Consider the following 142,502-nt stretch of genomic DNA (forward strand, 5'->3'; position numbering starts at 1 on the left):
CAACTCAGAGCTGATTACAAAGTGGGTATGACTGGGGCAACAGTCAGGCGACTCTGGGACAGGAAGCAGGGTGGAATCTTCAATATGCTAGGTGTCTTTCGGTGAGTCACTCAAGCTCTCTGGCCCTCGCTGGGAAAATGGATAGAACGTTCCTGTACAAGGAAATGTCCTTGTACAGCCAGGACTTTTACCATATCCAGGTCTTACACATTTGACACTTGAGCCAGAGAAGCAATGGCTTCTTTTTTTTTGGCTGCGTTGGGTCTTCGTTGCTGCACGCGGGCTTTCTCTAGCTGCAGCGAGCTGGGGCTACTCTTCATTGCGATGAGCCGGCTTCTCATTGCGGTGGCTTCTCTTGTTGCAGAGCATGGGCTCTAGGCACGCGGGCTTCAGTAACTGTGGCACGTGGGCTTAGTTGCTCCACGGCATGTGGGATCTTCCCGGACCAGGGCTCGAACCCGTGTCCCCTGCATTGGCAGGCGTATTCTTAACCACTGCGCCACCAGGGAAGCCCCCAGAAGCAATAGCTTCTTCACTGGCCTTATGTACCCACTCCCCATCATCAACTTCTTCTCCCCTGATTTAATGTCCTGTGCTCAACACCAGACAGACTACATTGAGACTCCTTGAAGAGCTGGAGAGACACAGTGTGTGAGAAATAGGTTCCTATTGCTGCGAGGAAGTTTTCAGGAAGGACCATTGGACTGTGGGTACCCAAATTAGTCTCTGGTTTCAGAGAAGAGGCTCATCTCTCTACACTCAGATAAGGATGGCACCGCTCGAAGGATTCCCCAAAACCCCAGACCACCCCACTGGTAAGAAGGGATTGTGGCTTCTGCTGCATCTTTCCATCCACAGAATTCCTGAATGTACTTAGAAATATCAGAGTAGATACTTCAATTAATTTTGGAACTAGACTCTCCCCCATCAAAGACCCTTACTCTCACCCACCTCCCCATCCCAGATCTTGATTCTTTTGAGGAGATGAAAAGGTAGCAGTTCTCCCTTACAGCATCTCCTGACCTGATGCAGGAATCAGAATAGAAATGAATATTTAGGCCATCACCATGGAAACCGGCAGTCTCCACGGTTCCCCCTCTCACACATTCCCCCATCAACTCTTCCCCTTCCGCCTCTAAGTCATATCAGCTCACAGGATTTCTCTTTGTGGGCAATACACTAATTCATCTGGAAAAAAGAACAGAAAAATAGCTCGTTTGGGGTGGTGAGGGGAAGACTGACCCTTGGCTTTCTAACCATTCACTTCAGCTGAGATGCCCTCCCAAACCATCATACCTCTTCTCTCACACAGATGTTTCTCCTAACCCCCACTATCCGATCTCACCAACACTCTGAGCCCCCCATTCTCACACAGTTGCCCCATCCAGAACCCCAAATACAGAACCTGTAGCTTTATAAGCCCCAGTTCACACCTGCTCACCCTCAGACTGCCGTCTTCTTAACCCAGGCACCTTCACCCCCATTCTTCGTGCCACCCCATGCACACCAACTATTTTCACAGTCCCAGAGCCTCTCATCCCCACCCAGTTACCCTCCATTCTTAATGTTCTCCAATTCAGGGTCCTCATCACTTATCCTACCCCCAGAATCTCAAGCACTCCTCAATAAAAATGGGCCTTACAAAATATCGGTATTTCCCATGATCCATTTCCCTTTCCCTGCTCAGTCTTAATTCATCCAAATTGGATCTCTGAACCCCTGGGTCCCTTGAGAAAAGAGGAGAGAAGGGAAATCTCTCTCGATGCTCCTTTCTCCTAACTTGGTCCTGCCCTGGTCCAGTCACGTCCCCACTGGGGGCTGTGAGACTTAATTAGCCTTTTCCAGATTACTCTGAGATTCTTGAGACAGGCTCCAAAGACTATTCTGAGCTGGGAGGAATTTTATCGGCGTCTTTTATGGCTTTGTTTGTTCTTCAGTTTCTCCAGCTCGGACTCTTTAGCTGAGTCTCTTCAGTCATAAAACAGCCTCAAAAGGACGAGCTGAAACCGAACTACGTAGAGCCATCTTGACACCTGCCCCTCGCCCCACCCCATGATGGGGAAGGGGTGCCTGGATCCCTACAGCTGCCACTACCTCCCCACCTACCCCAAGCACCCATCTCCAAACATGGTATCCCATTGCCCACCCCTCATCTGGGAAAATGGAAGCAGAAGATGACTCAGGGGGTCAGGGAGGATCAAGGCTTGTTTAGAGCTTTGAGATCCCTAGATGAAAAGTAAGAAGGCGGGAGCGGGCGGGAGTCATGAAAAATCAGCGTCTGGGGCTCAAGAGCAAATCACTGTCCGCCCTACCCACCCACTTCCCAGACTGAGGCTCTTAGTCTTTCATAAATAGGTGCAAAACAGGTTTGCATCAAAGCATGAGCACTTAAAGCTAGCCTGAACGGAGCTGCCCGAGTATACTTCTTCCCTAAGGAGCTGAAAACTGAGAAGACAGACATACCTATGTAGGATAGGCTCCATCTGTTTCAGCCAGATGAGCTAAAAAATTTCCGTGAAAGCCCAGCCTATTACTGTACTGGTCAAGATTCAGACTTCAATGGAGAAGAGACTTACAGAGGGCTGAGCATAGGGTCTCTTATGTTTCCAGAGTTATTTAACCTCAGCTCTCAAGAACAAGACAAGTAAAAAGCTGGTAACAGCGCCAGAAGACATTAAAGGTGGCCCTATAATGTACTCTCTCCTTCCCAAAGAAACCTCCAACTTTCTAGTTTTCCCTCTAGGTACTTCCTCTCTCAATTATCTCATCCATTTTCACAGCTTCAATTATTATGTCTATGTAGGTGAGTTCTCAATCTATCCTTCCTTACCTGACCACATTCTCTCCAGTCTTCTACTTCCAATGTATGATGAATTTACTTAGCGGGGGTTCTACTAGCAACTTAATCTAAAATGTAATTCATATTCTCTCCAAAACCAGTCTCTTCTAACTTGCTCTTTTTATTTAGACAGGTACCACTATTCTATCAATCACCAAAGCTGAGAACCTCCAGCTTCATCTTTGAGTCCCTTTTTTTCTTTTTCCCTCTTCTCCCATCTTACCTACAATCCCCACCATCAAAGTCCATCAGTGACCAGGTTCTGTTTATCATGCTTTCGCAATGTTGGTATCTCCATCCTTTCGTGTCTATTCCCATTCCTTTGTCCTAGCTTAGTCTTTTAGCCTCTCTCGTCTAAACTTCTACACCAGCATCTTAACTAGCATCTCTGCCTCTGTCTTTTTTCCAAGTTATCTTCCCACTGCCTCAAGCACAATCTCATTTAAACAGTTTTTGCATGTCATTTCATCCCCTCCATTAGAGCGTACAGTTCTATTCATATCTCTTTCAAGGTTCTCATATGAACTCTCAGTGCTGGATAAATGGGTCATTCATTCATTTATTCAACAAATATGCATTTAACATTTACCTTCTACATCTTTGGCATGTTGAGAAAGCAAATGTGAATATATATCATCCTTGACCTTAAGATGTTCAGAGAAAGCTCTGTTGGGTATCCCTAAAATATATCTTTTGATTCTTGCTTCCATGACTTTGTGCATTCCAACCATGTAGAACGTTCTCCTGTCTAATCTTAAATTTTTCCTTAAAATCCTACCACTTCCATGAAGCTTTCCCTATCACAATTATCCCTTCTTTCTCAGAATTCCAATAGCACTTAATTGTCTGTATCACTTGCTGGGCATGTCTTACTGCCTTCACTTACAGTTTCCCATTGCTACACTTAATTATACTAATATTTCCCCAAATGACTTCAAGCATCTGGAGGGTGGGGACTCTGACTTTCTTTTTATCACCCCAAAAACATTTAGCACTGTTCCTTACACACACAATTGTGCCAGTAATATGATTGGAGACACCATACCGGCCAACGGAAGAAGTGAACTTCCAGGATGGAAATACAGTGTAGTGTCATTGAAAAAAGCAATGGTTCTGAAGTCGCAAGAAGTGAGTTTGCCTCCCGGATCTACCAGTTATTAGCTGAGACCTTAAATTCTGAGCACAGTGTGCAGGGTTTTATGAGGATTTGGCTTCATGAGAAAACATACGGAAAGAGTACACCAGTGCCTAGCACCTAATAAATGCTCAATAAATATTCATTTCCTTCATCTCAGTTTGGTTCTGGTAAGAAGGTAGGTTGGATAGAAGAACCTCCTTTGGGGGCCTTCCAGCTTCAGCTTGTACAGGTCACGGGAACACAACCAAGAGGGAAACACGAACCTACTCAATCACTGCTAGCTTTCTAGCCATCTTTATTCTTGAAATCCTCAGCACTTAGTCTACTTTTCGTTATCACATTTGTCATACCCAACCTCCCTTCTCTAGGGAGCTTCCCACTCAACTTTCACCCAGGATTCCCCAATCTAGGAAATTAGTCCCCAAACTCCAAGCCTGGAGAATTTATTTTCTCCATCCCCCCATTTCCTAGACCCAACATCATCTTATAACCCTTTCTGAAGATGCTCAAGCCTTCGAGGGTATTATGTCTCAGGGCCTCAACACCCCTTCAAGGAGCCCATTCTCATCAACCTCAACTACCACCTTTCCCAGCATCTCCCAGATATTGTGAAAAAGCTTGGGACAGTGGCCTGAGCAATGAAGTGACCAACAAGGCTCAGGAAAGTCTAGCACCTCCCTGTTCAACTGAAATAAGTCAAGGGTCATCCATCCTGGAAGGAGGGAAAGTGATTAAAATGTTCTTTCAAGTTTTCTTTAGATTCAGGTGAGGGTCTAAAAATAGACAAATAAAGAAACACAAAAGTCCTGGCCCAGTGGAGTCATCCTCTCCTGTCACTGTCAACACTAGTAGCAGCAGCAGGTCTCCACCAGGGCTGTGAGAGCTCCTTTAACGGGGAGATGGGGGAAAGGGAGGGGTGAGTCAGCGGGAGCTGGAAACAGAGGGTTTTGTTCAAGGGAAGAAGTCTGTGATGCAAGCTCTAGGGAAACAATGTGCTCCCTGTATCTTCACCCCCTCCCCTCCACCTCCCTCTTCTCCCCACACCCCAGCCAGATCACTGACCAGGTCTCCGGTCAGAACAGAAGCTTCCTAAGCCTCTGGTTTCCATCTAGCCCTTCCCAACTCAACAACCTTTACCTTCACCATCACCCTGACTGCTCCCCTTCTCAGAGACCAGTGGTGGCTCACAATATTCCCAAATTTCACATGATTATTCCTCAGCTTAAGCTTAGAGCTTAAGCTTCATGCTGCAGTTCCACAGTGCTCACTCACTGCTTTAAGCAAAGAAAACCTCTTTCTAGTCTCTCTGCCTCCAAACCCTTACACTGATCTCTGTCTGGCATGTCCTTTTCTCTTTCTTACCTAGGTCTATCCCTTCCTTTCTTCCAAGCCTTGCTCAGTATTCTCCTCCTCCAGGAAGCCTTCCCTAGGTAAGCCAGATTTCCAAGTCCAAGCCCCCTTTTATACTATGTACTCTTAGTATCTGGTACCCAGTTTACCATTTCTTGTGTATGTGTCTGTCAGAGTCTAACTTGTGTAGGTGATGCTTCTCCTCCCCCTCAATAATTTTTTTGAGAGTTTTATGTTCAGAACAAAGCATAAAAAGAGTTCAAGTTACAGGGGTATAAAAAATGGAATGGGCAACCTGGGGAGGAAGGACATAGGCAGTGATGGTGAGATGTAGAATTGATGTAAGAGGCAGCAATTCATAAGAGTACGATCATTAAGCTTTTCCTCACCACCTATCTGCACAGACTTCTGGGCAGGGTTACAAAGAAAGAAATTACACAGATGGGCTTCCTACACATTAAGGTCTCAAAAAATAGTCATAATTGTATAATAAATAGAGGACAAATGAACCCAAAACTCAAAAAGAAAAATCAGAAGACTAGAGGCTGAAATATTGAATAAGAATATCCCATAGAAGTCAGAAATAAAGTCTAACTGAGATGAGAGAACAAGATGTGTTTGAAATAAGAGGGGAGGACAGGGTTTGAAAAATGGAGTGGGGGAGGGATATAGGATGAGGCTGAGGTGGGGTGGGTCCAAGTTCAGTCAAAGTGAGACCAAAGTCACCAGGTGTCCTCTAATCCAGGAAGGCATCCTTGAAATGAAGGAGCTTTTGGAATGCTTTGAAAGGTAGGAAAGAGATGGCTTGCTAAAGAGCATATCCCCTGTTTGAGAGAAAGTAGAAGGCAAACAAGTAGAAGGGGATCATAGCAGATAAGCCCGAGCCAGGTGGGAGAAGTGTTCTCTCCAATCTCAGTCCCCCACCAGTTAGCCCTGCAATCCCAGGCCAGCATAGCTCCTTGGAGCAGAGAACTGTTCCCAACAGGACTGGCCGCTTTGAATGAGTTCCACCTCAGCCCCCCACCCCCACCCAGGACCCCTTCCACTCCCTACTGGAGTGGAGAACTTCATATCCTGAAATAAATCTCCTCAACAATAGCCCTTACAACTGTGGCTTATTTTACAACTTTCAAAGCACTCTCATATATTGGTTCTCATCTGAGACCCCCACTTCCTGCTGAATTTCTATTCCACTCTGTGCATAACTTAAACCCTGTGTCACAGTTAGACATAACGCTCCTGGTATCTATTTCACAGTGCCTGGAACATAGCTGGGGCTCAGTAAACACCAAGAAATAAAGGGTTGATTAACTGATCAAATGTTTTAGTTTCAACAGAATGGGATGACATTTGATATCAGAGAGGACTTCCTGACCACAGTGTGGATGGAAAGATAAGAGAAAAAACCATTAATAGTCACAGAATTGTTCCACAAATTCTCTGACCAACATGGACCTCTAAAATGTCTTTCCCTCCAACCCTAGCTTCTAAGAAAGAAATGAAAGTGGTACTTGTTATATCCCTACTATGTGTCAGTAGTAGGTACTTATACATATATTATCTAATTTATCAAGCCATATTCCAAACCAGCCCTTCCAGAAAGATTGCTTATTCATTTTTCTTTAATAGACTGCAGAGAGGTTAACTTCACACATTTCACATGGGGCCTTCCTACTTCCACTTTTAAGGTTTTCATTTTGACTAAGGGCATTACTTTATGGTGCAATTTAAACTCATTTCCATTCAAAGCGTCTCTCTTATAATCCCTACCTTATCCCTCTCTCTCCCTTACTCAGCACCCCTACATACACCCCACACATATTCTGATTTCTTCTCCTCTGGGTTCCTTGCTCCCTTTTTCCACCCCAAAGGCAAACAACCTTCCCTAAACCCGTAAAAGGTAGATGGAAAGAAGGAAGCAGAGGACACTGGGCTAAGATGGAAGCTTTGAGCCCAGAGAGACTAACAAGGAGAGAGCCACCCGCCCTCCGCCAAGGTGGCTTTGCCTGCAGTTTTTATTATGCATCGATTTTCTTATCCATCTTCTTTAGAGCCTCTTAGATCTTCAGGCTGTGGCTGTTTCTCCAAATTGTCATTCACTCCAAGCTCTCTAGCTCCTTGCAGCAGCTAAGAGAGGGTGGTGGGAACTGAGGTGGTGGGGTGGGGGGTGTGGAGGAGGGAGAAGGCAGCCAAGAGACGTGAATGAGGGTTGCTAAGTAACCGTTGCCAAGGAGCCAGTACCAAGGAGCATCCCAAGCTGCCTGCTTATTCCAACCTACCCTCCTTCCACATCTTCCCCTCCCTTAAGTTCACTCAGGTCTATAAAGCAGCTTGATTCTGTCACCTTCAGCAGCTGCAGAGCTATTTTCTTAGCTCTTCAGGTGAAGGGGTGCAGATTCCACTGACTGAAAATCTCACATTCTTAGACCTGGGCTGGTCATCATGGGCACCCGTCTCTCCTTCAGATGGCACAGTTTAAAACAAATTACTAATGTGTTTTCATTTAATTAACAAAAGGAAAGATCCTGTCTGCATAGGCAGGTTATTTGTAGTTGTCTGAATTCAGAGGGTGGACATGCAGGCCAGACGGAGAGCCAGACTGTGTCCATCACCCTAAGAGGATTTAGACCCCCTCGGGGAAGCTCCATCATTTGATCTAAAATTTTGTGAATCCCAAGAACAGAAGATATATCCTGTTCTTACATCAGGATCAATTCCAGACTAAAATGACATTTTGATTGTCTATAAAGTTTGGATTATCCACTAATTAGGATCATCCGTGTCTGCCCCCTCATTAATGCAGAGATTCCAGAAATCACTGCATAATATTTTATAGCAAATTTACCATACCAATTCCATTTGACTCAAATAAATATGAGAAGTTCACATCCCTCCAGGGGTAGTAGGGGGAGTATATAGCAGGAAAAAAAAAAAAACTGAAGGGGGTGGGGCAGGGAGAGTGTCACTGAGGAAAGCCAGTCGAGAATTCAAACTCTGCCAATAAGTAACCCAGAAAGCAGATAAACATTCTTCTGCCAATAACCCCAGATAACGCCAGAGCCACTATCTCTCCAAGGTTAGTTTATAGGAGGTGAGGTATTACCCTGAGCTCTCCCAGCATCCGCATTCCTAAACTGAGTAAGTGCATTCTCCTCACTAGACCCATAGTTCCTATTACATGCCAGATATTGTTCTCAGTACAGCCAAAAGGGACCCCATCTTTGGTCCTAAGTGTCTCTCAGCCATCCTCCTGTCACTAAGAAAAAAATATTCCACAGTCTCCTTCAGAATCTACCAGAGTTTTCCACTCTTGAGAGTCAATACATCTTAGATTTTCCTGATGTTACTTCAGACCAAACAGCAGCACCTTTTTATCTAAAGGTCTCCAAAAAGTAGTCATGCAATATAGCACAGCGGTAGGTAAAAGCAAGGCTTTAGAGTCAGACAGACATAACTCTTTGAGCAAGGAACACCATCTCTCTAAGCTTGAGTTTCTCATCTGTAAAATGAGAATAATATCACCTATTCCACAGAATCCTTGTAGAACTGAAGTAGGTACCATGTTATCATGGTGCTCAATAAACAGTTGCTGCTGTTATCATCATTATTATCCCTGGTCTACTCAGGATTGGGTGAATGGATAAACCAAAACAAGGAAACGCTCATCCAAAAACGCCATGTTTTGGGACTTCCCTGTGGCTCAGTGGTTAAGAATCTGCCTGCCAATGCAGGGGACACAGGTTCAAGCCCTGGTCCGGGAAGATCCCACATGCCACAGAGCAACGAAGCCCATGTGCCACAACTACTGAGCCTGGGCTCTAGAACCCATGAGCCACAACTACTGAGCCCATGCGCCGCATATATACTGAAGCCCGTGCCCCTAGAGCCCATGCTCCACAGCAAGAGAAACCACCGCAATGAGAAGCCCACGCACCGCAATGAAGAGTAGCCCCCGCTCACCACAACTAGAGAAAGCCCACACGAAGCAACGAAGACCCGATGCAGGCAAAAAAAAAACCAAAACAAAACATGTTTTTATGGCCACCCAACTTCCAAACGTGAGCTAATTATCAATGAAGTGAAGCCAGAAAGCTGAGGCTATCGTTCTAATGAACAACATGGACTAAAGAAGGAAACCTTCACTGAAGCTGGGTTAGAGCTGGGGTCCAGACCATAACCATGGTCCATGCTGACTTCTTATAAGCCCACAAAACATTATGAGCCCACAAACCAAAGTCTGAATTAAGAAATGGAGAGGGGCTTCCCTGGTGGCGCAGTGGTTGAGAGTCCGCCTGCCGATGCAGGGGACACGGGTTCATGCCCCGGTCCGGGAAGACCCCACATGCCGCGTAGCGGCTGGGCCCGTGAGCCGTGGCCGCTGAGCCTGCGCGTCCGGAGCCTGTGCTCCACAACAAAAAAAAAAGAAAAGAAAAGAAATGGAGAGGGAAGAATGGGTAAAGGAATATTGTTTTATAGGACCAAGGAGTTCCCTTTGCCCTGACCCCTTAATCTAACCACATTTTATTTAAATCTCTGTCACCTGCACCTCAGCCCCATCCGTTAGGGAGGATGGGTCAAGAGACAACTGCCACCCATGTCGGTGCCTATCAGGTTCTTCCTGATGTCTGACTACCATGCCTCTTGCTGTGCCCAAAGCCCTCTCCCTCACAGATGCTGTCTCTAAAACTTATCTTCCCATCTCCTCAAAGTTGGAGTCATAGGTGAAGAAGGCAAGAAGAACCGACCAGGCGGTGGGTGAAGAGGAGTTAAGAGGATGGGGTAGAGAGGGGAGACGTCGCGGGGAAGAAGCAAAAGATGGACGATCCATGAGTAGAGCAAACAGCATGTGCAGAACATTCTCCCCAACTCCACTAAGTGGTTATGGAAAGAAACAGACCTGGTGAAGAGGGAAAAAGAGGAAGAGAGGAATAGGGAGACAGGCAGACAGCCTTTCTGTCAGAAAAGGAAATGAGGTCTAGTCTAACGTAGGAATTCCCAATACACGTGCTGCTTTGGTGTTGCAGAGCCTTTTCTGAAAGGGACTTGGGACTTCAAGATATTCCCCTGAACTAAAAGGGTCATAGGAGATTGGACTGTAGATCAGGAGATAGGACTGCCGTTGAAAAAGTATAACATATGAAAGTAAAGCAGTTAATGGAGGCCATGACCTTGACTAAAGTTCCCCCTTTTCTCTCATCCCCTAATCCAATGAACCCGGAGAGGATCAGTGGACCCTCTCTCTTCCTCTATCTCCCATCCTCTGCTCCTCCCCCTGCCATCTCTCGAACAAAGCTCCTTGGGAAAATCTGCCCATATTCACTTGCATTAATGTCAGCCCTGGCACCAGAATCGGCCCTGGCTTGCCCTAAGCTACATGCCCTATCCTGTCTGCCTAAGAAAGGAACCAATAATGCTGCTGCCCACTGAAGGACAGACTCCAGAAAGAACCTCAAGCTAAGAACTAGAATATTGGTACATCTCAGAAATTATTAACTGTGTCCCCAGTGTAAATCTGGGCTCCCTGCGTGCAGAAGTCGGCTTAACCATTTCCCCTGCCCCCACACTATGCTCTTGCCTCACTCTTCCTTTTCCTCTTCCAAGCAGTGTTATTTCTGTTCCACCTCATTTACTCTGCACCCATAGCATGAAGTCCCTTATCAGATGTAAAACCAACCTCAGCTCATCTCAGGTTCCAGCCCCAGTGCAGATGGAAGAAGATATACGACTATCCTACATGCGTCCTGCTCCAGACATAGCAAGTGGCCCAGCTTGGACAAGAACTTAGCCGTTTGACTTCAAGGGCTATGTAGGTACCACTACTCTACTGTCTATCTCTGATGGTCAGAAGTCTGTCTTAGGCACACCCTGAGCAGCTAAAGGGAAATGTGGTTCTTCCTCCTCCAATAAGTATCTCTTCAAAACAAAGCAATCTGAGTCCTCTAGGTACATTTCTGGATTATGGAGCAGAGGGGTAGTGTTCATCTTGAACTATGCAGGAATACAGGATCCATCCTTGTGCAGGATGCCATTTGCAGTTAAGCTAGTCCCCATGGGGTGGGAGAAGGCTGCAGAGAGGCAAGGGCTACAACTTCAATTAGAGAAACTTACGTTAATCTAGATAAGACCCTCTCAATGGTCTGAGGTGTCCTTCAACATGAGCAGGGAAGTCATGCCCTTTGTGAGAAGGGGAACCATTAGTCTTGAGCGAGCAACTGAAATGTGTCATCCCAAAAGGAAGCAGGGGTCAGGAAAGGATTAGTGGATATAAAATCTCTGGGTAGGGGCTTCCCTGGTGGCGCAGTGGTTGAGAGTCCGCCTGCCAATGCAGGGGACACGGGTTCGTGCCCCGGTCCGGGAAGATCCCACATGCCGCGGAGCGGCTGGGCCATGGCCGCTGAGCCTGCGTGTCCGGAGCCTGTGCTCCACAACGGGAGGGGCCACAGCAGTGAGAGGCCCACGTAATGCAAAAAAAAAAAAAAAAAAAAAAAAAATCTCTGGGTACCGGTATCAGATTCTTATCCTCTCCCGAGCCTTTCTTAATGTGGCCAATCCTCTATGAGAATCAGAAACTAACGCTACCAACTTGTGCCAGGAGGAGGGAGGAAAGAAAGTGGTCAGAGGAGGACCCTGGTAATGCAAGAACTACCGGAAGCTGCTGGGAGATTGGCAGACTGCATACTCCTCACAGCCTTTGATTGTCTTCAGCCTTGGAGCTGGGATCCAGGAATGACCAAGAGGGGATCTAAAGTCACTCGGGGGACATCTTTCCTCTCCCCAAAAGCCCAAAGGTCTTGACCAACTCCCCCTGAAGTATAGACCCCAGAACCCACTGAGACCGAGGTGGGAGGTAAAAGAGAGTCTCTGTGACAGCAGTTTGCCTCTCTCTTCTCTTTGTCTACCTTTGTCTCCATCTCTTCCCCAGCTTCTCACATCCTGGGGCATTACTTCAGAGGCCTCTACCTTGATCTGTCTCCAAGTCTCTAGCAAGATCAAAGCTCTTAACACCTAGTTTGCTTGTCAACTCTTAGGCTAGAAAGAGGGGGTGGGGTCCGTCCTGAGGCAAGGGGAGGGCCCTGACTTCCCCTCTTCCCAAGGCAGAGGGGAGGTTGGGAGGTTAAGAGTTTGGACCAAGGAAGGAACCAAACTTGAGGTTGGGCTAACAAAAACGCCCCCTGGTAGGAAGGCTGTTATTCTCATTCTGTTATTGATTTTTATTATTATTGTTATTCAGGTTGTAAACTGAATTAACTCATCATCGTAGTAGGGTAAATATATGACAGTGACCAGAAATGTCTTTCCTAACTTCCCTATCTAAAGAAGACTCCCTGCTATTCTTTATCACAAGACCCTGTTATTTCCTTCAGGTATTTACCACAATCTATAATTGTTAGAAGATTTGTTTTCTTGCTTATTGTCTATTTTCCACTAGGAAAAGTTCTATATTCGAATGAGAGAAAGAGAATGATGAATAAGTAAATTAGATGGGAATAAGTCTACCATATGATAAAAATTCCTTAATAATATGATCTATACCTGAAAGTATCGTAGCCAGACTTTTATCAACAATAATATCCTTAATCAATACCCATAATACCCCTACTTCTACATCTCTACTGATGACCTCTTTTCCTGCAACTCTATGCCACTCATTAATGTTATTTAACAATTCTAAAGCACTATGGAGAGAATATAAAAATATACAGGGCACAGTCTGTCCACTCCAGAAGCTTACAGTTGAGGAAAGGAAGATACACAATAAACACAGCTGAAGACAGTGTACCGTAAGACAGTGTATGATAAGGCTGATACTCAAAGGAGTGTAGGAATTCAAAGGAAATAAATTGCTTCTGGCTGAGGTTATCCAGGAAGGCTCAGGCAGGAGGTAATATGTGAGCTCTCCCATGATGATTGTGTAGGAGTCTAGTAGTCAGAGATGGGAGGAGGGAATTCCAAGCTAAAGACATTGTTACTAGGAAGGATTTCTTGACTTTGGGCATCATCTGACATTGAACTTCCATTCATCATTAGAGAGTGAAATGCAAGGACCAGTGAAATTCAAGATAAAACTGCAGAAGCTTGAGGCTTTAAATAGGTAAGACAGGAACCAGGACCCAGGTCCCAGCTCAAGTTCCATTTATCCCCAAATCTCTTGTATCTGGTCTTATTCGGGGGATACAAGGTTCAAATAGGACAGGGTACCAGTTATGTTTCCATCTAAATGTCTCTCATCTCCCCTCTCCCCACACCGAGTTCTTTATTAACAATGAAATGATTTCTTAATCTCATCACCAAGAAGAGCACAAAGCACAGAAAAACATAGGCTACACAAATTAAGTTAGATAATTTGCATACCTGGGGAAGGAGAGAAACCCCTCCTCCTTCCACCTCCAGAGTCAATTTTCCTCGATCTTCTGACACTGTATGTCAATAAATATCTGTATTTCTTCCTTCCCTGGACAAGAGATGCTGTTAAATGTCAAAGTGAAGTTTGTCATAAAAATCCCTCTTAAAAAAATCTCCCAAGTACAGCATTGGAAGATGGAGGAGAGGAGTTCCTATCTTTAGGAACATAGGAGTAGCTATGTCTTTACCTTGGAATTTCCTCCTCCCAATCTCTGACTACTAAGCTCCTACACAATCATCATGGTTGAGCTGTGTTTTCCTCCTAATAATGTTCAGGTCGTCCTGCCTCCTGCTTCCAGGAGCATCTCAGACAACCTCTTCTTAAAGTTTTCTATAAACAGAGACACGCAAACAGAGACACCACCCCTGCTTCTGTGAAAGTTCATTCTGGTTTTTTTTATGAAATCAGTTTCACAAGTGACCAGTTTCTCACAATCTCAACTCTAGATTTCCTAATTAGTATAATTTTTAATCCTTCTTTCTGGAATGGCTAGAGTCCCAGTTGGAAGCAAAGAAGTAAATAAAATGGCTTCTCTTAGCACCTTCCATCAAGGGGGTTCTAGGAGAGTGGAGGTGATTATGTGGGTGGTGTGCATACAAGGGTGACTGTGTATTAGGCTAGAAAGTAAAAGACAGGAGGGTATTGCCTTGCAGCTGCTGTTTCTCTTTCTCTGCAAACCTCCTCTGATTATAGCAGATTTATAGGGGCCCCAGAGCAGCCCAGCATCTCAGCCATAAACTTCCCAGAAAGAAAACTCATTGAGGTTCCCTTGAGAGGTGATGAAAAATAAATATCAGGGTTTGGTACAAACACATCAACCAGGGCCAGGGGTGGAAGGCAGCCAGTTCCCTATAGCTGTTTTAACTCCTTCAGGATTTATGTACACACACACACAAACACACACACACCCCCCACACCCATACTCTGTAAGTCTAACAAAGATACTCATGTTTATAGACCTACCGAGATAAGCGTACCCCACTCCTTGGTGCCTATTTCCAGTCAAGTGCAAACACGTATGTCCATGTGGTATACATACACACATGACTTTCAATGAGTTGCTTTATGAATATAATACACCCAGCCTCTCCCCCTTCCCAAGGTCCTGACTACGGGGTGGAGCACAGTGAAGATGAATGAGGGAATGTCTGAGTATAAATGTGCCTGTGTCACTAAGTGTCTCTGATGACATTCCAAAAAACAAATAGAAATTGTTTTTACACTGTTCACTATTTGGGATTATTCACTGTCTTTGAACTACCACTCAATGTGCCATTAGGTTTCAGTGATCACCCCTCCCTCACTGAGCCGCTGCTCTGTGCAGAGTACAGCCCAGGGGTTAGCAGCACGAGCTTTGCACAAACTTGATACAAATCCTAGCTTCACGACTTGTATTGTGCAAACCACTTAACCTCTCTGAGCCTTAGTTTCAACTTCCGTAAAATGAGAATAACAGTACTCACCTCATAACTGTTATATTAAATTTGATGATTGTGTGAAGTGTTTAGAACGAATTATAGGGCACAGTACTCCACAAATGGTAGCTATTATTATCATTGTCATGTTTTAGGCATTGGCGCTACAAAGAAGTAATAAACAAAAGAGATGTTCTTTTCCCTTAGGAATTTTAAAAATCTTGTTGACGAGACAAGATAAATACATGGAGAGTGAAAGGACACTAGGTTTCCATAACCTAAAACTCTTATTTGAGCGCAAAAATGCAACTTATTCTCCTTAATCCGAGCCCCGTTTTGAAATTTTCAGCAATGATTTCAACGTTCTAATGACATTGGTTTTTTCTTCAGTTGTTCATCGTCCCCATGCCTCATCACCTTACATACACCACACACCCACCCCAGTTTTTCATTTAAGGAGTTGGGATAGAAATGAGTATGAGACGGAATTCCCTGGCAGTCCAGTGGTTAGGACTCCATGCTTTCACTGCCGGGGCCTGGGTTCAGTCCCTGGTCAGGGAACTAAGATCCCGCAAGCCGCACAGTGCAGGCAAAAAGAAAAGAAAACGAGTATGAGAGATCATTTTGTGCATTTCCTTCTTTCCAAGCAGAATTCTTCTCAGGCATCCCAAACCAAACTGATACAGCCACGTGCATGGCCAAAGAGCCCCTTCCTCCGGTCTCCCTCAATCACCCTTCTAACATCAGAAGATACTTCCTTATTTTCCATCTCAATCTGTTTTCCTTCAACATTGACCTCTCCTTGTCACTCATTCTTATTGGGGATGAACTACACAACTCTTCCAAAGCTTAAGTTGTCAAATGCCTACTTGGTAACTTTTTTCCATTGCCTATCATCCCAGGTCTCTTGAATTACATGCCTCGAATATTTTGTCATTGACCCATCAAAAATCACGAAAAGAGCCTTTAAAAAGCATTGATTTGGCCCTTGCCAGGGTGTAGCCCCTTAACCAGTCATCTAGTCTCTCCTTAAAGCCTTCGAAAGATGAAAATATTTTCATTTCCATGACAGACAGTTAAGAACTTCTATTTCAATCCCTCCAACCCGCCTAGCCTCCTTGGTTAGTATAATCAGATTGTCACTCATTTGATTAAGGAACAGCACAGCCCTGAGGCAGGGGCATGACTAATATGACCTCCCCAGTCTCTTTCAGTCCATCCATATGAAATAGGGGAAACAAAATTGGCGGCAGTCCCAGCCCACGCAATGCTCGCCTCAGGGGAGCCCCTGAGGACCAGGTAGACTCCAGCGTGGGCACGGCAGACATTTTCCCAGAGTAGGTAAAGTGCCAAACCCTGGCATAGTGACTGGTGTGGGAAGCCTGGAGACAAGGAGGTGAGCCAGGGCCCACACTCCCCCCTCTTCCCCAAATTCATTTTCCCCAGCCCAGGCCACTCATCTTGAGCCCCCAATTCCAAAGTTCTCAGACCCTTCTATAGTGTTCACCTAAGGCCAGACACCTATCATTGATCATCTAAGGCCTGTGCTTCTCAAACTTGAAAGAGCATACAAATCACTTGGGAGCTGGTTAAAATGCAGTAGATCTGGGTTGGGGCCTAAGGTTCTACATTTCTAACAAGCTCCCAGCTGACACCCACGCTGCTGGTCCACAGACCATACTTTGAAGAGCAAGGATCCAGATGACTGTAGCAGTTTCTACAAGAGTTTCCCAGGAAGAGTCCATCCATCCATCTCCATCTGTCTATCTATCCTCCAGACGGCAATGAGAATCATATCTCATACATTTCTGATTCAGGAATCTCCCTCCATGGCACAATACACAACACAAGCCTGGCTCATAAATTCCACTTCGAAGGCGACAAAACATCCCTCACCAGAGTCCCATGCTTTCGTCACTCTTAAGGTCCATGTAGCCTAGAATTGCTGTCTCGTTTCTTTTCCAACTCACCTATCCGTCTTTTATTTCCCACATTGCTCTACAGGCACCCTCCTCCAGGAAGCATCTCTTGACCAACATCTCTTTCTCAGTTTCTACTCATACCTTCCACTTCCACCGTAATGATGTCTCAATCCCCATCTAGTTATTAATTCCTCCTAGTTTAGTCCCAGTCTTTCTCCCCAGAGAATCTTAGGTGCTCTCACAACGTTTTTACACCTGTCTCTCAAAAAAGCATCTAAAGGAGTTGGCAAGTATTTGGGTAACCCTGCCTTGAGCAAGTTTCCCTGGTGTCACCTACTCCTTGTTGGGAGTATCAGAAATCCCACAAGTAAGAGAGTCACTTCCCATATCTCCCTCCGGGGGCAGGCCCCGTACATACGTATAATACAATAGGAAAACACTGGCCCTTCTGTGCCAGAGCATAAAACTCTGACTGCTTCAGGAAAGATGCCTATTGTGCCCACACTGGAGCCAGTCTAGTCTTCAGGGATTCTCTGAAGTCAAGTAGAGTGGGTTAGGCCTTCTAGCAATTTTGCTACTTCCTGCTCCTCCCCAAATTCCATGGAATTAGGTGCAGGGGAACCAAGGGAGGTCTTTCAGGCATTCTCCTGCCCCAGGGTTGGATTATACCTTGTCACTCTTCGAATGAACACTATTCTCACTGTTGGGTCTAAAGGAAGGAGAGAACCTAGTCCCTGCCCTGAACAAAATTCCACTATGATGGAGTAGACAGGAGAGTCACCAGGACTCAGGCATAGCCGAACAAAGGCAAAATTAGAAACAGCTGAGTACAGTTCTAGACGGAGGAAGGGATGGGGAGAAATACTGTTTGTTAAAGAAGTCTCCTAGAAGATCTTTGTAAAGGAGTTTTAAAGGCTAGGGTAGCCTGAAAGGAAAGAAAATCTTTTATACCAAAGAAATGTATAAGATTCAGTTCAATTAAATAGGTATTTATTAGGGTCTTCCCTGGTGGCGCAGTGGTTGAGGGTCCGCCTGCCGATGCAAGGGACACGGGTTCGTGCCCCGGTCCGGGAAGATCCCACATGCCGCGGAGCGGCTGGGCCCGTGAGCCATGGCCGCTGGGCCCGTGCGTCCAGAGCCTGTGCTCCACGACGGGGGAGGCCGCAACAGTGAGAGGCTCGCATACCACACACACAAAAAAAGGTATTTATTAAATGTTCATTATGCGCTGGGCACCTAGCTGGATGCTATGGGAGAATGAACAAGATACACTCCTTACCTGTGATCTACAATCTAGGGACAAAATTAAGAAAATAAAGACACACAGATGACTACTGTATTTTCATTGAGGTGCTTTATTAAGTGAAGCTAAGTGTTTGAAGGGAGGCTTTGTTTCTCTCACTTCATCTTTACATGTGGAGGGGCTTCAGCAGGAGCTTTGGTTTTCAAAGTGTGACCCCTGGACCAGCAGCATCAGCATACCTGGGAAATTGCTAGGACTTCAAATTCTGGGCCCCATCCAGACCCTCTTAAATTTGAAACCCTGGGGGTGGGACCTAGCCGTCTGTGTTTTAACAAGCCCTTCAGGTGATGCTGATAACACTCTAAGCTTGAGAACCACGGAGCAGAGTAATACTCCTAGCCTCTCTCCCCACTACCCCCCAGGGACCTCTTTGATTTGAAGAGACAGCACTGAGCACGCCCAGCTCAGCCTCTTCTAGGCTTCTTGTTGGTTTCTTTTTTTTTTTTTCCAGAGCCAGTCTGCCCACAGAACACATGCACTCCAACCTGTTCATACACGAGAAAATCTAATAAAAGGAGGCTCTATCCTGGGGTAGAGGCGGGTGTTTGTTCAGCACTACCTGTGATGAAGTCTAAGTCTGCCTAAGTTAGTGATGCGTTATTAGCAAGTGGATTCGGCAGATCTTAATAACTAGATGCAGATCTAAAGCTTACTGTTTAATCACCTGTCTGTCTCTACCTCTTGATTATCAATTAGTTCCAAATACGGGAGGGGGGAAATGGGTGTTATTTATTGTACCCCTCAAACTCTGACAATGGGTTATAGTGAAAAGTGGGCAGGATGCAGGTTCAGATTGCTTGTAGTAGAGAGACCTAGTTAAGAGAGTAAGGGCAGAAGAACCAGAGGAGATCCACCACCCATCTCTCACATTAGAGATAAAGTAACAAGGCACTGAAGGAATTGAGTGGCTTGTTCAAGGTCATATTGCTAGTTAGCAGAAACAAGACTAGAACCCAGCACACTTGGCTCTCAGCTGTGCACTTTCTGAGCAGGTGGACCAAAGCAGAATATGAGAGAGAAACAAGAAAGTGTTTTAATGTCCAAGAATACAGATATCGCCAAGCAAAAGAACCAACCTCAGAATTTTCAGCATGAGTAGTGGGTTCAAAGTCAAAATGCTTTGTGCTCGTAGGAAAACTCTGGCTCCAATGCGTCTGTGCACGTTGGTCCTTCCCTCGGCCAAGGCTGAAGCTGCACAGCCTGCTCAGTGTGTTCTGAACACTGCTTTGCTCTCCTGTGCTTTTCCTCATGTTATTCTCTCTGCCTAGAATTGTCCCCCTGCCCCCGTGTGTGGCAAAATCTTATCCATCCTTTAAGAGAGCCAACTCAAGAGCCATTCCTCTACAGAGTCTTCTCTGATCACACCAATCAGCCCTCTCCACTGTGCCAGCCAAAACTTATCATTCTCCACTCTGAATTCCCAAGATGCTTTATTTTTATATAACTTATGACACTTATCACTTTCTACTTTGTGTTGCAACTATGCTTCAGCTCTTGCATCAGAATATAAGCTCCTTAAGGGCAGGGGCCATATTTCGTCTTATATGTGCTATCCTTCCGTAATGCCTAAGAGGTGGTGCACAATAAATATTTACTGAACCTATTATTCAATCAACCAACCAAAATTCAGAAGTCACATGTCACCTGTTGCAGCCCAAATATCACAGAAACTGACACCAAAGGACGCCACAGAAAAATCAACACAGCTCTCCCCCCAGAAAAAGTGCCAAATACCTCCCAACATTCTGCTTTTTTACGCACCACATGACATAATCCCATTTGGGTTCGTCTAACTCATGTAGCTTCATGTACTAATTAAGCTGTAAGACACAACAGGGCATGAATTTATTGTGCAATAATTCACATGCGGGATGTTTGCGCAGTGCTTGGGCGTGAGTTATGACACATTAATTCACGGCCTAGAGGGCCTCATTGCAATTACAGAACCATTTTTTAAATATCATCTGGATTTAAAGTATAAATATTGGTCCCCTCAGTCTTAAAACCCTTAGCCCCAAAAATGCAGCTAGCCGAGGTCAGATGTCACATTGGCCCCCTTTCCCCTCATTCTGCATTACACATGTAGCTGTACCGATGGCAAAGAATGCACAGTCCAACCCTGCACCTCACTCACCTAGGACCACAGGGGCACTGGGAACAGAGAGGAAGAGGGAGAAAGGGGCAGGGACTTCATAACTACCTGCAGGAACAAGAGGAACTGGCTGTTGGGTAAGAAAACACGGAAGAAATGGATGCAGCAGCCAACTAGGGGTCCATTACTGAGAAAGGAGAAGAGCCAGAAAGGACATTTTATAAATTCTGACATTCAATAAACCTCACCCAAAGCAACTAAGCAAAATTCACTACCGTTTTTTATGTCCACAGTTAGGAGAGTGTGATGGGTAGGTAGAGAAGAAATAAGTCACCTGGCTCAGTAACTCACAGCCAAAAACAATTCCTTCTGTCTGCTCTCTCCCCAGGGTTCTGGGAGAGAAGGTGAGCTCACTTCTGCAGATGACTCCCCTCGCTGGCCACACTGTGTTCCGTAAACACCCTGTGCCATCTGTAATGTCAGCTGCCAGCCACCTGGAGAATCTGCCCTGCTCTGTGAGCTTGTATTAAAACACTCACTTATAACTCCCTATTAATTTTTCACGAGGAGTTATTTTTAACTCGCTCAGACCATTGTCTGAATATGCCAAATAGATTTTCTTAATGAAAGGAGCCCGGCGGTGTGGTTCCTCTTTCCTTCTACTCCCCTACTGCTATTCAAATGGTCCCCTCCTCACAGGGAGCAGGGCTTCAGATGAACAATTCACAGCAATGCCCCGGAAATTAGGAGCAGAAACACCCAGCTGGGCAGCCCACACTCTCCTCCCTACTCCGGGTTTGGTTTTGAGAGAATTTCAGGAAATGTTGTCAGAGGTTTTTAAAGACAGAAAGATCAAGTCAACATTGAAAAGTCTCGTCTATAGATCATCAAAAGGGACCGTCAGATTATTGGGTCAGGCATTCCTTCTAGAAATCCAGCTAGACTCCTTTGTTTGCCACTCACCAGTCCCAATATTTATGATTAACTCGCAAACAAGAGAGGTAGATAAAGAGAGTCGATTCTTAACTCAGGGAACCTTTCTAAACTATAAATTCGATTGAGTTGCCCCACCATCACCAGTACCAACAACAACAATAACACCAGCTTAAAACCCTTCAGTGGTTCCCCACTGCCCTCAGGATAAAACCCAAACTTCTTAGCACAGTGCTTCCTTTCTTCTCAGTCTGACCCACGCTTATTCCTCTAGCCTCAGTCCCTTCCAGTGGCCGCTCCGGCAGCCCACTTCTAGGCTCACCCTGTTTCCTTGCCTCTAAAGCTTCCTTGGCCCCCTCTGTTTAGCTAACTCCTACTTATCTGTCAATTCCCAGCTCAGAAACTGCTTCCCCAGGAAGCCTCCCCTGACTCTTGGGCTGGAATAAGTTGCCCTTCCTTCGTACTCTCACAGCACCATTTGCCATTTATCATAAGGTATCAAAATTCCAGTTTAGCGATCTGTGTCCTCCACTAGACTGTGAGTTAAGCACTCAATAAATATTTGTTGAGCAAATACACAAACGGAGAAGAGAAACCCTGAAAAAACGCGTAACCCAGAATTCCTATTTACTCAACTTTGAGATACATACTTTGTAGCCAAGCAACCTTTGTAAATCTGACGCAAGTAAATTATAAATGGTATTACTTTCCTGGTAGAAGGCAATCAAAATGAAAAGTGTGAAGCGAAAACCAACTGTGACAAAACCTTGACTGCGGATAATTCATGGCATGTATAAGCCACACATAGGTGATAAAGAATTGTTTGCCTTTGGGGATACTCATTTTAGAAATATCAGGCTGCTCTGGGTGACAGGGAACTAACGACCCAGGCCCGATTAGAGAATCTCCACTTTTCTGAAGATACCATGCTCAACCCCTAGAGTCTAGGTAGGACACCCCCTAAGGCAGAAGTTCTCACTTTGGGATACAGAAGGAAGCATAATGGAGACACCTGGGGACCAGTTTCAAACTTTATATCCTCACCCTCTGGACATTCTTTTCAAACTAGCCCCTTACTTCCCATGACTACTCTAAACCATCCCAACTGACAAGGAACTGTCCTAAATTTAAATAGGAAGAGATTCTAAAATCATCCTTCACAGGAAGGCAACACAGTTAAGAGTAAACGCTCTGCAGGTAGACCACTTAAGTTCAAATCTCAGCTCAGCCTCATAGCTGGGTGACTCTGGATAAATTATTTAAATGTCTCTGTGCTTTAGTTTCCACAACTGTCAAATGGGAGTAAAAGTAAATACCTCCTAGGGTTATTGTGAGGATTAAGTGAACTAATGCTTGCAAAGTACTTAGCTCAGTGCCTAGCAAACAATATGTACTTAATATAATCTACCTAATATTTAATATTAAAATCCGATCCAAGGTCTCCAAACTTTGAAAATCAGTTAGTCTTTATAAATGTCTAGCCTCAGAATCATCTTCTAAAACTTGAGCTTCTTAGCTAGCCCTCATGAGAAAATGAAAGCAGGCTTATTCCATATAGTTTGTCTTGAAGCTCTAAGGACTAGCATTAGACACGCTCACACATATTGGTGCTAAACACCTCAGGGGTTCCTAGGCTTACCGAGTTAGACCACATTGAAAAATGCAAGGCTCAAATGTAATAATAAAAGCAACAACAATAATAATAATGGCTGACATTTATGAACATTTACTATGTGCACTGTATTAAGTATTTTACCTCTACGTCCTCACAACAGTCCTAAGATACAAGTCTTGTTATTGCCTCCATTTCACATGTTAGGAAACTGAGGCTTAGACGAGTTAAAAAAAAAACTGTGCAAATCACAGAGACGGCAAATGATGGAGCCAGGATTTGAACAAAAATGATCTGCTACCAAAACTCAAGGTGAACAACTCTGCCATCCTGCCCTCCTTCCCTATGGCTACTGTGCACAGCTTGCATTCAACATCCCAGTTTCTAAAATGGGCAGAGATTGAGAGAAAGGCCACAGTTCCCTTCTTGTGGCTCCTTGAACCCCAAGAATTTTGTCTTCTGTCCAACTAGCCCAGAAGAGGAAGATAGCATGAATAGTGATAATAATAATAATGATAATCAGAATAGTAGTATCTTTGCCTGTGGATGCCTCACCTTATTTCTAGGCGAGTCAATACTGGGTACTATAGTAGTAAGAGCAAAGAACATTATGTCAAAAATTCTGGATGTGGGCCCTGGCTCTTCTATTTGAATATAAACTTGGATAACTTGCTTAATCTCTCTAAGCCTCAGATTCCTTATCCATAAAATGGGAATAATAATAATCCTTACTGGATCCACATGAGAATTAAATAAGATACAAACTGTCACACCCTGTTTGTGGGAGTGTAACTGGGACCGCCATCCTGAAGCACTATCTTAGTGGAATTAAGTAAGCACACACCCTGGGACCCAACGATCCCGCTCTGAGGTATACACCCAAGGAAACTCTCTCCTGGGTCCATAAGAGGCCCACATGTGGACGTTCATCACAGCACTGCTTGCGGTAGGAAGAAGTTGGAGGCAACCCAAGCATCTATTACTAGAGGAACATATAAGTAAAATGTGCTGTATGGACACGATGGAATATTACACAGCAAACAGAGATAATGAAGCAGATTTACATATAGCGGCATGGGGAGATTTTAGAAACAATGTTAAAGGGGAAAAGTAAAAAGCAGGATGAGGTATATAGCACAATGCCATTTATGTAAATTTTAAAAAGCCAAAACGGAACTTCCCTGGTGGCGCAGTGGTTAAGAATTCTTCTGCCAATGCAGGGGACAAGGGTTCGAGCCCTGCTCCGGGAAGATCCCACATGCCCGTGCACCACAACTACTGAGCCTGCACTCTAGAGCCCACGAGCCACAACCACTGAAGCCCGTGCGCCTAGAGCCCATGCCCTGCAACAAGAGAAACCACAGCAATGAGAAGCCCACGCACCGCAACAAAGAGTAGCCCCCGCTCCCTGCAACTAGAGGCCACAACTAGAGAAAGCCCGCACACAGCAACGAAGACCCAACGCAGCCAAAAATAAATAAGTAAATAAAATTTAAAAATAAATAAATTTAAGAATAAAAAGGCCAAAATAACACTGTATATTTTTAAGAATACACATATTTCTGCTAAAAAATGTACAGAACATGTCATTCCTCTGCTCAAAACCTTCCACTGGTTTCTCTTTATATTCAGAGTATAAGCTAAAGTCTGTGTTTCCAATGGCCTAAAAAGTCCTACCTGACTTGCCACTGACGCAGCTACCTCTCAGCCTTGTTTCTCTCTCTTCTCACTCATTTTGCTCTAGCCCCTAGCCTCCTAACATTCTGGCCCCCTAACATACCAAGCAAGACTCTACCTCAGGGCCTTTGCACTTGCTGTCTCCTGTACCTGGACCACTCCTACCCAGGTATCCAAACGGTTGGTACCTTACCTGCATTTGGTGAAATAGCACCTTTTTAGTAAATCCTTTCTATTTTTTTTTTTTTTTTTTTTTTTTTTTTTTTGCGATACGCGGGCCTCTCACTGCTGTGGCCTCTCCCGTTGCGGAGCAGAGGCTCCGGATGCACAGGCTCAGCGGCCATGGCTCACGGGCCCAGCCGCTCCGCGGCATGTGGGATCTTCCCGGAGCGGGGCACGAACCCATGTCCCCTGGATCAGCAGGCAGACTCTCAACCACTGCGCCACCAGGCAAGCCCAGTAAGTCCTTTCTTAATCACCCCACAAAAAACTTCAATCCACTCCCAACCACCCACAACCCACTTTATCCCCCTGTCCTTTTTTTCCATAGCACTTATCACTATTTAAGTTACTATATGTTTGTTCATGATTTGTCTCACTCCACTAGAATATGTAAGCTCCATGAAGGCAGGAATTTTGCATGGTTTTGTTCACGGCTGTATTCCCAGCACCTACAACTGCCTGACACATAGTCGACACTGTACGTTTGTAGAATGGATGAATATATCTAAATAAACATATAGAGCATGGATTGGAAGAGCATTTGTTAAATACACTAAAGCAGGTGCCTCCAGCAAGGAGGGAAAATGAGAATAGAGATGAGAGAGGAAAAGGAAAAACAGAATGAATTGGAAAGGGGCCTGACACAAACAATGATGCTAATGTGCCATGAACTGGGGAGGTGACTGACTCAATTCTGTGCCCTTGAGGGTCAATAAAGGAATTGTATGAGATGATGTAGTGAGAGCACCTGGTGCAGAGCCTGATGAATGGCAGACACTCAATTGATTTAAACTGAAGAGGACTCAGAATCCTGTAGTTGTCAGGATGTGGAGTATACAAAGAAGGGATACCAGCTAGAAAGAAAGTGAAGAACAAGGGAAGATGGGGCACCCCTCCTACTAGCTCCCTGGGCACCCCTTTCCCTTCTCCCAGTTCCTCTTCCTCCTTCCATCTCCTTCAACTGTCTTTGGAGGCTCCCATAACTGGCACTAAGGATGCTTATACCCCATTTCTGTCTGGGAAACTGTGCTCGGGCACCTACCTCTCAACAAAGAATAGAACAGTGGTTCTTAACAATTTCTGAGTCACAGGCCCCTTTGAGGCCACTCAACTCAGAGAGACGTCACACACTCCTCTGAAGTCCATCCGTGGATGCTGAGCAACAATTCCAGATGAGGAACCTCTGAATGGCAGGGTCAGAGACGGGCAAGATTGTGATAATTTCTGTTTCCCTCAACTTTGTTACACAGGAACATCCTTGGGCCCCTCCCTCTTTTACTGAAGATGAGTGAAAGTGGACCTAAAGACGAAGTATGAAGATAACAGGAAAGGGACTTCCCTGGTGGTCCAGTGGTTAAGACTCCATGCTCCCAATGCAGGAGGCCCGGGTTCAATCCCTGGCTGGGGAACTAATATCCCACATACCACAACTAAGCCCACGCGCCGCAACTGCTGAGCCCGCGCACCCTAGAGCCCACGCACCAAAACTAGAGAAGCCCACTGATGCAACTAGAGAAGGCTGCATGCTGCAATGAAGACCCAGCGCAGCCTTAATTAATTTATTTATTAATTAACAAATAGGGTGATGTAAAAAAAAAAAGAAAAGAAGATACCGGGAAAACAAACTGAAGAACAAAACAAATGGGAATTACAAAATATTATGTATAAAATAAGCTATAAGGATATATTGTACAACACAGGGAATATAGCCAATATTTTAGAATAACTATAAATGGAGTATAAAATTGTGAATCACTATATTGTACACCTGTAACTTACATAATATAATACAGCAACTATACTTCAGTAAAAAAATGGGAATTAAACAATCGTATTTTATCACTCAAACAGAAGCAGGCAGAACAGACGAATAAACAACATACCTTACAGAAGAAATAGCAAACACCTGATGGGGAATCCTGAGAACGTCTACCTTCAACCCAGCCTATAACAATAAACAGAAACATCTTCCTCAAATGCAATGTTCAGAAATGCCCTTTCCCTGTGCAATAATCTGTGAATAGTCCAATTATTCCAAGTATTCCAATAATCTGGAATTCAGTCCAGACTCTTCAACCCAGCTGTCAGAGTCCTTCCCTAATTCTACCTCCTCCCCAGCCTCAGGCCCATCACCTCATTCCTAACTCAGCTCCTTACATCTTGACTTACCCTCCATGCAATGAGCCTTTGTTCTGTGTGAGTTACTTGCCCTGCCAGCGATGCCCTCCTCACTCGTCTCTGTCAGTCTTGACCCTATAGCTCTGCTTAATCCTATTCTACTACCCTCCCCACCACTCCTAGAAAGCCTTTCTTAAACCATCTCCCAATCTCCAACATTCTTCCCCATCCCACCAGCACTTATAGCTAGCCCTGATTCTCAGCTGAAATAAATATTCCCTTTCCGTCTGGTGGTTCCCTTGGTGTGTCCCTTAAACTCCTTTATAGTCTAAAAGCTCCCAGAGGGCAGGGTCAGAATCCATGTACCTCCTCTTTCTGAATTCCACACTCCCACCCCTCAATCCTCTCTACCCAGGGCATGGATCTGCTCATAATTGTACCAGGCAACCAAAAGAGGCATTTAGGACAGAGAACATATAGATGTATTGAACATATAGATGTATTGATTGACTACTAAACCTTGAGATTCCTAGAAGTAGGAAAAAAAAATATTTTAAGAGAGAAAGGGCCAGAGAGAGGTGGAAACAGGAGTCGAAAACATGCACAATCATCTATTTCAAGAGCATTTCCTAAGGACATTTCCTAATGAGGGCCCTGGGCCTGTGAATCTCAGTTTAATTAGGAAACAGTCTCTCCCAGAGGAGATGCTTCACGCAAGGGAGGTGCTTAAAGAAATGATGAGAGAGCCCAGGGAACAGGAAGCCAGCTTGTGTGAATTCCAGAATGCCCTCTGCTTCCTCCTTCCCTCCCTCCTCCTCCCTGTGTTTCAGCTCTGAGCTCATTCCAAACTCCAAAACAAAAGTTCCATCCCGAGTAGCCAAGAAAACCCATGTCAAATCCAACAATCCACACACGAAATTCCAGGCTGTCCTGCTTTCCCAGACAACCCCACCCACCTTCCTTCACCCTGGAGGTCATTGTGTTCACTCCTCTGTCTCTAAGAAGGGCACTGCCCTCCCTCTGGGCCTTTCCTTTTCAAAACATTTGTCCAAGGCAGTAAGTTCCACTGGTTCCCTTGGATGGGTGTTAAGAAACCTGCCAATCAAGAAGTTTGGCCTCATGGCTCCTGCTGAATAGCTTCAAATATAGTTTGGATCCAAGTTGCTTTGCTAGAAGTTTGATCAAGACTTGAGAGAGGAAGGCTAACGAGGCTATTAATTATTTTTAGGTCTCAGCGTTTCAGAGAAGTGGACTTTAAATGTCACATTTCCAGAGATTATATCAATCCTCTGAATGCAAGTACAGCTCCTTTTCTGACCCCAAACTCTATGAGTTTTCTCATCCTCCTTAAAATTTCCAGAGAATGAAAGCTCCCAGAACCAATCAAACCAGTGTCTCCCAAACAAACAAGTACAAACTTTCTGGGTATCTGAGTTTCCCCAGAGTTTCCAAAGTCCTAACTCAAGCACCCTTGCAACTCTGGTAGGGGCAGTCAGGAATCCAAGAGCACAGGCTTCGAGTTCAAGGTGAAAGGTTTAAATAATCATTAGTGTGGTGTATGTAGTGGACCAACACTTCCAGTTGGGAACAGTTGACAATACACATGAGAAGGTAAATAGAGCAAAAGCCACCACGAAAACTGATCCAAATCTCATATCCAAGGTTAGAAGAAATTAGTTAATCAAGGCAAATGAAAAACGGAATCTTCCCATTTCTTTTCTGTTTGTGCCTGCTCTGTCTCTAGTCGTGGTCATTCATTCATTCAACAAATATGTACTGGCCCCCAACTATTTAGCACTGAGGATACAGCAAAGAAAAAAACACAAAATCCCTCCAATCAAGTTGTTTACATTCCTGCAGGAGGAAGCAGACAGTAAACAAATAAGTAAAAAGAATACATATTGTGTTGGATTGCAATCAGTGCTGCAGAGAAAAGTAAAGCAAGAAAAGGTTAGAGTGGGAGTTGCAATGTTAAAATGGGTGGTCCAAGAAGGCCTCACTGAGAAGATGACATTTCACCAAAGATCAGAAGCAGGTGAGAGAACAAGCCACGATGCAGATCTCAGAGAAGAGCAAGTACAAAGACCTTGGCCATTTTTTAAATGAATTTTTTTATTATGGTAAAATATACATAAGATAAAATTTATCGTTTGAGCCTCTTTTAAGTGCACAGTTCTGTGGCATTAAGTCCATTCACACTGTTGTGCACCTACTACCACCATCCATCTCCAGACCTTTTTCATCTTCCTCAACTGAAATTCTGTCCATTAAACAGTAATTCCCCAACCCTTCCTCCCCACCAGCCCCTGGCAACCGTCATTCTATTTTCTGTCTCTATGAATTTGGTCCCTCTAGGGACCTCATACAAGAGGAATCATCCAATATTGTCCTTTTGTGATCAGCTTATTTCACTTAGCAAAACATCTTCAGGGTTCATCCATGTTGTAGCATGTACCAGAATATCCTTCCTTTTTAAGGCCGAATAATATTCCACTGTGTGTATATACCACATTTTTTTGTTTATCCGTTGAAGGGCATTTGGGTTGTTTCACCTTTTGACTGTCGTGAATAGTGCTGCTGTGAACATGGGTGTACAAATAGCTTCTTGAGTCCCTGCTTTCAGTTCTTTTGAATACATACCCAGAAGTGGGAATGCTGGATCATATGGTAATTGTATGTTTAATTTTTTGAGAAATCATCACACCATTTTTCCACGGTGGCTGTCCCATCTCACATTTTCATCAGCAGAGCAGCACAAGGGCTCCAACTTCTCCACAACCTCACCAACACTTGTTATTTTCTCTTTTTTTTAATAACAGCCATCCATCCCAATGGGTGTGAGGCAGTACTGCCCACTTTTGAGGAGTAACAAGGAGGCCCGTGGGGCTGGTGCAGAGTGGGTGAGGGGGAAGCAGCAGGGGATGAGGTCAGAGAGAAAGCAGCAGGCCAGAGCCTTCTCAGGCTCAGTAGGGCCTGAGAGTCACTGTGAAGATTGTAGCTTTTACTCTGGGTGTGATGGGAACCCTAGATAAAGTGATAGTTTTGTATGTTGGCTTTGAACTAAGTATTTGGTTCTCAGACTAAAGAATAGTCCTCCAGAGTTTGAAAACGAGGCACGGAGAGAAGTTAGATGTCCGGTGCTTCTGACAACACAATGAGGGCTGCACAAGCTGAGATTCTCCCATCTGCCTCTCTCTCTAGGTACAAAAGAAGAGATGCCACACATCCTTCATGGGAGATTAACGTGATGGATCGCTCTCATCAAAGTTGTTCCCTTTATGGATTATCTTTAGCCAGGATTCCATCTCTTAAAAATCAAACAGAAGTCATCTTGGTGTCATTCACTCCTTTAGATTAACCCCTCCATGATTGTGGATAATCAGGCGCTGACATGGAGAGAAAGGGTGCTTTTTCTGGAAACTGGGAAAATTGAGGGCTGCAAAGACAGGGGTAGGTGGGTTCTCAGAAAAGGGGCAGGAACAATGTGAATCAGGCACTCACAAGCCTTTCAGAATTAAATGGATGAATTCAGTCCCAAGCCCCAGATGCCTCAGGAAGGATTGTCAGAAATGTCTGAGATGATAAGAGCTAGGGAGAGAAAGGGCCCCAAAGGGAAGGCTGAAAACACATTTTCGAGAGGCAAAGAGTACCTCTCATAACCTCGCTTCCCCCGGGCGACAGGGATGAAAGCTTCTACATCAAAATGAGAAGTCCAAGGAGTTATAGATTTTCTCAACAATAAATAACTTGGAGAGAATGGCCGCCCAACCACCGTTTATAAATGTTAGAAAATACACACTTGTGCTGGGCGGGGGGCTGGTGGAAGGTAGAGAAGGAGAGAATTATGGGGTTGTCCCCTCTGGGAAAGGAGGAGGGACAGAAATCAATTTTCACTATGGCATTCTTAGGATTCAAATGGGGAGGGAAGTTTGGTAAAATCTGGAAACCTAAATAACTAATTTCTCTCCACAAGAAAGCAGGCCATGGACTCCTAGATTTTGTGTGTTTTTCTTTCCATCGGAAACCAACTTATTCATCCTCTTCTCTGAACACAGTGTGATCGCCAACCCCCAACCCGGGGTAGAGAAGCCGCAGCTCGCCTCACGTCACAGTACCTAGTTCACTTCCCTTCTCTGTGGTCTCATCACAGAGGTCTTGGGTTACCTTTTTTAAGCCCCCAAACATTTATAATAAAAGTGGGACTAGGATAGAGGAGAAGGCTGTTCTTCCCGCTCTCCTCAGGTAGAAAAATAATGGACCTAAAGGGCAGTGAAAGTTTTAGGTCACTTATTCATTCATTCAGTAACTATTAAGACCTTCTAATCGCCAGTCATTGTGCTTGGTATGATGGACACAGTAGGGAGGAAAAAGATGTTCCTTGCCTACATGGTACTCACTGTCTTTAAGAATGTTTCTATAACAGACTTGTGGTGGCCAAGGCGGAGGGGGGGCTGGGGGAGGGATGGAGTGGGAGTTTGGGATTAGCAGATGCAACTATTATATACAGGATGGATAAACAACAAGGTCCTACTGTATAGCACAGGGAACTATATTCAATATCCTGTGATAAACCATAATGGAAAAGAATATGAAAAAGAATGTATATGTATGTATAACTGAATCACTGTGCTGTACGGCAGAAACTAACACAACATTGTAAATCAACTACACTTCAATAAAATTTTTAAAAGAATGTTCTTGTATAATATCCTGCCCAAAATGCGTAACCTGAATCAAACAATCAGTCTACAAAACAACTTTCTACAGAAAGCTGACTTTCTACAGAACAACTGACCTATAATCTTCAAAACTGTCAATGTCAGAAATGACGGGCTGAAGAACTATTCCAGATTAAAGGAGAATAAAGAGACATGACAATGAAAAGCAATGCATAACCCTGGATTGGACCTGGATTGGGGAAAAACATTTTACAAGAAAAAACATTATTGGACAATTAGCGAAATTTGCACATAGAGTGTATTTCATATATGTGTATGTATATATGAGCGAGAGCATGCAAGTGTGGCAAAATATGAACAATTGGTCAATCGTGGTTAAAGCTAAGTGGGTGTTAATTATACTATTCTTGAAACTTTTCTGTACATTTGATATTTTTCAAACTAAAGAGTTGGGAGGAAATCAAGAATGTCCCAGTAGTAAAGGTTATGAAGTCTCCTTCCTTGAATGACCTTTATAAACAAGCTGGCCATCACTTTCGTTTGAAGGAAAATCTCACCCAGAACAATCTAGCCCCAAATCAGGAACTTTAGATCAGAGGGGTGGGTAGGAAGATAGAACTCCTTTGCCTTTGATTTACAACCAAAATTGTCAGCAAGTAAAAATGCCTGGAAAGAAACCACAACCTTGGCTCATGTTGGTATGGTTATAAAAACTACATACTGTTATTGTCATTTTGTGGGACTAACACAAATTAATAAATCAGGGCCCTAGACTTGAACTCTGTGAGGCATTGGGGAAGATTTGCAGAGGCTGGAGGCAGAGAAAAATGGTATCTGGAAAAGAGGGATAGCAGGTATATGTGTAAGAATTACAGAAACCTGGAGAGGGAGGTGAAAGAGAACCAGAATTTTGTTGAGCTGCAGGTAATGCACATATGTTAATTCATTTAACTCCGTAACAACCCAATGAAATAAGTATGATTATTCCACTTTACAGACCGAGAGATTAAATAACTTTCCCAAGATCATATAGCCAATAAAAAGAAGAGTTGGAATTTGAACTTGGTTCTTTGTGACTTCAAAGCCCATGTTCTTTCTACTGCAACACTCTGCCTCCACAAACATTAAAATTAATGGCTATTAATGGAGAATCTGAGCCAATTCTTATCGTAGTGTCCAAGTCAGCCCCTGTCAATGACTTCCCTTTCTCCCCTAACAGATGCTGATGGACCTGGGCTAGAAGTAGTTGGATCATTAAATCTGAAGGCTCCATCTAAACCATGTTCTGCTAAAATCCTAATCCAATTTAGGGCCAAAATGTCTCCAGATTTTCCTTTTAGATGCTAAGAAAGGAGATTCCAAAGCATCCCTGTGGCCATTCCAGTAGTTCCCAGATATAATTTTACATCTAATTACAACTCTTACCCACAACTTTAACCCATCTCCTTTTGCTTGGCTTTTAATGGAAATATAGGCTAATATATCTAGATGTCTATATGTCACCCTTCTGAGACTCTTTTCCTCATGCTATTCCAAATCTTTTCTATTCACTACACCATTCTTGAGAAGAATCAAACCATATTAGAAAGTGCTAGAGAAGGAAATGAAATCTTGATTCTCCTTGGCTAAAGGAAGATGGGGGTGGGGGAGCAAACAATTTTTTAAATGGGAGCCCAGTGGCAGGAAGACGGTTGAAATTTCCCTGACAATCTAAATACCTCCAGATTTGGCCTTCCCAAACCTCAGCAGTCACCCAAGGCTTCCAGATGTTGCCGGCACACACTGTTAGGAAACATCTGTCACAAAGGACAGCCCCAACTGGGACAAAGGAGAGTGGGAAGGCAGACGGTGCCAGTTTAATGAGGATAGTTTAACAAAGCATCTTTTAAGCTTCCTAATTCACTTGGCCATTTGCTCCCCAGACTTGGCTGCCGATCAGGAGCCGACAGGGAATGTTTGCCAGAGAACAGCAATCTCCTCCAGAAGAACCCAGTACCAGAGAAATGTCAGTATGTCAGTCACTCTAAAACATGGTAAACCCCATTCCAGAGCTAAAAATTCATGATGATGCCGGGAGAAAGGAATTCAGCTACATCAGGTCGATCAGTGTGGTGAGACTGCTGTTGACAACCAGAGACTGGACTTAGTAGAATATAAAAAATGGGCATTAGGACTTCCGGGCTGGCGCAGTGGTTAAGAATCCGCCTGCCAATGCAGGGGACACAGGTTCGAGCCCTGGTCCGGGAAGATCCCACACGCCTTGGAGCAACTAAGCCCATGCGCCACAACTACTGAGCCTGCGTGCCACAACTACTGAAGCCTGCGCGCCTAGAGCCCGTGCTCCACAAGAGAAGCCACCGCAATGAGAAGCCCGCGCACCACAACGAAGAGTAGCCCCCACTCGCCACAACTAGAGAAAGCCCGCGCACAGCAACGAAGACCCAATGCAGCCAAAAATTAATTAATTAATTAAAATAATTTTTTTAATGGGCATTAGTGTTCCCATTGTAACCCGTCTGTGACCAGCTCTGAGCTCATAACGCCTAGAACATTCTTAATATTTATTAATCATCCATGGAAATAAGCACAAAGACCAATGGACATCAGGCATCAACACAGACCTCTTAGTCTTTATTTGGGATCTCCTCGTTATTTTGTAAAGGTTATTGTGGAATACGGACTCCAGATAAGAAATAATGGATATTCTGGAAACGCTGTGAGTATAGGAAGATCAACAGAAAAGATAAAGGATTGCCTTTCCATGTTCGTTTCAAAAGGAAGAGAGCTCCAGATGTGTCCAAAGCAGCTTCTAAGGATCCTGACTTTATTCAGGGAAATTGCATTAAAATTTAGATTAAACCTAAGGAATTTCAACTGAAATCATTGGTTTCAGATATTTGGGAATCACTCTCCTAGCCCTCAATTCAATTCAGCTGACATGAAGTCACTTAAACACTCAGCACCTTGTCCCCACTAGACTTCTATCTAGTAGGTTCCTACAGCTTGCAAATACTGTATATCCAGGGCCAGCCTGCAGCCATACTCTCTGGTCCACCCTCCTGGTCCATAAAATTGGTAACTCTAGACAATGAGATGCTCTCAGATCCCACTCCGATTCACTCAGCAGCCATCAGAGAGTGCTGTCCTTCCCTGAACCAGGCTACAGCCCTAAATCACATTCACCCTGACTGCTGCATTGCAGTAGATAACTGAAGTGTGAGTGCCCTCTACCCTCCTTCTAGAAAATGACACGTTCCTCAAGTCTTAAAAAGACACACACACACACACACACACACACACACACACACACACACACACACACACACACACACACACACACACACACACACACACACCCTTTCTCCCAACCAGACCTGCAGTTTCCAGCTCTCTGTTAAATCCGAACTTCTAAAACTGTATTTCCAGGACTTTCTTTTCACTGTTCTTCTACCTCATACCCCACCTTTTCTGTGGCTCTCTGCTTGAACAGGACACATCTTCCCCCACACGTGAACATCTTGCTGTCATGCACCTCAGCCCTCACACAGACTGTCCCTGTCTGCCTAGAACACCCTATTTCCAAATCTTTTTCAGCATGACCCTCCTTCGGGAAGCTTCTCCAGCCACACCTACAGATATCTGATCTCTCCAGTATGCTCTCCTTGCCCCCTGCTCCCCCCTCCTCAGTGTCCAGTGGTAAACTCACTGGCCTAGAACTTGGCACTGAGAGAATGCCCAGTCGGGGAAAAGAGTGGGAGTAGTGGATGGTGACACGGAGCGGAGGAGTGCAGTTTCAACCTGCGGAAGCTTTCAGCTCACCACTCCTTCTCACTGAAGCCTGAGGTACAAAGAGTCAACTGGCCACAGCCAGGGAAATATAAGTTCCCATAACAAAGTGAAAGTACAAAGGGAATAACCCATATTGTCTGAGACAAAGCACATTATCTGTGACATTTATCATTTGTCCCAGTGTCATCCCCTTGATGTCCAATGACTGAACAGACAGACAACGGAATTTTATTACTTTCATTGCTTTACTTAATTTGGAAAATAAGTCATCTAATGCTTTGCCATTAGGCAACATGATATGATACTCAAACTGCAATAACTAAGCTTAAGATTACACTACAGAAGGGAGAAGTGGTCCAGTAGTCAAATGGTTGGATATTGTTTAGAATAGGATTTTACTTGTTTCGGGAAGATAGGGAGATATGCACGAAATGTCCTTATGTTGTAAGCTCCCAGAGAAGAGAATTTTCTGAATGTGCTATCATTTATCCCATGCTGTCTGTAAATTAGTACACAGATAGATTCTGTTTCGTTTGGGTTGGGTCTAACGTGAGAAACTGGATAATCCCTATGTGGGTTTGGGTTTCTCGTGGAAACCACAAAAAGTTTCCATGTGAGAAAGACTGTATTCAAACTATTAAAAATCAGATGTCAACTAAATGTAAATGCATACAAAGACAAATTCCAAATTAGAAAATTCAGACACCAAAATGATTCTTTGTGCAAAAAGAATTCAAGCAAAACCAATGTCTTTTTCCCCGTAAATCATTAACATCACCACCATCACCTCCAAATCACCACACACTTGTTTATATGCAGTGCAAGATAATGGTGACAAACAGAGAATTCCCCTCTCTGGGAACTTACAATTAGGGGCATTTCGTGAATTCTTCCCCACCTCCCCAAAAAAGTAAAAGATACATAAACCAGGAACCGGAAAGGGTATCCCTAAATCAGAAATGAACAGTATGATATTTACATCAGAGGCAAGGGCATGTCAAGATCCCAGATGACTTCACAGTTGATAGAAGAAAAGAGTAGTGGGCTTCATTTTCCAGTGCTGGCAAGATTAGAGCACATCTTCTGTGCACCATGGGAAGTCTGAGAAGGCTGCATGGAAGAGGGGGGAATTGCTCCATCTTGGCATTTTGTCTAAGTGTTTCCCAGGGAAATATCAGTTCAAGTTATGTCTTCATGACAGTGTGATGCTTGGGCTATGATTCAATAAATCCAGCCTTACTGAGGGCTTCCTCCCAGCCCCCCACCAAAAACACAAAACAAAACAAGCCTTACCACACTTTGAACCAGTAAATCCAGTTTGCCCAACTATACAGATCCAGCTAAATATTTGCTACAGATACAAATACAGATCTCGATACTAAAATACAATAATAATAAAAATCCTCTGTCCTGGTCTGTGCAGAAAAGTAAGAGTCTGTCAGAAATAAACCATTTTAGTGCAATAAGTCTTTTACTTCTCCCCTGGAGAGAGAAAAGAAAAGCTCAGAAAGTTTCCCTGAAAGGTCGGAAAGAAAGCTGAAGGAACCAAATTCAGCCCATACCAAAGAAAATAAATATGCAAGCTTATAACCCAGGAGTCTTCCCAAAAAACGACCTCACCAAACGGATCGCTTACAAGGCATCTTCCCTCCACCTATGATTTTACTTTGTACTGCATTCTGTTTGAATGTTACTTGGGAGAATACTTTGTCTCCCTTTCTAAAATAAAAACTCCTTAGGGTAGAAGCTGCTTCATGTTCTCTCACTGAGGCTAGAAACCATAATTCTGCAAGTAAATATTGTCAACTGCAACCAAGACTTGAACTTGAAAGCTGTGGCAGTCCCCAAATGGCTACCTCATCCAACTAAACTACCTACCCTACAACCGCCAGCACTACACCTCTCACATCCCTTCCCAGTCTGACAGAGGCTGAATTCCAAGTGAGTGAAAACCCATCCTGATAGAGACCAAAACACTCCAGACCAAATTTACACCAATATGGTGTTGACAAAATCCACCCACCCAAATGTAGACCAAAATGCATGTAGATGTAGAAACATTTTTGCTTCTTTCCCTCAATATTCATGGAGTCTGTACTATAGGCAGACACTACATAGTATCATTACACCATTATTTGGGTAAACAATCAGAGAGCCAGAGCCTCTGATGTTAAATCCAACATTCCTCATTCCTGATCTGACACATTCGCAGGTTTAATTTCAGTCAGAACCCAGTTTTGGAAATTCTTAACCTTTCTATCACACCAAACAAGATGACCAACAAATCCAAAAGCAGAAGCAGAAGCCTCTGCTTATAGAGCCCTTCAGTAACTAGATGGGCTACTAGAAAGGATCAGAATTAGATTTTCCAAACAGGATTCAGAAAGAGAGCTGCAAAAAGCCAAGAAGGGTGTGAAATGAAAGGATTAGAAAATGACGTGGTATGTTGACGTCAAAAGTGAAAGTCAGTTCCTTCTCTCCTTCCCCCTGTGATTCTCTACTCCCCTTTTCTCAACCCTGCATCCTATCAACCCAGAATTTCTAAATAAAGACCTCAGGAGAAAACAGTAAAAGGAAATCCATCTGCCTATCCACCTTGTTTTCCAATCTACAACTGTAGTACAGGATGGGCTTTGTCTCAGTGAGCACTAATCCACACTCATTTTTTTCCAAGAAGCCTTGCTAAATAGCTTTAGTTCTGTTTCCCCCTTCCCAAACCTTCCTTTCCTTGTAAAAATAGAATCTAGAAATCCATCCAGTGGTCCCTCGTATCACTATATCCTGTCTCTACCTTTAGACTAGCAGTTGTGAGCAGCCAGAGTCCACGGGCCCCTTCTTCCGTGGACTTCCTCCCAACACCCACAATAACGCATTGCACACAAGGTGGCTTAGGACACACCAACTATCTCTCTGGCTATCTTCCTTCATATCTTTAAAGGTATCCTTCTGTCCCCCCATATGAGTAGATGACCATCTCTCTTTCTGTCCTCTCTCACCAGAGTTCACTTGGTTCCTCTTACAGCCCTAGGTTGCTGCTCCACACCTCCACCATGTCCTTTAGAAAGTTAAATTGTTTTGTTTTGTTTTGTTTTAGGAAAGACACCAGATCATCTGTCATATGAAAGTTGTATCATGCCTCAGAGTCCTGAGGTCTTATCCAAATATAGATCAATATGACTTCTCCAACAAGACCCACCCAGCTCATGCACCATGATCTACAGCAAAGAAACTTCACCACCATGCTTTTTAGGAGACACTCTCTAACCTTTTTCCCTGGTTCTTTCTTTCTTCCTTCCTTTCTTCCTTCCTCCCTCCCTTCTTTCCTCCCTCCCTCCTCCCTCCCTCCCTCTCTCCCTCTCTCCCTCTCTCCCTCCCTCTCTCTCTCTCTCTCTCTCTCTCTCCCCCTCTCTCTCTCTCTTTCTCTCTTTCTCTCTTTCTCTCTTTCTTTCTTTGCTTAGACAAGCCCCCTGCAGTGGAAGCACGGACTCCTAACCTCTGGACTTCCAGGGGTTCTTTCTGTTCTCCAGTCTGCCTTGTGATTTCTGTGATAATAAGAGGGGGGGGAAAAGGACAAATAGAATAGAATAGAATCCAAAAATAATTTTTATTAATTTGGAATATACTTTTTAAAGGAAATTAACCTTTCCACATGATTTTGCTTAAACTAAAGTTAAAATGAGTCTGCCTTCTGGAAGCATACATCACATGTCAATTGGTAACAGAGGGAAGCTGCCCAAGAGCTGCTGGAGGGCAAGAGAAGACAACTTAGAAATAAACACTTGCCACATACAATCAATAAAAAGGTGTCATGCATGGATAAGTGTTGTCTGGGCTCCTGGTGTTGGGGTATTAACCAAAGTGTGTGGAGGGGTACGGGCTAAGGAGAACAGTTTAAGACTCCAAGTGCCTTAGAAATCAGAGTTGCAAACATGTTTTGTGATAGCAGCAAACTGCCTCTTGGAGACCCAAGCAGTCAGTCCTATTTCAGGATTCTCCTCCAATGCTTTATCAATCAATAAATATGCCCATCATGTACATAAAATTGACAGATTCCAAGAGAGAGAACAGAGCCATCAAGTTTCAATGTTTCTTTAGCACTGGATCATTTATAATATACTTGGGACCTCAGACAAGCCTTCATACAATGTTTTAAAGACCAGTAGGCGGGGCTTCCCTGGTGGCGCAGTGGTTAAGAATCCTCCTGCCAATGCAGGGGACACGGGTTTGATCCCTGGCCCGGGAAGATCCCACATGCCACGGAGCAACTAAGCCCGTGCGCCACAACTACTGAAGCCCACACGCCAAGAGCCCGTGCTCCACAACAAGAGAAGCCCACGCACCTCAACGAAGAGTAGCCCCCGCTCGCCACAGCCAGGGAAAAGCCAGTGCGTAGCAACAGAGACCCAATGCAGCCATAAATAAAATAATTTTTTTAATAAATAAATAAAGACCACTAGGCAGCCAAACCCCCGGTGGAATTTGGTAATTTTTTCTCCCACAATCCAACCTAGCCTAGAGTCCCCACCTCGGTTTTTTAAAACTAGATGAGAAAGGCAAGGAGACTACCTTCAGCATATGTAAAAATACATATCTAGCTCCTTGAGCATCCAGCACGAAGCCCCTCCAAACCTCTCTCCTTAGTGTGGACGGCCTTATCAAGCTGGACTAACTTCTGCAGGGTCCACATCAATGTCCTCCCTAAGAAGATGAGATACAGATACTTTCAGAACCTCAAGTGAGAAAAGGTGGCAAAACATGAAGGAGACAGCAGACACAGCAGGAAGAATCTTCATTCATTCAAAGGTCATGTCTAAGCACACTATGTGCTAGGCCGTGTGGGAAAGAAAGATGAATAAAGCAAGCCCCACACCAGTCCAGAAAGGAAAGGCCAGGACGGAGGGCAGGGCAGAAGAGGGAAGGACTCTGCAGAAGAAGGGCCAGGGAATAATCTCCCCTAACTCCTATTTTTCTAGGACCCGCTCTGCTGAGGACTTTTCTGGTTTGGAGGAGAATGTACTCCAAATCACTCTAGCTCCAGCAAACCTACCCGCCCCGGCCCACCCACCAAGCTCTCGAGGCCTCTCGTCTGCACTCTCCAACCCAAAGTCCTGCCCTGGCACCGTGGAGTACCCTCTGCTCAAACCCCACAGGACGTCTACAGGCAGCAGCCCTCCGGGTCCAGCCTTCTTCCTCTCTGGCCCTGCCTATTTTCTTACCAAGTCTATAACCACAAGAAACCACTTACTGATGGTCTTTTTCTACCTCAGAGGAGAAAGACCTGAGGAGAAAAAAACAAGCCAAATCTAGGGAGATGTAAGGAAGGGCCTTGGCCAAGCAGCTCGGGGAAGAAGGTCAGGGCACCCGGGGAGGGGGGCTTTGGGAAGCTGGGCGGGGCTTTGGGAAGGGGTGGGAAAGTGTGAAAGACGCGGTTTAGCCTGGAATGCCGCAGGAGCTGGAGGTGGGCAATGGAAGCCAAGCGGGGCCCTGTATGGGTGAGGGGGTGGAATGAGGGTTTAAATGGAGCTTTTGGTTGGAGACTGAACAGAAGGCTATGAATTGAGAAGTAAACACGCTTTCCAGGGTCCTGGGTATGAGGGAGGGTTCGAGGAGAGTCTGGGGAGGTGGTGGAGCCCTACACGTGGAGATTTGGGGGCCAGTCCCAGATTCAGTTAAAGGACCTCCACTCAAGAGTCCTTTAAACAAGGATAGAAGCAAAAACCCCCACCAGCCTCTTCCAGAATCCTCCTACCAGGTCGCTCTACCCTCACCACCCAGCTGAGCCGCCCTCACCCACATTTCCCATCACTCCAGAGATAAAATAATTAATAAAAGAGAACTGGTTTAAGCTTCACCACAAGGTGAAGACTGAGACAGTCGTTCAGCTTCACAGCATCTTCTAAGTGAATATGCACTGAGTATTGTGCTAGAGGAAATAAAGATGAAGGCTACAGTCCCTGCCTAGAGAGCTTCCTGCTCGAGACCTTCAAAAAGTAGGGCTTCCGGGCTTCCCTGGTGGCGCAGTGGTTGAGAGTCCGCATGCCGATGCAGGGGACGCGGGTTCGTGCCCCGGTCCGGGAGGATCCCACGTGCCGCGCAGTGGCTGGGCCCGTGAGCCATGGCCGCTGAGCCTGCGCGTCCGGAGCCTGTGCTCCGCAACGGGAGAGGCCACAACAATGAGAGGCCCGCGTACCGCAAAAAAAAAAGTAGGGCTTCCAAGACTCTGAAATAGTGACCAAAGGAAGGTGCCTGCTCCTTCCCGAAATGTTAATCTTCAAACTGAGGCAAGTCTGTAAACTGGCAGAGGTGGAGAAGGTAAGGCCACTTAGGAACTGAGGGCTGGATGGACAAGTGATCAGCCCAAGAAGCCGTCGGTCTCGAGAAAAAGGGGTGCCCCTGCCTTTACTTGACAGTACTGCTATTCCTCTAAACCCTAAGTTAGGTGCAGTAAAGACTGGGGTGGAGATGGGAGGAAGGGGAGGAGAGGGTCAAGACAGGACCCTGAAGAGTTGGAGTCTATACTAACTGTATTAAAACAGATACTGACATTGGAGTAGAAAGAATTGCTCCAGATCTGAGAAAGAACCTCCAACTGAGGAAAAGCGAAAAGTCATTGACCCTGCCCTAACGCGTCTCCTGCCGGGCATAGAGCATTAACTGAGCGCCTCCTTTGTTTCAGGCACTATGCTGGATACTGGATGAGTGGCCCCAGCCAAGGGTACAGAACCAAAATTCCTAGAGGCAAAGGAGACAGGCAGGAATTGGAAGGATGTCTGTAATGACAGAACAGTAGGGGAGGGGCATTTGCGTGTTTGATTTATGTCTGTTCCAACAGTCCTAGGCTGTCTTCCCCTGCCTCAAGCTGGGATTTTCCCAGATGTGCATCTGCTGGAGGGAAAGAAGGGCGGGTGCAGGGGGAGGGTCTCCACGTCCTTGCATCTGGTCCCAAGAGTAATCCCTTCCCCTTTCTCCCCGTGCTATCCACTGCCTGCTGGGTAGAGGGTGGAGGCTGGGGGAAATGCCAGGGCCCCCAGATAATCACCAGGTAATGAAAAGAACCGGCCCAGGGCTGGGGGGAATGCAGAGGATGCAGAGTTGGGGCCATAAATCTCCCTTGGAGGAGGGGGTACAGAATGGGGGGACCTGACAGTTGGAGCCCATCCAGGTGATTTCACGTGAGGTAGCTGAACCTTGAGGGGTGGGAGGAGGGAAGATGAGAGGCGGGCAGGGGTAGGAGCCAGAGACAGGGGAAGAGGCCGAAAGACACACAGATAAGAGAAGCAAAAAAGAGAGGTGGAAGGGCAGGCAAGAGATGGGAACAGTGATGGGGGAGGCAGCAAAAGGAGACAGATGGGAGGAGGTGGGGATGGAGAGACTAAAAGGCACACACGGTGAAACTCATAAAGATGTGATGGTCTGAGAGACCCTCAGAGAGAGGGAGGGAAGGGAGAAGGGAGAGAGAGAAAGAGAGGAGCTGATGGCAGACAGAGTCCTAGAAAGACTCGGACCAAAAAATATCTGGAGTCAGAGAGACAGACAGATAGACCCGGACAGACAGATCTGCCTGACAGAGATGAAGGTGAAGGAGGCAAAGAAGAAACAAAGAAAACAGGGATGCGGTGAGGAGAGGGGAGGGAGCGAGACAAAGAGAGAGCAGGAGGCAAGTGCAGAGAAGGAGGAGGGAGCGAGGCCGGGGAGGAGGATATATATTTTCTTTATGATCCTCTTCAATCTCACTCGGCTCACTGCTGAGCGGTTCCCCTCTCAGGTGCTGCTCGGTGGTGGATGTGCCCAGAAAGCTGATAGGCTGAAGCTGCTGCCACAGCTGCCCCCAGGCTCTCTCCCAGTGCCCGCTGGGGGGATCCCAGAGACCCCTGCGTGAAGACGAAAACCCAGCCCGCCTTCCTTACTTCCTCCCCCAAAATGCTGCAACCAAAAGAGGCTGAAGCTTGGCCCGAAATTTTGCAGAGTTAATGGAGCCTGATACAAACAGTGCGAGGTGGAGCCGGACAGAGGAGAGAGAAATAGAGGCAGGCCGGCAAGCAAGGCGGGCAAGTCCTCGAGGAAGTGCTGGGGACACACTTTGCGTAGGGATCACTCGGAGAAGAGCGAGGAGAGGGAAGGACCGGGAAGATGTCTGCCTTTGAGAGCTAAATAAGCAGCATGCAAAGGATAAGTGAAATAAGGTACCCGTGACTGTCCATTAATTGGGGGTCAACAATGTAGACACATTCTGAGCAATCGTGATCAATGCCTTCAAGCAACTCTCCACTATAAAAGGCCCCCACGAATATACACATGAAATATGAAACCCACAAAAAGGAGAAACTGAGGCACAGAATAGCGATCCTGAGGCCAGTGTACTTGCGTGAATCTAGGTTTTAAGGGACCAGTGATGGAGCAACCAGCCAAGTTTCCGAAGACCTAAGACTTAGCATGGCAAGCTGGACCCCGCCTTGTTTCCCCAGGCTTTCTTGAGCTGAGCTCTGCAAAGACTAGCTCCCCAGCTCCTCTCAGGGCAACAACTCACGCAGTCTGAAGGGGACTTGTTCTCCCCACCTCTTTCTCCATCAGCTGCATTTGAAGGTCGCAGAGGCCTGATGTCTGATTATAGCTAGAGCCCAAAGAGTCTCTTTAGCAGCAGGAAGAATCTTAACGCAGTGGGTTTGGGCCTCCCAGAGGTAAATTCGGAGGCTGCAGGACAATAACTGAGGTCACCTACCTCTTCCTACAGCCATCTCAAAGGGGTATGGGTGGATGGCCACCAGAGGACGGGAAAGGAGGTACATCACGAAGCAGGGAAAAGGAAGACCCAATACCCAGGGTCCCTGTCAACAGCTAGGTAGGTCAGTACTTCTGATATAGGGACTAAGGTTGGGCAGCCCAGGTTCCAGGCCAGCTGATGGACGCTGCGAGGCAGCTCTAGATCTGTTTCTTGGCTGGATCAAGCAAAGCTGCGACTGGGGAGCTCTGTAATACTAGAGGGGATCGCTAGGGAGTGCTCACCAACAGCCAGGCTCCGGAGAGGCAGGAGCAGGCGGACTTGCAGGAGACCGGAAGGCAATCGATCAGAGTCGCCCTGGCAACCAGGCTGAGCCTGAGACAGACAGCACATCGATAATGAAATCATCGTTAAATGACTTCAAGCCCTAATTAATAATCCGGGCCAACCGAGGCCATGCCTGACTGGGGTCGGAAGGAGGGGATGTCATTGTTGGGGGATCACTGGAAGCTTCTGGACAATTAATCAATTAATCCACTCACTCAATAATTGGCTCCTTTGTCCTGTGCCGTGCCCCCCTCCCCCACCCCATCCACCTCTGACTGCGGAGAGGGTAAGAAGAGCTGTGGGGCTAATCATTTCCAAGGGTCACGTGCCTCCTTCTCTCCTTTTTATTCACAAGTCTGTTTCCTGGACCAACTCCCAGAAACCTTCCCCAAGGTTGGACTTTCCTATGCTCTTCTGCAAGACCTATCAAAGGGTGAATATTTCAGGACCTGGATCCCTAGCTATCCAGACACCTCCCTGTAACCCCCTACTCCTTATCCCATCGCATCCCCCAAGCGCACGCACACACAGGCACGCACACAGACTAGTCACGACCCATAGCCCACGCTGACTGAGGAAAGAGCACTGAACTCCAAGCCCAGAGGGTCAGGTAAATCCCAGCCACACCAGCCCACCACTAAATATGTGACCTTGGGCAGATAACATCTCCTCTCCAAAGACTTCATTTTCCCCATCTGTTACCTGAGGGGATCCAACTGATTTGTAAGATTTTCTAAGATTCCTTCCTGTCCTATATATAGTATCCTATTATGCTAATAATTGCAGCACCTGGATCATCTCCCACTCCTCTCTACTCAGTTTCTTTACCTTAGGGAGGTAAGAGGGGGATTGGAAGGAGTACCAGGCACTGATTTATCAAGTTCCCCATCCCCAAAGAATTCACCTTGAGACCTGGAAAAGGGGAGATGGCAGAAGAGTGCACGGAAGGACGCTTCCCCCAGCCCATCCCCCACCTGCAGAATCCGTCTGGTCCTTGCCACCCACCTTGCTTACTGCTCTCCACAACCCCCAACAGGAAATGAAAAAGGTACAGGAAATTGCACTTTAAATCCCCCAGCTCCTGGCTCCCTCCACCAAGCCAGGGAGCTGGGGACAGACTAACCTCACAAACCAGGCTTTCTCTGTTTGTAATTAGTAAGCCACTTAGGAAGGGAGGGGGCTCCCTGCAGAAAGAGCCCCTCCCTCCAAAACAGACAGACGGGCTATCCAAAAAAGGAGTGTTGGGGAGAGCGTGTGGGTTTGGAGAGAAGGAACCAGAAGATCTTGGAAAGATAAAGAGAGTCAGTGAGACACCTGGACTGGACAGGTGATAGCCTCATTTCTGGGAGAGCTGATTTATAGTGCCACCTGTAGCTGGGTGAAACGGGGTGTAGCCAAAGGCTGGGATGGGGAGGGAGGGTGGAGAGGAAACCCTCCAGAGAAACCCTGCAGAGAAGACAAGGGAACAGAACCCACCAGGTCCATCCCACTCCCATGGACACTTAGTAGTTTAATAAAGTTCAGAATGTCCAGGGCTTATGTGTAATTAAAGCCAGGAGCTGGGTAATTACATTTCTTCTCCAAGTTCTACCCTTTACCCTCTTCCTCCCCCACATACACACATGTTTTACGAAAGACACTGAACTTTAGAAAATACCTCCACTAAAGAGATGGGCTTCATTTCAGCAAAAGAAATTTAAAGTACACTTTGAAAAGTATTTTAGAGTTAGGGTTGGTAAATGCTAGAATAAGAAGAGAAGCACATGCACACACAGAGGAACACACACACACACACACACACACACACACAAGTACATACCCCAAAGAGGAAAAGGAAAACACACTCTTGACTGCCATTTCTTTTCATGTGGGATTGACCTCCAGATGATGTGTCCCACATCATGGGGCAAAATACAGTCTCTCTAAACATGAGGAAAGTAATTTCCCCCTAACCCCAAGCTCCAGGAGGGAGATGACTGTTTCCCTCCAGGGTCATGGCAAACATGCTGCCGAAGGACTACACAGCCCATAGGTAAGAGCCCCAAGTGCAGGTGCCTAGCCTGCTGTCCTGTCCCCCAAGCCCTCCCTCTTCCGTTTTATCTCAACCTCTCTGTACCTCTCAGTGTCCTTCCTTTGAACTCACCCTGTGAACCCAGTCCTGGGGAAGGGAAAGGGTCCAAAGAGAGGAGAAGACAGGGCCCTGATCTCTGGAATGTGAGAAGAGAGACACACAAGACAGGAGATCCAGGCAGAAAAAAAAAAATGCATGTAAGTTAATAGAGTGTAGCCAGATCCTTCAAGTACTGAGAGGCCTATGGAAAGGAGAGTAGAAATAAAGATTGAGAGTATAAAGCAATATCAGAGGAGTAAATGCCAGGATTAGAGGCTAGAAGGTACAAAGGACTTGGGAGGCAAGAGGCTGAACTGTCCAGCAGGTATGGAGAGAATAAGCTGGGAAGATAGCAAAAGTGAGGATGAGGATGATTTAAAATGCCTAATACCTTTAGGGCTTCCCTGGTGGCGCAGTGGTTGAGAGTCCGCCTGCCGACGCAGGGGACACGGGTTTGTGCCCCGGTCCAGGAATAGATGCCGCGGAGCGGCTGGGCCCATGAGCCATGGCCGCTGAGCCTGCGCCTCCGGAGCCTGTGCTCTGCAACGAGAGAAGCCACAACAGTGAGAGGCCCGCGTACCGCAAAAAAAAAGCCTAATACCTTTAGATTTATAAAACTTCACAACAGTACACAGTTCTTTTGCATAAATCTCATTTTATCCTCAATCAAAAGCCACAGAAGCAGGTACTGGTATCGCTATTTTATAGATAATGAAATTAAGGCACAGAGAAGTTGAGTAACTTGCTTTGGTTCACAGAGCTGGTAAGTGGCAGAGCAAGGAATCAAGTTGTGTGTCTGGTGCCAACTCCTGCAGGTTCTGTTTCTTGGGAAGCAGCCAGGCTTGGGGTCTAGTTCTGTAAAGAAGAGACTAATCCCCAGAGGGCAAAAGACCTGCCTCCTTGTGCCTTTTTCAGCATCTTCTGCTCAGGAGACCCCTGTTAGTTAGTCAACTTGTCTAGGCCTCATCTGCGAAATGGGGAAGTAATATCTTAACCTCTGAAGATGGAAGGCTAAACCAGGTAATTGATTGAAGATTTTTAGCTTTAATATGCATAACTCAATCCATGAAAGGGGTGAGTAGCCAGGATAAAGGTCTCAAAGCCTTCGGTCTTCCCATTACCCCTCCCCATTCCCATCTCCCTCTCCCTCTTTCTGTCTACTGACCCCAGGAGACCTCTTCCCCACATTTCACAGTCTGAGCAGCTGTCTCCACCCAGCCGCGTCTCACTAGCCCATGAAATCCAGCCTCATTTATCCTCACGCTGTAAGAGGCCACAGCAAGGCCAGGGAAGTCAGCCTGGCTTCCCGGGATCTCATCCACCCAGCCCAGGGTCACTGTGGAGCTACAATGTGGGACACTCATTGCTGCTCCACAACACCACCACCACGGCCACCCCACCACATCCCATCCCTGGAGGGATGGTCCTCTGGGACATCTCAGCTCGAAGCCCAAGCCCCTCCCTCCAGCAATGCTGCCCTCCCAAACCCTGCCTCCTCCAACCCCCTGCCTCCCCAGCACACATTCCCCAAAGAGAACACAGGCATGGCGCCTACATTCGAATCTACCTGTTTGTTCCTCATCTGCCTCCAGGGTTCACATTCCCTACCGCAAGATAATGCACTCACTGAGAGCTCAAACTCTGTCCCTCTCCTCTCAATTTTCCTGCTCCCAGCTAACTTAATGAGTGCCATTTTCCTTGTCTTCTAGGAAGTCTTCTAAACCTCCTCGTCTTCCTCCACCTTCCCTCCTTCAGTCATTCCCAGTCTCCTGTCATCAGAGTCACGTTGGCATGACTGTTGACAGTCATGTTGTTGGCCCAGTTGCTTTTGACCAACTCAACTCACAAGCATTTGATGGGGGAGTGCCCAGAGTGCCTCTAGGTCTTGGCTATTAGCCTCATCTTACCCTCAGCCTAGGAGCTCTCCCAAGGCAGGGCCCACGCTCCTCCCTCTGGATCTCCCCTCACTCTACTTGGGAAGAGTGTGTGACTCACTGATTCTGCTCCCTAGGAGAGAGGAGGGAAGTGAGAAAGAAACCCAAGCAGGGATAGAGTTCTGAGCCCACACTTTGCCCTGTAAGGTTTAGTGTCCAGGCAGCTGGAGGGAATTGCTGTCCAGCGCGGTACTGCTTTCCTTTAGAATTCCAGGGTACCTTTGGATGTGTGTGTGTGTGTGTGCTTGTGTGACCCGCATGGAGGGGAGAGGAAGATGTGGATCCGAGGCTCTAGGAGTCTAGTTCCTGTCTGTGGTTGGAGTACTGGGGAAACTGGAGTCCTAGACACACTGCAGCCTCCCAGCAGATCCAGTCCCATGCCTGCATCTACAGAGAGCAGCCGCTGCAGGACTGACACAGCTTGGACTCTGGGCATGCCCCATACTCCCTGGACTTGAATCTGCTCAGTCCAGTGCACCAATCCACGTGGTTTCCTATGTTCTGCCGTTCAATGCAATCCCCATCCTCCCTTCTTGTCCACACTCAGGGTTCAGAGCTTAGAGCATTTGTTAAAATTCCTGATATTCAATTGGTTTGGGGCCTATAAAGTCTATTACTTTGGTTCTTCTCTCCTCGAAACATTTTTTAACTCCACGCTAAGGAGACGGGGGGGGGGGGCAAATTGAGGAAGGGTGAGGAATAATAATGGTCTAATATTTACTGATTACATTCTGTGTGCCAAGTGTGTTACATCTATAATCACAGTGCTAATCGCACCTAAGATTATTTCCCACATTTTACAGGTGAGTAAGCCCAGGTTAAGAGGCTACACGGTGAGGAACTAGGGCTGAGATTCAAACTTAGCCCAAGACCCACTGCTTAACAACTGCCACCCACAACCAGGGACGTCCTGGCAGAGACTGGGAGCCAGCAATCCATGCCTGCAGCTCCACAAAAGGAAAGCAGAGGAAAAAAAACAGACCAAACTCAAACTCTGGCTCAGACCAGAAGAGCCCGAATCAGGATGGGGTGGGAGCAAAGCCCAGGGACCACACCTGAAACCTAGGGGTAGACAGGTCAGAGAAAAGAGCCCCGGGCAGAAACAGAGGGCCCGCTCGGGAGCTGGGAGGCCGCGGCCGCCGCGGGCGGAGCGCGCGAGAGAGGAAGGTGAACGCGGAGGAGGAGGCCAAGGCGCGTGTAGACAGAGCTGAAGGACAACGGCGCGGAGGCAGCGGGCTACGTCGTCTACGAGGCGAAGAAGAGATCGATGGCGGCGGCAGGGGGAGGAAAGATAAAGTTCAAGGGAAAGTGTGAATCGGGGGAGGGAGGGAGAGACCCTGTGGAGGAAACACGGAGACTGGAACAAAAAGAGGACCCGAGGGTTAGAGGCAGAGCGCGGAGAGGGGGAGCTGAAGTCAGCCGCAGTGAGGGAAAGTGGGAGGGAAGGACGGAGAGAGAAGCGAGGAAGAGTAGACGCGAAAAAAAAAGCCAGAAGCGCACTCTGGCCGTCTGGTGGGGGAAGAAACCTTCATCTCAAGGACACTGAGAAAGGCAGATAAATGGTGGAGAAATGGGGGAGCCGCGACCCCGGCGGGGCGGGCATCGGCCCAGCCGGCCGCCCCCGCTCCGCGTCCACGCGCCCGCACTCCCTGCCCACCCCTGCCTGGCCCAGCCCGTGCTCGGCGCTGGCATGAAATTGGCTGCAGCTGTAATGAGTCCGCGCCGCGCGGAGGAGGCTGAGGGCCCGCCAGGGAGCCCTGCGCGCCTCGTTTAGCTTGTTTATTGTTCAGGCCTAATTAAAACGTTCCACCGCGCTGCGTTTACATCCGCCCCCCGCTAATGAATTCTCAGCCGCCGTGAGATTTCGGAAACTGCGGCGGGCCGGAAGGGGGGTAGGAGGTGGCGGGACTGGCGAAGGAGTGAAGGAGGGGGTGCGCACAAACACACACCCTTACACAGCCAAAGGAGCAATTAAACATCCGGTGATTGGCTCCGAGGTCCGAGCGAGCGTCCCCAGCCCCGTGGCCCCAAACCCCGGCAGGCAGGCAGGCGTTTGGAGGGGATGGAAGGCAGGGCTCGGAGAAGGGGTGGGGAGAGGGAGGTCACGAGCGAGTGTGTATGTCCTGTGCGTGGCAGGCCTGCGTGTGACTGAGTACGTGTGCATGTGAGTGCACCTGCTACCGGGAGCGCGACCGCGGAGCGGCCTGTGCGCGGGGACTGTGTGTCTGTCGGTCTGTCCTGGCTGTTCAAGCCGGTTTCTCCTCCGCAGGGGGAGTCTCGCTTGGCTTACAATGTTTCTGGTCGCTCTGGGCGTAGCATTTTGCTGTTTTGCTGTTTGCCTCCTTGTCACGACCTCAGCGAGGGCAGATGGAGCCAGTGGAGGGAGAGAGACAGACGGTAATGCTTGGGCAGCCAGTGCTCCCTGCCGGCCCCATATCTCCCATAGACACGCGCGCGCGCGCGCACACACACACACACGCACACGATCCCGCGCACATCCACTGCATGTAGCCAAATAAAACACACAAAAACCGAGATGCCATTCACACGTAGACTACATGGAAACACACAAATGAGCAAACGCTCTCAGACACAGCAACTTGCCAGTCACACATGCAGATGGAAAGACGAGAGCCTGGGGCACAAAGCCAACTGGATCACGCCCCCCCCCAACACACAGAAGACATGCAAACTTGGGTACACACTTCTCCAGACAGTTGTGCGTGAATGTGTCACTGCCTGACACGTCAGTGTACCATCCATTGGGCCCCAATGCCTCTCACAGCAAATTCAGATCACCCAGCCCCACCTTCAGAATGTGCCCCTCTCGATTCCCCTTCATGCTGGTTCCCCACCCCAACTTTTTATTTCAGGCCAGCAAAGCTATCCCCTGCCTGGGTGATGGTTTGCTCCTGCTCCAGAGCCATCAGAGAGGTGTTCTTCCTCTTTTCCTACTCCATTCCATGCCTCGTTGGGTTTCTCCCTGCACAGCCTACATATAATTCTCCTCCTCCAGGCAGCCTTCCCTGATGAACTAATTGACTCTGAACCTGCCCTGGTCGTTTACACTTGTTGATCTGTGCAGTGGTGTGTGTCACCACGTTGACTATTACGTTGGCAGGGAGAGAGACTGTAAGCTCCCCAAGGGCAGGACCACTTGACCAAATATTTCAGGCCAATGTCAGGCTTCAGTGCCAGGCTGGAATGTTCCTGGGAGTACTATTACCTGGTTTTAACAGACAGAAAAATGAAACTGGTCCTCAAGAAGCCATCAGGAAAGTCTCCTTCTGTCACATCCTGCAAGTATCTCCTTCAGAATGACCTTTCAGAGCCACTTTGGAGGACATACCCTCCACTGGGTCTTCCCACATTCACCTTGTTCTTAACTGGAAATACTGCTTCCCAGTATGGCTTCCCAACTGGGTGCTACCTCATTCTGCACCCTTGGAGAAAATTTGGCTCTTTTCAAAAATTAGATTCACCCTAAAGAATAAAAATTTGCCTCTGGTGAGGATGCTCAGAGCTGTACAGCAGGCTCTAAAGGTGATCCCCAAAGAGGAATGCCAGGAATGACCAGGCAACTGCAGTAGCAGCAGCCCAAAGTGCTACTTTGAAGAAGATGGCATGCATTGGAATAGGTTCTTTGTATTAAAAAAAAAAAACACACAAGGTCACCCCAAAAATCCACAAGTTGACTGCCTCCCCAACTTACCCGAAGAGTTGTTTCATCCCAACCCAACCTCTTTGGAGAGACAGGTGCCCTGCCTGCTACACCCCACCTCCTTAGTCTCTCTCCTCTCTTCTCAACAGCCAATCTCTCTCCATTCCCCTCTCCCTCCTGCAGTTAGAGGCTCCCTCCCCCTCCGTGTCTTTCATCTACACAGCCTCCATCATATTTCTTTCTCCACCTCTGTCTGTCCCTGTCTTCTGTCAATTTCTCTACTCCCTTTTTCAATATCAGTTTCTCTCCCCTGATCTCTACTGAGGCTCTGCCATTCCTTTTTCAATCTCAGTCTTTCTCTAACTTCCATCTTTTTCCTGTTCTCTCCTCCATGCTGCACCTCAATTGCTCAGAGCAGTCACTGCAGAGGGAGGGTGTGTGGAAGTCTAGTTCAGCACCAGATGATTCTGGCGTTTTGACTAGAGCTCTTAATGGCTGTGTTCCTGCGCACACACACACACACACACACACACACACACACACACACACACACAGCCTCTCCTCCCAACAGAGTCCCAGGTTCTGAGAAGCCAGCAGAGCCCCAGACTCAGGGTCTCCATCCCATCCTCTGCAACCTCGACCTGCCCCTTCTCACTGCCTCCCCACCCCCTCCTCTGTCTCCCATCTCTTCTCTTCCCTTCTCCCTCTCTCTTCACCCTGGCCCCAGGTGGATCTGCCTTTGGCTCTGGGTCCATGACTTTCGGTTTCCCCGTGGCTTAGGTCCAATTCCTGTCTCTGAGTCCCTGTCTGTCTCTGAGTCCCTGTCTGTCTCTGCTGTCTCTGGCCTCTGGGTGTCTCTGTTTTTGTGTCTGTCTTCCATTTTTCTCTCTGCTCTCCGGATGCTCCTCTCTCTTTGCTCTCTCCTGTCTCTGGGTCTCTCTCCTGTCTCTTCGTTTCCACTCTGCCAGTGTCTGTCTCCGTTCCCTCTGTGTCTCGATCTCTTTTAATCTGCAGGGTGCTGTGACCGACTCTGCCATGTTGGTCCCACAGTGTCGATCTTGGCTTGAATTTAGTGGGCCTTTCTGTCCCTGTCTATGTGTCTGTCTCCCTCTTCTTTGCCTCTTCGCCCTGCCCCGCAGTCATGGGTGGGCTGCCGCGGAGGGCTTCGAGGGGACGGGGGCAGGCGGCCCTTTGTGTGGAAGATTGACGGCCGCGCGGCGCAGCCTCCGCAGCGCTGATTAGGATGCAGCGCTGGCTCCGACTGCAGCCTTCTCCTCCTCGCCCAACATTCTCCACGACTCCAAACGCCTGCCCCTCCCTGCCTGCTACCCTGCCGCTCAGGGTTGTGTGGCTCACCCCTCCCCTGCCCCAGTTCGTCTACTGGGAGCCACTGGAAATCCTGGGAGGGGACCCGAGGGCCCCTTCTCTCACTCAGGTATCCACACGTCTTGCGCATTTTAAGAGAAAAGGAATGAAGAGAGGTGTGAGGTCGCCTGGAGGTACTTTGTCTAAGGTGGGCAGGTGTCGGGGGTGAGAAGAACAGAAACGCGCCCTGGAGCTTTGTGTCAGCATCATCCCGGGTCGAGAATAGCCTAGCAGCTCCTTGCACCCCTCAGATAGGCACACGTGAAGCAACAAGTCCAGGGAGAAGAGAGAGATGACTGCCCCTCTTTCATCGCCCCACATAGCACCTATAACCCTTCCCTGTGCATAGGAAGCTCCCGATAAAATTATTGACACGTATTTCACCAGTTCTCTCAAAATTAGCACCTAAATCTGTGGAGCTCAATTCCCTTAAATATGCCTCCCCATTCCCTCTCCTCACTCACCCCCAGCAACTGCCCCCTTGACAATTTCCCCTGCGAAGCCTTCCAAGCACCCCAGTGATCATCGGACCCCAGTTCCAAATCCCAGTCATTCCAGCCACTCCATCCCATCATCTACCTGGTGTTCCTCCCGCCTCCTCTCCCTCCCCAGTGCAGCCTGGCCCACGAGGTTTCTCCCCAAAGATAGTCAGTCACTAAGGAGCGCTGAGTACTAGAAGGGGAGGGCCAAGGGCAGCCTCGTGGGTGGGAGGGGATTCCAGAGCTAGCAAATAACGAGCCCTGTCAGCATCTGTCAAATATGCCATCTCCCTCCATCATCCCTGTCTCCTGCCTCCTGGTTCCTGCCAATCCATCTGCCTGCTGACGACTGAGCTCAGGTGCAAATTCGAGGAAGCCCAGACGCATAATGCCTGGTCCGCTCCAGACCCAGTTCCTCCAGGAATGTCACTAGACCCTGATATCTTTGAGAACTACCGACGATCCTAGGAAACTGGGGTTGTAGATGGAACCCAAGAAGGAAGAGAAATTGCCCTCTCTGGTCAATATCTTGGTCTCAGCCCCTTGTCTCCACCGCACATCCCCAAAAGAAAAACTTAACATGTCAGGAAGACCTTCCCAGCTTTAAGGAAGTCATGAAAGCCTCCAGAAACTAGGAAGGTCTCCAGAAACTAGGAAGCTGGTTGTGGGGGGAAATGCTGTTGAACAACCGAAGATCGCTTCTTGTAATATACTCAATTTCCACCAGGGGGCGAGGGACGTAGCTCTGCGGACTTAGGCGGAACCTTCTCAGCGGCGACCTGCAAAGGGCTCGGCGGCCACAGGAGGGCGGCAGAGAATGGCGCTCCCTGCAGAGCCAGACCTTGGCCCTGTGTGCTGAGATGGGGCTGGACTGCCCAGGCTGGGGGAGTCTTGCTCCACCAAGAACCCATGAATTTCCGAATTCAGGAAATCCCTCTTGCATCCCTCTCCACCAGCATCTCTGCTCTGGGTCTCAGGCCCCTGAAAGGCCATCACCTACCAACCACCCCAGCCCCCTTCCATTTTCTGGCCCCCCAGCACTGGGTCTGCTGGCACAGAAGGGCCCTGTGGCTTTTCCATCACAGTTGTACAGCAAATGACACCGAAGCTCAAAGAAGGGACGTTTCATAGGGTCCCAGCTGATAACTGAAGCCAGACCTAGAACCCAAGTTTTCTTGATTCTCAATACAGGGGTCTTCCCGTTATGCTGGTTGCCTTTCCTGAAAGAAAAGCATACTTTACAGGCCCCAATGGAAAACCAGCTTACAACCTTTGGTTTAAAAAAAAATCAATGTCAGAAATTCCCTGGTGATCCAGTGGTTGGGACTCAACACTTACATTGCCATGGGCCTGGGTTCAATCCCTGGCTGGGGAACTAAGATCCCGCAAGCCACACAGACGCAGGCAAAAAAAAAAAAAAAATGTCAAAGCTACACTCTTCCCCATGTTTACATATGTAACTGGTGCACATGGGACTGTTAACCACAGAGCACAGAGTTGCACCCCCTCATCCTTAGGCGCACACACCCCTCCGCCCCTCTCTTCCTACTTCCTGAACTGCAAGAGGAATTTCTCTTCATTTATAATTTGCGATTTTCACCGTATTTGCAGAGACTCCTCAAAGCTGAGACAGAGATGCACTTTCCCGGTTGTAACCTTGGTCCCTCCTACCAGTGCCCTGTTCAGATGGAGGAGAGAGGCCACTCTCTCTTCCCAGAAATCCTCTCTCCCAGGCCCTTCACTGCTCCTTGCCTCTCCCATCCTCTGCTGACCGGCCTCCTCCTCCAGACCCTTCTTGCCACTAGCCCTCCTTTAACCTCGAAAGCTGAGTCTCCTGGAGAGGTGAGCACAGAAAAGAGAGAGAAGGAAAGGTGGGAGGGACAAGGAAGAAAACCTAGTTGCGAGCCAGGTGAGGGCTCTGTTCTATTCCCTTTACACTCAGTGGGGAAGTTCTACTTAGAGTATGACCCCAGTCTTCTGGCCGGTCCTCACTCCTTCTACTCTCCTTGGGGCTAAAGAGCTGACAAAGGTGAGAGTGAGTGAGGAGGGGTGGAGCCTGGGGCAGAGGGGGACGCATGCAAACTCCAAACTCATGTGTGAGTACCTGCATACAGGGGTGCCACACCCCACGCCTTCCACATAGCCCCCCACATGTGTACTCCACGCCATTGGACCTCAGGATTCACAGGTGCTGGGGGAAGGCGAACCCCTGAGTTCCAATCATGGCCCTTGTTATTCTCTTCTGTAGAGCAGGTATTGTGGGGAGGGAAGATGGGGGCAGGGTTTTGTCTTCATCAGCCTGAGTCTTTCTGGTTCCACCTAGGGTCCCTGTGAAGCCTTCTTCTTTCCCTGCCCCATCCAGGACTCCTTCCCTATAAAACAGGAGGAGAAAAATATCCCAGCCTCTCAAACACCTTATTCCAACTTTCATCCTCCAGGGGAGATCTGAAAAGACAAAACCCTCCCCCTGTCTTTCCCCCTCCCCATGTGCCCCTTTGTCACTCTGGCTTTTGAGATGTCCCCCTCGGGTGCAGCACCCACACCCTCCCCAGTACTGAGGAGGCACCAGCCAGAGCCTCCTCCCTGCAAAGTACTGAGACAAATGCCAATCACGTTGGGGCCTCTCACGGTGCCCATTCTGCTATGAATTCCCAAGGTCAAAACCATTCTGGTGTTATTAAAAACATAAATGTTGCATACCAGGCAGCGGGGGGAAAAATTATAAGGCAGCCAGACGAGAGGGAGATGGAAGGGCCGGTAATTGTGTTCGTCTTCCCTGAGTCAAGCTCCACGGGGCTGGAGCCGCACACAGAACATTGCTTTTTAATTTAACTCAGTAAGGTCAGTGGCAGCAAATGAGGCAGGGGAGGAATGGCACCTCAGAGGGAGGGTGCCAGGGCGTGGCCCCGACCCGGAACCTGCAGAGCCAGAGCTCCTGGCCAAGATCTCCAAGCAGTGCCACCGGGAGCACAGGGAAGATGGTGGCGAGGACTCATTGACTCTCAGCCTGCCAAGGAAGGGGGCTGGACTGGGGCAGTGGAGGAGGAGGGATCATTGTGAGGGCTTCTGAGGAACCGGGATGTGGGTGCAGGGAAAGAAGAAGGCTTCACAGGGACCCTAGGTGGAACCAGAAAGACTCAGGCTGATGAAGACAAAACCCTGCCCCCATCTTCCCTCCCCACAATACCTGCTCTACAGAAGAGAATAACAAGGGCCATGATTGGAACTCAGGGGTTCGCCTTCCCCCAGCACCTGTGAATCCTGAGGTCCAAACAGAGAGAGTTCTCCCATGAAGTGGACCACTCTGTCCCATCCCCTTTCACTTCCAAGGATCCAGTAAGGCAGGGGAGCAGAGAATGAAGGAGAAACTGAGGCAGCACTGCCCTCCCTCAGAACCTTCCTCACAGGTTCCTTTCTCTGGCCACCTTCCCCTCTGCAGATCTGCTAGCTGTATGGTGGTTCCCTCCATTTCCAGTGCTACAGGAAGGACTGGAGTCAGACCACAGAAGGGACTTCCCAGGTTAGCATCTTGGTAATAGCCACAGCACAGGCTGGGGTAGGGGAGGCTAAGGAACTTGGGCTTTTCAGAATAGGCCCAATGAGCTGAGCATGATGAGATCAGGGAAGCTGGAGAAGGTGGGCAGTTTACTGGGTATGGGGGTAGGGGGTGGCTTTGAAAAAGCTGTGCAACTATCAGAAGCAGTGACATCCAAATACACTTTGGGATTTATTAGGAAGTTCTTCTGCAGGTCAAACCTCAACTCCTCCTGCTTTCGTTTCAGGCTGTTTCCCTTTTAGGACTCTTTTGGAGAGGGAGAATTTGAATAGTAGGTTTGAAACTTGAGGACAGAGTTTCAATTATCTCTCTCCATGTAGAAGTGTCCTTGCCACTTGGCTTTCCTCCCAGGTTTCTACTCCCCTGTCAACTAAGAATTCAAAAGCTCCCTGAAGAAACCATCAATGTCAATTAGGAATTCTGAGGCCTGCTACCCTCACAGTGCACACCCCTACCGGCCTTCCCAGTTCTCTTGCCTGGAGGTCCCACTCTTAGCACTAGGCCCCCATCCCTGCAGTTCTCAGTGCCTGCCACAAGGTGGCGGCCAACACACCGATTGGTCCAGAGCTAGAGCTGATGCCTCACCAGCGCCAGGACCCTCTCCTCCACCCAGACCTCCACGCATCCCACCCCCTCCTGCCCAGGCAGGATGCCAACCCTGTGGCATCATAGTGGAGCTGCCCGTCACTCCCCACACCAGGCCCAGAATCCCAGGGTTACTAGGGCAGTAGTCTAGAGGGGCCTGTTAACTGGGCCAGAGGCAACCAAGAACAGGAAGAGGAACGGGAGCTGGGGGTGAGGTCTAACCCAGAATAAACACCAGGAAGGTGTTTATTCTGCACTGCCACCTCCCTCCTCGGGAAGAGACCCAGTTGGATGCCATTATCTCTGACATTCTCAGAACACAGAAAACAGGGCAGGGTTCAGTCAATTCACCACAGCAGTCCTGACCTTCCTGGTGTGTGGAGAGGAGTCCTGGGAGGGAGGAGAAAACAGCCCTGCCCGCAGAAGCACCTTCCATTCAGAGGTGGGAGTGGGAAACAGGGACAAGGTACACAGCTGGAAAGAGGAGACAAAAGAATGAGGAGAGACTTGCAGCTCCCCTGGCAGTGGTTTAGAAAGAGAACGTTTGGGATCCAGAAACAGGAGGATTAATCAAGGAAGATTTCCCAGAGAAGGAGAGTATGGGGTGATATTGCAAAGGGTCAAGAGGCTAGTCTGCAGAAAGAGGAGGAGAGGAAATGGTTCAGACTGGGGATAGACCATGAGGCTAGGAGAGGGCAGGGGAGGACCAAATGCTGGGACGGCTGCCCAGGTGCATCTAAGACAGCAGATGGCGGGCTCCTGCGAGGGGGATGGGAAATTGAAGGAACAGGTGTTGGTGGGTAAGAGGCCTCAAAGGCCAGCTGGGAAGGCTGGGAAGGAGTCGCTGGAGGCTTCAGCGAGAAGAAGGGAGACAGCCCCCCAATTAGCTGAAGTGTTCCTCCCTCTCTCCCCACCACCTTAAAACCAAGAGAATAGAAGCAGAGTCTAGGGTTCTCCAAATGGGACACAAGAAGGATTCCATGACCAGGAGTCAGGGGCCTGGGTTTTCCAGAGGCGGCCACCATGGAGCAGGGGACACTGAGTGAGTATTCCCACCTTTGAGGCTCTGTATGTACAGTAAGAGAGCTGGAACCCACAGTCTCTGAACTCCTGTCTCTGAAATTGTCCTGTTGATCATTGCCCTTCTCCCCAAGAATGGTCCGACCCATCTGTGATCCACCAGGCTTTAGCCCCCCGTTCTCTCAGTGTCCCTAAACTCCAGACCCACTCCCCTATCCAGAGGAAACCGTTTCCATGCCAAAGGGCAGGAGGTGCTAGGTTCCAAGTTCACAAACTCGGCCTGGGCTTACTGGGCACAGGGTGCAGCAAGAGGATTTGAGGTTAGACTCAGAAAGAACTTCCCAGCACAAGGGGTCTGAAAGCCTCAGCTTGTACATCTCCAAGAGACAAGGACATTTATTTTGGACCTGTCTGGGTAGTGCTGACTAGAGAGAGGAGTTTTCACCGTGGTTATGGTCCCCCCAGAGTCAGAAGGCTTCACACAAAGACTTTCAGGGACTCTACCACCCTAAGGCGGAATGGGTGGAGCCTAGAGCTAGGAATTGCAGCCTGCTTAGAAGACATTCCTAAAACCTGGTGGGGGAAGAGGTGAAGAGTAGGCCTCACTCCTCCACTCTCTGGGCTCCACTGGTCAGAGCAGGGCCTCTGAGCACATCCAATACAAGCCCTGAGTGAAGACCTCAGGGCCCAGTCTTCACCCAGCCTCAGAACCAGCACCCTGACGCATGCCTGGCGGGGCAGAGGCACCCAATGATCAGGCTACCCAATCCCCCACGCCCCAAGCAGAAACAGCCTTCCTCTCCTGGCCTCTCACCTCAGCCCCACCACACACCACATCCTGGAACATGCTAGAGATCTGGGCAAATGAAAGACATCTTCAGCTGTGAGGCTCCCCCCGGGGCACCACACACATCATACACACACTCACCTGCACACACGCAGATACACACACACCGAGGCACACACTCATACATACCCATAGACACATACCTTCAAAATATACACATATCCACAACCAAACATCACAAACATTCTCACACGTATGCAACACAAAGACACATGCTCATAAACTCATACATTTACAGACAAGCATATACACACAAACTTACACACACCCCTACATTCATCAAACACACATGTATACATACATACATGTGTCTCTACTCCTTTCTTCTGACTAAGGATGAAGAGCCCAGCCCTCTAGATTCTAGAGGTCTAGAATGCCCGGGGGGGGGGGGGGGGGAGGAAGCATGGAAATCCACAGGAAACCTATTTCCAGTTTCCTGACCCAAACTGAAACTCCTTTGCTGTGTTCCCTTTCCTGCCTCCAGAGTCTCTGGGACTCTCGCCCACACCAGGGAAGTGGAATCTGCAAAGCTCATTCATTCATTGATACAACAAACATTTTGGAGCACCTATCTGTCACACACACACACACACACACACACACACACACACACACACACACACACACACACACACACACACCCCTACGTGCCTGAAGCTGAGGCGGACACGTAAAACAGTGAGAACTTCTGCCCAATGGTGTGGTGGAAAGAGCAAGAGCCCAGGAATCAAGGACCCGAGTTCAAATCCTGCTTTTGCCTCTTAATAAACTGTGTTACTTAGGACACCTTACATAACCTCTCTGAGCCTCAGTTTCATCACCTGTAAGATGGGGTTAAATAAAATTTACCCAATAATTCTGTGGGGATTAAAAGACAGGGAAAGCCTCCATCAGCAACGTGTCCACCGTGGAAAGCACCTCCTCCCCTTCCCCAGTCCCCCGTGGTGAGCGTCTCCCCAACACCCTCCCAGTCCTGCAGTCCTTGAAACAGAAACCCAGTCTCCCTCAGCCTCAGACCCCCAGGTGCGCGCACCTCGGAAAACCTGATCTCGGACTTGGCCGGCTCCATCCGACTCCCCCGCCCCCGCCCCTCCTGGTCCATCATGCCTCTCGCCCGTTTGCAGGTCGCGTTTTCCGTAATAACCTTTAATGCGGCTGGCCACGGCCCAAATGTTCGCAATGGAGCGATGGGCCCCGCGCATCAGATGGACGATGAAGTGTTAATCATCCCCCAGGGAGCAGTCCCGCGGAAAGTCGTCATTAATTTCTCTGAATTACACCAATTCCGAGACATTCTTTATGGACAGACAGTGCGGGAGACAGTTATATGACAGGACTTGCTGTGCTAAGCAGATGTGGGAGAGATTGCGTCGCCCCATGAATACTAAACAATCGCTCGGAAGAAACCCCACTAGCTTCTGCTCTCGGGGCTGGGAAGCCGCCCAACACACCCCCACCCCCATGGGCACACCCACCCCAGCTTCTTAAGTGGCCTCCTCAACTCCCCTCCAGAGTCGCGCCTCTGCCTCAGAGTGGGAAGTGGCTCTGGGGGTCTTACCCTCACCTTCCTGGGACCCTCCAAGGACCCACAAACGCCCTTGCTTTCTCTGCCACAGCCTTTGCTCCCTACATTCCTTCCAGAGCCTGACCTGCTTCCTGAACTCCTGTCATCCCCACCCTGATCCTCCTCCGGCTCTCCTTCTAGAAGACTCACCACCCTGACCATCTCTGAGTTTCCATCTGGCATCGCCCCATCCTCGTTCTTCCACCTCCCCACCCCACCCCATCTCTCTACCACTCCATCCTCCTCCACCTGCTCCATCTCTCCACCTCCCCACCCCGTCCCACCCCCATCTCTCTGACCCCCTCATTCTGCCCACCTCCCACTCTGCTCCCTTCCCCTCCTGGCTCACCTCCCCAGCCTGACCACCTGCTTCTCTTACCCACCTCCCAGCGGGCTCTGCTTTCCCATTACCTCCATCTCTCCAACCTGCTGCATTCTACCATTTTGCCCCATTTCAAATCATTGCCCCTACATCTGCTTTCACATCTCTGCCACTCTTCAGACTCTAGAGGGGAAGGGCGAGGTTCAGAGCAGAATGAAAGGAAGGTTTGCCCCCCCTTCCTCTCTCCTCAAGCCCTCTGCCTGCCCTCCTCCCTCTCTTCCTTCTGGCAGACAGGACAAGCGTAAACGAGAGCTGAAGAGACTTCTCCCCACAAGCAAAGCGGTGGGTGGGAGGTGGGGGAGGTAGAGGGTGACCAGGGAAAAACCTGCCGAGGCAACTCGGTCACATCACACCTGAGAGAAGCCCCGCCCACTAAGGCGCGCCCCGCCCCCTCCTAAGTGACCTCGCGAGGCCCGGCCAGGCCAGCCCACAGCTCGCCCCGCCCCAAGTCCGACAGGACTCTTGGCAGCGCTGGGACCTCGGTCACCCCAAAGGCACTCCCTCTCGGGAGAGGGCAGAGGCAAAGGGTGACTGTTCCCCCATCAGGTGGTCTCACCACCTCGCCTCCACTCGGGCTGGAGGGAAGGGCACCCCCTCTGCTCCTCGCTGGGTTTGGGGGAGAGAAAGGAAAGTGCGCAGCCTCTGCGTCTTTTCCCCTCGCAGATAATTTATGTCTGAGAGCCGAGCAGATGGCGGGTAATTTAGCAATTACCGTGTGCAGGAATGGGACTCGCGCCTCCACACGGAAGCCAAAGATTCCCTGCCGCAGTCTCGTCTTCTTTTCTGCCCGTTTTCTCTATTCTGTCTCCCCTTCCCCACTCCCGCCCCGCCTTGCTGAATCCCACCGCTCAAGGGGAGAGGATCTCCTTCTATGGGTCCCTTTCCCTTCTGATCCCTTCCTGTATCGGCGGAGGATTTCTGCCTCAGGAAACGAGTAGAGCTGCCTGCTCACTGGAAGATCTTCCTCTCCTCTCACCTTAATCCTTCTTGCTGCTGTAAGTGACCACAGTGTTCTGCGAAATTGTGAGGCTCTCTCCCAACCTTCTCCCCTCCCCGTTTCTTCAGGTTTTCCATGATATTTCTCCCAGATATCTAGGTTCCACATCCCAGGCTTCAGAAGAGGCTTCTGGGCTCTTAAGATAGACCCAGGAGCTGAGGAGTTCGGGTCTCTATCTGCAAGGGCGGCAAAGGGGAAGGCAGTGGTTATAACAGTGAGAACGGTGAGAGAGGCTTTTGGAGCTCTGCACACAGTGAGTGTGTAATAAGTGTGAAATGGCTGATTGAGAAGCTGGGCTTAGTGAGGTGAGGGAGGGTAGAGGGGACAGGAATGAGGCTGGAAGGGTCTGGAATGCCTCCTCCCTGTTCCACTCCCTCTCTGGGCCACCTGGAGAAAGGATGCTCTAAGACAGGCCCTGAGCCTGGAGAGCTCCCTAAGCTGAGGGGGCTGTCCTCCCCTCCATCCACCTCCACCAGCCCAGCCCAGGACACCCACCACCAAGAGCCCAGTACCCCACACTCCCTCTCTTCAGCTAGGGCACCCAAGTCTCTGACCCCTAACTCTGCACAACAGCCTGATGCCCCCATTCCGGCAGAACCTTAGGTGACCTCTGGGCTCTGAAGAGCTGGGCTCTTGGGCTTTGAGACACCCCCACCATCACCTCCCCCAGATCCTCCTCATTCCTCAACACCAGAGGAGCACTAATTAATTAGTGTGTGCAACCAGCCATGGGCATGATCTCGTTACTTACCACAGGGACCCGCTGTTAACACACCAGACCCCTGGGACGCGGGCACACACTAATTACACAGCCAGCAGCTCAGCTAATCATAGCTCCTGGTGACACTGTGGCTCACAGAGGAATCCCCAGCTTCCCTCTCCTCTCCCCAACACCCACCCCTCCACACTCCTGCCTCCTAGAACAGAAGGCTGGAAAGGAGGGGGTAAAGACTGGTTAGGAAAAATTGAAACTTGCTGGGAAACAGGAGGCCAGTCATGGAGTAGCTGAGGGGAGAGTGGGGATGAAAAGTTAGAAAGAAAAGAGAACTTTCCTACTAATCACTTTGGGCTACAAACAGTCACTCCGAAATTAGTAACTGCAGCAAGAGGGAGTGCTGGTTAGACTACAGGAAGGACTTCCTGGGGAAGTGCTAGGATCGGATTGGGCCTGGGAAAGAGCAGCTTTTCTCCCTATAAGCAGGAAACAAGAGACGATGGCCACTGATTTGGAGGAGGAAGGGAGAGAGGGGCAGTTTCAGGAACTCGGGTATCTGGTTCCATCCTGTCCCAGCTGTAGTTCAAGGGTACAGAGAGGAGGCAGCCTCACCACAGACACAGATAGACGGCTTCCCGACACACATGTCCCATTGACTTTGCCATTCCGCTGTCACTCCACAGCTTCTCCAAGATTTAACATATTGACTCTTCGAGCTGCAGAAAATTGAATTTTCTTCATTACGACTGTCTCCCGACAAAAGCAGCTCATAAATTCTCCCATCTTTTTCAGGCTTCCCACCCCCTCACCACCCAACATCTCTCTAGGGGATTCATATATTTGAACATACAATTCACACAGGTGTAAAGGCAAGGCATGACCAGCACTCTCCAGGGACATACCACCCACCAAGACCATCCCTCGCTGCCCACACCCAGATACAGTCTACAGCCGGACCAGGCCGCTGCTTTCAGGAATGAGGGTGCATGTCTTCTACAACCAGGGTCCGTGTATGTGGTACTCATGTGCCCCATAGAGCAGATACAGTTGGTCCATACCAGGGGACTAAAAGGCCCCATGCCTCAGCTATACGTGTACTTCTCCTGTACCCTAACAGCACTCTCACAGATGTCATTCCCGCATGGGACAGATTCATATATCCTGACATGCAATATTCACTGCAGGGTCACCTCTGCGCTGCCTGGGCAGAGCTAAAGGCCCCTCCCCACAGCATCAGAGCTCTGTGCATGGTCCCACCAGGGGATAAGCCCACAAGTAGGAAACAGGCACAAGTTCACATGATTTGCACAGACACAGAGAGAAGAAGGGAGACATCTCCTAGGACCTAGTAGGGAGTCTTCCTTCACACCATAGCAACTGATGGTGTCTCCTCCCAACACTACCCCCAGCCCATACACACACTAAGGTGGTCCTCCATGGACTGCAGCCTAGCGCCTCAGCAGTCCTCCCCAAGGCCCAGACACCCTCTTCCACCATGGGGGGTGGGTGTTGGGATTGGTTCCCCACCCAAGAGTGTGCTCTCTCCATCTGACTCTCCTTCACTTTGGCCCTAGGAACAGAATTGGGGGAGGTCAGGGCCTAGTAGAAGTTCCTTTTGATACCTGTGCCAGTCTGGCAGCTGAGGCTATAATGGATGGGCAAGAGGCCAGGCTGATGGCCAGCACCATGTGGCTCGTGCCCAGGGCCAGACTGGGGCGGGATGTCGTGGGCTGGGTGCCCAGGCACTCCACCCTCCAAAATGCCACACAATCTGTGAGCGGAAAGAGACAGAAAGAGGGACCCAGATAGATACAGACAAGGACACCCCCTGAGACCAGACTAAGCCAGTCCCTGCCCCCATCCTGGCCCCTCAACAGCTGCTCCCTCCCCCATAACTCTGACCCAGGCACAAAGGGAAGTTACCCTGAAATGGCAGGAGGGAAGCCAACCAGTTTTTTCAAGTATGAAGAGCCCAAATTTACACAACAGGAATTAGGGGTTTGGCGGTGCAACCAGAAAAGAGAAGGATGATTCCTCAATTGGGAGAGGGGCTGAGACTTGGGGGGGCCTTTTTCAATGCATTTTTATGTGCACTAATTAACGTGCAAATGTTATGCACAGTGAGTGCAGATGAACATCTATTGTCTTTGTAATCCCAACCTGCTGCTAATGGTATTTATACACAAACACACACACATACCCACACACACACACACACTCTTTATTTTTATCTATGATTGGCTCCTCTGTTTCTCCCAATGCCTGAATTTCTGAATCTTCTCCTTTAAGAGCAAGTCTGGAGCAACAGAAAGATGGCCAGGAAGGCCTAGCTCCACAGTACAAGGAATGGCTTTCCGGAGACTGGGAAGTATTTCAGACCATGTATGTCCAGAAGCAGAACAACTTCCTCCACCCAGCCTCAGCCCCACACCTGCTCCTTCCACTAAGGTCCCCATCTCAAGGAGGAACTTCCATCCACCAAGCCAGGAACCTGGGATCAGCCATGACTCTTCCATCTCCCTGGGTTAGGGATAGGACTAGGGAGTCTGTTGCACTCATTGATTTAAGTGACAATTCTTTTAAGCTAAAAGTTTAACTTTTTTAGAGTCACACGTCCATAGGCATCAAAATGACTTGCCTCCCTCTCCTTCACTCCCACAACCTGCCCATGCCACCTCCTACATAACTCTTGAGCCTACCCACTTGGCTCCATTCTCTCTAGCAGATGAGAAGCAGCTCTCAGCAAGATGACTGAGCTGCCTCCTTACTGCTTTCCCAGGCTCCAGGGTTACCCTCTCTATTCTCATGGCACTGGGGAGGCCTGCAAAGCTTAGGGGACGTGCCCACCCACACAATTTCCCAGGGAGAAGTATTTTGAAACTGCTAGAAAGGTGATAGAACTGTCAAGTGCATAAAATCAACGACTAAATTTATGACCGTAACACAGCTTTGTTTATTTTGTAATAATGTGAAAAATTTCAAACTTTTCAGTAGAATGTAAAAATAATAAAAACTATAGGAATAACGCTCTATTGAGGGGAAAAGACCACTTCTATCACCAGTCACTTTGGGGCCTGAGGCTCCACCAACATTTGAAGGTCTTTCCAGAGGTATCTTTTCTCCCAGGACAACTCTATCAAATCTCGAATGTTGACTCAACCCCACGCTGATGGAAAGTGAAATTGGCACATGGCTAAATTCGATCTCCAACCCCTTTGCAGTGAGGTGAGGCCATATAACTGGTTATCACCAGTGGGATATAAGCAGAAGTGATGTGTTACTTCTGGACTGAGGAGGTTAACAATGGTTATGGGGACTACCCTGGTGGCACAGTGGTTAAGAACCCACCTGCCAATGCAGGGGACACGGGTTTGAGCCCTGGTCCGGGAAGATCCCACATGCCACTGAGCAACTGAGCCTGTGCGCCACAACTACTGAGCCTGCGCTCTTGAGCCAGTGAGCCACAACTACTGAAGCCCGCGCAACTAGAGCCCGTGCCCTGCAACAAAGAGAAGCCACTGCAATGAGAAGCCCTCGCACCACAACGAAGAGTAGCCCCTGCTCGCTGCAACTAGAGAAAGCCTGCACGCAGCAACAAAGACCCAACGCAGCCATAAATAAATAAATAAATAAACAAATAAAAATCTATATTAAAAAAAATAATGGTTATGGCTTCTCCACATGCTTGCTCTTCCCCATCTGCTGGCAGGATGACACCTGGGCAACCCGAGGCCATGTGGTTAAGATGGCAGATCCACAGCATGAACAGATCCAGATTCCCAAGTTACTTGACTACAAATATTCACATTAGACTATGTGATACATAGTGTTTATCATGTTAAGATGCTGAGATCTGGGGGTTGTCTATTGCAGCTGTTATATCTACTCTAATATACGAATCAAGGTAATGAGGCCAAAATGGCAAGAAACCAGGCTTAAGGCACCATAGAATTTGGACTGCAACAGATGTAGAAGGCAGAGGGAAGCACAGGGGATTCAGAAATTCTTTTTTTTTTCTTTTGGCCTCGCCGCCCAGCATGCAGGATCTTAGTTTCCTGACCAGGGATAGAACCCATGCCCCCTGTAGTGGAAGCACAGGACCCTAATCACTGGACCACCAGGGAATTCCCGGGATTCAGAAATTTTTTTTTTTTTTTAAAGACAAGACCGCTTTTTAGGTTTATTTTTTATTTTATTTTATGGGCTGCATGGCACAGCATGTGGGATCATAGCTCCCCAACCAGGGATCAAACCCACACCCCCTGCATTGGAAGTGTGGGGACTTAACTGCTGGACCACCAAGGAAGTCCCAGAAATTCCTGATTTGAATATCATACTAGTTCTGTGACTCTGATCAAGTTATTTAGTATTTCTGAGCCTTGGTTTCTTCATTAATAAAAATTACATAGTATCAATAATAATACAAGCCATTTCATAGTACTGGATCTGGGGATCAAATCAGTCCAAGAAGGTTAAAAGGCTTTTGAAACCAGAAAGCTACATTGTCATTGGTTGTTATTCCAGCAGTTGACAAATAATGCTTATTTAAAATCTGTTGAATAAATAACTATAAATGAATGAGAATAAATAGATGGATGAGTTCGCAGAGCCACATCTTCTCGTCACTAATAAAGGAAGGACTAAGGTGATCTGAACTCTTTGAGATTAGAGTGGGTCTGTGAGTCCATGGAGTGAAGGAGGAGCTCCAGGACCTGAGTATTATTGAGAACCCTATACTATACCACCCTTCCACCTAGCCTGAAGAAATAAAGCCAAAGAACTAAGAGGACAAAAGAAAATGGGTTAGGGACCCTAAAGAGAAATCCAAAAGAATCCAACTTTGCCCTAAAATAATGTTAATGTTTTTCCTGCTGGTATGGACTGAATGTGTTCACTCAAAATTCATATATTGAAACCCTAAACAGCAATGTGATAGTAGTTGAGGATGGGGCCTTTGGGAGGTAATTAGGGTTAGATGAGGTCATGAGGGTGGGACCCTCATGATGGGATTAGTGCCCTTATAAGAAGAGATCAGAGAGCTTGTCTTTTCTCATTCTCTTCCATGTGAGGACACGGTGAGAACTCAGCTGTCTACAAGACAGGAAGAAAGTCCTCACCAGGAGCCAAATCAGCCAGCACCATGATCTTGGACTTTCTAGCCTTCAGAAACATGAGAAATAAATTCCTGTTGTTTGTGCCACTCATTCTCTGGTATTTTATTATGGCAGCCTGAGCAGACTAAGCAGCAGACTAAGCAGACTAAGACACCTACTTCCCACAGAGTACACAGTTTGGATACACTAGTAACAGCCTACAATGTCTGATGCACCAGCTGCTTCTGTATGTTTGTAAAGCACCCAGCAGAGTGCCTGGCACATGGCAGGCACTCAGCAAATACTAGCCATTATGATTTTCTGTGAAAGCATCTTGTTATATTGGAAAAGGTATGGGTTTCAGAATAAGATTGTTCTGAGAGACCTTGGGCAAGTTACTCTTAGTGTTTCAGATTCTTCCTCTGTAAAATTTGATAGCATCTTGCAGGGCTATTGTGATGATTCAGTGGGGGAAAGGGCCCTCTCAAACAGTAGGCACTCCATTAGTGGTAGCTCCTCAAAACATTCCAAGAGTCCAAGACCACCTTCCATTCAACATTTATTACATATCAGGCACTGGGCTAGATGAAGCAATACCAGAGTTAGGGCTTTTACAAAAGATAAAAGAGACTTTAAACTTCAGGAAGATAGGATTCATTTTGTAGCACCTTCTTTCACAGCCTCTAGAAAGCTTTCCAAAGATCATGTCACTCTTCCCCCAGCCCCATCAGGAGTCAGCCTGTATTCTGAAAACAGCAACAGTCCCAAGATCTCACAACCTCACTCAGAAGGATTTTTTTTTAAAATATTTATTTATTTGTTTGTGCTGGGTCTTAGTTGCTGCTCGTGGGCTCCTTAGTTGTGGCTTGCTGGCTCCTTAGTTATGGCATGCAGGCTCCATAGTTGTGGCATGCAAACTCTTAGTTGCAGCATGCATGTGGGATCTAGTTCCCTGACCACGGATCGAACCCGGCCCCCCTGCACTGGGAGCATGGATTCTTAACCACTGAGCCACCAGGGAAGTCCCAGAAGGATTCTTTAATCCCTACAGCTGTCACTTCCACCAGTCTTCACAACATTACTCTCCTTGTTAAAAAATTCTCAGTGACTAACTTCCTACTCCTAATGGGAATCAAGTCCAAATCTTTTAACCTGATGGAAAACACTGGCTACTACAAAACATAAAGCCCGAAATTTTAGTGATTTAACAAAATAGAAATTGACTTTTTGGTCAAGTGAAGTCCAAAACACATGTTCCTGATTAGCAGGTAGTTCTCTGCCAAGTAGTGATTCAGGGAGTTAGGTTCCTTCCTACCTGTGGCCCCACGATCTTTAACATTTAGCCTTCAAGTCCACTGTACTTAAGGTCCTATGCATCAAGCCAAAAAGGAAAGAACAGGAAGGATCTCCCTTGGGAGGTTTCACAGCGCAGGCATGGAACTGCATCACTTAGAGGGAAACCGAAAACTGTGGTCCAGCTGTGTGTCCAAGAAAAAGAAGGAAAGAGATTCTGATAAACACATAGCAGGCCCTGCCTCACCTGGCATTCAAGATTCTTCACACCCTGGCTTAAACTTACCTTTCACACTTGATACCATTTACCTTTCAAACTTTATACCATTACCCAGGTATGGCCATTAGTCAGCTTTGCTGCCAGAACAACCAATCCCAAAATCTCAGTGGCTTGCAGCAACAAAGACTGATCTCTGACTTCCGTATATGCAGACCATGGGCAGCACTTCTCATTGGGGGACACAGGCAAAAGGAGCAACCCTCATGTGGAATATGCCCATTTTAGTGGCAGAGAGAAACAAGAAAGTGTAAATTCACATGCTCAAACATGACATGAGTCACATCTGTTCACAACCCATTGGCCAAAACACGAAAAATGATCGAGTCCAAAATCAATGAAATGAGACATATACTCCTTCCACAGGAGATACTGCAAGTCATGCGGCAATGGGCAGAGAAGGAGAAAGGAAATGATTTCAAACAATAAGTCAATCTAATACAACGGCCATCTTCCATCTGGAGTACATGACAGATATTACTGATTAATCCTAGCACTCTTTCCTCAGAATCCTCCTCAACACAACATTTCAGGCAGTCATTATCAATAATCTGAGTTTGGGGAAAAAAAGTTGAGATTGATGTGCTCTTCTTATATATATGACTTCCTAGGCTCCAGTACATGTTATACATTCCCACCGCTGCATCTTTGCTTCAGCCTGGCATAAGCTTATCCTTCTCAGACCCTGTCCTGTTAAACTATCCAATTCCTCCCTCAAATATCTATATTGTATACTTATTCTTTCAACTAAATTTATTGAATACCTAGCATAGTACCTGTCACATCTATTTGTTGAATTAATCTGTTTAACATCACCTTGCACATAAATGTTCAGTGAACACCTGTCCCCTGAATAACAGTACTGTTCCTTAGAACAAAGGGTGTTAGTATTCCATAACAGGAGTTTCTGGGGTGGTAATATGGTGTACTGACTAGCTGTGCTTGAATCCTGATTCTACTACTTACTAGTTGGATAACCCCAGGTAACTCTCTTAATTGTCCGTGCCTCAATTTTCATCATATGTAAAATGGGGTTGATAATAAGGCCGACTACGTAAGACTGTTATATTAAATGGAAAAATCCTTAGCATAGTTTAAACACATGGTAAACACCTAGTAAATGGAAGTTGTTATTATTTTTAGCTCCAGCTGAGACTGAGTAGGGGGAGCAGGATGCCCAAGCCTTTATTCTGGGTGGAAGACAAAAACCAAGAACAACTGAGACTTGGGTCCCTGAACAGGCCTCACTCTGAACCCACCCCAGGACCTTGAGCCATCTCTGCAACCACCAGCTTGTTCCGTAACTCATAAATCCTGACTAATGACACAGACATGTCACCTTAATGTTTGTGAAGCCCAATGACTTATTGTTAAGTGCTTGGAGATCTTCAGATGAAAGGCACCCAAGGGCAGGCACCAGCCACCCTATTCAGTCATAAAAGCAAAATACTACCCCAAAACTTGGAAAAGGCAGAGGCTCCGTAACAATGCAGCAGAGAATTAAATCAGGCTCCCAGGAAGATCAAATCAATCTTTAGACTGTAATCCCTATTACGGAGACAGAGAGAGAGATCATTTTGAATGCCTTAGACTACTTGGAGGGTCCAGAGCAGGTAGGGGGCGCAGGATGCCCAAGTCTTTAATGTGACTGGGGGGGGGGAGTGTGTGGGAAGAGTGTGAATCTTTCACTTCTTCTAAACAAAAGCACACGGATTGTTATTCTAATTACATCAAACCAGTTAAGAGGCTTGGGCAAACTAGCCCCACAAGGGTCTTGTTTCTGAATTGTGACCCGTCCTGAATTATGCCAGGTTCCCTTTTCAACTTGATTCTTCTCACTTCAGCTTCCCCCTCTCCCCACACCACCACGTCAGCCAATGGATCCTCCTCCTGGACCTAGAGGCCATTCCAGGGATGCCCAGGCCAGGACTGTGAGTACTGGCAGGCCCCTGGCAGTGAAACCTTCAAGTTGGAAAAAAACGGTCGGCGGTGCACACAACACAGTTTTTACAGGGGCTGTCCCTGAGGTTGAAGCAAAGGAGAACCAGCTACCACAGCTGTTATACAGTTTCCTATCCCCTAAATGGTACGTAGGTGTGATGTAGTGGCGAGAGCACTTGGAGTCGTGCAAACCTACCATCTCATAGCTTTGATACTTTAGACCGGTTCCGTAACCGTTCTGGGCTTTAGTTTCTTCATCTGTAAAGGGTGGATAACAAAACTGCCTACCTCGCAGGTTGGTGTTAAAAGTAAACGGGAGGGCGTACCCGAACTCGTTCGGCCCTCTCAGAAGTATTACTGTGGGGGCGTTAGAGCCGTAACTCCTCCCCACCCCCCAACCACGCACGGTACCAATCAGCAGTCGCCACTCATATAGCCTGCCCCCTCGCAAGGACTCTTGGGCTGTGAAGTCCTTTGCTGGCCACACCCTCGTTTGCTGCCGCGGAAGTGAGAACTACGCCTCCCAGGATGCGGCGGTGACGCCGCTACCACAGCCGCCCTCTACTCCGCCCTCCTTGCGCACAGCCTCCTGGCACATGTAGTCCCAGATATGCTCCATCTCACTGGCAAAAAACGCGCGGAGGAACCACAAACCCCAGAAGCCCTCGCGCCCACCCTTCTCCCTCCCTCTCTCGGAGCCGAGTGCTGTTTTTGTTGTTGGTGAAAGGTGAGGGGACAGCTGATCCGTCGGTGGGGTAAGAAACTTGGCCTAATTTGGGGGCGATCTTATGGGGGATCCCCCCACTTCCCAGTCTGTGAAAGGATAATCTAAGGGAACCGTAGAAGGGGGAAGCAGGAGCGTTTGGGTGTTAACACTTTCCGTACTGGAGAAGCCACCCCGCTGTTTCGGGAGTTCTTGGTCTCAAGGGGGCCCTGATCAGGGGCTGCCCCCTGGCTGTTCTCGCCTCCCTCTCAGTCCTTCTCTATAAAGCTTGATAGGCCTAAGGGAGTTGTGAGGGAGGCTTAAGTCGGCTCGTTCTCGGCCGGGCAAGACTTGACCCCACAAACCTTCCCTTACCCCTAATCCCCCAAACCGCCAACCCCCGCGCCCCGCCACCAATCCAAAGGCCTTTACCACGCTGAATCCCTTGGCGCGGGGGAAGCTTCCAAGGTGTAGAGTGTCAAAGAACTCTAGAGCCCTACAGCGTGGGGGGGATGGGGACACCCCCCTCCCCGCCCCATGCAAACACCTGAATCTGGCTACACATATACACCTTAGTTGCCCAGAGCTCTCATTCAGGCGTGGGGGATATTTCCAGCTTTTTTGAATTTTGTTTGTGGGGAATAGTTGGGGTCCCCAGGACAATGTCTTTGAGGACAGTTCACCCCCTCTTAGAAAGCCAGAAGAATTGTATTTGGAAAAAAACATGGACTAGTTTTAACTAGGGATTTTTCAGAGAGATGAAAATTCAGAGAAACTTCTTGTCGTCAATTCAGTCTCTATTTTGGAGGGAGAAGTAGCTCCTTTTTGTAGAGCTGTCCCACCTTCCCTTCTTTACTGATTTTCTGTCCTCTTTTAAAGTCCCTACCCACCTGGCTTCAGCCTGGTGTGGGTTTGTGATGTTTGGGGGCATGCACATGACTAGTGGCCATGGTTGATTGGACGTGCATTACTGTGACTGACACAGGACAAAGCTCAGTGGGCTGGAGATGAGAGATGACAAGGGCCATCTCACAGCCCTGGGCTTAGGAGTTCTCTTGACTATTGTTATCTTTCCTCACCCTAGCCTCATATTTTCCATTGAACTCTCCCCACCTAACTTGGAACGCTTCGTCTTAATCCCATCCTGTAGCATGCCTCCAACTACCAATCCAAGCAGATGGAAGGGTTCAGCCACTTAGAATTGAGGCTAAGGGGAGCAGAGAAAATGGGGGGGAGGGGAATACTAGCGATGGGTTAACGAACCGTCAAACCAGTAGGTTTCTAGCCCTGCTCCTGGCAAGACCTGAAGAGAAGAATATGAGGTTCTTTTTGAACCATTTCTCCTTCTCTCAACATTATGTGTACATTTCCCTTCCCAGGGCCCCTTACTTCCAGGCTGTCCCTACCCGGGGGTGGGGCTTTCCTGGCTCCAGGCCCCCACATTCCATCTCCCCGCAGCACCACGTTCCTGCTGAGTGTTTCACTCCACCCTTTGAAGCAGCCGCCTCCAGAATTCTTGACTTCCTGGAGGAATGAGTGAGGGACAGAACCTATCTTTCCTTTTATCCTCCCTTTCCCTTTGTTTCTTGGATGAGAGTGCGGGCTTTTTTTTTTTTTTTTTTTTGCTCATGGCGGAAGACAGCTGAGAGACGGGGAGAGAGGGTGAGAGTTCAGGGGCTTGAAGATTGGTCTCTTCGTACCCCCAGCCATATTCCAGCTCCAAAGACTCAGTCGTTACTTTCAGAGAGAGTTGCTGTTTTCAGGTGTCCTAAGTCATTCCTGGGTATAGCTGGAGTGGGCAAGGAGGCCTGCTGAGAATGAGGGGGCCCCCCGCCTCAGTTGGATGTTGAATTCAAGAGCCAGAAGATGTAGGGGATGAGGTGGGGAGATGGAGGCTGAAGAATTTGGAATGGTCAAGGCTATTAAGAGATGGAAAAGGAGGGACTACAGGAGGCCGAGCCTGGGAGACTGAGGCTTGGTCAATGGGGCTGTGAAAAGGGAGCAGAAATTAGAGAGCTCTTACCTCTAGGGAGAGTCTGTGACTCAGAGGGTACAGTGTGAGCCAGGATGGGTACTGACCCAGAAGGCCAGACCTATGCCCTAGAGACTAAGATTGATACCTCTAGAGGGTCCTAAACCCTCAGGGGCTGGAAACCAGATACGCCTTCATCTCCAGGAGCAGGGGCTGTGGGTGGGGACAGAGTTGGGGGGCAGAGAGGCAGAGGGGGAGAGACTTCAGGATATTCAATCTTCATTTCATAGGAGGGCAGCCATCTCAGGGCCAGAATGGAAGAATCATCGCTAAGCCGGGCACCATCCCGGGGTGGAGTCAACTTTCTGAATGTGGCCCGGACCTACATCCCCAACACCAAGGTGGAGTGTCACTACACGCTCCCCCCAGGCACTGTGCCCAGTGCCAGCGACTGGATTGGCATCTTCAAGGTATCCCTGGATCCCCTTTTGGCTCAGGCTTACGGGCCATGGGTTGTCTGGAATAAGGGGAATGATTTGGTTTCTGAATTCTTAACCTCATGATGATAGAGAGGAAGGGAGAACGATGTCACAGATGACAAGGCCATGTGTGTAAGCAAAGCCCATCTCCCCATCTTAGCCTTGCTGTCTCCTGACACACTAGCATCCCTCCACTTTCCCTGTCTCTCAGCATCCTTGCCACTGCAACACCATCCTACCCACCCCTGGTTCAATCCCTCAGCCTTTTCCACCTTCCGGAGCTGGGAGTTGCATCACTATACCCCTCTCCCACCGTGGGCTTTGACAGGTGGAGGCTGCCTGTGTCCGGGATTACCACACGTTTGTGTGGTCTTCGGTGCCTGAAAGTGTAACTGATGGTTCCCCCATCCATGCCAGTGTCCAGTTCCAAGGTACAAGGGAAGAGGGAAAACCGGGAGGGAGGAGTCAAGGGGATGGAGGTTTGGAAGAGGGTAGTGGTCTCAGCAGATACAGAATCATGGGATTTTCAAAGAATCAGGGATTCAGACAAGAAAGGAACTGTAAAAGGGCAGCTAGTCCTGCCTCTTAGCAAAAAAGGAGGAACTCTTCTTGTGGGACTAGGGGGTAGGGAAGAGGGAAAAGTGGCTTCATATATTAACAAGAAGATGGTCATTAGATTTTGAAAGACCCAGGTTCAAATCTCAGCTCTAATTACTTACAAGCTGTTTGACCTTGGGCAAATTATTTACCCTCTCTGTGTCTGTTATCTTAACAGTAAAAGGGGATGCCTGGCTTACAGGGACAATATGAAAATTTTAAACGATACAGATAAAGCTGTTAGCAAAGTGCCTGGTATGTAATGGGTACTCAAAAAATGGTAACTAGCATTGTTGTTGTTGTTGTTATTATTATTATTATTAAGGAGGGTAGGTTTGGGAAAGAGAGGAAAGAGAAGGCTAGGCAGAAAGGAGGGAGAAGAGTATCCCAGAGATCAGAAATAGCCTGTGGGAGGTGGAGAGGAGAGAAAACAGTCTATAGAGAAGGTAACAAGGGGCTGGGGCCAAAGACAATGGATAATAAGACACATCAAGGGGAGGGGGAACCTGCTGAGCACTTGAGGGCCTGGGATCATATTGGGGTCCTGGGTCTGTACTTCTTCCCACAGCCAGCTACCTGCCCAAACCCGGAGCCCAGCTCTACCAGTTCCGGTACGTGAACCGCCAGGGCCGGGTGTGTGGGCAGAGCCCCCCTTTCCAGTTCCGAGAGCCACGGCCCATGGATGAACTGGTGACCCTGGAGGAGACTGACGGCGGCTCTGACATCCTGCTGGTTGTTCCCAAGGCAACTGTGCTGCAGGTGAGAGCAGAGCAACAGAGCTGCTCCTGGGCGAGGGTGCCGGAGGATAGCATTGCAAGGGGCCCCTTCCCACTTCACCCTCCCCTCGCTGTAGCTTCAACTGCAGACCTCACTGGGAGTTATACAAAGCCTTGCCTACAGGAAAGTCTCAATCTGACACAGACAGACACGAACACATAGGGTAGGAAAGCAAGCCACCCACAGGCCAACATCACTCAAGATTTCCTAAGAATTTTTTGAGGCTTCCTTCTCCAGGAGCCTTCCCTAGGCGCTAGAGGAAGATGCAAAGGGTAGAGGGAGGCCACGCAGGGAAGGAACACTGCAAGAAAGGGGAGGATGAGACCCACTTCCACGGCAAGTGAGGAGTGAGAACAGATCAGCAGGGCCCCAGGCCTGTGCAGCCACTACCCACATGTGGCTCTTAAGCGCTTGAAATGTGAGTGGTCTAAATTGAGGTGTTCTGTATGGATAAAATACACACCAGATTTGAAGACTTAGTATTTAAAAAAAGAATGTAGGGAACTCCCTGGCGGTGTACTGGTTAGGACTCCACACTCTCACTGCCGAGGACCTGGGTTCACACAAGCTGCGTGGCACAGCCAAAACACACACACACACACACACACACACAATGTAAAAGATCTCAGTAATTGTTTACATTGATTACATGTTGAAATAACATTTTGGATTGACTGGGTTAGATAAATGAATTCCATCTGCTGCTTACTACTTAAGTGTCTACTAGAAAATTTTAAATTATTTATGTAGCTTGTATTATTTTTCTGTTGGACCAAATAGAGAAGAATTAGGGAGTGGAGGCAGATGTTAGCAAGGAAGACTTCTTGGAGGAAGGTGAAGGACAGGACTAGGTGGGGAGGAAGTACATTCCCCAGACAAGAGGACAGGCCTGAGGAAAGCTCAGCAGGTGGGAATGAGTAGTTTGTGATTTACACAAACTCCTGCCCTGTGGAACCCTCTAAACATATGGAATCAATACAAGAATAGGAAGATGTTTATATCTTACATAAGTCAGAGGTGGGTGATCTCCTACCCGTGTTCTGTTTTTACATTCATTGTTCTCATTTAAACCTTAAAACAACCCAGGCTAAGGGATCACATTACAGTTGAGAAGAGAGACTCAGAGAAGTTAAGTAACTTGTTCAAAGTCACCTAGCTAGTAAAAATTGTATTGGAGATTTAAACCCACATCTGTCTGACTCCAGAACAGATAGGGTAAAATTAGGGGAACCATCCCCTTTGTCCATGTGGATTGAGAAAGACTTCTGCCAGACAAGGGGTTCCTGCAATTGCTGGGCAAAGGAGGAACCAGGCCTCAGCGGGGAAAAGATAAGAGGGGTGGGCAGTTCAGCGTGCCAGGAGCTGGTGTGTCTGATGGGTGGTGGGCAGGGTTCAGTAGCACACCAGGCCTCCCCTGACTCGCCTCTTTATAGCCTGTACTGATGTAACTTCCCAGCCCTGACATGCATCTGCAGAGCGGTGGGGATGGGACCTTGGAATGGGCGCTTCACAGGCAGATTCCCCTTCTCATCCCGTCCCCTGTAGAACCAGCTGGATGAGAGCCAGCAAGAGAGGAATGACCTGATGCAGCTGAAGCTGCAGCTGGAGGGGCAGGTGACAGAGCTGAGGAGCCGAGTACAGGAGCTCGAGACGGCTCTGGCGTCCGCCAGGCAGGAGCACGTGGCACTGGAGGAGCAGTACAAGGTGGGAGCAGGGTTGCTGGGGGGAGGGGCCTGCCTGCTCACCTGGGGTCCAAAATCTGAACCCAGTGAAGACAGTAAAGGGGAGACGTTAGTGGGCTGTTAAGATGGTGCTGGCATCTAAGATATAGGTTTAGGCGGTCACAAGTAGTGTTAAACTGGATATGATGGGAAACACGTCCCAAATGTGTAGTGAGACTCAGTTCTCTGAACACAGGAGTGCTGAGTTAGGGTGGAGGTGGCTGTCTTCACCGGGAAGGGGATGTTCCCTTACAGTTTCTTCTTCAAGGAAGGTGACCGGGTAGAAGGGTGGATAGTCAAACTTAGGAGTTCTCCTAAGCCTTTACTGCACTCTTTGAGAGATGCATCTCAGCTTCCCTCTTCTTCTTGGGGAACCTTAATTCCAGGGGCTTTCCCGGTCCCACGGGGAGCTCACGGAAGAGAGGGACATCCTGAGCCGGCAACAGGGAGACCACGTGGCCCGCATCCTGGAGCTGGAAGATGACATCCAGACTATCAGTGAGAAGGTGCTGACGAAAGAGGTGGAGCTGGACAGGTGAGGGGACCCCTCTACCCCCATTACTTCCCTTTGCTTCCTGTGACCCTTGAACCCCAGCCTCCCGTGTCAGGTAGGCAAGACCTGCTCTCCATCTCACATGGTTTCTCTTTCCCTTCTCAACCTCACTCAGGGTATTCCAATTATTGGGGGTAATTTTTCTGCCAAGCTCGCTTCCATCTTTCCTAACCTATTCTGTATTCCTCACCTTCGGAAATAATCATCATTACCATTTATTGTGCAGCAAAGGCAAAGCAAGAGCTAGGAGTGGAGGATTTGGAGGAAGAGAATGGATAGGACGGTCCAGGCAAGATAAGAGAGGATGGATTTCAGATTTTACCCCAGCAAAGCATAAGATTAGACTCTGTTCTCACTATTAGGAAATGTTAGAACCAGTGGTCCAGAAATGTTATGGGATCTCTGCCCTGAAAAAAAGGTACAAATCATAGAATCTTAGCATTGGGAGGAATGTAAAGTATTTAAGAGGGTATGTGAGGAAAGAAGGCAGCCTCTTTCAATATCAGACAGCTGTCATTTTTGTATCTCTTGTGTTGTATTTACCCTCCTGTAACTTTCATTCCTTGGTCCTGGCTTAGACCTCTGGAGCCACATAGAATAAATTTCTTTCTTCTGCCAGACAACTATTCTTTCTACCAAATGGCACGAATATTGACCACCTCCCATGCCTGTCCTTCAGATTTTCACCAGGAGAAACACTTCTTTCATCAAATGACATAATTAAGTTTCTTTCATTCAGTAGTGGTAGATTTGATATTTTCAGAAAAACTCTTTAAAGGAAAGAGGCATGCTATCCAAGACCCAGAGTAAAAAGTGAGTTGATCACTAAGGCTTCTTCAGTCCAGGATATGTTAGTCTTGCCCTAGGGAGATACTAAATGTCTAGGTTCTAAATCATGGAATAGAAAAATTGGGATCAAACCGAGCATCTGGAAAAGATCAGGGACTGTGTAGACCAGGGTTCAGCAAACTATGACCCACATGCCAAATCCAGCCTGCCACGCACGTGGTTTTGTACAGCCCACAAGGGAAGAATGGTTTTGACAATTTTTAATGGTTGAAAAACAAAAGAAGAGTAATATTTTGTGACATGTGAAAATCATATGAAATTCAGATTCCAGTGTTCATAAATAAAGTTTTACTGGAACGTCCATACTCATTCATTTACATATTGTCCATGGCTGCTTCCACACTCCAGTGGCAGCGTTGAGAGGTTGCCCCAGAAGTCCACATGGCCTGCAGAGCCTAAAATATTTACTGTCAGGCCCTTTACAGATAACATCTGCCGACTTCTGACCTAGATCAGAAGTTTATCGTCAATAATGACTGCCCCTTGTCTAGAAAAGAGTGAATTCCGGTCTCTTGATTTATTGCAAACAACTGGGAAGCCATTAGCAGAACATCCCTTAAAGTGATACATAAGGAGAAAAGAACAACTGTTTATTTCTATATTCTGCTCTAAAACTAGGAATCTTGGGTACTTGGGGCTTAGAACTGGATCGTCTTGGTTTGGGGATTTGGGCATCCCAGAGAGAAGTAGAGGTCTGGGCTAGAGGAGCCCCAGCAGAAGGGCTCAAGACAGGAGTCTGAGTCTTTGTTCCTTCTCTGGTGACCAGTCGGCCTTCTGACATTGCATCCACCCCTCACAGGGTTAGAGACACGGTGAAGGCCCTGACTCGGGAACAAGAGAAGCTCCTCGGGCAGCTGAAGGAAGTGCAGGCAGACAAGGAGCAAAGCGAGGTAAGGGCTCAGAGTTGGTTTGCTTTCTCAATTATCCATCCAGTGCTTTACTATAAATTTACTTTTATAAATTCAAATGTATAACATTTACTTATAAAGCAATGAAAGCAATCAGATAATTTTGATGGATACCAGACTTGGAAATTGGAGGTTATGGATGACCGTCTTGTCAGCCTCAGCAGCTAATATGTTTCTGTATTGTGTCATGGTTGTACAGTATTGAGAACACCTTGAGTCTCACACACAAGCAGGTGCAAATGATAACTTTTAAGCTTCTACCTTGCGATCTCAGTTTGCTCTCCACGTCAATAGAAAATACAATTGAAACTTTATTCTGAGCTTTGCACAAAAATGAATTAACCTGGAAGCACATATCAGTGCTTGATGATCTCCAGTGTGCTAACTTGTGAGTTTGTGCATTGTTTTTCAACATAATTTTTCATAATTTGGAAGAAGTTGAAATCAAATATTTCAGCTTCTAAATGGCTTCATCAGAACCCTAGGCTTCTATGGGAGATGGTCTGAAAACCATTTGCTCAGCAGTGAAGAGTAGGTAGAATTTGAGTGGACAGAGATGAGAGGGAGGCCATTCTAGGAAGAGAGGAACACATGAGGGCCTTCCCTGGTGGCGCAGTGGTTAAGAATCCGCCTGCCAATGCAGAGGACACAGGTTTGAGACCTGGTCCGGGAGGATCCCACGTGCCGCGGAGCACCTCAGCCCGTGTGCCACAACTACTGAGCCTGCGCTCTAGAGCCCGCAAGCCACAACTACTGAGCCCTCGTGCCACAGCTACTGAAGCCCGAGCGCCTAGAGCCCGTGCTCTGCAACGAGAGAAGCCACCGCAATGAGAAGCCCGCGCACCACACGAAGAGTAGCCCCCGCTCACTGCAAGTAGAGAAAGCCCACACGCAGCAACGAAGACCCAATGCAGCCATAAATGAATAAATAAACACATAAGTAAATACATAAATAAAAAATAAATAAATTCTAAAAAAAACCCAAAAATACATGAGCAAAGGCTTAGAGTCCAGAACACTCAGAGCAGCTGAATGCGTGGGTAAAGAGTTTGAGGTAAGGCCTAGGTCAGATTATAGAGGTTCTTGAGTTTAGTCTTTATTCTGTAAGCAGTGAGAGGCATTGATGATTTTCAAGTGGGGGACACATACTTAAAGAATGTTCTTAAAGAAGATTAATCTGGGAATTCCGGTCCAGTGCAGTCCAGTGGTTAGGACTCTGCACTTTCACTGCTGAGGGCCTGGGTTCAGTCCCTGGTCGGGGAACTAAGATTGCACAAGCCACGTGGCATGGCTGGGGGGAAAAAAGAAAAAAAGATTATTAATCTGATTGCCTTGTGGAAAATGAGCTAGTTGTGAGATTATTCAGTAGTCCAAGCAAGAAATGACCAGAGCCTGAGCTAATGTGGTCGTGGTAACAGTAGAAAAGAGAAAATGGCTGTGAACAAGATGGAGGATGGAGAAGCGTCCATCCTGTGGGCCACTAGGGAGAGAACAGAACCACGCGTGGCACTGAGGTATCCAGCCCAAGTGACTTGAGAAGTAGTTAGTGCCATGGACAGAAACAAGAGTGGCAAGGACGGGGGTGGAGTGGGAGGTAGAATACGCCGAGTGTGAGAGGCCTGCAGGACATCCAGATTGAGTTTTGATCGAAAGGGAAGAGCGGGGAAGCAGACATGGGGCAGGGGAAGACCCCAGGCCGTGCCACTGGAGACGGGTTGCTCAGGATTGAGACGCTTTGCACTGAGAACCCAGGAAGGGCTGGCCAGGGTTGACTGCTTGAGTTTGTGTTCAATCTGAGGAGTGGAACCTTGGCTTCTCTCATCACAGAGGCCCACCTCCATGGCCACCCCAAATATGTGTCCCCTTTCCTTACCTGCTCTCTACTGCCATCAGGCTGAGCTCCAGGTGGCACAGCAGGAGAACTGTCGCTTGAATTTGGAGCTGCAGGAGGCCAGGGGCCGGCAGGAGGAGCAGAGTGCTCAGGCCCAGCGACTGAAGGACAAGATGGCCCAGATGAAGGACACCCTCGGCCAGGCCCAGCAGCGGGTGGTGAGTGAAGCCCCTAGGCAGCAGGGAGTGGAAAATGTTCCAGGGCTGGTTGTAGACAAGTACGGGAGAAAGACATGGCTCAAGACTAAACAACCCAATCCTGAGTCCTGATGCGGTGAGGGAGTGGAGGGAGCCTAGTTACCTTCCGGGCTCACAAATGACTCCCTGGGAGCCCTGATTCCATCTCCTCCTTTCTCCTGAGGCTGAGCTGGAGCCCCTGAAGGAGCAGCTTCGAGGGGCCCAGGAGCTTGCAGCCTCGAGCCAGCAGAAAGCCGCCCTTCTTGGGGAGGAGCTGGCCAGCGCAGCGGGAGCCAGGGACCGCACCATAGCCGAGCTGCACCGCAGCCGCCTGGAAGTGGCTGGAGTCAACGGCAGGCTGGCTGAGCTCAGTCTGCACTTGAAGGAGGAAAAAAGCCAGTGGAGCAAGGAGCGGGCGGGGCTGCTGCAGAGTGTGGAGGTAGAGGGATGGGGGGACCTGCAGGCTCCTGGCTGCTACTGCCCGCACCTCTGTGTGGTCAGATCCCCTGGGAGGAGAGAGACGGGGGTGAGAACCTTAGAGGACTTATGGGTGGGGAGGGGCTGTGAGGGAGGTACAGTCGCTGTCCAGGTGTGGCCCCTCCCTGAGCAGAGTGTCTAGATCCTGATCTCCGTAGCACCTGTCTTGGTTACCATCTTGATTCAGAAACATTTACCGTCCTAGGCGCCGGCCCTGCCGTGATACCCGTCCCTGATCAGCAAGGCGCCACGCTGTCAGGGACCTTCCTCCATTTGGGGATACAGGGGATGAGGAAAGCAAGAAGGGGAAATCACTCCAAAATACTCAGTTAAATAAAGAAGAGACACAGTGAGGAATGGTGCTGTTGCCAGTGGCATCCCATTTCCTTTACTCTCCCGTTTTCCTTTTCGGCGTCTCCCAGGCCGAGAAGGACAAGATCCTAAAGCTGAGTGCAGAGATACTTCGACTGGAAAAGGCAGTACAGGAGGAGAAGACCCAGAACCAAGTGTTCAAGACTGAACTGGCCCAGGAAAAAGACTCTAGCCTGGTGAGGCGCCCGGCCACCCGAGAGTCCCGGGCCCGGGCCTCCTGAGGCATCAGTGCCCCTTCCCTCTGTCTTGGCTGTGGGCTCAGAAGTTCTAGGCACTCACTTCCCACTTGCACGCCCCCCAGCCCTCGTTGGTTCGAAGCATGCCATGTCCCTTTCTGCTCTCGGCACACATTCTGGGCCCAGTAGGGATGACTTAGGAGAATTCTAGAGTGCCCCCTGCTATGACCGAGCCCTCTGCACCCCAGCCCAGAGGCAGTCATCCTCTGGTCCCCACTTGGGAGACAGAGACTAGGACTCAGGTGAGTCTCCTGCAGCCAAGACAAGGGACTCGTGGAAGCAGAGTGTCGGGGCCTCCTGTGTGTCAGGGCAAGAGAGGAGCGAAGGCACGGAGAGTCGTGGTTCTAGATTGTTGCATCCAGGTCAGAGCCCAGGTTCTGGGAGGTACCTTCTAGGCTCCAGATTCCCTCTGGCCCTTTCTGCTCAGGTGCAGTTGTCAGAGAGTAGGCGGGAGCTGGTGGAGCTGCGGTCAGCCCTGCGTGTGCTCCAGAAGGAAAAGGAGCAGCTCCAGGAGGAGAAGCAGGTGAGAAGCCATAACCCAGCCCCCTGGAGGCCCCAGTGGGGGACTTGAGGGCTGGAAACTTGGTATCTTCTCGTCACCTCTTGGCTTAGAAACTGGCATCTGTGAAGAGGGCCCCGAGGCTAAAAATGGGACCATGGCTCCCCTTATTAGCTGCCTTGGCAGGACAGGGGAGGGTTGCTGGGGGAAGAAGGGGTGAAAGAGGGCTGGGGGCTGTGGGGGGAGGATCTGCCTTAAACTGCCCCCCCCTTTGGCAAAATCGTCTAATCCTGAAGCGCTCAGAGTTCATCCTGGATGCAAGGGAAGGCTGTGCAGGGCTGCATGGTTCGCATCTTCCCAGCCTCTCACATGTCTTTCCTCCCCACCTCCAGGAACTGCTAGAGTACATGAGAAAGCTGGAGGCCCGCCTGGAGAAGGTGGCAGACGAGAAGTGGAATGAGGACCCTGCCACAGAGGACGAGGAGGCCGCTGCGGGGCTGCGTCTGTACACCCCCCGTCCTGGGACACCTCTTCCCCGCTCTCCCTCCCTGTGTTGGGAAAGCTCCACATGACCCCTCTGGGAGCTGCCTCTGCCCTCTATGTTTTGCCTTTTTCCTTCCCAGACCCTGGCCCCTGATTAGCTTAACTGTATCCCTCATCCAGAGAAGCCAGAGCTGATCCGACCCTCTAACAATGCTTCTTCTTTCTTCTCCGCCCACTCCCTCACCTGCAGGCTGCCCAGTGGCTCTGACAGACTCAGAGGATGAGTCTCCAGAAGACATGAGGCTCCCGCCCTACGGTCTGTGTGAGCGTGGAGACCTGGGCTCCTCCCCTGCCGCAGGGCCACGAGAGGCTTCTCCCCTAGTTGTCATCAGCCAGCCGGCTCCCATCGCTCCCCACCTCTCAGGACCAGCTGAGGACAGTAGCTCTGACTCTGTGAGCACGGAGGGGAGATGGGGCAGGGGCAGGGACAAGAGGTAGAACCAACCCCAAGTGGCCCAGCCTCCAGAGCAGGGAGTCTTAGCCATACAGTGCTCTCTTTTCTCTTGGGGGAGAGCAGGCAGGCACAGGCTCTCTTCAGGGCCACCAAGTGGACACCAGTCCGACCCAGTAGCCTCTGTGCTGCCAGCAGCTCCTCCCCACACCCGTTCTCTTCCTGTGCACCAGCTCTCATCAAAACACTTCTCCTGGGCTTCCCTGGTGGCGCAGTGGTTGAGAGTCCGCCTGCCGATGCAGGGGACACGGGTTCGTGCCCCGGTCCGGGAAGATCCCACATGCCGCGGAGCGGCTGGGCCCGTGAGCCATGGCCGCTGAGCCTGCGCGTCCGGAGCCTGTGCTCCGCAACGGGAGAGGCCACAACAGTGAGAGACCCGCGTACCGCAACAAACAAACAAACAAACAAACAAACAAACAAAAAAACTTCTCCTGCTCCACTCTTACTACAACTCTGTTAACAGTCCCGGCCTAGACTTCCCTTACCTGTCCCAGTGTGCTGCTCCCCCATCTGGGGACACTACCCCAAAACTCACCGCTATCCCTTTGGTGCCCAGGAGGCTGAAGATGAGAAGTCAGTCCTGATGGCAGCTGTGCAGAGTGGTGGTGAGGAGGCCAACCTGCTACTTCCGGAACTGGGCAATGCCTTCTATGACATGGCCAGGTGAGGGCCAAAGGGGGAGGACAGGAGGGAGGTGGGAGGATGCCCATGGATAGGGCATCCAGGTGAACAGTCCTCATGCCCTTCCCCCAACCTCCCTCTTCTTGGCCCCAACCAAGAAAAAGAGATACAGTTGTACTGACACACAAAATGACCCACCACTCCAAATCACCGGCGCCTATCAATGCACCTGCGCACTCAGAGGCCCTGCCTTTAACTGGCTTCTGTGTTGTTCTAGCAGCACCATCTTCCGTGGAGCCCAAATTGCCCTGCATCCCCTCTCTCCTGCCCCTACCCCTTCCCCAACCACCAGGTAAGTACCTAGGCTCTGTCAGGGATTGAAAAGAGGAGACCAAGGCCCCTTGGGACAGGAACAGAAAGAAGACTGGGGTCCAGCATCCATCTGGTCGTCCCTTAGATGCTATCCCTCTTCCCTGACTTCCCTGGGGGACGCTTTGGGTGGGGAATTCAAGTATCAGATTGCCCGCTACCTTCCCTTTTCTTCCACAGTTCAAGAGGGGGAGGCAGGGGGGAAGAGAGATCTTATCATCCAGCCCCCCGCTTTGCCTGGATGTGAGATGGACTCAGGGCAGGGAGCGGGTGATGCTGTCATCCTTCCAGGCTGGAGCAGGAAGATGAAGGACGATGTCACACTCATTTTCAGCCTCATTAGGCAGCAGACGGAGATGGAGGGAGGAGAGCAGGAGGTTGGGGGATGGGCTCTGTACTAGAGAAACCAGCAGGGACTAAAGAAAAGAGGGCGTGGGGAGCTGGGAAACTAAGCCTTCCAGTATTGTGGGGAGAGGGATACTATGAGAGGCTAGCAGAGGGAACTGCCAGGGCGCTGCATTAGGAACAGGGTCATCTGGGAGCCCACATGTGTGGGTCCCTCTCCCAGAGGTCCAAAAGCCAGGAAGGCAGTGGAGCGCACCGACCTTCTCCTTTCTCCTGTCTCTCTTTAGTGGCTTTGCGGCGGGTCCCTTGTCAGAGGCCAGCACTGGGGGCCCTACCACCCCCCCATGGAAGGAGTGTCCCATTTGTAAGGAACGCTTCCCAGCCGAGAGTGATAAGGATGCCCTGGAGGACCACGTGGATGGACACTTCTTTTTCAGCACCCAGGACCCCTTCACCTTTGAATGATCCCACCCCCGCACCCCCAGTACACACACGAATACACACTTACACACATGCACACACTCATGCATAGACGTACACTTAGGTTTCATGCCTCTTTTCCAACACACTCAGCTCCATGATATTCTGTTGCCTGAGACCTGCTCCTGTGTGATTTCATCCCAAGCTCTCCAGCTTCATCCTCTGCTACCTGGCTCTTCTGTCCAGGCAGGGGTTCCTTCTTGGAAGCAGTGGCTGAATTTACTCCCTGAAAGTGGTTTGGAGGAACCTGGATGGAGGAGGCCGTCTCCAGGGGGAATCATTACCCCCTCCTGGCACTGGTTGCTTGTGTCACTCACACCAGCCACTACACCACCACCACCACCACCACCACACACACACACACACACTCACACACTCACACTCTCTGGTGCCCCGAAGCCAATTCCTGGGGCACCCCACCCTCTCTTGTTTGGGGTGTGTGTTTGTTTACCTGAGTTTTCCCTGGGACCTGGATTGACATCATGACCTCTTTAGGTCTCTACCAGTTCTGAACTTCCCTGGTTCCTCCTTCTTTTGCCCCACTGCCTTCCATACCCCAGGCCAGCCTTTTCTATACCATTAGATATTAAGTTTGGATGTTTCTTTTGTATTTTTGAGGTTTTCTGTACTCTATCTCCTGTCCCTCCCTACCACCACCCCCCAGGGTCCTCACATGGAAAGAAATGATGCGTTTGTGCCTTCTGTGAGGGATGGGAGAACAAATGGTCCCAGGTGTCCCCACTTGCCAGCCCTCCCTCCCTCTCCAGGTCCCCCCTCAGCAATAAGAGCTTCCCCCCTGCCATATCCCTCTCCCTACCTGTAGCTGGACAAATATATTTATATGATATGTATAACTATTCTAATAAAATGTGTTCTTATCATGAGGTGTGGCTGGATCAGAGAAGGTCAAGACCTCTGGCGCTTAGACCTTAGTGGAGGAAAGAGGGAGGGAGGAAGGGACCCCCTCACCCCACCCCCGCTGCCTTGGGGAGGAGGCTGTTGGTATTTTCCCATCTTGCCCCTCCCTGGTGTGCTGGCCACCAGTGGGAAGAGAGGAGGGAGGAAACTTTGTCTCAGGTGGGGTCTGGCTTGGGGAACACTGCAGTGCAGGAGGGAGCAAAGTGAGGGGGAGGGAAGGGTTTAGTCCCAGGGGTGGGGCAGTGAGGGACTTCGGATGGGCCAAGGTGAGTGCCGTGGGAGTGGGGGGAGGTTTCCGCCGCTGAGACCTTCACTCCCCAAAGCAGCCTTCACTGTACTTTGAGCCAAAGGACAGGCATCACTCCTGTGAAGAGTGCACACCTTTGAGTATCCGCTTCGTAAAAAATATCCTAAACCTCCTACCTCTAGAGATTATTTGAATTCCTCCCAGCCCTGCCTCCCTCTCTCCCTCTGTTGCCATCCTCACACACCCATATGCACACACAGACTCCACAATCACAAAAACACATTCATCCACTCTAACCAGCTTCACAGGCTAGGCAGACACACACACACAGCATCACAAAGCATGTATTAAGGACCCACGTGCTCAGCAATGCCTGACATTAACTGTGCCTACAGCCCCCTGGTTTCCATCCCAATAGCTCTCTTATCAGCCACCCCCATTCCCTTCAGGGCCTGTGGGTGGGCCACCCCCACCATCCCCTCTCTCCATCCACCTGAAACCCTCCTGCCCACCCCCCTTCCAACCCCACCTGGGTGACATCTTACATCCTTCCGTCTTCCCTCACGTTGCTGTCTCCTAGCAACCCCATCTCGTTCCCTGAATCCCTTCCAAGGAAATTAGAGATAATGGATCTCTCCTCTCTCCATCTCAACTCCTCTTTATTGATCCTACTTTAATGAAAGTTAATTATAACAATGATTTAATTAATAGAATCCCTCTCTTCCTTTATTGCTTCCCGTATTAAGACTATTAATAAATACGAGCCGGGCTGACAGAGGCATCCATCACCGGCCTGGGATTCCCCCATCCCTCCTTCTTCCCTCCCCCTTATCCCCTCCCTCTCTTGGCCTGTAAACTTGCCGGGGTTGTGGCGGTTAATCAGAGAGGAATTATGAGCCAACATCCCCAGCAGGAGGTGCATTTAATGAAATCGCTTGTGATTTATGTCTGGGGGAGGTTGGGGAGGGAAGAACCTGGAACCCAGACATCCTGCTTCTAGAAGGGTGCCCCCCCCCAGTGCAGAAGAGGAGGAAGGGCGACAGAAAAAGGGACCCAGGGCCTTTACTGTCATCCCACAGCCCCTGCAAAGCCGCACACACACACCGGCAGGAGCCACATGGGTAGCTGCACAAGGCCATTGACACAGACACTGCCAGACTAAAAGCACTTACGACGACTGCAGCACAAGTTTTGTTCTTTCCCACCTCCAAAACGGCATGGGTCATTTTCACCTATTTCCTTTCCCCCCAGCCCAGTTCTGCCTCACTTTCCCAAACTTGTTCCCTACTCCACTCCTCCACGAAGTCCCCCAGTCCCTCATTGGACCCCTTAACCTGGGTATCTAGAGTTTCCAGTCCCTCCTTTCTCTGCCCTTCATATGTCTTCAAGTGTGCAGTCGGCACCTTCAGACTAGGAGTTCCCCAGAAATGTAGAGACATTTCTCTTCGTCACTTACGATTTGTCTACCCCAGGGTCCAGTGCATGGCCCCAACACAGGGAGCTCAGGGGAGAGTAATTGACTGCATGGGCAGGGAGGGAAGACAGCTGGGATCCAACTGGAGTTCTTTCTCCTACTCACCATGCGGTATTTGGCAACTCAGCCTTCCTACTGTATCCCTCCTGTAAGGGATTGTCTCTCTCCCTCTGCTTCCCAGTATTCTTGCAGAAAGTGATGGACCTGAATGGGCTCAGACCAAGTAGCAGCAGATAGGAACTCAGGTGTCAGTATTTGGTGAGAGATGAATGAATCCAAACATCACTCCCCACTTACAGAACCACAATGGCTGCCTATTACCTACAGGAATGCGATGTGCAGATCGTTCAGTGTGCCCGTCAGGGTCTTCACCAACTTGCCTTTCCATTCCCCATCCTACCCTAAGGAACCCTGGAGTCCAGTTTTACACAACCGCTCCACAGAAATAGGCACTGCTCTTGCATGCCTCTGAACACATGCTTTCGCCTCAGCTCAAAAGATAGCTCCTCCGTGAAGCCTTTCGTGATTTCCTCCATTATCCTCTGTGATACTACACATAGCACTTTGTAAAAACTCACTATATCATGATCACAAGTTTTTCTTCTCTCTCGACTATAAACAGCTTGAGGGTAGGTTCTGTGTTTGTACATCTCTTGTCCCTGAAGTCCAGTACAGAAACTGGCTCATAGGACCAGTCCTCCAAAAGTAATTTTTTAAGTTATTTTAATAAAATACTCCATACATACAAAAGAAGATATATATGTCCATACACAAGGGATAAGGAATAATAAAGTGCACATTATTGGACTTACTAACCAGCTTTAAAAACATTACCAGTACCTTTGAAGTGCCCTGTGTGGCCTGAAAGAACAAGATGTGACGTCAGTTAGGATACAGAGATTCCATGCAAGCAACCATACTCCAATAAAAACTAATTTAAAAAAAGAAAAAGAATGGCAAAATACTCTACATTTTAAAAAATTAAAAAATAAAATCTTTACAGGAAAAAAAGACATTTCATGCGTTCATTCAAAAAAACTTTATGGAGTGTTCTTTATGGGTCAATTGCTGGGACTAGAGATGGAACAGTCAAAAGCCCTGCCCTCAAAGAGCTCACAGTCAACATAAACTAACAAATAGAAGAAAACAAGGTAAGCGCTCCTTTAGAGATATGCACAGTATGCTGTGGGACCACAGAGAACAGGTACTTAATTAACCAAGACTCGGAAGACAAAGCTTCCTGTGGGTGATGATATGGGGGCTGAGTCTTCAACAGTGTGTACACGGGAGCCCAGAGTGTGCAGGCAGACGGGACAAGACGGCAAAGACCTAATTCACTCAGAAATCTCAACACTCAGGGCTGCCGAATGAGGATTGGACGCGATGTGGGAAGTGAGGCTGGAACGACGGATAACAGACCTCTACTCATATATTTCCTCAACAAATACTCACTGAATGCCCACTGTGTGCCAGGTGCTGTCTTAGGCACTGGGAATCTGCATGAACAGATAGGAATGCCTGCCCTCAAGGAGCTTACACGCTATTGCCGGACCATGAAAGTCCAAAGAAACCAGTTAGGAACCCACTGTAATAACCCAGGCCAGGAAAGTGAGCCCTGAACTAGGGAATTCTCTGGCAGTCCAATGGTTAGGACTTGGCACTTTCCCTGGCCCGGGTTCAATCCCTGGTCAGAGAACTAAGATCCTGCAAACTGCATGGCAAGGTCCCCCAGCCAAAAAAAAAAAAAAAAAAACAGTGAGCACTGAACTTAAGTAGTGTCAAGAGGAAAAGAAGCAGAATTCTTCAGGATGCAGAATTAATGGGACTTGATAATCAGATATGGGAATTGAACAGAAGGAGTCCTGTTGATCCCACGTTTCTGGTTTCAATGACCAGATAACCAGTGATGCCATTCACCAAATTAATAATACAAATGGAGAAATCATACATTGAGGGAAAAGATGATTCATGCTGTTTTGTCTTGTTGAATTCCCAATGTCTTTGGGATCGTTCAAAGGAGAGAACTCCAGTAGACAATTGGATAGATATTTAAGTCCGGAGCTCAGAAGGGTTTAGAGCTGGAGATAGAGACTTAAGATCCTGGTAAATAAAGATGATACAAGTGAAGATAGATTACCCAGGTCTCCCTGCATGTAGAGTGAGAGGTAAGAGGACCAAGGGCAGCACCCAGGAGACCATCAACATGGAAGGGAAGGATGGAGAGTGCCGAATCACGGAGAAGATAGAAGGATCGATCAGAGAGATAGGAAGCAACTGGGGACAGATGAGTCAAGGAGAAAGGCCAGCGGCGGCAGATGTAGCAGAGAAGCCAGGGAAAGTATCCCTGGAAACAGCTGGTTTAGCAGCCAGGAGGTCACTGGCAGCTCAGCAAGAGGCGCTTAAGGAGCGTGTTGCCGGTGGAAGTTATTGTGCAGCTGGACTTCACAGAGCCTGCAACAGATACCCTGCAATAGACACGCAATTCTTCTGACCCGTGGGAATTGGGACTATGTCTCCATACTCATAGAAGAACAAGGACTCCTATGTCAAGGTGTCAGAAGAATCAAGGGTGGGAACCAAGATGTCTGGATCTAACATCAAAGATCCTGCAGGCTCGAGGCACGCTCTAAGCCTGCACTCCACTATGGTGGCCACCAGCCACATGCCACTACTGAACACTTGATTTTTTTTTTTTTTTTTTTTTGCCACATGGCATTCGGGATCTTAGTTCCCTGACCAGGGATCGAACACATGTCCTCTGCAGTGGAAGTGCAGAGTCCTAACCACTGGACCACCAGGGAATTCCCCACTACTAAACACTAGAAATGTGGCTAGTACAGATTGAGATTTGTCAACTGCAAACTGCATAACAAATCTCAGATTTAACACCAAAAAGAAAAATGAATTTAAAATAATGTTATATTGATTGCATGTTGAAGGGATATAATATTATGGATACATTGGGTTAAATAAAATATATTATTAAAGTTAGTTTCACCCTCTCCCGTTGCACAGCACAGGCTCCAGATGCGCAGGCTCGGTGGCCATGGCTCACGGGCCCAGCCGCTCCGTAGCATGTGGGATCTTCGCGGACTGGGGCACGAACCCGTGTCCCCTGCATCGGCAGGCGGACTCTCAAACGCTGCGCCACCAGGGAAGCCCCTTTTTTACTTTTTAAAATGTGGCTACTAGAAGACTTTATGTATACGACCCATATTAAATTTCTACTGCACAGGGACTTCCGTGGTGGTCCAGTGGTAAAGAACCCGGCTTCTAATGCAGTGGACGCAGGTTCGATCCCTGGTCAGGGAACGAAGATCCCACATGCTGCAAGGCAACTAAGCCCACGCACCACAACTACTGAGCCTGAGCGCCTCAACTAGAGAGCCCATGAGCTCTGGGGCCCTCACGCCACAACTAGAGAGAAGCCCGCGCGCTGCAACAGTAAAGATCCCGCATGCCGCAACTAAGACCCGACGCAGTGCTGGCCAGTCCTGGTGTCTGAGTGATTCAATGGGCCCAGCACAGGGACCAACTTTCCAGAGCCCTGAAGACAAGGGGTAACACCCCAAAATACGGACTCATTTTCCACTCTACCTTCATTGGCCGAGCGGCTGCCAAGAACAAAGGCCGCATCTCCCGCTACCTGGCAAACACATGCAGTATTGCCTCACGAATCGATTGCTTCTCTGAGGTACCTACCAGTGTATTTGGGGAGAAGCTTCGAGAACAAGTTGAGGAGCGGCTGTCCTATGAGACTGGAGAGATTCCACGAAAGAATCTGGATGTCATGAAGGAGGCAATCGTTCGGGCAGAGGAAGCAGCTGCTGAGATTACTAGGAAGCCGGAGAAACAGGAGAAGAAACGCTTGAAGAAGGAAAAGAAAAGGCTGGCTGCGATTGCCCTGGCGTCTTCAGAAAACAGCAGTAGGACCCCGGAGGAATGTGAGGAGACAAGTGCAAGACCCAAAAAGAAGCAAAAGCAAAAGCCCCAGGAGGCTCCTCAGGAGAATGGAATGGAAGGCCCATCCGTCTCCTCCAAACCCAAAAAGAAGAAATCTTTTCCCAAGGAGGAGCTGGTTAGTAGTGATCTTGAAGAGACAGCTGGCAGTGGAAGTCTTACCAAAAGGAAGAAATCTTTCCCCAAAGAGGAACCAGATAGTGACCCTGAAGAGTCAGGAAACAAGAGGGTCCCCAAGAAAAAGAGGAAATTCTCTTCCAAGGAGGAGCCTCTCAGCAGTGGACCTGAAGAGGCTGCTGCCAGCAAGAGCAACAGCTCCAAGAAAAAGGAAAACCTCCGAAAGCTATCGCAGGAAAATGAGAATGGACATTTCCCTAGTAGGGCATAACTTACAGAGATATTTCCCAACCCATCCCCTATAGCCCAATAAAAATAAAAAAAAAAAATTTAAAAGACCCGACGCAGCCAAAATAAATAAATAAAAATAAATAAATAAATAAATAAAAAGACATTCTTCTATTAAAAAAAAAAAGAACTTCTACTGCACAGCACTAACACTGAATAGGACACCCACAACCTGGACATCCCTAGACTCCCAACAACCGTCCTAGCAGAAAGAGAAATGCCTGGAATTCCCAAGACTGCATTCTATAGGCACACGGATGTCTCAAGCTCCCAACGCCAGAACCTATGGCAAGAGATTCCAGTGCTCGATACCCGACCTCTGGGTATCTCTGTCCCTGTCCCTCTTTCTCCAGGTCTGTTGATAATCGGGTAAGAGCAGAAACGTCCTGTTCTAACTCTCATAAAAGTGTACTTTTTTTCCCAGCTTAGAGTTCCGAATCTCCCTCCCAACCCTAAATTTAGAAGCCATGCCTTCTCCCTGTTTTCCCCATTTCTCAACTCCTGCTTTGCCTTTCTGAAACCTTGGAAATCTCTCAAACTGGTAGAAACACGGTGTTGTGGCAATCACCAGGCTTTAGGGACCTCTAGACTTAATTTGTCGTAGTTCCTAACCATGTGACCTGGAGCAAAACACCTCACCTCTCTGAGTCCTCATCTGCAAAATGTGGATAACGCCTACCCGGAACAGTTAATGTGATGATTATATGAGATCAGATGTGTAAAATGCCTTGTACAGAGCTCCACCCACAGTAGTTACTTTGGAATTTGGGGTTTCCCACTTTGTGTCTGTCTTACCCCTGCATATCTGGAGAACTGGGAAAAGAAAACAGCAAACTCAGGTTCTTATACATGGCCTGATAGAACCTCAAAACCAAAAAGGTGCTTAGAGATATATCTCCAACTTCTCATTCAGTGCAGCAATTCCCTGGACTCCACCCCTAGTTGATATTCATCCAACCTCTGCTTATACATCTCTAGTGGCCATTAATTGGTTCACTTAATAAACAAGAACAAGGCACTGTGGGTGCCACAAAGAAGGGCAGACACAGATCTTGCTATTAAAGAGCCTATTTATATATTAGCACAAAGGATATACAGAGAAATTACTATAACATAAGGTAAATGTGGTATGCGCCAATCAAGATGCCATGACAGAGAGCCAACAACCTTGCAAGTTAATTCATGTGCAACAAAGTGTAGCTCTAGGGACTTCCCTGGCAGTCCAGTGGTTAAGACTTCGCCTTCCATTTCAGGGGGTGCAGGTTTGATCCCTGTTTGGGGAGCTAAGATCCCACATGCCTCATGGCCAAAAAAACAAAACATAAAACAGAAGCAATATTGTAACAAATTAAATAAAGATTAAAAAAAAATGGTCCACATCAAAAAAATCTTAAAACAAAAAAAATGTAGCTCTAATGTTAAAATCCCTCCCAAATCCCAGACCTCAGTTTTCCCATTCATTTCATGGAAAATGGGACAAGATCCTTCCACACTAGATCATGGATCGTTCTTAAGGAGGACATTTTTGTAATAACCTCTAAAATTTCAGGAGGGTGTGAACATGGAAAAGGCTAAAATGGATGAATGGGAGCACAGGTGTGAGGAGAACTGCAAGATCTTCTGGCCTCTTCTGTATCAGAATTTCTGGGAGTCCCTAGAACTCTACCCCACCCTCTACATATTACCAGCAATTCCTGTCCCCCTGGAAAACCCTGCACATCCCTACTCTCAGGACTTATCCGACTGTTTTCCTGTCTGCTTTTCTTTTCCTTTTCACCCCATCCTTCTTACATTTTCCCCCTCTTTTATCAGCATCTCTATAATTTTCTTCGGGTCCATCTCTGCTTTAGTCCCTCTCATCATGTTGATTTGGGGTATCTGTTATTCTCGAGGTCCTTCTACCTCTGTCTTGGTCTCCCTCTCTTTTACTCTTTCATCATTCTCAATTTCTTGGTGGGTTTCCATTTTCGGTCTCTGGCCTCGCTTTCTCCCCAGTGGCCACAAAGCCATAAACCCAGCCGGCCCTGCAGCAGGCAGCCGCCAATCACTGGGCTCCAGAAGTTGCAGGGAGGGGGCTGCAGAGAGAAGGGGGCATGGAAAAGCTGGGGCGCTGCTGCTACACCAGGGGAGGGGAGAGGCAGAAAAGATCAGAGATGTCACTCCCAGAAGGCAGCCACAGCTTCCCTGCAGGGAGCAGACACCTGGCCCTTCTTTCTGTTGTGAGCCAGGGTACATGGGTCCCTCCGCTGTACGCCCCAAATCGTGGTTTCTCATCCAAAAACCACAGGCCGCAGATCACCCACTCCACCAGAGATTTGCCTCCTCCTTCATTCTTAGGTTCTCCAAAGATGAGGGAGCTAAAGGACCCTGGGAGTCTGAGGATGTTTGCAACACATTCTTACACGAACATTGGGACAATAAAAGAACGGTCATGACAGGATGTTGGGAAGGCACTGAGAGGAGGGAGAAGCTTAATTGGCCAAGGATGAACCAGAAGGTTGGGCACTCCAAGCTCCTTACCAGCTCCCTGGCATCACTAAAGCAGGATGACAGCCTGAATCCCTGGTCCCTGGTCTAGGCTGGGATTGGGCAGTTTAGGTGCTGCATAAGGGGCAACTATCCAGCTCGTGGATAAGAAGCTACAAGGCCTGGGGAAGGGGAGGGGGGCTAGAAAGGGAAAGCAGGAAAGGGGAGGGATCAGAGAGAGATTTTAGGAGAAGAGCAGAGGAGGAGGAATATTCTGTCCTGTTAGGGCAGAAGGAGACTGGCCCAGCAAGTGGTAATTCCTGGTGTGCTGGCGACCCCTGCTGGCTGCACACTCCACCGACTGGGAGAAGGGAAGGAACAGCCAGCCTCTGTTGAGTCCCGGCATGGGTTAAATGTGACAGTGAGTTTTGTGAGCATGTCACTGTACAGCAGTGACGGTGCCTGTAGCACCACCCATAGTTATATACGGGCACCCCTGGGTGATGATAGTAATGTGACCGGGCACAAAGGCCATAATATTCAGCCTCTGAACCCCTGGCTCCCCTGCAGGGAGTCCAGACTGGGAAGGGTGAGGTCTTTGAGCCCAACATACTCCTCACCAACGTCAAGTCAGTGTATAAATCCACTCAGTGAGGCTCTGCTTGCATCAAAGTAAAATTAACCTGTCCGAGTTTAGGGGGGAAAGTGTGGGCTTTGGAAGCAGACTTACCTGGGTTACAATCCTGATCCCCTGTACTAGCAGTCTGACCTCAGGCAAGGTACTTAACTTCTTTGATCCCCATTCCCTCACCTGTAAGGTCATAAGAATACCTATCTTACAGGGTTATCGTGAGTGTTTAGCAGAGTGCCTGGCCATGGGAAGCATTTAATAGATGCTAATTTTCTGCCTCTCTCTTCCTTTACCTCGACCCACAAGGTCGGGCAGGGATTTCAAAAGGCAAATAAACTGAGGATGATGTTGACAGTGATGATGGTGGTGGTTTACATTTACATCACTCATGCAAATCATTTTAAACATATTTTTAATGCGTGTCTTTTTTCCTTTTTATTAGCCAAGCACATCATGATCATGTTTTATTAGGATAGAAATATCCTGATGTTATGGCAGGTATCTAGAAGGACAGCCTTATGAAGTGATAACAAGGCATGACAAATCTTTCTTTATTGTGATACATTTTCATTACTCAGGTTAATCAGGAATTACCCACTAGAACAAGGGCTTAAGATAAGTACATGACAGTCATCTGTGGAGATCAGAATCTCCTGATTTTCCAATGGGTTTCTAATTGTTATTGCTGTGGTGGGGGGGATGATTAACGCTTTGATTGAACTGGTCTTAAAACATTAGAATAACTCGAAATAACAGGCAGTTAGAAATAGTATATTCTGAAATTTAAAAGAAGACGAATTTCAATTCTACCACAGAACAGCCTAACCATTACAGCAGTCCAGTGACAGGGGCAAACTGCTTATGAAGTAAAGAGCTCCTTTTCAGCAGAAGTATTGAAGCAGAAGCCGGCTGATGCCCTGGCAGGCTTACTGTGAAAGAAATCTGGGCTGCAGAGGGAGATTGGATAAGAGGCCCTTTGAGGTCCCTCCACAAATACACTGCAGTGCATAATGAATACTTAGCTCGGTAGAAGTGCTGTTCCGAACGACATTACTGCCATACCCATGGCCATTGTTTGTCACCATGGGGTGGGATGGGGGGATAGTAATAATAACAACTATATGTTTTTCCGGTTTGAGACTTTGTTTTTCCCAAGGAAAGGGAAGATTCCAGGATTGTTCCCTCTTTAGCCATCCCCACATTCCTCTAATTCTTTTTTTCTTTCTTTCTTGGCTTGATAGGATCCATCTTCAAGTATCTTAAAGAGAATCTCGCTTTAAAAAAAAAAGGCTTTTTGCATCTTTTAGTTTTCTGCCTCTAATAGGTGGGCAAGCAGTGGATGGGGGTGGAAGAGGAAATAGACATTTGTTGAGTTGCTATTTAATGCAGATGCTATAAGTTTTGCATTTAAGAGAAGTGTGTATCTGCTTTCGTGCAGGTAAATGTGTGTATATTGTTTTGTAAATGTGATGTGTCTGCACAAATGTTTTACTGTTCAGGCCTCTCTGTGAGATTTTAGTATCTAGCTGCATGTGGGGAAGTCTGTGTGCAGCTCCTCCGAGGATTTCAGTTCCTCCTGTGTGTACACAGACTACCCAGGAGTTATTCTTCTGGCTTCAGGATCTTTGTGCAGGACCCCAGCTTTGTCCCTATCCTGGGCACAAGGGTGTTTTCACATCAGGACTTATCTGCCTCCTTGCCTTCCACGTGTGCATGATTGCATTTTCCATCTTTGTCACAGTGCATGCAGATCCCTGAGCCCATCCCTGTGCCACATGAAGCCATGTGTGTCCCACAGTCCCTCCTCCCACCTCTGTGAAGAGTCCTTGGCACCCCTCCCCTTCTGGCCACCCCCACTCCCCACTTTCCATGCCAGGAGAGATCTAATTACACAGAAATTAGTACAGAGAAGGATCGTTTGCTTTTATGGCATCAGAGCCAGGACAGCTGTAAATCTGGGGCTGCTGCTGCAGCCGCCTCTGGGCACTGTGCAGGCTGTAGGGGGGCTCTCACCTCTGCACCCCCCCTTTGCTCCATCTCTGTCCAGCTGCCTGGGGCTCTACCTCTGCCCAGGACCCCAGAGCCCTATTATACCCATCTCAAAAGGGGGAGGAGGGGCTTCCCTGGTGGCGCAGTGGTTGAGAGTCCACCTGCCGATGCAGGGGACACGGGTTCGTGCCCTGGTCCGGGAAGATCCCACATGCCGCGGAGCGGCTGGGCCCATGAGCCATGGCGACTGAGCCTGCGCGTCCGGAGCCTGTTGCTCCGCAACGGGAGAGGCCACAAGAGTGAGAGGCCCACGTACCGCAAAAAAAAAAAAAAAAAAAGGGGGGGGAGGAGGCCTGTGGAAGGGGAGGGTGTGGTCAGTCAGAAGATCACACATACCAGGTGCTCAATAAATGTTCCCTGAATGAGAGAAGGGTTAATCCCAGCAATGCTAACTACTACCCAACTACCCAGCTGTGGTGGCCGAGGGAAGAATATTCCCACTAAGATTTCTCCCAAAATATTTAACACTCACTAGAATGTCTTCTCCACCTTCTTATGAACTCAGATGACGTATATGGGGCAATCAGTCATCTTGGCTTCCACTTTAGAGACCTTGAACACCTTCTCAGGCAGTATCAGTTAATGAAGACAGCCCAGGGTTCAGATCTTGGTTCTCCTGTTCACTAGCTAAGTGATCTTGAGTACCCCACACACAGTTACCTGATCCTTGGTTTCCTCATCTGTGAAATGGCAGTCATAAAACCTACCTTTCAGGTTGTTGTGAGACATCCATGAGAAAGCACTGGACCAACGGGAAAGTGGTCCACTAATCGTTACTATCACTGTTAATGTCTTGTGAGCTAACACTTCCATTTTCCCACCACCCTTTAACTAGACTTTATCCCAACCAAATCTCACTCAAGCACCACCACACAATTTGGTCAACAGGATATGCAGGCAGGTCGTGTCCAACCTAGAATGAATGTTTCTTTATGTTAAGAGACATCCAAAGCCAAGGGTCAGGACAGGTGATTCTAACAATCCTTGGACACCTAGAGACACTGTTTCACCCATAACCAACTTTCTCTGAACTCCTACCTTGGCAATGATTATTTTGAGCTCCATTATTTTCATGGAGGTTATGAAATTTTTCCTTGGAGTACTGGAGAGTCTTATAAATGATTGGGTAGAAAGAATCAAGGACTTAAGGAATTAGGAGAGCAGGAGTGGGGGAATTGGGGTGGTCACAGGAGGCTTAAACTCTAAAGAGGGAGTAGCAGAGACAGAGGCCAAAGGTCCAGGCTCCCAACTTCCTCCCAACACAGCCTCCAAACCCAGGGACTTGGGGTCTCCTCCCTCTGTCCTCTCCTACTCTGATGTCTCCAGCCCAGGGCACTCAGCCAGGAATTCCTGACTTTATCCCTATGTGGACAACCCTGGAAAGCTCTAAATGGTGTGTAGGCCAGGAAGGGAAGAGCCAAAGAAAGGAAGGGGTACTCCCCCTTTCCCAAACCAGGTCTGCCCAGATCTCCAAGCACCATTTGGACGGGACCCCCTGCAGGGACAGTCAGGGGGCAGGAAGCGCCTGCGGCAGGAGAAAGCTGAGGCACATCATCGTCTGCGTTCGGCCTCTCACCCCATGATCTGCGTCCCAGGGAGGGTGAGGATTTGGCGTGAAGGGCAGAGCGGCGGGGGATCTCTGGCCCCCCACCTTCCCCCACCCCCAACCCCAACTCAGGCTGCAGTCTCTCCTCGTTGTAGCAGAGCGAGAGCAAAGGGACGGGCAGTAAAGATGAGTGATGGCGCGGAGACAAGCAGAAATACACCATCATGAAAATGCTAATGACTCCTTGCTCTCTTTCTTTATGGTTGGAGTAATACAGACTTCAATCATAAAAACAATCTCCCAACATTTTAATGGGCTCCATCATGCCCGCACTTGTCGGTATATTTGAAGAATAAATCACCCTCCCCGCTCGGAATGAATTCGCTGTCAAACTCGGCTCCCTCGGAGAAAATGGATGGGGAGTGAGGATGGAGGGTGGTTTTTTTGGGGGGGAGGGGGACAGTACTCCACTCCTCTAACTCCCTCCTAAACTGGGCTTTAGATCGTTGTGTGAGATGCCTGGATCCTGAATGGGAGGAAGGGGGCAATTGGGAATTTGGAGGAGCTGAGCCCAAAGGGAGGATTTGAGGCAACAGGAGGCAGGGACTGAGGGACTCCACACGGAGAGAAGCCGCCCCCTAGATGGACGTGGAAGAGAGAAAGGGGCAAGAACTGTCGTGGCATTGGACGGAAGAGGCAAAATCTTGACATTGAACCAAGAGAAGGCAAAGCAGACGCAAAAAGCATACAAATTCGCCTTATTTTATGCGTTATTTCGTCGAATTTCTTTCAGACTAGGCCTCAGGCAGAGGCGCCGACGGAAAAGTCTGAGATATCTCTTTGGGGGAAGAAGCCCAGGAGTTCCGGCTCTGAGCTTGCAAGTTTCAGTGCATTAAGCCACAGGTCCACGTCGCAGAGAAGCGGCTGAGTCCCTTGTAATTCTCATTTCCATACAGGTGGCCGTCAGCCAATGAAAACTTAGGATGCGCATACTGTGAGCAGCCAATCCTAGTTAAGGATGAGCCGAGCTGCCAAGCCTAATTGCATCTTGATTGGTTGTGATGTTGCTAGGCAGAAATGAGGTCTTGGAAATCGATGTGGGCAAGACCGGAGAGACAGGTGGATATGAAAATATCTGGAAACCTACACTCTTGAATTGTCATTTTTCTTCCTGAGCTCCTTCATTCTTAAAGGATTAATGGGGTCAGGGAAATGACTCTCCCTTTTCTCCTCCACAGTGGTACAGAGCCAAAGAGGTATCATATCGTTTCCCCAAAACGCCTTCAGAGAAATCTGGTGCTTCGAAGGTCTTCTAATCCAAAAAATCTCCAGGAGGTATTCCAGCCTCACGCTTGGTCTTCCCACTAAGGAATTCCTTTTTGAGGCCTAACTTCAAGCCTCCCGGCTGTAGTTTAAGACCAATTTTCTCTAACATGCTCAGGAAACGGAGAAATCTTGCCCCAAGTTCTTCTTTCATAACGCAAGCCTCAAAGAGCAAGAGATTTCCCTACCTCCTGGCCACTCCACCACGACCCAAGGGTGCCCTGCAGACCCTGCGAAGGGTCAAGGCGGCCATATAGGGGCTATATCGTGGCATTCCCAAACCCGCAGCTTCCGCGCCTTCATTTGCATCTCATTTGCATAAACCCAGTTCTCCCCCCGCCCCATGCCAAACTCACCAGCCTCTGCCCTTCTCCCCGCCACCCCACGTCTGTAGCTCCTCTCCCTGTGCCTGACTCGCACCACCCCACACCCTACCCCTCTCACCAGCCGCCTTGCCCCACACGCCGGCGCACCCCCGCCTGCAGCCTCAGCTGCTGGAGACAGGGCGCCGGAGCCTCCCGCGGTTCCTGAGTCACAAACACCCCGGAGGCAGGAGGGGAGCGGCGGAGTGAGAGGCGGGGGCTGCCGCCTGGAGCTGCGAACCCGCTGGTCTGAACTAGACCATCCGCGAACAATATGCCACCATTTAAATCTGAACGCGCGCCAGCCGCCGATTGTGATGTTAATTCGGGGATGATTTAGGGGGGCGGGACGGAGTGGGGGCTGGCCTCTCTCTGTCAAATTGCTGTCCGGGGGCTTAATATTTGTAATTGAAGCTGATGAGGACTACGTCTCTGTTTACACTGATAAAAAAAAAAAGTCTGGGAGGGAAAAAGAGCAACTAAATTATGGGGCTGGGAGAAAAACATGATTAATCAAAGCTTTGAACTGTCGCCGTGTTCGAGGCCCAGTAAATCTCGCCCGGCCGGGGCCTGTGGAGGCCAGAGGATAAACCTCAAACGCCCGGTGTTCGCCGCCCCTTTCTGTTTGCCTCTCGGTTACCACGTCAATTAATTCGATAATTGGATTTGAAGAGATGTCAGGAGATTATCGAGGGGGAGCTAGGAGGAGTGGATGTGGAAGAAAGGGCCCGGGGATGGCAAGGGAGGAGGCGAGAGCCGGCGGGGTCAGGTGGTGGAGGGACGCGGAGAGCCGGTCCTGCCCAGAGAGCAAGTCACCCAGCTCGCGAGGAGGAGATCCCGCTATGAGCTATGAGCTCTGAATGGACCCATGATAACAAGCATCCTGTATACTAGGAAATATTTTTATTTAACTAGGAGTTGAGGGATGGAGTCACAGGAAGAAATTGGGTTCAGGGGTCCTTCTGCAGATCTCTCCATACTTCCCATCAGCCAAGACGTTCACAAAGCCATTAAGGTCTTCATATATAACTTCTCAAAAAGCATACTCCTCTTATGAATGACACAGTATCACAAGCTGCCTCTGATACTATTGCATCAGAGGAGATACAAGGAGATGAAAGATGAGATTCAGGGAATTACCACCAGATTTAGGCAATTGAGGGTGGTAGAAAGACCAGAGGACTTGAATTCAAAAGAAGAAGCTTTAAGACTGGTGATCAGAAGGGGCCGAGGACCAGAGAGTTGAGAGGATTTCTGCAGGTCACACAGCAAGCAAATAGCAGGGCTGGCTCAAGAACTCAGCTCTCCACTCTCCCAATTCATTGTGTAGCCAGCACAGTGTGGAATCAGACTTCCTGGATTCAAGTCCTGTCTTTCCTGCTTCCTAGCTGTGCCTGAGTTTCCTCTTCTGTAAAGTGGGACAATAATCATACCGACTTCATAGGGTTGTTGTTAGGATTTAGATAATTCATGTAAAGAAATCAGCAAAACATCCAGCACATAGTAAGTATTCAATAATAGCTGTTTTTTATCATGATGAATGGACAGTTCTCATAACTCACAACCTGAATGACACAAATTGGCAAAAGGTGTTCACCAATGCCTGTAAAATGTTTTGTGGTTTAATCACTAGGCCTTAAGGGAAGGAGTGAACACTGCCTTGAAAAGACAGTAGGCTCTCTGTTTTGATGACTCTAAAGAGCATTTCTCCCCTCAAACAAGTCTCACACCTTTACGTCTGCTAGAACTAGGTTCATATAGTAGGAGTACACCTGGAACAGCTGCATCAGGGGATTGTCATCCAGTTATTTCATTCATTCATTCATTCATTCATTGAATGCCTAGTTGAAAAGCAGCATGGTTCATCAATCCATCAAACCTCTATTGAGGAACCATTATGTGCTCAACACTTCTGCAGGCAGTTATCAAACCATGAGTCCATTACTAGCTCCACTAGTGAAGAGGAGATATACATACATATATATATATATATATTTCATTTTTGTATCCCCAGTACCTGAACCCCAGTTCAGGCACTTGGGAACTCAGTAAATGTATATTAAATGAATACATAGACACTATGGGAAATGGAAGAGAAATAGAAATGTAGTTCCTTCCCTTAATAAGCTTAAACTCTCATTGGGGAGACAAGACTTGCATACATAAAAGGATAAGAGAACAGGACTTTGCTGGTGGTCCAGTGGTTAAGGCTCCATGCTTTCACTGTAGGGGCGCTGGTTTGATCCCTGGTCAAGGAACTAAGATCCCACATGCCGCTCCACCAAAAAAAATAAATAAATAATTTTTTTTTAAATTTAAAAAGGATGGCGCAGTGGTTAAGAATCCACCTGGTGGATTAAGGTTAAGAATTCCCTGGTGGCGCAGTGGTTAAGAATCCACCTGCCAGTGCAGGGGACACGGGTTCCAGCCCTGGTCCAGGAAGATCCCACATGTCACGAAGCAACTAAGCCCGTGAGCCACAACTACTAAGCCTGCACTCTAGAGCCCGCGAGCCACAACTACTGAGCCCATGTGCCACAACTACTGAAGCCCGTGTGCCTAGAGCCCGTGCTCCGCAACAAGAGAAGCCACCACAATGAGAAGCCCGTGCACTGCAATGAAGAATAGCCCCCACTCACCACAACTAGAGAAAGCCCGTGCACAGCAACGAAGACCCAATGCAGCCAAAAATAAATAAATTTTGAAAAAAATTTTAAAAGGATAAGAGAACAATATGAGACAGTAAACGTGTTAAGACCATGAATAAGTTCTAGGTGATATAGACTAGGAAGAGCTCAGAAGAACTGGGGAGGGTTGTGGGCAAGGATGCTTACCATGGAAGGAGTGAGCCTGAAATAAAGAGTAGAATTTGGAATGGCTGAGAAGGAGAGAAAGGGCATTCCAGTTGCAGGAGTAGCAAGAGTGACAGTGCGTGGTAAGAATCTATACACGTTAAGCAACAATACAAGATCAGCTTAATAACAGGGCCAGTCTCTGTGTTTGCAAGACAGAATCCATCTGTGTTTGCAACCATGTGTTTCTTTGACCATGTTCCTGGTCCCCAAAAAATTATGCTTGGATTTTCTATTCTTTTAGATTATTCACACCTTCTTCCTCTATCTTAACCTGAAAAGCAAGAATCAAAACAGTAACCAGCTGCTACCCTCAGCAAAACAAACAGATTGTAAAAGCAATTACGCTATTACCATTACTCATTCATCTGCATACAAGACAACTTACCCTCCCTCTTTCTCCCATATGGCCCCAGCCTGTGCTGGGATTACTGTTGCCTAGATTATTACTGTTTCCTTTATAAACTCATTTTTCCTGGACCCACTCCTCCCAGAAAAATTTACCTGAAACAAACTTCATATTTTTCCCCAGCCTCCATGGTTGCCTTGAGGGAAACATGGTGGTGAATGGGAAGAAAAACAATGTAAACTGAGCAGTGGTTATTAAATACCAGGTGCTTGGACTTCCCTCGTGGCCCAGTGGTTAAGAATCCACCTGCCAATGCAGGGGACATGGGTTCGAGCCCTGGTCCGGGAAGATCCCACATGCCGCAGGGCAACTAAGCCTGTGCGTCACAACTACTGAGCCTGTGCTCTAGAGCCCCCAAGCCACAACTACTGAGCAGCCCTTGTGCCACAACTACTGAAGCCCGCGCGCCTAGAGCCGGCACTCCACAACAAGAGAAGCCACCACAATTAGAAGCCCGCGCACTGCAACGAAGAGTAGCCCCTGCTCGCCACAACTAGAGAAAGCCCGCGCACAGCAACAAAGATCCAATGCGGCCAAGAATAAATTTTAAAAATAATAATAAAAATAAAATAAAAATAAATGGCAGGTGCTTTGCACATATTAGCTTATTTAATTCTCACAATAACCCTACGAGGTAGATATTATTATTGCCGTTTTACAAGAAAGCAAACAGGCTCAGAGAGTTTGCCCAGGTTCAAAGAAGAGTAAATAAATATCAGAATAGGGATTTGAACCCAGTCTATCTGATTTCAGAGTCCATGTCCTTAGACCTGGCAAGAGGGACCTCTACCCTGGGCACCTGTTTTAGAGGGCCTCTTCCTTCTGCAGAGGGAGGATAACTCAAGGCCAAGGGGATGTGCCTACCTAGAGCTCATGCCTCCCTGCTCCTAGACCATGCTCCAGTTGCCAGAGGGTGCTGCCAAGCAGCGCCAAGCCCACTTCTAGGACCTCTTCCTGGGGTTCGATTTCCTGAAAGTACAGAAGGAGCTGCCGGAGAGCACACCATCAGCCCTGTTGGGGTGGAGTTTAAATGTGAGGCTGCCCCAAGCACGCTCTTTGGTGTGAGGCCCCTCAGGTAGTGGGACAGAGCCAGGAATGGCAAGAGAATCTGAGGGTCAGACTTGGGGCTGGAAGAGTCCCAGGATTCTAAATATAAGTCTCCCAGCTGATATTGATATATTTGTCAAGATAACAGGGTAGAACACGTTTTATGTAACAGTTTGTTAGCTTTGATTTGTAACTTGTACATATTTAGACATTTGGTATGTAGGCTCTATTTTTTTATCTTGCCCTGGGCCCCGCGAATATTAGGGGGTGGGGCTGCTCATCTCACTCTAACCCTCTGACCCTTTTCCAACCAGAGAATCGCACCACTCAGTGACCCTGGCCAGAGAACTGAGCACCATCTTCACAGCTCTCTTCTCCTTCATCCCCCACAACAATCACTGAGGCCCACTGGTTCTTCCTTCTAAACCTCTTGAGCTCTCTACTTCTCCCCATCACCACCGTCACCTCAGAGCTCAGGCCACCACCATCTCCCACCTGGATTCTGACGACAGCCCCTTATGGCGCTCCATACCCCCAATCCTGCCCCCTCTCATCCATTCTCCACACTAGACCTACAATGATCTTTGTAAAATGCAAATCTGATATTAAAAAATAAATAACTAAGTAAAACTAGGAAGAATGTTCGTGACCCAGAGTCTGACCCCTGCATTTGTGAAAGCATTTGGAGAGTTCAAACTAATTTCGCAGCACATCCCCTCCTGGGAAAAAAAAAAAGTACAAATCTGAGCTTCTCATTCTCCTGGTTAAATGGCTCCTGGATGCTTTCTGGATAAAATCCAAACTCCTTAGTTTGATGCTCAAGATCCTTCAGGATCTAGCCACTAACCACCAGTCTCTGCACCCTGCTGCACCCACAACTATTCATTCTGACCGCAATGAATTACTTGCCCTTTGTTGAAGAGACCACTTTATCCCTCTCTCCAAGCTTTGTACTTACTACTCCTTCTCTATGGAACATTCTTCCATTCCCTTCCTATACAGATCCTTTAAGTTTCTTGTAAATGTCACCTCTTCCTGGAAGCCTTCCTTGACTACTAGTTCTCAGGACTGGGATACATGCCCTTCCTATTCGTTCCCACAGCAACCAGTGCTTACCCATCTTATAACACTATTGAATTGTGCTGAAATTATTTGCCTTTTAAGGGCAAGGACTCTATCTGATTCACTGTTCAATCATTCACAAAATTTCTATTGAGAGCCTATTATGTGCCAGGCGCTCTTCTGAATGCTGAGGATACAGTGGTGACAAGGTCTCTGCACTAGTGGAGCTTATCTTCTAGTGGGGAAAAAAGCAATAAGAAATACCAATAAAGCTATGATACTGCTATAAAGAAAAATGTAGGAGGATAATGAGATAAAGAAGGGAAAGTGGTGGCTATTTAGATCAGGTGGTCAGGAAAGGCCTCTCTAAGGAGGTGATATTTGAGATGAGATCTAGATGAAATGAAAGAGTGAGCATGATCTGGGAGAAGACTGATCTAGGCAGAGGAAACAGCAAAGGTCCTGAGTGGGAACAAGTCTAGTGTGACTGAGGATCAAAACCTCATGTAGCTGAACCCTGGAATTTTTTTCTATGAGAACTGGAAAACCATTGGGAGGTTTTAAGTTACATGATCTGATCTACATTTTAAAAGATCACTTTAACTACTTATTGGGTAGAGAGCAGACCTTGGCAAGACTAAACTGGAATAGGTAGAACAGCTAGGAGGCCATTGTAGTGGTCCAGCAGGAGATGTCAGTGACTTGGACCCAGCTAGATCTTGGGAATGGTTAAGGGGTGAGCCAATGTGGGATATGTTTGTATTCTCAGAGTCTAGCATGATGTCTGGCTAGACATTCAATAAATATTTGATGAATTAATTAAGAATTAATTAATCCAACTAATTGAAGAGTCTGAGCTGGAACTGAAACTATCCATCCTTTAAGCCTCTACTAAAATCCCAACTCCTCTAAAAACTGGAAGGAGATAGCTGCCACTGACAAAGAATCAAGACTAGGCTATATATATTTGTTAATTCCTTAAAATCCATAGGGACATGACAAATAACCCAATAGGAAAATGGGGCAAAAGACATACATGAATAGGCACTTCACAGAAAAAGAAGCATGAGTGGCCAATAAATATATGAAAAGATGCTCAGCCTTGTGAATAATCAGGCAAATATAATTAACTATAAACTCAAACCACCATTTTACATCCAACAGATTGACTAAATACCAAAGCTGGTAAGGATAGGGTAGCAACCCGAACTCTCTTATAAACTCTTATATTGGAAAACAATTTGCCATTATCCAGAAAAGTTGAAAAATTCATGTGCTACAACCCAGCAATTCATATATACGTACCCTGAAGAAACTCTTGCCTATGTATACCAGGAGAAATGCTCTGAGCAACATTGTTTGTAATGGTAAAAAGCTGGAAACAATCCTAAATACTCATTAACAGGGGAATTAATCAACAAATTGGTGGGCTATTATACATCAATGAAAATGAATAAACTATAGCTACCTACCTAAACTTGAATGAATCTTAGAAACATAATGTTGAGTGAAATGAGCAAGTAAAGAAGTATACAAACAATATTATATCACTTTTAGAATGGTAGAAAAAAAAAGACCAAAATAAGCAATATGGTAAAAATCTGAGGAAAAATCTTGAAATGATAAACATAAAATTCAAGGATTACTATAGGAGAGATGCATGCGGGGCCCCTCGGTGGTATTTTTTTGATTGCGTCGGGTCTTAGTTGCCGCACGCAGGTTCGTCGCTGTGGCTTGCAGGCTTCTCTCTAGTTGTGGCCTGCGCTCTTGAGTGCGCAGACTTAGTTGCCCTGCATCATGTGGGATCTTAGTTCCCCGACCAGGGGTCGAACCCTCATCCCCTGCATTGGAAGGCGGATTCTTAACGACTGGACAACCAGGGAAGCCCCCCCTCAGCGGTATTAGTAATTTTTTTCTTTTCTTAAACTGGGGGTTGTTTAATGGATGCCCATTTTATTACTATGCTTCATAATTTATATAAAATGTCAGCTCTGAGGAGGCAAGGATTTTGTCTTATTTTATTCACATCTGTGTTTCCAGCACCCAGAACAGCGCCTGGCACGTAGTAGGATCTCCAAAAATATCTGTTGAATAAATGATATGCATTAATTGCATTCCTTTATGTGATTCATAAAAGAATGCAATTTTTTTAACAGAAGAAAAAAACCTACTTTTTAATCATGGTACCCCTGGATCATTCTAGCTGGAAGTCATACTGCTTCCTCAACCCCTATAACCCATATAACCTATTAAATCTTGCTGCATATTATAGTTATATATATATATATATATATGTCTTTCCTACTGATTATAAATTTATAAAGACAAGGGATTGTCCTTTCTCCTTTTTTATTCCCTTTCACAATACGTAGTACAATACCTCGCACATAGTACAGTAGATGCTCAGTTAATATTGGTTGATTACTTGAAGTCACAGGAGACAGGGCAAACCAGGAAGAATAGATCTATGTCATTTATATTTAAAGGTGAAAGAGAATTCAGTAATCATCTAGTGTTTTCCTACAAGTTGCAGTTGAGAAAACTGAAGTCCGGAGAGGTGAAGGGATTTTTTCAGTCACATAATTAATTAAGAATAATCCCAAATCTAGGGACTTCCCTGGTGGCGCAATGGTTAAGAATCCGCCTGCCAACGTAGGGGACACGGGTTCGAGCCCTGATCTGGGAAGATCCCACATGCCACGGAGCAACTAAGCCCACGCACCACAACTACTGAGCCTGCGCTCTAGAGCTGGTGAGCCACAACTGCTGAGCCGCGAGCCACAACTACTGAAGCCCGTGCGCCTAGAGCCCATGCTCCGCAACAAGAGAAGCCACTGCAATGAGAAGCCCACACACTACAACGAAGAGTAGCCCCTGCTCACCACAACTAGAGAAGCACGCGCGCAGCAACAGTGACCCAACACAGCCAAAAATAATAAGTAAATAAATAAAATTTTTCAAAACAAAGAACAGTCCCAAATCTAGATTCAGATCTCTAACTTGCTGTCCTTAGGTCTTCACAACATATCACAATGACTTTTATTTTCTGTTTTGTCTAGGTTCTTCTCAGCAAAAACTTGTTTGGCCATCCTTCTGTCACCAACCCTCCCACTGATTCCTCTCTTGCAATCCTGGATACTAATGACCCTGTTTCTTCCTCCATCTACTGTTTTCTTTCTCCAGGAGGAGGGAGGCTTACTGATGGCTCACTGTCATGCTGTCCTGGGGAACTGATTTAGCAAGAGAAAGTAGAAAAATCCTTCAGTCAGTGCCCACCAGCCCCAGAAGCTTGAAATTAACAAGTACAAATAAATAGAGGAGCACAGGACCCAAGAATAGTCCTTATTGGCAGTGCAAAGTTACCGCTTCAACTTGTACAAAACTGTTTGTCAGAAAGAGAATGCTAGAATGTTAATATTGGATGGAACCTTAGGGATCACCTACTTCTCCCCCTCATTTTTCCAAATGAGGACACTGAAACTTTGAGAGATGAAGTAACTTGCATAGTTACTCAGCTAGTTAGTAGCAGGGCTGGGACTAGATTCCTCCAAGACAGCTGTTCTTTCCGTGCATCTGGCAACATGTGCATTTGATAAAATGCGTCACAAAGTAGTCTCCTCTTAAACCATCAGGAATGAAAAACAAATTATTCAAATCCTTCCTCTTCTCTCAGGCGATTTTTTTTCTTTCGTTTCTCTGTGTCCTAGTCTCTCTCTTTTTATCACTCTTCTGTTTCTCTGTGAATCCCTCTCTCTGTTTGGGTTTCAAATTGAACTGTAGCCTGCCTGCAGATTCTCTTGATTTTTCTTCTCTAAGCTATTGTGTTTCTAGTCCAAAGACAAACATGCATAAGCCAATCAAGACTCTTTCTTGGTGACCTTTGTGGAAAAGAACTCTCAGAATTTCTACATGGGAGGTGCTGGACCTCCCTCCTAGCCTATCCAGTCAATTAAAATGAGTCTCTGCCCACCCCCACCCCCAGGGTTGTTAACCAATCCTAAGAAAGAAAAGATCAATCTCATTTCTTCATCACCCTGCAGGGAGGCTGCTACCCAGTCAGAATCTGCCACTAACAGTCATTAGGAAAACTGGCCAATCAGGCCAACCTTGTTACGTGGTCTGGTAGGAAAAGAAAGGGATTGATTGGAAAGGATAGTTCTGGCTCCACACCCTTTCCTTCCTGGACCCCAGTTTTCCCTCAGTGAAGTGAAGGAAGGACCCTTTCCCAAGCCCTTAGTTAAGAAGATCCCTAGACCCTTAGCTAATGCTCTCTTGGATCATATTTTGTTGTCTTCAAATTCACCCGTCCACACATGCCTCCAACCACTTTCTGTAGTCTCATGCCTACCGATTTAATTTCTATTTTCGAACCTGGTAGCAACAGTCCCCAGGATTCTCAGTCCTCCCCACAGATCTCCACCCACTAACCGGTCAAATAACTTCTTTTGTGTGATTTACGTAGGTAAAAAAGTTCAGTAAGTGATAGTTGAGTCTCTTTCAGGAGCTATCATTGCAAGAAGCTTGCAATAAAGTCTCTAGGGAGCAGAGCAGAATTGAGCTGCAAAGCTCCCAACTATAACACTACTACCACTACCAACCAAAAAACTATTATTATTACTATTACTAGCATTTATTGAACTCTTCCTGAGTTTCAAGCCCCTTGCTAAAAGCTTCACGTATATTATCCCAATATTCGCTGCAGAGTAGGCACTATTATTATTCCCAACTTACATAAAAGAAGATCGATATAGAGGGATTAAACAGTTTGCCCAAGGTCACACAGCGATTTGGGAAACCAGGTATGTGAATCCAAAGCCCACCACTGCAGGGAGGTAAGGGAGAAATAAGCATTGCCGACTGTGCCACGGGCCCCTTCTCCAATTCTCCTTTGGATTGTTAGCGATATCTGAGCGTGGTCTAAATTGTCGCAATAAACAGCTGCAACAACCGGTTGGTGGTGGTGCCTCTTAAGAACTGTGGACTTTTTGCCTCGGAGGATATGAAGCCGAGAGCTAAAAGGAATTCAGTGTGGGCGGGGTGGGGGTGTCTGGGGACTTGAGGAGATATTCTTGCTAGTCTGTCTTTCCGTTCTCGTCTGAGCATCTTACCCTGTGCCTGGCACCGCTTGGTACTTGGTAAATACCTGTTGATTGATTCCCAAGGATCCCAGCTCCATTCCTCACCTACCCCAACCCCACCCCAAGTCAACAACTGGAACTGGAGGGAGATCTGGGCATTTCAGGGGAACCAGTGAGAATCCTCATCGGCCTGGGATCGTGGATTTAGGAAAGGCGGGAAGTCTCCCACCCGTCTCTCCTCGCCTGCTTCTCCGATTTCTCCCCACTCCTTCCCCTCCCTTTCAGGAGTTCAGGGCCATAAAAATGCAGATGGAGGATCGGTGTGAAATAACAGGCCCATATAAATCCCTCTGCCGCCCGCCTGCAAGATGGATTGGCCGCATTGAAATTCCTCCGCGAGGATAATTAAACTCGGGGCCTCATCCGGGCAAAATTACATTCCTGTAATGGCGTCGCTCGGGGTCCCGGGAAATTGCTCCGTGGGCTTTCAGCGGCGGTTTTTATCGCCGGCCGGGGTGTGCCTGGCTGCAGCTCGCCTCTCCTCCGGGACCGTAAAGCTGCTGCCGTGATTTATCCTCCCCTTCTCCCAAATCCGATTAAATGGAGGAGCTCGGGGCCGGGGCGCCGCGGGGCCCGGGAGCCGGGAGGGGGCGGCGGGAAGGACGGGGACAAGGAGGGGAGGACAAACGGCCCCTCAGAGGGTGGCGGATTTGGCTTTATTTACAGCCACAGCCTTCTTTTTATTTTTTATTTTTTATGGGGGTTTGGTGAGCTTTCCCCGTCTTTCTTGTGCTGCGTTCAAATACGATGCCTGGACGGCCGAGGTTTGGACATGAGGGGACGTGGGTACCGACCTCTCTCCAAAGGGGCCGGTCAGACCCTATGTGGGAGATAAAGCAGCCAAGAATAAGAGGTGAGGGCCAGGAAGCCCCCTACTTCCTCCCATTGGGGAAAGGACGAGCAAAAGGACACGAGGGAGAAGCCGAGGGGCCTCCATAAGAGCACCTCCTGTGGGGGCTGCTTCTCTCAACTCGTGTAAATAAAACCTGGGCGGAGGCACAGGCATGCTTGACGTGATCTCGCAACCTCACCTCAGGTCACTGATGCCCATTATTCCTTGACTGTCTCATGACTCAGGAAAGAAGGCTTAGGGTCAGGGCGCTTGAGTCCTAATCATCTTTAGCCCGTATCTTCTCGTTCGCTGATGCTGGTTTTCTCCTAGCTGATCACTAGAATAAGAAAGAAGGAGAGGGAAATAAAGGTGAAACCACAAGAGGCAGCTGGGGCATTTTGCTGACTATTCGCCCGTTGAACGGGTTTCCCATCCATAAAGCCAGGGTCCGCGGCAACAGAAGGAATCCCGTGACTTCATTTTCCTCCTGATACATTTTGGACACTGAACCCCAATCTTGATTGCATGCTATTTAACACCAAAATTCTGGGTAGTTTTGTTTATTTGTGTTTTGTTTTGTTTTTTTTTAATGTGACTGCGCATGCTTGAAAAAGGGAAGCAAATCCAAGATCCCAAATACCGTGCAGAGCAAACCGCAGGCCACGTTACGGATCGGCTTACACTGCGGAGTGCCCTTATTTCTGCACACGGTCGGCTCCGCCTGCAGTTTCTCCTCTCAAACGCCAGGTGGAATGACTGGCCGAATGTCGCCACAGAGCTGGCAGGCGGCGCTGTGGCGCCTGGGCCGACCCTCAACTTTGCAATCACTCTATCCTTGGCAGAGCGACTCGTTGGTCCGGGCCGCGCATGAGCACAGCCTTCCTTTCGCTATTCCCGCCCTCTCCCCGCCTCTCTCTTGTCTTCTCGGCCCTGGGAGCAGGTAAGGCCTTGGGCCCTCGCTCCCGCCTCGCGCCGCGCACGCGCGCGCCCGAGGCGCCCCACCTCGCGCCAATTCTCTGAGAGCCTTACCTTGCATGCTCCCACCCGGGTTCTCACGCCCTCCCTTACCCTCCGTATCCCCGTGCTTTAGGGCTGCCCCTTCCGCGTGCCTGTGACCTTCCAACCGCGCGGGCCTGGCGCCATCTTGGATGTCTCGTGGGTTGGGGGAGCGTGGCTTGGAGCTGGCGAAAGTCAAATGCCGGGGTGCTCATTTCACCTGTCCCGACTCATCCTTTACAAACGCTCTTTTCTCATTCTCTTGTCCTTTCAGAGCTGTCCCAACCCCCAAACTCTCCCCTCCTATCTCTGCTTTCTCTTCACATCCTGATTCGTGCCTTTCTTATTCCGAAACCTCTAGATTTTTGGCCCCAGGACTTCAGGTGCCGAACAATGGAGATTGTGGATCGTCTCAAGACACCACCCCCTCTAGTCAGCACCTCTCGATTTAAAAAGTAAACCTTGAAAGTGGTAGAAATGAACAGAACAGCCAAAACGCCCCCTCCATTCAGACTGTGGCCTGGGAGAGCGATAGCAGAAAGGAGGCCGGTTTCCTTGGAACCACTGATTGTCTCTCAGCGCCGTTCTTTTCCTTCCACTGCGGTGAAGTTGGGAAAAGCACAAGTCGTGGGCTGACACTGAGGTTTTCCGTTAGAGGCAGGAGGCCTGAAAAGGGGTGGGGCCAGCATGGGGTAGTACCAACCGGCCAGCTTTCCTGTCAAGGGTTTACCGGGAGTCCCCGGACTCTGCCCACGAGAGGGAAAGAAGGTTAAGAAAGGGAATGGTTAAGTAGCATCCCTGTAACTCCTTGGCCCATCTACACTGCGGAAGAAACCCATGAATCTGGGTAGTGCTGTTGCCCAAGGTGATATTGGTTAACAAGTGCAGACTTGGCCAAGGTTAGGTGGCCAGCGGAGGGGTCGCCACTTCATGCAGGCTCCCTTCAGTGCCACATCAGGCACTTTCCATATGTTATTTCATTTAATCCGCCTAAGAACTACATTTTACAAATGATGATATTGAGGTTTTGTTGCCTTGGGAAAAAAAAGTCTTCCCTTTTTTAAAGCTTTAAAGAAATTTTGGATTTTTTTTTTTTTTTTTTTTTTTTTTTTTGTGATACGCGGGCCTCTCACTGTTGTGGCCTCTCCCGTTGCGGAGCACAGGCTCTGGACGCGCAGGCTCAGTGGCCATGGCTCACGGGCCTAGCCGCTCTGTGGCATGTGGGATCCTCCCGGACCGGGGCACGAATCCGTGTCCCCTGCATCGGCAGACGGACTCTCAACCACTGCGCCACCAGGGAAGCCCGAAATTTTGGATTTTTGACCCAAGAAAACCTGAATAGTCTGGCAGCACAATTGGGTTAGAGTTAGGGTATGGGCAGAAATCAGAGTTCTAGACAGAACAGGAGTTGAAGACATCCGTTAATATAAGAGTAACTAAGATTCTGCATTCAGAAGTGTAATCTGGGAAAGTATTAGTCCAGCTCATTCAAGGAAGTGTCATTTAACAGGACTAAGTAATCACTGAGTGTTTCAACCTGTAGCATATTAGAAAGCATTAAGAGTGAGAAAAGAAAAAAGAGTGAGAAGAGTTCAAGTCCTGGCTGTACCACTACCATAGTTTCAAGACTGTTTTTAAGAACATGCTATGTACCTAAGAATCATTTGAGAAACTTCATTGAAATAGAGGGTACTTGGGCCTTATTCCCAGAGATCTTGACCTGGAAAGTCTAAAGTCTAAGGTGGGACCCAAGAGTACACATTTTTTAAGTTTTCTTTTTTTTTTTTTTTTTTGGCCGCAGCTCATGGCATTCGGGATCTTAGTTCCCTGACCAGCAATTGAACCCGTGCCCCCTGCGGTGGAAGCTCAGAGTCCTGACTACTGGACCGCCAGGGAATTCCCCCAAGAGTCTTTAAAGGGCAACATTTTGAGGCCCAATGAAGCCTTGAGAAGAGTTTCTTTTGAGTAAGAGACTGAGGGAAACTTAGGCAAAAGATACTGGGGAAATTCATCTGACAACCCCAGCATGAGTCTGTGGAACAGGTCTTCTCTCTCTCTCTCTCTCTCTCTCTCTTTTAATTAATTTATTTATTTTTGGCTGCATTGGGTCCTCGCGGGGCGTGCAGGCTTTGTCTAGTTGTGGCAAGCGGGTGCTACACTTTGTTGTGGTGCGCGGGCTTCTCATTGCAGTGGCTTTTCTGTTGCGGAGCACGGGCTCTAGGTGCACGGGCTTCAGTAATTGTGGCACACGGTCTCAGTAGTTGTGGCTCGCGGGCTCTAGAGCACAGGCTCAGTAGGGCTTAGTTGCTTAGTGCACGGGCTTAGTTGCTCAGCGGCATGTGGGATCTTCCCGGACCAGGGCTTGAACCTATGTCCCCTGCGTTGGCAGGAGAATTCTTAACCACTGTGCCACCAGGGAAGTCTGGGATAACAGGTCTTAAAGCTGGGACCAAGGGGCTTCTTATTCAGACCAGGAGAAGTCACTTGATTATAAGGAAATCTTAGAAGCTGTGTGGAGGAAATCCTGACTTCAGGGTTCTAATTCCATCTCTGCTGAGACTTGAGGTCAGTCACTGCTCTCTGGGCCATTTAAATTTTCCAGAGCACCTTTTCTGCTAATAAGGATGTCCTTTGGTAAGCAAGGACAATTTTGACAATGCTGCTTCTGTAATTGCAGCTCTCCTGCCACGGCCCTTCAGCACCTGAAAATGTACGCTTGCGCCAAGTTCATCTCCACCTCCTCCTTGGTGAGTACCTGCCTTTTCCAGGAAAGTTTTTAAGGAGAGGCATCTTGTCTTTTCCTTTTCCGACGTTGTTCTTGACAGCTGGGCCCTTTGCTGTGCTAGCCTGACAGGAGAGAATGAATGCTTCCCAGGCATTCCCTGCCTTGTGTCCCATGAAGGCCAGTTAATTCCTCTCATCCAACTATATTAGAAGAAGAGTATAAATGAGAACCTAGGCTAAGATCAGGTTATTTCTAGACTGAAACTCTGTGTTCTTGTAAACTGGAACCCCACCAGAAATGGTAAACATGAGTTAAATGTCCTAAGTTGGACTGAATATGCACTGTTCACAGGATCTTGTCCTGAGTGTCAGAGAGCCATAGCTAGGAGTTCCTTCTGGAAGCTTAAATTTGGGTGGGAAGCTAAAATACACATTGGGAAAATATATGACTCAGAAGCAACAGCATGGAAGAAATTACAAATTATTAGATAGTGGAGGCAATTGGTTCATTCACTCGTAAGTGAAAAGGAGTGATGCTGTTAGTAGCTATTATTTATTGAACACTTACCGTGCCTGGCACTGAGTTTACCAGTTTGTATACATAATCTTATTTATTCCTCAAATCAAGCCTGAGCTATGTTATTCCCATTTGATAGATGAGAAAGCAGACTTAGAAAGATTTAAGTGACTTGTCCTAAGATCACAGAGCTGATACAGAGATAAGATTTGAATCTAGTTATATTTGTCTAAAGCCCTGGCTGTTAACCACCATGTTGTCTGCTTTGGAGACACTGGCTTGGAGTTAGTCAGAAAAGGCTACCAGGATGGGGTAAATTTTCAGCATGGATTTTTGTGCCTATTTTCCAGAAGGGTGTGTTCAGGGAAAGATGTTCCAGTCATTGGCTTCCTTCTAATGGGCTGGCCATTACCAGTATATGTATAGATTTCTTGCTGAGCGAAGTAAATGCTTCTGAGGCTTAAATTTCTTCCCGTTCTCAAGGCCTGTAAAAGGGAATAGCAAGGGTAGGTAATTCCTTCCAAAAGGAAGTAGACTTTCTTCCCTTAAATCAGTGGAGAAGCCTAGGAAGCAAGAGAAATGGTGCCGTTCTTGAATCTAGAATTTGCTTAAAAGTAAAAGAATAATTCCAGATTCTCTTGAGATTCTGAGTTCTAGCAAATGAATGGGGCATCTGAGTAACAGTTGGGGGTGGTTCTAAAACTCCTCTCCACAGCCTTCCTTGACTTTCTTGGCCTTGTGTTATTCCCACTAGATCAGGAGAACCTCTCCACTATTGAACCGATCACTGTCTGCAGTGGTGCTGAAGCGACCAGAGACACTGACAGATGAGGTTCGTAATAAGTGGAATTGGGCCTGTGGGGGAGGGGTGGGGTGGGGTGGGGTTGGGTGGGGAGGGTTACCTGACAGAACCAGTAGGGGGAGTGCTGAGGACTCCATATATGGTACCCTAATGTTCCAGCTTCTGCCACTGGCAGCGCATGTCCGTGTGTGCTGCTGATAACTGCCATTACTTGACTTACTGTACTGACTTGAGTTGGGAGTGTTTAGTCCCAGGAAGATGATCTTCTCAAGGCATCAAGAACAGGCTAGGGCTTCAGTCTTAACATTTCTAGATCATAACTGAATCTTGAAGGTATTTGACGTCCACCTCTTGCATTTAAAAGTTCTGCTTGGCAGCATTTTAGGGAGTTTTCCAGGGAGTTAAAAGATTTTCTGTATGGGGGAGAAGCAGTGGGATTTGATAGCATAAAGGACTTAAATGGTACACAAGTTTCCAAAGTGAAAAAAGCGTTTCCTAAAAATTTTCTACCTACTTCTTCACAGAGCCACAGCAGCTTGGCAGCCCCACGTCCCTTGACCACCTCACTTATTCCTAGCCGCAGTTTCCAAACCAGTGTCATTTCAAGGGACATTGACACAGCCGCCAAGTTCATTGGAGCTGGGGCTGCCACAGTAGGGGTGGCTGGCTCTGGGGCAGGAATTGGGACTGTGTTTGGGAGCCTCATCATTGGTTATGCCAGGTAAGATGGGCCCACCATTTGCTCTCTGATATGTTTCCAAAGGTCTGGGCAGAGACGGGGTTCTAGAGCTGCACTATCCTATACGGTAGCCACTAGCCACCTATTGCTGTTTGAATGTAAATTTTAATTAACTGAAAGTACACAGACTTAAATTTTGTAACTTTTAATGTAGCTCAGTGGCCACACGTGACTAGTGGCTGCCATTTTGAAAAGTTCTATTGGACAGCGTTGGTTTAGAGTAGGAGTCAGCAAACTAAGGCAGGATGTCCATATCTGGGCCACAGCCTGGTTTTGTATAGCTGAGCTAAGAAGGGTTTTACATTTTTAAAGGGTCATGAAAATAAAAAGGTAACAGAGACCATATGTGACCCACAAAGCGTAAAATATTTGCTGTCTGGCCTTTTACAGAAAAAGTATCGTCCCCATCCCGTTCCCCCACCCTCCCCCCAGTCTAGAGCTTCAGTCAGCATAGTGGCTTCACTGCCATTTGTCCCCATCCCTGGGAATTCCCCCATCACTCCTGGGAAAACTGCCTCTGCATCCAGCTCCATGGCTCCCTGATGCTTGGGACTATTTGGTCCCCACCAACTCTGGGCAATTCACTGTTAGAACTAAATTAATCCTCTAGAGACCTGCAAGTTCTTTTAATGTTCTTGGGGAAATAAGGTTATTTTTAAGGATTTGTATGAAATAAGAAACTTTTGTGTCCACAATCTGTTAAAAGCTGGCATTGCTTTAGTTTATCCATCAAGGCTTCCAGAGGTGACAGAGTAAGGGAAATAGAAATTATATACTGACTTCCAAAGTTGGGAATCCTTTATGCCATTTTTTAATCATATCATCTAAACCTCACAGACCATTTGTATCCCAAAATCTTTTGACTATTTTGAAATGAGAGAAGTTATTTGTCCTTCTGCCTCCATTGTCCACAAGAACAGTGTTTTTCTAATTGTTTTACATAAAGCCCTAGGGTTCTGAGGCTATACCCCAGAGACTGTCTTAGAGAATGAAGGGGAAACCAATCAAACAAGACTTTCAAATCCCCCACTTTTTTTACAATTACACTTTAGATTTATGCATTTTGTATTTCGGGGTTCTGCTGCTTACAGTTTGGAAACACTGGTCTGATAGGCCCTGCCACTCCAGACACCTCTTCCATTCTGGTTGAGCCCTGGATAGTTGTGTCCAGACCCAGGAGTCTTAAGTTATGAGGAAGATGTGGGTGATCCAGTAGAGGCAGTAGTGTTTGTACCTGGGCTGTGTTACAGAATTTTGGATTGTCCACTCCCTTTATTCATCTCTGTAGAGCCCTTGGTGTATCAGAGCAAGAATTGGGGCATGATGTTGTCATCTCATTAAGTGAGATGTGAGCTTGAGATGGATTCTCCCTGAGTCCACCTTTAATGATTGTCCTTTTCTTTGTGCGGACTAGAGATTCAGTCTTTTCTCCTCCCCTTCTCCCAGGAACCCTTCTCTGAAGCAACAGCTATTCTCCTACGCCATTCTGGGCTTTGCCCTCTCGGAAGCCATGGGACTCTTTTGCCTGATGGTGGCCTTTCTCATCCTCTTCGCCATGTGAAGGAGCCGTTTCCACCTCCCATAGTTCTTTCTCCCGTGTCTTGTCTGCCCTGTATGTTCCTTTTCCTGTACCTCCCCAGGCAGCCTGGGGAAAGGGGTCAGCTCAGGGTTTGACAGAAGGAAGACAAATAGATACTGTATTAAAAAGATGTTTCTTGAGTCTCCTGTGTATATTTCTTTTCCACAATTGGCTGAATGCCTTGGTGAAAGTATAAGGCCTGGAGGTTAGTGATGGTGCTAAGCTCAACACGGGTCTGGGCTCACTTATTCTTCATTCTCTTAAGTTGGGAAAGCTTTATTCAAACTAGTGCTCCTTTTTAATAATTTTCACCTGGGATGGCATGTTACCTTGGAGAACTGGGTCAATAGCAACCTACAGTACTGGTTTAAAATTTTGACTAATGGGCTGTCTGTTTCCACTGCCACTTTCCTGGCTGAGGTCCTCATTGCCACCCACCTGGTCTATTGCAATAACCTCTTAATTGGTCTTCTGCCTCCCATCTCTACCCTCTAGCATTTACTTCTGCCAGCCGCTGTCAGGTTAATCCTTAAGCATAGGACTGGTTTTGCCATTTACCAATTCGAAAACAGTCTGACTCGACTTTCTCAGCTTTGTTTTTTATTATTCCCAAACACTCTACCCAAAGTGGACTATTTGTCATTTTCCAAATACTTTCCCTGCTTTACTGTCCTTACATATCTACAGGCCTTTCCCTTTGTCCATCTCTGCTTTCTTTCCCTGAATCTTTGGTCACTTTCCTCTTTTTCAAACTCCCTGTTATCCTGAAAGACAGCTTAAATGCTACCTCTTCTTCCATGAAGCTTTCATCTGGTTTCCATCCACTTTCAGTCAGGTGAGCGTTAACCCATATAAAGGGCTGTAGAGCATGTTACATCCTTTATAATGCTTACTGTGTACAATAAATTGTGGGTTTATGTATACATGTGTGCACATATGTGTGCCTTATCTTCCAAGTTAGATTGTTAGCTTCTTGAGGCAGGGACTATGTCATATTCATCTTGTATCCCTAGACGTATGTAGCATGACACAGCAGTATCTTGGTTAAATTTTTAATCATCTGAACCAACCACCTCACTTCACAAGCAAGGGAACAGACTCTGAGAAATCAAAGGATTCTCCTGGGAACATTTACTAGCAGAGCTGGAGCTAGAGCAAAGGTCATGTCTCGTAGCCCAGGGTGTAAGACTACCACACTGTTGGTCTTGTGGGACTCTTCCAGTGTTGCTGATGACCATTGTTTTCCCAAGCAAGCAAGAAAGAGGAGAATAAACAAAGATAAACCTTTTCCCTTAAAAATGCCTCAAGAGGGACTTTGGACAGTGGGGTTAGTATAAACTAAAGGATTATTATTTTCTAAAGGCTAAACTTTAAATAAGCCTTATCTTACATATGCTTGAAGTCGGGTATAAATTAAAGTCCTTTCATGATAATGTAGATGACCACAACAGATTTTCTTTTGGTTCAGTCAGTGACTAAAATTAAAGCCCAGGGCAGAGACTGCACCTCAGAGTAAACTGGTGCTCAGGAAGCAGGTCACCCCAAGTCATTCACCCTTGCCCTTTTGCTATTGTGATCAAGGGTTGAATGGGGTCTTATCCACAGTTTACTTCTACATTGCTATACTATTCCCAAATAACTATATGCTGGACTTTGGGGCTCTAGGTGGACCTCACAAGAACAGCTCCTCCAGACACGAGTAGGTGGAAGGTACCTACATATGTGGGGATGAGAAATAGCCCTCTGTTTTGTTCATTTAAGTTTGAGCCTCTGGTAGGAGCCTCTCTTGCCAGTCCCCTTACCGAGTCATCAGATCAGAGTCATCTGTGTTTTCTTTTTCTCCTTGGCCCTTTCTTTGGGATTGAATCTAGCTGACTCCTTAACAACTCAGGTGCTTGGAGAGAGCACACCTGGTCTCCCACGTGTTCTTGTTCTCTCTGAGACGAATGATGAGATGGTGCTGCAAGAAGCTTGGAAGCAAATTTCTTCAGGAGTCAAGGCAACCTGGATCCTCTTAGTTTCAGGTCCCAAGAGATATTTATTGGCAACTCAAGTTGCCAGCAACTTGGGGTAGAGGAGTGCTACGTTTTAGTAGAGAGGGTCCAAGAGCAAATTTTCTGAAGGTCTTTCCAATTTTGATAACATGGAATGAAAGCTTTCTATTTGTCCTTGTAGTTTCAAAAAGATCACATGATTTGAAATTAGGAGATGTTAGTTTAATCTCTCTTCTACTCCTGGCCATTGTGATGGTGGTCAGATCACTAACCAATAACTCTAGGACCTCAGTTTCTCCCCATCTATTAAATAGAGATAATACTCATCCCAGGAATTACGTGCATGCAGTACCTTGGTATTTGGAAAGGATGGTGCCATGAAAGTTCAATGTATATTGATTATAATTTGCTTTCCATTCTCCGTGAAGCTCAGAGCCTATTACAGGTATTTTATACACAGTTTCTCCCTCTTTTATGGTTGGTAAGTCTGGCCATAAAGCATCTGGAGGAAAAGACCCAGGGATGCTGAAGGCAGAGAGTTCCCTCTTCTTCTTCTTTTTTTTTTCTAATTTTTATTGGAGTCTAGTTGATTTTACATTGTTGTGTTAGTCGCAGGCGTACAGCAAAGTGAATCAGTTATACTAATGTATATATATCCACTCTTTTTTAGGTTCTCTTCCCATATAGTTGGTTCCCTCTTCTCAGTTTCTTCAATTAGTCATCCTAATTAGAGGAAAATCACGTCCTTTGAAAATCATCTACATGCTAAACAGCAGTAATGAGGAACCCTGTTCCAGCCTCCCTTTCAGGATGGATTTATTAGTTTGAGGCCTTCTTAGGTCATCAGGATGAAAAAGCTGCTCAGGAACAGCCCTGGTGCTTTAGCTCAAGTTGGTGCCCAGGAACCTAGAGGCTGCTCTGTGTCTTACCTCCATTGAAGAGAAATCAGATGAAGGAATATTCATGTTGAATTCTGAAATAGAAAATGAGTACAGGGAATATTATCCTGGTCCTACAAGTTTTGAGCAATGAAATTTTGACTTAGTTGAGCCATATCTGACAATATGCATTTTCCAACATGTATTCTTAGGACACACTCTCGGACAGCTTTGGACAGCTTTGTGTTCACACCGTTTAATGAGAAAAAACTAAAACATGGGAAGATTTTTTTTTTAGTCCCCAAGCATTCCTTAACATGTCTTTATGATTGAGCATTTACCTCAAGGCACTATGTTAGGACATTGTGACCAAAGTAGCCAATCAAAAGGTGGCAGAAGATATAATGGATAGAATACCGGGGATGGGGTCAGGACTCTCATCTCAAACGCTTGGCTTCTCTTATTGGTATAAATGGTTAGTTAGCGATAGTCTATTCCCACTTCCTTCTTTGCTCCCCACCCCACCCCAAAAGAGATCATTTCCTTTCATCTTTTGAATAAGTGCTGTGGCAGGCAGAATTTCTTAAATGATCCCCTAAAAATGTTATGGTGTAATCCCTAACCTGTGAATTTGATGAGCTATTGCACCTGTGGTTATGTTATATATGGCACAGTTGACTACGATAGGGAGATTATCTGCATGGGCCTGATCTAATCACATGGGCCCTTAAAAGCAAAGAGCTTTCTCAGACTGGTGGCAGAAGGAAAAATCAGAGACATTTGAAGAAAAGATTCGTTGCACTATTACTGGCTTTGAAGTTGGAGGGGACCGTATGCAATGATTGGAAAATGGCCTCTAAGAGCTGAAATTGACCCCCTAACCAACAGCCAGCAAGGAAATGCGACCTCAGTCCAACAACTGGAAGGAACTGAATTCTGCCAACAGCCTGAATAAGCTTGGAGTGGGTTCTTCCTTAAAACCTCTAGATAAGAGCCCAGACCAGTCAACACATTCCTTGACTTTGGATTTGGGAGACCCTAAACAGAAAATGGAGTCAAGCCTGTGTGGATTTTATGATCTACAGAACAGTAAGATAATAAATGGAATTTGTTTTAAACCACTAAGTTTGTGTAGTTTGTTATGTAGCAATAGAAAGCTAACACAGGTGCAATTTTCCAGTCTGCAAAAGGAGTGAAGATTCATCTGAATCTTGCACTGAAAGGAAACTCTAAAGTTGACTTATCTGACGCTCTGCCTCCTAACTGTGTTGACTCTAACCTAGCTCAGGAAGGCTAAATAAGGAAAGACCTTTATTTTATTTATTTATTTAATTTTCTGGCAAGTCTTTGTGGCACGCAGGATCTTAGTTCCCCGACCAGGGATTGAACCCGTGCCCGCTGCGGTGGAAGCAGGGAGTCTTAACCACTGGACCGCCAGGGAAGTCCAGGAAAGACCTTTAAACAAAAACTGTATGCCTATAGCTATTTTTACTATAGCTATTTCATTTGTGTGGAGTAGATATTTTCTTCTCGTTTTAACAAATGAGAAAACTAAGACTCCTGTTCAAGAATCATGACTTGGTTCTAGATAGAACAGAATAGAAACCCGTGACCAGAGCTCCTTGCATTATGCCACACCACAAGGTGTGGGGGCCAGGGTATCATTGAAGGAGAGGGAAAGACAAATCTGGACAGTTTTTTAGATCTCTCAGTGAAGGAGCTGGATCTGTTTTTCTTATAATTATCATCCCTGTTGTTATATTGCGGATAGGTAGCATTTGCCTACCCTTGTATTCATTTTACCCACTGCTGGGTAATTTCCTGGGTTTCTGGGTAGGGTCAGCTTAGTTGGCTCAGCTCTGGCCCCAAGATGGATATTTTTAACTATTGTGGATTAGAGCCTTCCAGGAACTGTGGAGCTGCTTTTTCAGAAACCAACTCTGCAGGTCTTACTGGGGAGGGTGGTTGGTGGCGGGGTGAGGTGGGGGGTGATGGTGTTTGTGTAGGTATAGGGGTGATACCTGAGCCTAACAGACTTGCATCCCCTTTGCACCCCTAAGGCCTTTCCATCCACATCTCCCAACAGCTGGAGCAAGGACTTTAAGTTTCCAAAACATAGCTGCAAAGGGTAATAAACACCTAGCCCATAACTCCCTTAACAGCAGGAGGATAACCAGTGGGGATTTAGCTCAGGAAAAATTTGTACAGTGCAAAGACCCATAAAATTTTCAGAAAGCAACTTGGCTTATAGAGTTGACCAAATTGTAAGTGCCAGAATCCTGGGTTCAAGTCACTTTTGGTAAATTCTTGTGCTTCAATTTCCTTCCCTTGTGTGAAATGGGAGGCACATTTCCTTGAGATGTGCCTCCTGGAGATGCCATAGAAATAAATGAAAGTCGATTTTAAAACTTCTTGCTGGGGGCCTAGACCTTGTAAATTGTCTCTATCTCTTCTGTTTCTTAGTTACAATTTACCAGGAGTAACTTAACACTGGGACTCTCTGCCAGTGCTAAAATTAGACTCCACCACTCTGGGGCTTCCTTTTCTCCTTCTTGCTTTTGTTTTTGGGGCTGGAGGGAAACATATGTGCTGCTGGAGTTAGTGAACTAAAGACTACAGAAAACATTTCCCACCAGAAAACATTGTTTTCATCCTTTTAAAGAAGAAACCCAAATCTGCCCTGGATATTGATTATTTGATTCACTCCTAGATATGGACCTGGGAAAGCCTCGGAATCCCTGGGGAGTGAGAGAGGGAGGAATAAACAGAGTTGGAATGGAGACAAGCGAGGCTCCTGATAGCTCCAGCCAGCCTCCCTTTCCCAGCCAGACAGGCTTTCTGCCACTAAAACTGAGGGTCTCTGTCACATCACAAAAGGGCCTGGAGTTACTCCTAAGTGTGCTGACATCTTTTCTGAGGGTGGGAGGCTTCAGGTATTGGACACTTTTCTTGTCCAGGGGTCTGGGAAAAAGGAACAGGCAAGGAGGGAGTCAATCTTTTCCAGCTGTTAACCTAGAGAGAAAAGGAACAAATTCTTCACCAGGGAAGATTGTGTAAACAGTGCCTTTGGCTGGAGCCATAGAGTTGGGGAAGCAAAGAAAGGGAGCTTTGTTCTCCCCTACCCCAGCCAGAGCACAATCGTAGAGCTGGGATTGTTTGCTTTGGCAATGGACTCCCTGCTTGAAAAGACTAGGCGTTCCAGAGACCGGTGAGAGGCCTCTGTTGGGTTTCCCACATGGAGCTGAGGAGAGGACAACCCCCAGCCTAAATCTTTTACCTAAGGAAGTGTGCTGGGAAACCTGGAGGCCTAAGGCATCTGGCCCATTCTTCTCTAGCTTTGTTCACCTCCTTCCCTTCCCAACTTTACCACACCACAGGATGTTCGTTAGCCTCAACCTTCCTGCCTTGGAGAGTGCTTTTGGTTCTTGTACTAGTGTTCTATCCCAAAAGAAGCTGCATTTTCACAGAATGCAAGACAATCCCAGGGCTCCTCTCTAAGGAATCCAACAGGAAATAAGGGTTCCAAGCTCATTTTGTCCATCCTATTCCTTTAAGTTGTATTACACATGACCCTTAAAGTTGTAGTCAGTCTTTCCAAAAATGTTCAAAAATGTCCCATTTTCCTTGTAGCATTAGTGTCTCACAAATGTAAAATAATATTTATGCAGTGCCAGGTGTTTTGCAAATGCCATTTCATTTCATCCTCGTGACCACCTTATTAGGTAGACACAATTATCCCCATTTTACAGATTAGGATACTAGGGATTAGCAAGATAAAGCAATTTGTCCAAGTCACACAGATTGTGTATTCCTTTACTAGGGCTGCCATAACAAAGTACCACCAGTTGAGTGGCTTAACAGGAATTTATTATCTCACAGTTCTGAAGGCTAAAAGTCCAAGATCAAGGTGTCAGCAGAGTTTGTTCCTTCTGAGGGCTATGAGGCAGAATCTGTTCCATGCCTTTCCCCTAGCTTCTAGTGGCTTGCTGGTAATTTTTGGCATTCCTTGACTTGTAGATCTGTGCCTTCATATTCAGATGGCATTGTCCCTGTGTGCATGTCTATGACCAAATTTCCCCTTTTTGTAGGGATACCAGGCATATTGGATTAACCTACCATACTCCAGTATGACCTTATCTTAACTAATTACATCTTAACTAATTATATCTGCAATATTTCCAAATAAGGTCACCTCTGAGGTACTGGGGGGTTAGGACTTCAACATCTGAAGTTGGAGGGGGACACAACACAACCCATAATAGATGGTAACTTGCTATGCCAATTTGAACTTGGGTCCATCTGACTCCAAAGGCCTGTATGTTCTTTCTACTGTACTATGCTGCCTCCTAAAAATCACAAAGTTACTCAAAATGTCTTCTGGTTTCCAGTATCTCTCATCTTCAATCCAAAGTCTGTATTGCTGCTGCTGGTCATCTTTCTAAGATGTGAATTTGATCAATCATTCTCTTACTTAAAAAATCTTTTAGTGGCTCCCAGACTAACTGGATAAAGTCAGACATTTTATGGTGATAAACAGGGTCTTTCTTTCATGCCTGTCTTTTTAGCCTACTTTCTCACCACTCTCTCTTCCTATCCGATCACTGTAAACTCCAACCATACTGACCTATTTGCAGTTTCTCAAACACATTATGCTTATACACTCCTTCAAGCCTTGATTTCATCCATCACTTCTCCCAATATGTCCCTTTTACAGTTACCCTCATTTCAACTATTCAAACAAAAAAACTGTAGGCTCATCCTTGTTTCCTCTACTTCCTTCACTCTATACATCCATCTCCACTGTCACCACCCTAGTCTCAGCCACCATCATCTCTTAACTGTGCTGCCAAAATGGCCTCCTAACTGGTCTCCCTGCATCCATTCTTGACCACTCCATAGTGAAATGATTACTGAAAATGAAATTGTGCTTGTTTTTCTTCTGAATGAAACCACCAATGGCTTACCAAATCAAATCTGAAGTCCTCACAATGCCTGTTAGGTCTTTACAAGATCTGGTCTCTACCTACCTCTTCAACTTCACCTCAGATTACTCCTCTCATCTCTGTTATAATATGTTAGCTATCTATAATTGTATAACAAATTACCCCAGACTTACTGGCTTAAAACAACAAATATTTATTATCTGACAGTTTCTGTGAGTCAGGAATTCAGGACTGGCTTACCTAGTTGGTTTTGGCTCAGGATTTCTCATGAGGTTGCAGACAAGATGTTGGCTGGGGCTGCAGCCCCTGTTGACACACGGATTGGGGCTCAGGGATCCAATTCCAAGATGTCTCACCCAAACGGTTGTTGGCAAGAGGTCTTATCAAGTGGGCCTTTCCATAAGGCTAGTGAAGGTCCTTACAATGTGGTACCTGACTTCCCCCAAAGTGAGTGATCCGAGAGAGAACAAGGAGAAAGCTGCAATGCCTTTTATGGCCTATTCTCAGAAGTCACACACCATCACTTCTGCCATACTCTGTTTATTAGCAGTGTGTCACTAAGTCAGTCCAGCCTACACTAAAGGGGCATGGAATTAGGCTTCACCTTTTGAAGTGAGGAGGGTCAAAGGATTTGCAGATAATCAGTTCTCATCCTTTAGGCTAAGATTAAGTGTAGAATTTGTGGACACATTTTAAAACAACACTTGTTACCAGTGGTGATTTTTTAATTCAGGCTTATTGAGGAATAATTCACATAAAGTTCACCATTTTTAAATGTACAATATGTTGAATTTTGGCAATGTATATAGTGATATAATCATTGCAATTGAGATATAGCACATTTCTATGACCCCAAACAAGTTTTCTTTTGCCTCTTTGTAGTCAGTCCCCTCCTCCACCATCACCACGGTCCCTAGCAACCACTGAATTGATTCTTGTCCCTGTAGTTTTGTCTTTTCCAGAATGCCACTAAATGGTATCATGCAATATGTAAGGTTTTGTGTCTGTCTCCTTTCACTTCACATAATGCTTTTGAGATTCATCCATCTTGTTGCATGTATTATTCCTTTTTACTGCTGAGTAGTATTTCATTATGTAGATGTATACTGTAATTTATATGTCTATTCACCAGTTGATAGACATTTAGGTAATTTCCAGTTTTGAGCTATTACAATAAAGCTGCCACAAGCATTCATGTAGAAGTCTTTGTGTGGGCATATGTTTTTATTTCTCTTGGGTAAATACCCAGGAGTGGGATTTCTGGGTTATGTGGTAAGTGTATGTGTAACTTTATAAGAAACTGCCAAATTGTTTTCCAAAGGGGGTATATCATTTACACTGCTGTCAGCAGTGTATGAGAGTTCCAGGTGTCCTCATCCTCCCCAACACTTTGTATTATCTATGTTTTTAATTTTAGCCATTCTAGTGGGTATGTGGTGATATGACACTGTGGTTTAATTTGCATTTCCATAAGGTCTAATGATGTTTAGCATCTTTTTTTTTTTTTTTTTTTTTTTTTTTTTTTTTTTTTTGCGGTACGCGGGCCTCTCACTGCTGTGGCCTATCCTGTTGCGGAGCACAGGCTCCCGACACGCAGGCTCAGCGGCCATGGCTTATGGGCCCAGCCGCTCCGCGGCATGTGGGATCTTCCCGGACTGGGGCACGAACCCGCGTCCCCTGCACCAGCAGGCGGACCCTCAACCACTGCACCACCAGGGAAGCCCGTTCAGCATCTTTTTATATATTTATTTGGTGAAATGCCTGTTCAAACCTTTTGCCCATTTTAAAAATTAGGTTGTTTGTTTTCTTCTGAGTTGTGAGAGTTCTTTTTGTAATCTGGATACCAGTCCTTTATCAGGTATGTGTTTTTCATACATTTTGTCCCAGGCCATGGCTGTTTTTTTCATTTTTTAAACAGGATCTTTTGAAGACAAGTTTTCAATTTTGATGAAGTCCAAATTTATCAATTTGTTTTTATGGTTTGTGTTTTGTGTGTCCTAGCTAAGAAATATCTGCTTAACGCAAAATTATGAAGACTTTCACTTATATTTTCTTATAGAAGTTTTATAGTTTTGGGTTTTATATTTAGGTCTATCATCCATTTCAAGCTGACTTTTTTTATGTGGTGCAAGGTATGAGTTGTAGTTCTGTTTTTACATACAGATGCCTAATTGTTTCAGCACCACTTTTTGAAAAGACTGTCTTTTCTCCATTGAATTAACCTGGCACCTTTGTTAAAATTCAATTGACCATATGCAGTTAGGCTTATTTTTAGATTCTTTTTTCGCTTCCACTGATATAAATGTCCGTCCTTACACCAAAACCACACTGTCTTGATTGCTGTAACTCTACAGTAAGTCTTGAAATCAGGTTGTGTGAGTCCTCTAACTTTGTTTTCTTTTTCAAAATTGTTTTGGCTATTCTAGGTCCTTTGCTACCAGCAATTCTTGCATTTGAGTGCCCCTCCCTGCCCCCCATCTTCTCATGTCTGACTCCTTCTTGTCACTCAAGCCTCTCCTCAAATGTTTCATCCTCAGAAAGGCCTTCTTTTACCATTCAGTTTAGAATGGACACGCACTAATACACTGTGTAACACTCTATCGCATTACCCTATTTAGTGCCCCTACTACTAGAGTGTAAGCTCTATGAAAGCCTAGCTCTTGCCTGACTCATTTATTGCTGTATTCTCAGCATCCAGAATAGTACCTGCCATAATGCAGATCCTTGATAAATATTTATTCAATGAAGGAATTAAGGCCTTTGAATATGTTGTTTCTTCAAACTGAATAATCCTCCACCCTCCAAATCTCATATTTATCCACTAAAACATTTCAGTCAAAAGGCTAAGTTTTGTGCCTTCCTCTTTGTGTCTGTATATATATTTATTATAGCACTTACTATTCATATTGTAATTATTTATATATATGTTGGTCTTGGCCACAAGACTGTGAACACCTTTGACATAGTAGCCACTCAATAAATATTTTTTAGTGAAGAATAAGTGAAGAAATATCCTACATTATGGCTTATCTTCTAGTTTGTTTTTCTACAAGGTGGAGCAACTTAAAAGCAAAAATAAAAATATACACACACAAAACTGAAAACAAAAACACCATAAAGAACCACTCTTAATATTAGATGTAACTGATAAAAACTTACATTTACCAAGTACTTACTATGTGCCAGACAGGAGGAGACCCAGTTGGGTAAAGCCTGAAGTTTATACAATTTGGGGATTCTTTTTAAGAAAAAGAAAAAAAATTACAAATATAAAATTAAGTACAGGGCCTTGGAGGTAGCCTGTGCAAGTGAGATTCCCTAAAACTTAAATGTCTTTAGTTTCAAGGCAAATCCACCTCTAGTGCCAGACACTGTTTTAAGGGTATTGCTTAATCTGCTTAAACAACCCTATGAAGTAGAAGCTCCATTTTAGAGATGAAGATATTGAGGCCTAAAGAGGCTGAGCAGTTTTTGCAAGGTCCCGCTATTGGTAAACATGATAGGGCAGATTGGAACCCAGGATGTCTGGCTTCAGAGCCCATGCTCTTTTGCACTGCTGCCTTCCTGAATCAGTGTGAAATATTTATCATCCATTATAGGTCCATATCTGGCATATCCCATCTAAGATAACTCTTAAATCTTAAAACTGACTCAGTATAGGCTTCCCTGGTGGCACAGTGGTTGAGAGTCCGCTTGCCGATGCAGGGGACACGGGTTCGTGCCCCGGTCCGGGAAGATCCCACATGCCGCAGAGCGGCTGGGCCTGTGGGCCATGGCCGCTGAGCCTGCGCGTCCGGAGCCTGTGCGCCGCAACGGAAGAGGCCACAACAGTGAGAGGCCCGCGTATCGTTAAAAAAAAAAAAAAAAAAAAAAAAAACTGACTCAGTATAACAAAAGATGCAGTGCGTGGCTTATCTATAAGTGTCTGAGGCATATTCTCCATCTAGAAGCCTGTACTTCAGAGCTTAGTCAAAGATGAAAGTAATACTGAGTCTCTGGTAGCTCTCTTGGATCCAACTGTTCTATTTTGTCTCTGAAATTTGTATATCTAATTACCTTAAACATGGTTCTTTGGGGTATAGCGTAAATCATTAAAAATATCATGGGGCCTTCCCTGGTGGTGCAGTGGTTGAGAGTCCGCCTGCCGATGCAGGGGACACGGGTTCGTGCCCCGGTCCGGGAAGATCCCACGTGCCGCGGAGCGGCTGGGCCCGTGGGCCATGGCCGCTGAGCCTGCGCGTCCGGAGCCTGTGCTCCGCAACGGGAGAGGCCACAACAGTGAGAGGCCCAAGTACCGCAAAAAAAAAAAAAAAAAAAAAAAAAAAAAATATATATATATATATATATATATATCATGCACACAGATGAACCATAGGCAGTTTAATAATGAAACCTGATTTTCTTTCGGCCACAAGTAAAAGAGTAGCCAACAGTGCTCCTGTGAATGACAATTAGGAATCAAAATGATTTGAGGCTCTTTTTTTCTCCTTAATTAAAAAGTAATTATAAGCCTGCCTATCTTCTTACTTTCCTTCCTTTCTTCTTCCTTCCTTCCTGAATAATTCAGTCTAAAAGGCATTATGTGAGGAATGTAGGAGTCCAGTTAGATGAGCAGCAGCAGTGGCCCATACCATTGTGGTATGTTAGAGCCTGAGGAGGGTAAAGAGGGTTCTGATTCCATGTGTGGAATCCATTTTGGGAGCCTGGCATGCGGTGTTGGAGCTCAAGCAAGCATCCGTGGTAGGAGGAGTGATGGGAAGCAACAGCAACAGAAGACTGGCTATATACAAGTGGGATTGGTCAAATAAATAAATATATTGAAGATAAAGGGAGCCAGGTTTCTTCTGCCAGATAAGGGTCTCAAATGTGGAAAACAAGAAAATCAGAATGAACCCTGTAACATTAGGTTAGAATTAGAGGTATCAGGGTAAAATGTATATATCTATATCTATAATATATAGATATAGATATATATACACATAAACACATTTTCCCCCTACTTCGGTTCACTGAGAGGACCTGGGAATAGTGACACCCCATAGCATTGATCTATGGTTTCTAAATAGTAGTTCTCCAATGAAAAGAACCATTGATTAATGGGAAAAGGGCTGATTCAGGGGCTGGGAAGGGGAAAGTACAAGATGAACCTGAAATATATGGTTGTGCCAGGACAAAGTGTGGAATGCTCAAATAATGATGGGGACATGTCACTTATAAAATAAGTCACGGATGTAGTGTACAGCATGGGGAATACAGTCAATAATACTGTAATAACTCTGTATGGTGACAGAGGTAACTAGACTTATCATGGTGATCATTTTGTAATATATAAAAATATCAAATCACTGTGTTGTACACCTCTAATATAATATTGTAAGTCTGTTATACTTCCAAAAACTGATGGAGACATCATTTCAAAAGAATATGAGACAGCTTTAAACCAACTATACTCCAATTAAAACAAAAAACAAAGAGCTTGAAGGGGCTCCCACTGGCCAAATCTGTGACAATTTGAACATCAAACTAAATAATAACAATAAAAGATTATAATCCACTGAATAAAACAGGAATCTATGAGTCATTATGATTGTAATAATTAATAAATAAGTGGGGGGCTTCCCTGGTGGTGCAGTGGTTAAGAATCTGCCTGCCAATGCAGGGGACATGGGTTCGAGCCCTGGTCCAGGAAGATCCCACATGCTGCGGAGCAACTAAGCCCGTGCGTCACAACTACTGAGCCTGCTCTCTAGAGCCCGCGAGCCACAACTACTGAGCCCGTGAGCCACAGCTACTGAAGCCCGTGTGCCTAGAGCCTGTGCTCTGCAAGAAGAGAAGCCACCACAATGAGAAGCCCACACACCACAACGAGAAGCCCACGCACCACAACGAAGAGTAGCCCCTGCTCGCCACAACTAGAGAAAGCCTGCGCACAGCAACAAAGACCCAACGCAGCCAAAAATAAATAAATAAAATTTAAAAATTTTTTTAAAATAAATAAATAAGTGGGAAGAAGAAAAAGTTTTCTCAGTAAAAGACAACTAATTAATGTAGAAGGAATGATGGGATTAGAAAATGCCATTTAGAAGCCATCGGTAATAATTAAGCCACAAAACGTCAACGAATACTAAACCAAATGGGTGAAAATTTGATGAGGAGTAGGATATTTCCATACTTTCAAAGTACTTTCCCACAAAATACTCATTAATTACAAAAGGAAAAAGAATAATCTTACAGTGGAGAAACCTGGAAGACATCACCATAATCAAGGGATGAACGTTACTAGCATTACCATTAATGGGACAAATCAAAATAATATACAGGCTGATAGAGTGCAATTAGAACAGCATCACTTCCATAGTAATTCCTGACAAAAATGCATAATCTGAATCGAATTATGAGGAAATATCAGACATACCTGATTGAGGAACATTCTACAAAAAACTGGCCTGTAATCTTCAAAAATGTCAAGGTCATGAAAATCAAGAAAAGACCAAGACAAAGACAAGTTCCATGCTGAGGGAGAATAAAGCAATATGACAACTAAATGCAACATGTGACCCTCAGCTGGATCCTTTTGCACTGAGGGATATGTTTTGGACAATTGGCAAAACTTGAACAGAGTATGTGGGTTATATGGTAGTAGTGTATCAAATATCAATTTCCTGATTCTGATGGCTCTCTTGTGGTTGTGTAGGAGAATGCTCTACTTGGTAGGAATCATACCCTAAAGTATTCAGAGCTGATGGTAAATGGTTTTCCTTTTGTAAATTGTTCAGGGGGGGGAAAGTTATTTGTACTCTTCTTTTTTTTTTTTTTTTTTTTGATTTTTGGCCGCACTGCACAGCATGCGGGATCTTCGTTCCCCAACCAGGGATTGAATCAGCACCCTCTGCAGAGGAAGTGCAGAGTCTTAACCACTGGACTGCCAGGGAAGTCCCTATTTGTACTATTCTTGCATTTCTCCTTTAATTTTGACATGAATTACAAATGTTTAAGTGAATCATTTGAAACATAGAAATGCACTGAGAATTATAGAGATGTCTGCTCTCACCACTTATATTCAACATTGTATTCAAGATTCTAGTCAGTGCATAAAGAAAGAAAAGCATATATTTTAGAAAGGAAGAAGTAAACTGTCCTTTTGCATAGGTAACATGTTACTTATATAGAAAATCCTATGGAATCTACCAAAAAACCACTAGACTTAAGAGTTTAGCAAGGTTATAGGATTCAAGATCAACATGCAAAAATCAATTGTACTTATACATTAGCAAAAATAATCAGATATTGCCACCTAGTAGACTATAAGTGGGTCTCCAAAAGTCGTTCAACTGTTCTATCAAACCAGCTGCTTCCAGATGGTAGGGAACATGGTAAGACCAGTGAATTCCATGAGCATGAGCCCACTGCTGCACTTCTTTTGCTGTGAAATGAGTTCCTTGATCAGAAGCAATAATGTGTGGAATCCCATGACAGTGGATTAGGCATTCTGTAAGTCCATGAATGATAGTTTGGGTAGAAGCTTCGTAGGCAGGGAAGGAAAGTTCATAACCAGAGTAAGTGTCTATTCCAGTAAGAACAAAATGCTGCCCCTTCCATGATGAAAGTGGTCCAGTGTAATCAACCAGCACCAGGTATCTGGCTGATCACCCTCAGGAATGGTGCCACAATGGGCTCTCTGCAGTGGCTGTAGTCAGGTTGGCTTTGGTGAATGGAAGTCCGTGTTGCTGAACCCATGCATAACCTCCATCCCTGCCACCATGGCCACTTTGTTCACAAGCCCATTGAGTGATTACAGGAGCAGCTGAGGAAAGAGGCTGTCTGGTAGCCACAGAATTATTAAAATCCTGCTCTGCTGAGGTCATCCTTTGGTGAGCCTTCACAAGGTACACAAATATTTTCACTTTTTCTGCCCATTCAGAGAAGTCTGTATACATACTTCTTTTTTTTTTTTCTTTTTAAATTTTTTAAGCCACGCAGCTTTCAGGATCTTTAGTTCCCAACCAAGGATCGAACTTGGGCCCACGGCAGTGAAAGCGCTGAGTCCTAACCACTGGACCACCAAGGAATTCCCTGTATATATACTTCTTCCCCAAATTTCCTTGTCCCCAATTTTCCACTCATATTCCTTCTGAGTCCCTGACCATCCAGCGAAACCATTAACCACAGCCCATAAATTAGTATATAATCACATGCCTGGCCATTTCTCCTTCCAAGCAAAGTGAACAACCAGGTACACTGCTTGGAGTTATGCCCACTGGGAGGATTTCCCTTCACCAGTGTGTCCCAGAAAGGGGATGTCCCAGAAAGGGGCCGTAGTGCTGCAACTGTCTACTGCAGCGTGGTACCTGCACATCACACAGAACTATCTGTAAACGAGGCCTAAGTCTCTTCCTTTGTCACGTGATCACAGGATACTCTGCATGAAGCCATAGGTTCAGGCTGGGAGAGAAATGGCAGTGTAGCAGGAGTGGGGATCATGGGCATTTGGGCCACATCTTCACATAACTTACTGTGCCTTCAGGGCCTGCTCAAGCCCGATCTCATATATACTATTTCTGTTTGACGATAGACTACTGCTGTGCACAAACAACTTTATGACTTAGTGGGCCAGATAACACCCAGTTCCTGATGATGGGCAGCTGAGGTTGCATGGTAACTTCGTTGCTCACTGTTAAGGATTCAGTCTCTAGTAAGGCCCAGTTGCAGACCAAGAGCTGTTTCTCAAAAGGAGAGTAGTAATCTGCAGGACTTTCCTCCAAAATTCTAAGGTCCTATGCCACAATTTACCAACAGAAGCCTGCCAAAAGCTCCAAAGAGCATATCTGCTACTGACACTTTCAAGCACCATTGGATCTGCTGGATCATGTGGCCAAGTAGGAGAGCAGCTTGCACAAGACCTGTTGCAGAGCCTTCTCTTGCCCCCGCTCCAAACTAGCAGCTTTCTGAGTCATTTAGTAAATGGGCCAATGGAACACACCCAAAGGAGGAATATGTTGCCTCCAAAATTCAAAGAGGCCCACTAGGCACTGTGCCTATTTGTTTGTTGTAGGAGGGGCCAGATGCAACAATTTATCCTTCACCTTGGCTATCTCTAGAGCCCGTGAGCCACAACTACTGAAGCCCGCATGCCTAGAGCCCGTGCTCCGCAACAAGACAAGCCACTGCAATGAAAAGCCTGCGCACTGCAACAAAGAGTAGCCCCTGCTCCCGCAACTAGAGAACGCCTGCGCGCAAAAACGAAGACCCAACGCAGCCTAAAATAATTTTTTTTAAAAAAAGATCCCTGCAAACTAAATTATTACATAGGGCTGGAGAGTTGATATACCCCTGAGGTAGCATAGTGAAGGTGTATCGCTGGCCTTGCCAGCTTAAAGCAAAGAGCTTCTGGCAGGCCCTGTTGACAGAGATAGAGAAAAAGGTATTTGCCAGATCTGTAGCTGCATAGTAGGTACCAGGGCACATATTAATTTGCTCAGGCAATGAAACTACATCTCCTACTGCAGCTACAATTGGAGTGACCACCTTTTATCCTTTGCCCAGCCTATTTTTCTACTGTGTTGTTTATGCTTTTTTTTAATAAATTTATTTATTTATTCATTTATTGGGTCTTCGCTGCTGCACACGGGTTTTCTCTAGTTGCTGAGAGCGGGGGCTACTCTTTGTCGTGGTGCGCGGGCTTCTCATTGCAGTGGCTTCTCTTGTTGTGGAGCACGGGCTCTGGGCGGGTGGGCTTCAGTAGTTGTGACTCGGGGGCTGTAGAGCGCAGGCTTAGTAGTTGTGGCGCACGGGCTTAGTTGCTCCCTGGCATTTGGGATCTTCGCGGACCAGGGCTTGAACCCGTGTCCCCTGTGTTGGCAGGTGGATTCTTAACCACTGCGCCACCAGGGAAGCCCCTGTTTATGGTTTTTAAAAAATTAATTTCTAGGAGTCCTTTATATGTTCTATATGCTAATCCTTTGTGTGGAGTGCAAATATCTTCTAGTCTGTGATTTATCTCTTCACTTTGTTTATGGTATCTTTTGATATAGAGAATTTAAGTTTTTTAGTCTTCTCTTTTATGGGTATGCTTTTTTAGTTTTGTGTAGGATTCCTTCCCTATCATGTTGTCATAAAAATATTCTTCCACATATTTTTCTAAAGTAAATTCTGGCTCTGTTACCTACTAGCTATGTAATCTTGGGCAAGTTTCTTAATCTTTCTGGGCCTCAGAGTTCTCATCCGTAAAATGGGGATGGTAATAATATCTACTTCATAGAGTTGTTCTTAGGATTATTCATCTGTATGAGGCAGGGACCCAAAGAAACATCTTAAATTAGGATGATATGAGATGGGTTTATTTACAGAGATATGGATAGGTAAAGGGGAACCTTAAGGGGTATTACAATATCCTGAGGGTAGTAACAGCAAAGAAGCTGTTATAACACTGAGGCCAAAAGGGAGGAATACGGTAGGTAGTGGTTATTGGAAACATAGTGATCTTAGATCTAGGGATAGGGTAAATCTGAGGCAATCTTGCAGGGAAGAGCCTGTGGAATAAATACTCTGACTTCGCTGGCCTTCCTTCTCCAAACTCATACTGGGGTTCTGCATGGGCTGAAGCCAGAGGGCACAGGAGTCCACTGATGTCCATACTAGATACTGGGAAGAAGGGGGAGAGTGGATCTGGAGGAGCAAATGAAAGATAATGACATACGTTCAACCAGAATTTATTGATTGCCAACGTGAGCCAGGTACTGTTCTAGGCACTAAAGATACAACAATAAACTCAGTAATGAAGCCTCTAACTTTATGAGCTTACTTCCTAATGGGAGCAAACAATAAATATTATTAAATATAATATAATATGTCAGGTAAATGCTAAGAAAAAATGAAGCAAGATGAGGAGGATAGAGTGATGGGGTATGAGGTGTAGAGTGGTCAGGGAGCATTTCTGAGGAGATGTCATTTGAGCAGTGATTTGAAGGAAGTAAGGGAATGTGCATACCTGGTAGAAAAATGCAGGCTCATGCTTGGCAGTCTAAGGAAAAGTGAGGAGGTGGTGTTGTTGGAAAACAATGAGTGAGAAAACAGAAGAAGGTGGTGATGAGTGGTGGGATCCTGGATATATTTTGAAAGTAGAGGATTTTCTGCTTCTACAGGATTTGCTGATATAGGATGTTTAAGAAAGTCATCAAGGATGACTCTAAAGGATTTGGCTGAAAAACAACTGGAAGAAATGACATCAGCAAAAATGATGGATTAAGAACCTCCAAAAATCTACTCTTCCATAAAAGCAATGGGAACACTGGCACGATTGGCAGGATCAGCTTTTGTAAAACTTTGGAAATTAACCAAAGGTTTGCAACAACAAAGGGAGTGTTTATGCAAGAAAAATGGCTGAATCTCAGTAAGAACAGTGAATTATGTGGCATTTTAATTTGTCCTATTCCCATCTTCCCCTCTCTCCAGCTCCATGGTAACCTTGAAAACCAAAATCCTGCAATCACGGTGAAAACCAGCAGCTCTTTAGGCCCACGGAGGGGGCAGAATGCAGTTGGAGCTCCTTTAAAGCCTCATCTTCAGAGAATTGTCATTATTTGACCTATCTGGTGGTTCCCTAGAAGATTCACTCCAGGCTATCTTTATTTGATCTGACTCAGAGCTTGCCTCATGCAAACAGCCTTTTCCCTGGAGGCATTTGTTTAAAATAATGAGAGGCAATTTTTCAACATTGCAGCTGCTGTGGTTGTAGATAGCAGTTGGGGTAAAAAATAAAAAAAAAAAATTGGCTGACCAAAAAATATAAAAGGAAAATCTGGGGACTACAATGTCCACTGGGGCTTTGGAATGTTCTGACATGTTCCTGGGAGTCTAGAAGGCCATGCACATTCATAAGGCTGGGTGCATGGTCAGGGAAGAACTTAGAAGCACTTAAACTCTCACCATTGACTAAACTTGAGGCTCTGTGTAAGCAGGAAGTGAAGCCTAAGGCAGAGTTGCGAACTGCCTGGCTGAGTGTTGAAGACATACCCCAATATGAATTCGGAGTCCCTTGGCAAAGACAGGTTGGTTCCAGGCATTTAAGAAAATCTCTGTCAACTAATTACCTGACTGCTAGGCTAACTCTGCAGAGATCTCAGAGGATACATGACAAAGAATACAGAATGTGTAGAATTATTTCAGAAAATCCACCAAATAAACACCACCAACAACATGAAACAGCATCAAAAGAGACCTCGGGTGAGGGGAAGAATCTGATTTTTATTGTTGCCACATTATACTATTATAAATGTCCAGTTTTCAACATAAAATTATGAGATATTCAAAGAAACAAGAAAATACAGGGCTTCCCTGGTGGCGCAGTGCTTGAGAGTCCGCCTGCCGATGCAGGGGACACGGGTTCGTGCCCCAGTCTGGGAAGATCCCACATGCTGCGGAGGGGCTGGGCCCGTGAGCCATGGCTGCTGAGCCTGCGCGTCCGGAGCCTGTGCTCCGTCCGCAATGGGAGAGGCCACATCAGTGAGAGGCCTGCGTACCGCAAAAAGAAAATACAGATCATACAAATAAAAAACGTAGTCAATAGAAACTGTCTTTGAAAAAGATCAGATAATGGACTTGTTAGACAAAGGCTTTCAATCAGCCGTTTTAAATATATTCAAAAAACAACTAAAGAACATGTGATACACACACACAGCAGAACACTACTCAGCCTTAAAAAAGATGAAATCTGACAAATGCAACAACATGAATGAAACTTGAGGGTATTATGCTAAGTAAAATAAGACAGATGGTGAAAGACAAATACCATATGATTTCACTCATATGTGGAATATAAAAAACAAAACAAAAATAAATGAACAAAACAAACATATAGATACAGAGAACAGAGTAGTGGTTAATAGAGGTGGGGGTGGGGGGAGGGAGGGCAAAATGGGTAAAGGGGGTCAACTCTATGGTGACAGTTGGAAACTAAACTTTTGGTGGTGAGCACGCTGTAGTGTATAAAGAAGTCAAAATATAATGTTGTACACATGAAACTTATATAATGTTATAAACCAATGTTACCTCAATTAAAAATAGATAAATAAAATATATTCAAAAAACTAAAAGAAACCATGTGTATAGAACTAAATGAAAGAGAATGTCTGACCAAATAGAGAATATCAATGAAAACATAGAAATTATTTTTTAAAGAGCCAAATAGAAATTCTGGTATTTAAAAATGCAACAACGAAAATGAAAAATTCACT

At 47.0% G+C, this 142,502-nt stretch overlaps 2 protein-coding genes and 1 pseudogene across 9 annotated transcripts; all 3 read left to right on the forward strand.

The window, feature by feature from the left end:
* The first annotated feature begins 73,030 nt into the window (after positions 1-73,030).
* Positions 73,031-88,261, forward strand: CALCOCO1 (calcium binding and coiled-coil domain 1). 2 transcript variants are annotated; one of them, XM_030866800.2, is made up of 15 exons: positions 73,031-73,113; positions 75,324-75,503; positions 75,841-75,943; positions 76,678-76,868; positions 78,432-78,590; positions 78,994-79,142; positions 80,809-80,899; positions 82,811-82,966; positions 83,169-83,423; positions 83,884-84,009; positions 84,497-84,592; positions 84,961-85,069; positions 85,302-85,504; positions 86,119-86,225; positions 87,185-88,261. In XM_030866800.2, exons 2-15 carry the CDS (start codon positions 75,348-75,350, stop codon positions 87,360-87,362), a joined length of 2,079 nt encoding a protein of 692 aa, XP_030722660.2. In that variant the 5' UTR covers positions 73,031-73,113; positions 75,324-75,347; the 3' UTR covers positions 87,363-88,261. The 2 variants fall into 2 exon arrangements, with proteins under 2 accessions (XP_030722660.2, XP_060162066.1); XM_060306083.2 differs by having other exon boundaries at positions 73,049-73,085.
* A 5,545-nt stretch (positions 88,262-93,806) lies between these two features.
* On the forward strand, positions 93,807-94,364 carry LOC115858745 (nucleolar protein 56 pseudogene; annotated as a pseudogene).
* Positions 94,365-114,960: 20,596 nt separating this feature from the next.
* On the forward strand, positions 114,961-121,595 carry ATP5MC2 (ATP synthase membrane subunit c locus 2). 7 transcript variants are annotated; one of them, XM_060306040.2, is made up of 7 exons: positions 115,465-115,549; positions 116,896-117,059; positions 117,484-117,659; positions 117,772-117,841; positions 119,090-119,167; positions 119,662-119,858; positions 121,323-121,595. In XM_060306040.2, exons 4-7 carry the CDS (start codon positions 117,803-117,805, stop codon positions 121,435-121,437), a joined length of 429 nt encoding a protein of 142 aa, XP_060162023.1. In that variant the 5' UTR covers positions 115,465-115,549; positions 116,896-117,059; positions 117,484-117,659; positions 117,772-117,802; the 3' UTR covers positions 121,438-121,595. The 7 variants fall into 7 exon arrangements, with proteins under 7 accessions (XP_030722663.1, XP_060162026.1, XP_060162023.1 ...); XM_060306041.2 differs by having other exon boundaries at positions 115,469-115,526; XM_060306042.2 differs by lacking the exon at positions 115,465-115,549 and adding an exon at positions 115,590-115,697.
* The last annotated feature ends 20,907 nt before the right edge of the window (positions 121,596-142,502 follow it).

The sequence above is a fragment of the Globicephala melas genome, chromosome 10, assembly GCF_963455315.2.
Source record: "Globicephala melas chromosome 10, mGloMel1.2, whole genome shotgun sequence".
Taxonomy (NCBI): domain Eukaryota; kingdom Metazoa; phylum Chordata; class Mammalia; order Artiodactyla; family Delphinidae; genus Globicephala; species Globicephala melas.

Coding starts and splice junctions, on each gene's coding strand:
- CALCOCO1 (XM_030866800.2), top strand. CDS start 75,348: ATGGAAGAATCATCGCTAAGCCGGGCACCATCCCGGGGTGGAGTCAAC. Junction 79,143..80,808: donor AAAGAGGTGGAGCTGGACAG/GTGAGGGGACCC, acceptor CACCCCTCACAG/GGTTAGAGACACGGTGAAGG. Junction 83,424..83,883: donor GGCTGCTGCAGAGTGTGGAG/GTAGAGGGATGG, acceptor GGCGTCTCCCAG/GCCGAGAAGGACAAGATCCT.
- ATP5MC2 (XM_060306039.2), top strand. CDS start 115,488: ATGGAGATTGTGGATCGTCTCAAGACACCACCCCCTCTAGTCAGCACC. Junction 119,168..119,661: donor CAGAGACACTGACAGATGAG/GTTCGTAATAAG, acceptor ACTTCTTCACAG/AGCCACAGCAGCTTGGCAGC. Junction 119,859..121,322: donor CTCATCATTGGTTATGCCAG/GTAAGATGGGCC, acceptor CCCTTCTCCCAG/GAACCCTTCTCTGAAGCAAC.